At 35.2% G+C, this 144179-nt stretch overlaps 1 long non-coding RNA gene and 1 pseudogene across 1 annotated transcript; both read right to left on the bottom strand.

The window, feature by feature from the left end:
• Positions 1–22273: 22273 nt before the first annotated feature.
• LOC139877156 (uncharacterized) lies at positions 22274–49598 on the bottom strand. The gene is made up of 4 exons (XR_011768493.1): positions 49400–49598; positions 23761–24086; positions 23568–23668; positions 22274–22552 (listed from the first exon to the last, which is right to left on the bottom strand). It is a non-coding gene; the product is annotated as an uncharacterized lncRNA (long non-coding RNA).
• Positions 49599–72595: 22997 nt separating this feature from the next.
• Positions 72596–134965, bottom strand: LOC139875049 (disease resistance protein RUN1-like; annotated as a pseudogene).
• Positions 134966–144179: the final 9214 nt, after the last annotated feature.

Here is a 144179-nt window from a genome sequence, read left to right as displayed (position 1 = left end):
AAAAAGCTCAAAAGTACAAAATACAATCAAAGTGGTTTCAATTATTGATAAGAAACGTCTCGAAATTACAAGAGTACAAGATTCAAAACGCAAAGTACAAGATATTAAATTGTACGCAAGGACGTTCGAAAATCCGGAACCGGGACCAGAGTCAACTCTCAACGCTCGACGCAACGGACTAAAAATTACAAGTCAACTATGCACATAAATATAATATAATATTTAAATAATTACTAAAATTATTTATATATTATATTTATTTATATAATCGTCGGCAAACAAAGAGCCAAAGTTGAGTGAGCTGTAAAATGGAACTCCGCGACTTACGGAGTTTGAAGACCAAATGGGCCGCGACTCGCGGAGCCCCAAAAAATGAATCTGCCTATAAAAGCAAATGCAGTTTGATCGCAAAAATATCCATAATCTATCTCTCTCTTAATATATACGTAAATATATATATATATATATATATATATATATATATATATATATATATATATATATATATATATATATATATAATTTATATTTTAATTTTAATTTTAATTTTAAATCCTAATAATAAGGGTATGTTAGCGAATGTTGTAAGGGTGTAAGTCGAAATTACGTCCGTGTAACGCTACGCTATTTTTAATCATTGTAAGTTATGTTTATATTATTTTCATTAATGTCTCGTAGCTAAGTTATTATTATGCTTATTTAATCCGAAGTAATCATGATGTTGGGCTAAAAATATTAAAATTGGGTAATTGAGCTTTGTACCATCATTGGGGTTTTGATAAAAGAACGACACTTGTGGAAATTAGACTATGGGCTATTAATGGGTTTTATATTAACTAAACAATACCTTGTTAATTTAATATACAAACTTATAATTCGACGTATTTATATATAACCACATACGCTTGACTGGGTACGGTGGGCGGGATATCTATAAATACCAATAATTATTCATTTTACCGGACACGGAACTGGATTAATAGTTAATAGACTTGTTGAAACAGGGGTGAATTACATTCAAGGGTAATTGGTGTAATTGTTAATAAAGTAGTAAAACCTTGGTTTACACGCAGTCGATAACCTGGTGTATTCATTAAACAAAGTATTAAAACCTTGTTACAATCCGAATCCCCAATTAGTTGGAATATTTGACTTCGGGAATAAGAATAATTTGACGAAGGCTTTCGCTCTTTATATTTATGACTGATGGACTATTATGGACAAATTCGTATGGACATATTAAATAATCCAGGACAAAGAACAATTAACCCATGGGCATAAAACTAAAATCAACACGTCAAACATCATGATTACGGAAGTTTAAATAAGCATAATTCTTTTATTTCATATTTAATTTCCTTTATTTTATATTTAATTGCACTTCTAATTATTGCACTTTTAATTATCGTACTTTTTAATTATCGCAATTTTATTGCACTTTTATTTATCGCAATTTCATTATCGTTATTTACTTTATGCTTTAAATTAAGTCTTTTATTTATTTAATATTTTACATTTTGTTTTAACTGCGACTTAAAGTTTTAAAATCGACAAACCGGTCATTAAATGGTAAAAACTCCCCTTTATAATAATAATATTACTTATATATATATTTGTATTTTTATAAAATAAAACTAATATAGCGTTAAGCTTTGATTAAAAGATTCCCTGTGGAACGAACCGGACTTACTAAAAACTACACTACTGTACGATTAGGTACACTGCCTATAAGTGTTGTAGCAAGGTTTAAGTATATCCATTCAATAAATAAATAAATATCTTGTGTAAAATTGTATCGTATTTAATAGTATTTCCTAGTAAAATTTAAGCTATTTTATATACACCTCGCATAACATCAGCGACAAAAACATCATTGATGCTCTTTTCTTCAGTTTGTACTTTCTCGACATGTGCTAGAACATCATAGCAACCTTTTCTTATTAGTTTTTGTGCCTTCAAATTACTAATAAGATGTAGCTTCGTGTTGCCCTTTTCTCCGTACACCATTAAGGGTTCTCCTTCTTCTCGTACAATGCGAATTGCATTTTCGTAACATACAATCTCTGCTTTCATCTTCTTCAGCCAGTCCATGCCAACTATTACATCAAAACTCCCTAACTCTACTGGTATCAAATCAATCTTAAATATTTCGCTACCCAGTTTAATTTCTCCATTCCGGCATATATTATCTGCTGAAATTAATTTACCGTTTGCTAATTCGAGTAAAAATTTACTATCCAACGGCGTCAATGGACAACTTAATTTAGCACAAAAATCTCTACTCATATAGCTTCTATCTGCACCCGAATCAAATAAAACGTAAGCAGATTTATTGTCAATAAGAAACGTACCCGTAACAAGCTCCGGGTCTTCCTGTGCCTCTGCTGCATTAATATTGAAAACTCTTCCGCGGCCTTGTCCATTCGTGTTCTCCTGGTTCGGGCAATTTCTAATAATGTGGCCCGGTTTTCCACATTTATAACAAACTACTTTGGCATAACTTGCTCCGACACTACTTGCTCCGCCATTACTCGTTCCAACACCATTTGTTCCTTTCGTTCTGTTAACCCCTGGTCCGTAGACCTCACACTTCGCCGCGCTATGACCATTTCTTTTACACTTGTTGCAAAATTTGGTGCAGAACCCCGAGTGATACTTTTCACACCTTTGGTATAGCTGCTTCTGATTGTTGTTGTTGTTGTTGTTGCGGTTGTTATTGTTATTGGGATGATTGTTGTAGTTACTGTTGCGGTTGTTGTTGTTGTTGTTGTTGTTGGGCCGTTTGTTGTAGTTGCGATTGATGTTGCGATTGTTGGGATCATTGTTGCGATTATTGCTGTAATAGCTGTTGTTGTTGTATTGGTGATTCTTATCACCGTTTTCCTCCCACTTTCTTTTGACTTGCTTCACATTGGCCTCTTCAGCCGTCTGTTCTTTAATTCTTTCCTCAATCTGGTTCACTAGTTTGTGAGCCATTCTACATGCCTGTTGTATGGAGGCGGGCTCATGTGAACTTATATCTTCTTGGATTCTTTCCGATAATCCTTTCACAAACGCGTCGATCTTCTATTCCTCATCTTCGAACGCTCCCAGACATAATAGGCACAATTCTGTGAATCGTCTTTCGTACGTGGTAATATCAAATCCTTGGGTTCGTAACCCTCTAAGTTCTGTCTTGAGCTTATTGACCTCGGTTCTGGGACGGTACTTCTCGTTCATCAAGTGCTTGAATGCTGACCACGGTAGTGCGTACGCATCATCTTGTCCCACTTGCTCTAGATAGGTATTCCACCATGTTAACGCAGAACCTGTGAAGGTATGCGTAGCGTACTTCACTTTGTCCTCTTCAGTACACTTACTTATGGCAAACACCGATTCGACCTTCTCGGTCCACCGTTTCAATCCGATCGGTCCTTCGGTACCATCAAATTCCAAAGGTTTGCAGGCAGTGAATTCTTTGTAGGTGCATCCTACACGATTTCCTGTACTGCTAGATCCAAGGTTATTGTTGATATGTAGCGCAGCCTGTACTGCGGCTATGTTTGAAGCTAGAAAAGTACGGAATTCCTCTTCATTCATATTCACGGTGTGTCGAGTAGTCGGTGCCATTTCCTTCAAAATAGTCAAATGGAACAAGTTAATCATACAGAATATTAAGAGTAGTTAATAGTATTTCGTAGCATAATATGAACTCATTACTAAAAGCTTTTTCTTCATATTAGCGTTTTATAAGTTTAAATTCGGGTAGTACCTACCCGTTAAGTTCATACTTAGTAGCTAATATACAATTCAACTACTACAATTCTATATGAAAAACTGATTATAATAATATTTCGCGTTCAAACTTTTATACAATATTTTACAAACTTACAATACCGCTTATTTTACATATAGCATGAAATATAGCACACAATAAATTTGATACAAGATGGTTGTGAAGATAATTCTAGCTAGTACACAAGCCGTTCAGCAAAGGCAATAAAGACACGTAATTCATACGTCCAGAAACAAGTCATGCATTCTGGTTTTACTAGGACTACTTCCCATCCTTGGTCTTGTGGAACATAACCGTTATGGCCATTGATAAGACAGCGTGTTGTAACGTCGTCAAAGGGACGAGGGTTACGTAATGTCCAACAGTCCCGTAACAATCTAAAAACCTCATTTCTTACCCCAATTACCGACTCCGTCACTTGTGGGAATGTTTTGTTTAATAGTTGTAGCCCGATGTTCTTGTTCTCACTTTAGTGAAAAGCGAACATTACTAACCCGTAAGCATAACATGCTTCTTTATGTTGCATGTTAGCTGCTTTTTCTAAATCACGAAGTCCTATACTCGGATATATTGAGTCAAAATAATTTCTTAACCAGTTGCGTAAAATAGCATTTGGGTTCCCCGCAATATATGCGTCAAAGTAAACACATCGTAACTTATGGATTTCTCAATGTGATATCCCCCATCTTTTGAACGAAAGTCTTTTATAAATCAAGGCATTCTTGGAACGTTCTTCGAATGTCTTACAAACTGATCTCGCCTTAAATAGTTGTGCCGAGGAATTCTGACCGACTCTAGACAAGATTTCATCAATCATGTCTCCGGGTAGGTCTCTTAAAATATTGGGTTGTCTATCCATTTTGTGTTTTTATACTGTAAAATAGACAAGAGTTAGATTCATAAAAAAAAATTACTTATTAATACAAGCAATTTTTACATATATCATAAAGCATAAGCACACTATATTACATATATTACACCACACGAATACAACTATCTTATTCCGACTCGCTTGTTTCTTCTTCTTCGGTTTTGGTTCGTTTTGCCAAGTTTCTAGGGATATATGATGTTCCCTTAATACGAGCCGTCGTTTTCCACATTGGTTTAGAAAAACCTGGTGGTTTAGAGGTTCCCGGGTCATTGTTACAACTTAAGGACTTCGGGGGTTGACGATACATATAAAGTTCATCGGGGTTGGAATTAGATTTCTCTATTTTTATGCCCTTTCCCTTATTATTTTCTTTTGCCTTTTTAAATTCAGTTGGGGTAATTTCTATAACATCATCGGAATTCTCGTCGGAATCCGATTCATCGGAGAATTGGTAATCCTCCCAATATTTTGCTTCCTTGGCGGAAACACCATTGACCATAATTAACCTTGGTCGGTTGGTTGAGGATTTTCTTTTACTTAACCGTTTTATTATTTCCCCCACCGGTTCTATTTCCTCCTCCGGTTCCTCCTCTTCCGGTTCTGATTCTTCTTCCGGTTCTGATTCTTCTTCCTGTTCCTCTTCGGGAACTTGTGAATCAGTCCAATATATATTCGACTCTTCGTTATTATTAGGTGAGTCAATGGGATTTGTGCTAGAGGTAGACATCTATCACACAATATCAAACATGTTAAAAGATTAATATATCACATAATATATACATGTTAATAATATATAGTTTCCAACAAAAATGTTAAGCAATCATTTTTAAAGAAAACACGGTCGAAGTCCAGACTCACTAATGCATCCTAACAAACTCGATAAGACACACTAATGCAAATTTTCTGGTTCTCTAAGACCAATGCTCGGATACCAACTGAAATGTCCCGATTCATCGGAGAATTGGTAATCCTCCCAATATTTTGCTTCCTTGGCGGAAACACCATTGACCATAATTAACCTTGGTCGGTTGGTTGAGGATTTTCTTTTACTTAACCTTTTTATTATTTCCCCCACCTGTTCTATTTCCTCCTCCGGTTCCTCCTCTTCCGGTTCTGATTCTTCTTCCGGTTCTGATTCTTCTTCCGGTTCCTCTTCGGGAACTTGTGAATCAGTCCAATATATATTCGACTCTTCGTTATTATTAGGTGAGTCAATGGGATTTGTGCTAGAGGTAGACATCTATCACACAATATCAAACACGTTAAGAGATTAATATATCACATAATATATACATGTTAATAATATATAGTTTCCAACAAAAATGTTAAGCAATCATTTTTAAAGAAAACACGGTCGAAGTTCAGACTCACTAATGCATCCTAACAAACTCTTTAAGACACACTAATGCAAATTTTCTGGTTCTCTAAGACCAATACTCGGATACCAACTGAAATGTCTCGTTCTTATTGATTAAAAACGTTCCATATTAATTGATTTCGTTGCGAGGTTTTGACCTCTATATGAGACGTTTTTCAAAGACTTCATTCATTTTAAAACAAACCATAACCTTTATTTCATCAATAAAGGTTTAAAAAGCTTTACGTAGATTATCAAATAATGATAATCTATAATATCCTGTTTACACACGACCATTACATAATGGTTTACAATACAAATATGTTACAACGAAATAAGTTTCTTGAATGCAGTTTTTACACAATATCATACAAGCATGGACTCCAAATCTCGTCCTTATTTAAGTATGCGACAGCGGAAGCTCTTAATAATCACCTGAAAATAAACATGCTTAAAACGTCAACAAAAATGTTGGTGAGTTATAGGTTTAACCTATATATTATCAAATCATAATAATAGACCACAAGATTTCATATTTCAATACACATCCCATACATAGAGATAAAAATCATTCATATGGTGAACACCTGGTAACTGACATTAACAAGATGCATATATAAGAATATCCCCATCATTCCGGGACACCCTTCGGATCTGATATAAATTTCGAAGTACTAAAGCATCTGGTACTTTGGATGGGGTTTGTTAGGCCCAATAGATCTATCTTTAGGATTCGCGTCAATTAGGGTGTCTGTTCCCTAATTCTTAGATTACCATACTTAATAAAAAGGGGCATATTCGATTTCGATAATTTAACCATAGAATGTAGTTTCACGTACTTGTGTCTATTTTGTAAATCATTTATAAAACCTGCATGTATTCTCATCCCAAAAATATTAGATTTTAAAAGTGGGACTATAACTCACTTTCACAGATTTTTTTACTTCGTCGGGAAGTAAGACTTGGCCGCTGGTCGATTCACGAACCTATAAAAAATATGTACATATATATCAAAGTATGTTCAAAATATATTTACAACACTTTTAATACATTTTGATGTTTTAAGTTTATTAAGTCAGATGTCCTCGTTAGTAACCTACAACTAGTTGTCCACAGTTAGATGTACAGAAATAAATCGATATATATTATCTTGAATCAATCCATGACCCAGTGTATACATATCTCAGTATTGATCACAACTCAAACTATATATATTTTGGAATCAACCTCAACCCTGTATAGCTAACTCCAACATTCACATATAGAGTGTCTATGGTTGTTCTGAAATATGTATAGATGTGTCGACATGATAGGTCGAAACATTGTATACGTGTCTATGGTATCTCAAGATTACATAATATACAATACAAGTTGATTAAGTTATGGTTGGAATAGATTTGTTACCAATTTTCACGTAGCTAAAATGAGAAAAATTATCCAATCTTGTTTTACCCATAACTTCTTCATTTTAAATCCGTTTTGAGTGAATCAAATTGCTATGGTTTCATATTGAACTCTAATTTAAGAATCTAAATAGAAAAGTATAGGTTTATAGTCGGAAAATTAAGTTACATGTCAATTACTAAAGAGGTAGTCATTTCCGTCTAAAAAACGACATCTTGATGACCATTTTGGAAAACATACTTTCACTTTGAGTTTAACCATGATTTTTGGATATAGTTTCATGTTCATAAGAAAGATCATTTTCCCATAAGAACAACTCTTAAATCAAAGTTTATCATAGTTTTTAATTAACTAACCCAAAACAGCCCGCGGTGTTACTACGACGGCGTATGTCCGGTTTTACGGTGTTCTTCGTGTTTCCAGATTTTAAATCATTAAGTTAGCATATAATATAGATATAGAACATGTGTTTAGTTGATTTTAAAAGTCATGTTAGAAGGATTAACTTTTGTTTGTGAACAAGTTTAGAATTAACTAAACTATGTTCTAGTGATTACAAGTTTAAACCTTCGGATAAGATAGCTTTATAGGTATGAATCGAATGATGTTTTGAACATCATTACTACCTCAAGTTTTGTGCATAAACTGTGACGACCCGGAAATTTCCGACTAAATTTAAACTTTATCTTTATATTATTCTGACACGATAAGAAATGTTTGTTAAGTTAAATCTCGAGGATTTTAAATTATGTTTATACATTCATTTAAACCTCGGCCAAATTCCAATGATTCACGAATCATTAAATGAACATATATGAATATGTATGTATATGTGTATATGTTATAAATTGAAAATGTCAACAAAGTATTTAAACGTATAATGCTTTATATGAACGTATTTGTTTCAATATGATTATCGACGAAATAAAAAAAAATATATTAAATGATTGAATTATCAGAAACATTGAATTATGATTACAAGTCTCTGTTGAGAAGTCCACTATGATTTGAGAAAATCTATTCCTCTTAACGATATTCAGAATAATTTGTAAAGCTATTTATAAATAAAAATAAAAAGTGTCATTTACGAAAGTTAGACAAAAGCTAGTGGAGAATTGGTTTCCATAATATTCTATTAATCTATTTTCAAACGTACAAAAACGTTTTCAGTTTAAAAAGAACTTTATTATTAAAACGTATATAACTTTTATAAATATCTAGAATCGCTTTTGACAACTCATTACTTAACTAGTATGATAAATATAACGATATTTATATTTTATTTCATTAAATATATATAACGATTTAAATTAATATTATATATATTTATACGCGTATTATACATACATAGTTTTTATACTTTTACTATACTTTAACTTTACCTTTACTTTACTTTTACTTTACTTTAACTTTAATAATTCACTTTAATAATTCATACTTTAATAATTCACTTTAATAATTCATACTTTAATAATTCACTTTAATAATTCATACTTTAATAATTCTCTTTAATAATTCATACTTTAATAATTCACTTTAATAATTCAAAAATCTATTATAAATAGAATTCAATAGGTTTCATTATTTCATAGAAACTTGAAAATATATTTCTCTAAACTCTCTCAATCGATTTATATATATATATATATATATATATATATATATATATATATATATATATATATATATATATATATATATATATATATATATATATTTGCTCTGTATTATTTCAAGATATTATTAGTATACATAAAATATTACGACGGAGTGATGTCCGAGTGATTTCAAAATAGTTTTTTGAATGAGTCGAAGCTAAGGAAATTATGGGTTATAGCTATGGAGGTGATGGGTATGGTTCATGGGTATGCTCGTGAGGTCAATCTAGTGTTTATCATCTCCGTTGCGTCTACGTACTTTCCTGCAATATTGAATCTCAATATTGATACGTTCGTGAATCCGAGGCCAACCTTACACTTGTTAAATGACGTTATATGTATTTTTACTACGAAATACAGTATGGTGAGTTTCATTTGCTCCCTTTTATATATATTTTTGGGACTGAGAATACATGCGCTGTTTTTATAAATATTTTACGAAATAGGCACAAGTACTAAAACTAATTCTACGTGGGTTTAAACCAAAAATATACCCTTAGCTTTGTAACATTAAACTACTTTTCTATGTACGGTAGGTGCGAATCCTAAAGATAGATCTATTGGGCCTGACAAACCCCATCGTGACTATGGGATGTTTTAGTACTTCGAAGTTATTTTAAACACACCTGATCTGGTGTACTTCAGAGGGTAAAACATGAACGTTAAGGCTTGTTACCGGGTGCCTACAACTTATAGAATACTTTTATACACTTGCGAGTGTACATATATTTATAAACGGAAATCTTGTGGTCTATTAATATATTGAAATGATTGTTATGATAAACCTATGAACTCACCAACTTTTTGGTTGACACTTTAAAGCATGTTTATTCTCAGGTATTAAAGAAATCTTCCGCTGTGCATTACCTCATTTTAAGGATATTACTTGGAGTCATTCATGGCATATTTTGAAAGACGTTGCATTCGAGTCATTGAGTTCATCAAGAATATTATTATGTCAATTATAGTTGGATGTATTATGAAATGGTGTGCATGCCATCAACTTTCGTTGTAAATAAAGTTTGTCTTTTAAAAACGAATGCAATGTTTGTAAAATGTATCATATAGAGGTCAAATACCTCGCGATGTAATCAACTATTGTGAATCGTTTATAATGTATATGAACGGGTCCTTTCAGTTGGTATCAGAGCGGTGGTCTTAGCGAACCAGGTCTGCATTAGTGTGTCTAACTGATAGTCGTTAGGATGCATTAGTGAGTCTGGACTTCGATCGTGTCTGCATGTCAAAAGTTTTGCTCATCATTTTTGTCGGAAATTACCTGCTTATCATTCTTAGTCTAGACACGTCTTACTGCATTGATTGCATGAATAGTGTATAGACAAAATTCATATCTTAGCGTATATGCTAATCCATATCTTAGCGTATCTGTTACTGTAAACTTTGCCTGACATATCCCGTAAATTCCTCCGTAATCTACGAAATCTTTTGCGCTATATATATAGATATTCTATGTAATTAGAATACCACCCGATAGCCGAAAAATCATTTCATATCAAAAAATCCTTTATTCAATCGAACGAAATGGAATTCGTCATTAGTTCAAGTCCCTCGAATTCTGATATGGAATCCCACTCAAGCTCCGAAAGCAGTGTGACCGGAATGGATCAACCAATTAGCCATCATCTATTCTAAATGAATTGGGGATAGGTTCGTAGCCTCCTCAATAATTGGAGACAAGAAGAAGGTGATCCCTTCCATCCACCACATTGCCCTCTTGGCGATGAACCTGAAGCACTTACCGGTGAACCGGTCCGAAACACCATTTTCTCTCTTATTTCCAGAGTATCTCGTCACGATTATATACTATGAAATGTCCCGTTCTTATTGATTAAAAAACATTCCATATTAATTGATTTCTTTGCGAGGTTTTGACCTCTATATGAGACGTTTTTCAAAGACTGCATTCATTTTAAAACAAACCATAACCTTTATTTCATCAATAAAGGTTTAAAAAGCTTTACGTAGATTATCAAATAATGATAATCTAAAATATCCCGTTTACACACGACCATTACATAATGGTTTACAATACAAATATGTTACAACAAAATAAGTTTCTTGAATGCAGTTTTTACACAATATCATACAAGCATGGACTCCAAATCTCGTCCTTATTTAAGTATGCGACAGCGGAAGCTCTTAATAATCACCTGAGAATAAACATGCTTAAAACGTCAACAAAAATGTTGGTGAGTTATAGGTTTAACCTATATATATCAAATCGTAACAATAGACCACAAGATTTCATATTTCAATACACATCCCATACATAGAGATAAAAAATCATTCATATGGTGAACACCTGGTAACCGACATTAACAAGATGCATATATAAGAATATCCCCATCATTCCGGGACACCCTTCGGATATGATATAAATTTCGAAGTACTAAAGCATCCGGTACTTTGGATGGGGTTTGTTAGGCCCAATAGATCTATCTTTAGGATTCGTGTCAATTAGGGTGTCTGTACCCTAATTCTTAGATTACCAGACTTAATAAAAAGGGGCATATTCGATTTCGATAATTCAACCATAGAATGTAGTTTCATGTACTTGTGTCTATTTTGTAAATTATTTATAAAACCTGCATGTATTCTCATCCCAAAAATATTAGATTTTAAAAGTGGGACTATAACTCACTTTCACAGATTTTTACTTCGTCGGGAAGTAAGACTTGGCCACTGGTTGATTCACGAACCTATAACAATATATACATGTATATCAAAGTATGTTCAAAATATATTTACAACACTTTTAATATATTTTGATGTTTTAAGTTTATTAAGTCAGCTGTCCTCGTTAATAACCTACAACTAGTTGTCCACAGTTAGATGTACAGAAATAAATCGATAAATATTATCTTGAATCAATCCACGACCCAGTGTATACGTATCTCAGTATTGATCACAACTCAAACTATATATATTTTGGAATCAACCTCAACCCTGTATAGCTAACTCCAACATTCACATATAGAGTGTCTATGGTTGTTCCGAAATATATATAGATGTGTCGACATGATAGGTTGAAACATTGTATACGTGTCTATGGTATCTCAAGATTACATAATATACAATACAAGTTGATTAAGTTATGGTTGGAATAGATTTGTTACCAATTTTCACGTAGCTAAAATGAGAAAAATTATCCAATCTTGTTTTACCCATAATTTCTTCATTTTAAATCCGTTTTGAGTGAATCAAATTGCTATGGTTTCATATTGAACTCTATTTTATGAATCTAAACAGAAAAAGTATAGGTTTATAGTCGGAAAAATAAGTTACAAGTCGTTTTTGTAAAGGTAGTAATTTCAGTCGAAAGAACGACGTCTAGATGACCATTTTAGAAAACATACTTCCACTTTGAGTTTAACCATAATTTTTGGATATAGTTTCATGTTCATAATAAAAATCATTTTCTCAGAATAACAACTTTTAAATCAAAGTTTATCATAGTTTTTAATTAACTAACCCAAAACAGCCCGCGGTGTTACTACGACGGCGTAAATCCGGTTTTACGGTGTTTTTCGTGTTTCCAGGTTTTAAATCATTAAGTTAGCATATCATATAGATATAGAACATGTGTTTAGTTGATTTTAAAAGTCAAGTTAGAAGGATTAACTTTTGTTTGCGAACAAGTTTAGAATTAACTAAACTATGTTCTAGTGATTACAAGTTTAAACCTTCGAATAAGATAGCTTTATATGTATGAATCGAATGATGTTATGAACATCATTACTACCTTAAGTTCCTTGGATAAACCTACTGGAAAATAGAAAAATGGATCTAGCTTCAATGGATCCTTGGATGGCTCGAAGTTCTTGAAGCAGAATCATGACACGAAAACAAGTTCAAGTAAGATCATCACTTGAAATAAGATTGTTATAGTTATAGAAATTGAACCAAAGTTTGAATATGATTATTACCTTGTATTAGAATGATAACCTACTGTAAGAAACAAAGATTTCTTGAGGTTGGATGATCACCTTACAAGATTGGAAGTGAGCTATCAAACTTGAAAGTATTCTTGATTTTATGAAACTAGAACTTTTGGAATTTATGAAGGACACTTAGAACTTGAAGATAGAACTTGAGAGAGATCAATTATATGAAGAAAATTGAAGAATGAAAGTGTTTGTAGGTGTTTTTGGTCGTTGGTGTATGGATTAGATATAAAGGATATGTAATTTTGTTTTCATGTAAATAAGTCATGAATGATTACTCATATTTTTGTAATTTTATGAGATATTTCATGCTAGTTGCCAAATGATGGTTCCCACATGTGTTAGGTGACTCACATGGGCTGCTAAGAGCTGATCATTGGAGTGTATATACCAATAGTACATACATCTAAAAGCTGTGTATTGTACGAGTACGAATACGGGTGCATACGAGTAGAATTGTTGATGAAACTGAACGAGGATGTAATTGTAAGTATTTTTGTTAAGTAGAAGTATTTTGATAAGTGTATTGAAGTCTTTCAAAAGTGTATAAATACATATTAAAACACTACATGTATATACATTTTAACTGAGTCGTTAAGTCATCGTTAGTCGTTACATGTAAGTGTTGTTTTGAAACCTTTAGGTTAACGATCTTGTTAAATGTTGTTAACCCAATGTTTATAATATCAAATGAGATTTTAAATTATTATATTATCATGATATTATCATGTATGAATATCTCTTAATATGATATATATACATTAAATGTCTTTACAACGATAATCGTTACATATATGTCTCGTTTAAAAATCATTAAGTTAGTAGTCTTGTTTTTACATATGTAGTTCATTGTTAATATACTTAATGATATATTTACTTATCATAGTATCATGTTAACTATATATATATCCATATATATGTCATCATATAGTTTTTACAAGTTTTAACGTTTGTGAATCACCGGTCAACTTGGGTGGTCAATTGTCTATATGAAACATATTTCAATTAATCAAGTTTTAACAAGTTTGATTGCTTAACATGTTGGAAACATTTAATAATGTAAATATCAATCTCAATTAATATATATAAACATGGAAAAGTTCGGGTCACTACATACTACATCAAATTCTAGATTTTATTTATCCGCTCGTCTGAACCGACAATCACCCCGGTGTAATAGAAGAAGTCAACGCGCTTCGCTCGAGTAGTGGCTTTAGAGAATATGGTGCAAGGGTTACAAACACCAACAACAGCACTAGCAGCATAACCAGTACCACCATCAGCAACACCAACAGTACCATCACCACCACCAACAGTAACATCCGCATCTCACACTTCAACATCACAACCTATATCCCACGAGTACCAATGACATACACTCTATAGATACCAAGGAATACCAACAACAACAAACGATGAAGTATTGATTCATAACTTCACTGGAGAAACATTTTGCGACGATTATGTAGTCTCTAAAGTCTTAGAGATTATCTATTCTAGCCCTAACCATAAATTAGATGAGTGAACCCAAATGATAGAAGGAAGAGTAGAAACCCTGACAAGAATGATGTGTGGTTTACAAGCTAGACTTGATTTACCAACAACATCAACAGTACCATGAACATCACCAGTACAGTCAGTGCCATCAGCGTTGTCAGAATCAGCAGCACCTATAACATCACAAACTCCGTCAGTTCAAGAATCACCGTGGACATCATTATAAATCAACAAGAAGTATGTCATATCAATGAGTTATGAAGTATTAACTCATTTCCACTGAAGGATTTATATGTATATCTTATATATATAAATTTTTAGACCATAATAAATATTTTCGTACTAAGCTATTATGTGTGAATCTTAACTACTCGGTTAATTCATATTACTAATATGCAATAATGTACGTCCTTCGTCCACAACTTAACCATCATTAACTACAATCTCTGCCTCAATTCAATAAATCCCAATTCATAATAAATCAAATGAATTATTCAAATATAAGTTTGATTTTTCACTTTCATCGTCGATGTACTCGAAACTTTTCAAATAACATTATTCGTACCTTGCGAAATTCACAAGAATTCCACAAACACCAACAAATAACGAAGTATTAATTCATAATTTCAATTTTATTGAATAAATACTCCGTAAAAGTTATGTAATTTCTAAAGTCTTTAGGGATTATTCAGTTCTAGTTTCAACCGTAAATCAAATGAGTTTAATTTAATATTAACTCATTAAATCTATGTTACATCTGAAGAAAATATGCACATATATATTTTCATAAAGACTGTAATAAAATTCTGTTGTACAAAATATTAATTGTGAAATTTTTTTTTAACGGGTAGGTAATACCCGAGAGATATATAAATTCACAATTAATATGTTACATTTTTCGAATTTGATTAAGCAAATCATCAACTATACTCCCAAAATCTCACAACAATATACATTCTTGTATAGAAATCAAAACAACCATTCTCACCCAAATTTGATTACGCATTCTGATTTTGACAAATCAAAATCCAAGTCATGATTTAACAGAAGACATCACTCTTAGATTCCTACATCTTTCAAAGCTATACTTTGACTTCAAAACTGTGTTAGAACATCATATGTATATTAACGATTACAAACTGTGTTCAAACTCTTCGAAGTTTTCGAAGACACTTCAAACAATGAACAATCGAGATGATGATCCAACTACATATTACCCACATTTATGTACCTAAAAAGCTCTCAAAGCCAAAGTCATAGTTCGACGCGTATCCGTGTCAGACCCTTTGGCATTTATTAGCTAAAATGACCTTTCAATTCCTTTTCAAAGTAGACAGTCTTATTATAACCTCGATAGATACGTTGCCCTTTCGTCATCGTTACTGGGGACCTTTCATATCTCGCCACCTTAGCAATAAACTTACCAACAACTTCAATTATCTTTGACTTTTCAAAAAATCATTATATTTATTGAAATCACATCATTTACTCATTCGCATCTTGTAACGAGAATTGTCATACGAATCATCGGAAAACAGTAACCAGTATTTTGAAATCTCGCAGCATGTCTACGCCAACAGTTATATGTGTACGTAAAACGTCTATCTCCTGGACTTACATACTTTGAATGTGAAGTTCTGAAAAATATTTTGAACTGCAAACTAGTTCTTGAAATGCTGACGAAGCATCAAAAACTGTAAACGATCTTAACAGTAAAAAGTTTTATGACAAAGAATAATAAGGTGGTAAAGCTGAGAAAAAGAGAAGGTTTAGAACTGGAAAACGGATTGAACAGACTATGAAGGAGGCTGTGGACAAATCACAAAGACTAAATCTGCCTTCAAAGAATCCAAATGATTCAGTGCCTGCTAAAGTCATTAACGAATACCTTACTCTTTATTCTAAACCTTTACAGACAAATCTTCATCATCATCCATCAATATTAGAAATTCTAAGATATTATCATATCTTTCATTATAAATATCAGCGATATTTCTGAAGATATTTTCACAACTAATCTTATCTGAAGTCATTTATCTCTTTGCGCTATCAGTGTTACATCATATAAGAAACTATTAGTTTCTATATTCTATAAACTTTCGAGTTTAAATTATGAATGTTTTGAAGTAGTGTTGGGAACTGAAGCATGAGTTAGTATAATATAATGACACTTGATCAACGTGATTATATTAAAGTAAGTCATGCTAAGTTTCTAATGGGACATGACGATTCACAGACCATGCCGTCATCATGTTCCATGTTACACGACTCTTGTATTCTATTTAATCTCTAAAAATATCAAGAATATATTTTCTTGATGATTCGGTCTTTTCAGGGTATTCTGGTAAATTAACAAATCAAGATCGTGCCATTACCATTTCCTTCTTAGAACATTAACTATGTTCATTCTGAAATTCATATCTGCGAATACTGGACCATTACAAACGTTGCTTAATCGCAAGAAGAAGAAACGAAAGGACAAAACTCCAAAATAGAAATTGGAGTATAAATCGCAGCAAATAGAAGGGAGCATTAACTATGGATGTCAATGATTATAGAAGACAAAAGCAGGGGCTTTGAAATATAAGGGAAGATATAAAACTCAACAACCACCCAAAAATTATAAACCGTATATATCGATGCATATAGCAATATAAAGACACGGAAGAACTAAAAACACTATAAAACCGAGAGTATAGTAGAAGTAAATAGATTCTTCCGGAGGCAGATGAAAAAGAAGAATGCCAGATATGAAAGTGAGGAGTATATCGAGAATCAGTACTGGATGAAGCATATTGACAAATACTTTAAAATATGAGTTGAGGGAGAAAGAATAGAAGGTGTGAGTTGTAAGGAAACGAAGGAGGTGGATTTATAGTGAAATACCCGACAGAGAAATCAAGATGGATTATCGTATTAATTCGAAGAGAATCATAATCTCCTTAATCACCGAAGCATCAAATCCAACATAGATTACAAAGATTTTCTTTAAATTCGGAGATCAATTGTGATGACGTCAAAAGATATGACGAATCACTATAATCTTATTTCCTTCATTTACGATAACTTCCCTCATACGCTTCGAGTAATCGAATTATTTTATCCATACTTCTTAGACATGATAAAACTTCATAATCGTTACGTCATAATAACATTCTCATTGTTAGCCATAACGACCTCTATCAAATTTCGGGGACGAAATTTCTTTAACGGGTTGGTACTGTGACGACCCGAAAATTTCCGACTAAATTTAAACTTTATCTTTATATTATTCTGACTCGATAAGAAATGTTTGTTAAGTTAAATCTCAAGGATTTTAAATTATGTTTATACATTCATTTAAACCTCGACCAAATTCCAATGATTCACGAACCATTAAATGAACATATATGAATATGTATGTATATGTGTATATGTTATAAATTGAAAATGTCAACAAAGTATTTAAACGTATAATGCTTTATATGAACGTATTTGTTTCAATATGATTATCGACGAAATTAAAAAAAAATATATTAAATGATTGAATTATCAGAAACATTGAATTATGATTACAAGTCTCTGTTGAGAGGTCCACTATGATTTGAGAAAATCTATTCCTCTTAACGATATTCGGAATAATTTGTAAAGCTATTTATAAATAAAAATAAAAAGTGTCATTTACGAAAGTTAGAAAAAAGATAGTGGAGAATTGGTTTCCATAATATTCTATTAATCTATTTTCAAACGTACAAAAACGTTTTCAGTTTAAAAAGAACTTTATTATTAAAACGTATATAACTTTTATAAATATCTAGAATCGCTTTTGACAACTCATTACTTAACCAGTATGATAAATATAACGATATTTATATTTTATTTTATTAAATATATATAACGATTTAAATTAATATTATATATATTTATACGCGTATTATACATACATAGTTTTTATACTTTTACTATACTTTAACTTTACCTTTACTTTACTTTTACTTTACTTTAACTTTAATAATTCACTTTAATAATTCATACTTTAATAATTCACTTTAATAATTCATACTTTAATAATTCACTTTAATAATTCATACTTTAATAATTCTCTTTAATAATTCATACTTTAATAATTCACTTTAATAATTCAAAAATCTATTATAAATAGAATTTAATAGGTTTCATTATTTCATAGAAACTTGAAAATATATTTCTCTAAACTCTCTCAATCGATTTATATATATATATATATATATATATATATATATATATATATATATATATATATATATATATATATTTGCTCTGTATTATTTCAAGATATTATTAGTATACATAAAATATTACGACGGAGTGATGTCCGAGTGATTTCAAAATAGTTTTTTGAATGAGTCGAAGCTAAGGAAATTATGGGTTATAGCTATGGAGGTGATGGGTATGGTTCATGGGTATGCTCGTGAGGTCAATCTAGTGTTTATCATCTCCGTTGCGTCTACGTACTTTCCTGCAATATTGAATCTCAATATTGATACGTTCGTGAATCCGAGGCCAACCTTGCACTTGTTAAATGACGTTATATGTATTTTTACTATGAAATACAGTATGGTGAGTTTCATTTGCTCCCTTTTATATATATTTTTGGGACTGAGAATACATGCGCTGTTTTTATAAATATTTTACGAAATAGGCACAAGTACTAAAACTAATTCTACGTGGGTTTAAACCAAAAATATACCCTTAGCTTGGTAACATTAAACTACTTGTCTATGTACGGTAGGCGCGAATCCTAAAGATAGATCTATTAGGCCTGACAAACCCCATCCTGAATATGGGATGTTTTAGTACTTCGAAGTTATTTTAAACACACCTGATCTGGTGTACTTCAGAGGGTAAAACATGAACGTTAAGGCTTGTTACCGGGTGCCTACAACTTATAGAATACTTTTATACACTTGCGAGTGTACATATATTTATAAACGGAAATCTTGTGGTCTATTAATATATTGAAATGATTGTTATGATAAACCTATGAACTCACCAACTTTTTGGTTGACACTTTAAAGCATGTTTATTCTCAGGTATTAAAGAAATCTTTCGCTGTGCATTAGCTCATTTTAAGGATATTACTTGGAGTCATTCATGGCATATTTTGAAAGACGTTGCATTCGAGTCATTGAGTTCATCAAGATTATTATTATGTCAATTATAGTTGGATGTATTATGAAATGGTGTGCATGCCATCAACTTTCGTTGTAAAGAAAGTTTGTCTTTTAAAAACGAATGCAATGTTTGTAAAATGTATCATATAGAGGTCAAATACCTCGCGATGTAATCAACTATTGTGAATCGTTTATAATGTATATGAACGGGTCCTTTCATAAACCTACTGGAAAAGAGACAAATGGATCTAGCTTCAAAGGATCTTGGATGGCTTGAAAGTTCTTGAAGTAGAATCATGACACGAAAACAAGTTCAAGTAAGATTTCCACTCGAAATAAGATTGTTATAGTTATAGAAATTGAATCAAAGTTTGAATATGAGTATTACCTTATATTAGAAAGATATCTTACTGTAAATAAGAAAGATTTCTTGAGGTTGGATGATCACTCTACAAGATTGGAAGTAAGCTAGCAAACTTGGAAGTATTCTTGATTTTATGAAACTAGAACTTGTAGAATTTATGAAAAACACTTAGAACTTAAAGATAGAACTTGAGAGAGATCAATTAGATGAAGAAAATTGAAGAATGAAAGTGTTTGTAGGTGTTTTTAGTCGTTGGTGTATGGATTAGATATAAAGGATATGTAATTTTGTTTTCATGTAAATAAGTCATGAATGATTACTCATATTTTTGTAATTTTATGAGATATTTCATGCTAGTTGCCAAATGATGGTTCCCACATGTGTTAGGTGACTCACATGGGCTGCTAAAAGCTGATCATTGGAGTGTATATACCAATAGTACATACATCTAAAAGCTGTGTATTGTACGAGTACGAATACGGGTGCATACGAGTAGAATTGTTGATGAAACTGAACGAGGATGTAATTGTAAGCATTTTTGTTAAGTAGAAGTATTTTGATAAGTGTCTTGAAGTCTTTCAAAAGTGTATGAATACATATTAAAACACTACATGTATATACATTTTAACTGAGTCGTTAAGTCATCGTTAGTCGTTACATGCAAGTGTTGTTTTGAAACCTTTAGGTTAACGATCTTGTTAAATGTTGTTAACCCAATGTTTATAATATCAAATGAGATTTTAAATTATTATATTATCATGATATTATGATGTATGAATATCTCTTAATATGATATATATACATTAAATGTCGTTACAACGATAATCGTTACATATATGTCTCGTTTCAAAATCATTAAGTTAGTAGTCTTGTTTTTACATATGTAGTTCATTGTTAATATACTTAATGATATGTTTACTTATCATAATATCATGTTAACTATATATATATATATCCATATATATGTCATCATATAGTTTTTACAAGTTTTAACGTTCGTGAATCACCGGTCAACTTGGGTGGTCAATTGTCTATATGAAACCTATTTCAATTAATCAAGTCTTAACAAGTTTGATTGCTTAACATGTTGGAAACACTTAATCATTTAAATAACAATTTCATTTGATATATATATATATAAACATGGAAAAGTTCGGGTCACTACATTGACTGCATGCGATTTTTTGTTGTTGTAAATATTAAGAACATTTGGGATTTAACTGTTGGCACAGAACTGCTAGTGGAACAGCCCAAAGAGTACACATTTGAGACCGCATTGACTGATTTGACTGTGAGTGATAGCTATTAAACGTGCGTTATTACTCACAATCAAATCAGCCAATGCCGTCTCAAATGTGTACTCTTCGGGTAGTTCCACTAGCATTTTCGTACCAACAGTTAAATCCCAAATGTTCTTAATATTTACAATCAAAAAAATTACATGCAGTCAACACACATCAGTGATTCAAATATAGCATCTGCAGGAGTTCGATAATTATCTTCCTCAATCAGTTCCCTATTGCCATTATAGCATCTGCAAGAGTTCGATTATTATCTTCCACAGTTATCTTTCTCAATTAGTTCCCAGTTGCAGTAAATCTAAGTTTGTAGTAGTTAGGTCATTGATGATGTACATTATAGTCGTTCGTTTCGGATATATAACCTATAGCCTGTAAAGATCAATTTCGCACCATTAATACTTGACCAACCGTTATATTTATACGTTTTTCAAACATAGAGTATAGCCGCGTAGCGCGTACCTTCAATCTTGTTAGATTCACAAAGTAAACAAGTAAACAACTATTTCTTCTACCATGATGAAGTTGTTAGGAATCTTACAAAAATAATATGGAGTATTATAATTTGATGGTCGGCAAACATAATATTATTTTATTTGGTTATAGCTAAGTTTTTTTAAAATATATGTAAAAATCATAGTTGATTGAGTTAAATAAACTATACTAAAATAGTAAAATCTCTATTATGAGAACTAATATGATATAGAATAAACTAAAAAATTATAATTGAAGATTAAGCTCGATAAAATAATGAGAGAAACAATCTGTTTCGATTAATATGACTAAAGATGCATATCTTAATTGATTATCACATTTGTATTAAACACAAATCAGTTCAACAATTTAAATGGCAAAATATGATTTAAGTTGCTATAAATTTGTTTTATAATGATAAAATAAATAAAGATTTAAGAACAAAAATTATAATAAGTTCAAACCATATCTATAACTAGCAACGGAATGGACCGCGCGTTGCTGCGGTTTCATTCCTTTTCCTTTTGTTGTACTCGTGTGATATATCAGTTATTTAGTTGTTGGTACACACATACGTTTACTTTATTACAGATACTAAAGTTCTATTCCTTTATTTCTTGATATCTTTCTCTTTGCCGTGAAGGAATAGTGTCATTTTGCTTGTTGGCTTGCTTGCTTGTTTTTCTTGTTTGTTTGGCTCCTGTATTATTGGTGTTTTGTTGGCGTGTTTGTCTCCGAGTCTTGAGTCACTGCATACCTACGACATATAGAATAAGTTGTTAAAAGCTGTAATCATATAACTATAACCATAGAAGATGCATTCCGTAAGATCATTCCGTTGAGCGTTCAGAATATAGTTGTTAAAGAAAAAGAAACTGACCATAACTGACCAATAAGAATACCCACTTCGTAACAGACTGAAGTATGAACAATAGATGTATACACATGCTTGCAATTAGCATTACCTGACCATAAAAATATCATTGATATAACATTGTAGTATGCACCATGCAAAGAAAAAAAGCATATGCAACCTAACCGCATTCAAAAGTGTAGGATATCATACCTATGAGTAAAAAATTTTTAGGTTGAATTTGAAGTATGTTTCATAGTCCCTAAGGGGTGGTAGCTGCGACCACTTTTTCAAGATGAGGTTGTTCCCGGAGGTACAACCAAAGTACATCATTTGGTTACAAAATCATTTTGTGTCAATAAAGGGGATAATTTGTAATAACAAGCTTTTTATTCTTCATCCTACGTTACTTGTTAAATCATAAAAAAGCAGTTTCTAAGAGAAGACTGGATGTGGGAAAATGACCCGGGCAGGTTGTGTATTGTATCAAAACAGGTTGGTTCATAATGGGAAATCTGGAACACTTATTGTCACTTATAACTATTGTTTGTTACTAAAAGGTCACTGTTTCAAAGTTGCGCATAGAAGTTACTAAAATAGTGTTTTATTGATGCCCAAACACTGACTTCAAATCAAAAGAATATTGTAAAATAATATTGTATTTCTTTTCGAAAGGTTAATATAGTGAAATGATGATTTGGGAGGTTTTATGCAATGGTGCACACTTAGAGACTTTTTGAGACTCAACATGTTTGGCGTTATTTACTTGAGAGATATTATATCATTCCCATATGACCTGTTAGAAATACATTTTAACCCAAATCGACCATGATATTTGAAAAGTTAGACATGAACATATTTAAAACACCACAACAGCTACCAACATGTTTAAGTAGTAAAAAGACAGATAGATGTATACCTTTAGGTTGTTGATGAACAAAGAATTCCAAGTGATAATCTATAATGACTGCTTGTACCAGAGTTTGGTTGGTGAATGTATATACATATCCACTTTTGCAACTGTTTTACACACGCAAAAGAGAAAAAAACAGTAATGTATTATGACCAATAAAAAGAATGAAAGGTAAGAATTGTGATCAATAATGTATAACCTAAGATAAAATGTGGCTAAACGATTATGAGCTCGTTGATAAAAGTGTTCGAATCAGATTGCTTCCATCACCCGCGTGTTGCGGCGAGAAGGTTTTGTGCTCAGCAGTTGTAGCTTTTGTGAATGATAGATATTTTGGTATCTACATAAAATATAATTTTGTTACAAATTGCACAATAGAAGCTGCAACAGCCAGTCAAGTATTGTTCTATTACCTAGCGCGTACTGCTTATTCGGAAAAAATTACATGAACATTATTATTTAGTACACCATGCTACAAAAGTTGTTGTGGTTGGTTGAATAGGACTTCGTTGTGTATGCGAAAGGCTACATGCAATCCATTTTTTAAGGATGCTAGTTAGATAAAGTATGAGGAAAGGTTGTTGGGGCATCTTACCTTTATGATAGCTGCTACACCATTATCTTTTTTGGTTTATGTGGCTTTGTCATCTGACCAATATTATTTGTGTAAGTGGACAAAAGAGTGTTTTTGGGCAATCCTATACAACCCATGTGGAACAGATATAAAAAGCTATCCAATATAATATAGTATCTAACTGTTTGTTGTACACCTAGTAATATACACAACAGTTGAGCTTGAAGACAATAAGCAAGGTAAAGAGCACTTTATGGTGTATGCATTTCTAGAGTATCGGCCGTCTAGAAACGTGTACTTAATTTTAGTGGTCAAGGCGAGAATCTGCAAACAACACCGATAGAAATGAATCAAGTTCGGCAACTAATTATATACTAAAGTAAATCCAATGTTACAAAATATATAATTAAAAGAAAATAGCAGATGAAATTGCTATGTCATCTGATCATCAATTGCAATGTAACTAAACATATATACTAAAATTATAGAAGAAACGGGTCATACATTGCAATAGATACATGTTCTTAATACTAAATATAATTGTTAATCACATCGAAAGTTGATAAAATTTAACAAATTTACTAATATTAGGAGTGAAAATATGATGAGTAAATAGATTAATAGTATAATATCATTGCTGACCATGTCCACTTTGCAACTAAAACTAGCATCCTTACCTTGCCCTTTTGGACCACTTTTGTATTTCTATTTTTATTCCAAAATCACCACCATGTGATTCTGATAGAGTAAACTACTTTAATACATTATACTACTCTTTAGATATTAACCCTAAAGCAATTAAATGTGTCACTTCTTTTACAACCAAGAATAATAAGTAGAACAACAACAACCAAGATCATCATAAGAACTGGCCCCTGTTGTTAAAAAAATATATACTCCGTAATAAAGACAAATATATCACAAACACTAATTCAAAAACCAATACATACAATCAGACCCGCAAATAAGAATCGAAACACAAATGAGCGGTTAGCATACCTTGGGGGACAAATGCAGAAGATAATAAATGTGAAAAGCTCAATGCAGAAGGCACGCCATCTATATTTTTATCGTCAACATTTAGGAATGTAATGACCCGGAAATTTCGACTAATTTTAAACCAAACTCTCGATACGATTCATTATCTTTGACACGATAAACAAAGTCTGTTAGGTTGGATCTCAAAAATTTTGAACTGTTTTATATATTCATTTGACTTCGACCATTTCTGACGATTCACGAACAATTAATTGCAAATAGATATGTGTGTGTGTATATATATATATATATATATATATATATATATATATATGAATATTACTTGCATATATATATTGAGATATTAAATTTAACTAATTAAAATATTTAATTAATATATTTATTTACGTAGTAAAATTTGTTATTTAAAAATGTTCTTATATATATAAAGTGTATATTGAATAAAGATGATTTCGAATCTAAATTGTAAACATCTGCAACTCCCGATTGACGTTTCGTTGATTTATATATATATATATATATATATATATATATATATATATATATATATATATATATATATATATATATATATATATATATATATATATATATATATGAGTGTTTAAATAAAAGTTGGTCCGCATATTGATTAAAGAGAGTATGGGCTCGATAAGAATATTTTTAACCCTTTTAGTTTAAGTTTTAGTACTCCGTACATAAAAGTTGGAACAGAAAATAAATAATTATAGAACCTTTTTTATCAGGTTTCAAACAGTTAATGAGTGAAATAATTAAACATACTTAATCTAAAAATTTGATATTTTTAGGAACACTTTTATATCTTAACTGTTTAGTAATGGACACGATATCGTACCCAATCATAAGTGTCGGCAGTATATGTTTTTAACTGCACCCGTGAACTTGTGATTAATTAAAGTAGACACTGTACATGCTTTTGTTTGTTCCTTAATCTAATTTATATATGTACATATATGCTTATGTAATTTAAGAGGCAACGTGTCTTCCCTACTTTCTTGTTACTTTCTGTCAAATGTCCAAACAAATACTAGATAATCTCCATTATTTATACAACCCACTTCATCACTTTCACTCATCTAATCTAATTACATACATATGAGATATAAACACATATATATTTTTCTGTTTATTTTTGGTGAACCGCCACCATCTGCATCATCCATCAACCATCGTCACTTCATCATCACCCCTTTCTAAAGATATATATATAGATATATATATATATATATATATATATATATATATATATATATACACTTATATTCTTGTTTCCGCTAGATAACTAGCCATTCGATTGTTACTCTTTATCACCCCTTTTATTGCTTCGGTTTCCTTCTGTATTTCTTCCGATCATCACCATCAAACACCCCCATCATCAAAGAACTTAAACCCACTTCCACCACACACCACCGTTCACCGCCATGCTAAACCATCATCCTCAAGCCATCACCACCGCAACCACACCATCCTCACCGCCACTTTAACCATTTATCTCTCTCTCAACTTCTCTCTCTCTTCGGTTTACACTGAGAACACCATCACCACCTCCATCGAGAACAAACACCACTTCACCACTATCCGAGAACCATGAAACCTCCATTTTACCACCTTCACGACCCAAAATACAAACCCACTCAAGAAAACCATGGATAATTCAACACCCTCATAAAATCACGATTCGCTATTCCTACTTCTGTCTCTATATTTTTTTTTTCTTTCGATAAGAGTGTAGACAAAAAGGAAAATGATAATGTTATAATAATGATGATTAAAAGTATTGATGGTAATACTCGAATAATAAGATGATGGACAGTGATTTAATAGGGATGAGTTGAATATTGCTCCACTCATTTTTTTTATGTTTTCTTTTGTCTCCTAACCGAACCCCACCATCCATTTTAATTAGTTTGATCTTCAAATAATTTGAGACTTATAAAATATTATATGGCCACCGCATTGTTTAATTTGTGGGCCCAATATTTCAAGCACTTGATCCATGTTGCATCTTGAAGATAATCGATGATGTTACAGCAAAATAATGTATGGTGATGATCGAGACAGATGCTGATTATATTAACTGCTCCTGCTACTGCTACGATTATGTCTGTTCGAGCAAGGGATGATGAGACGAGTTCATGAAGATGAAATCACGAATTGATGATGTTCGATGATTATGATTTGATGATGATATTGTCGTGGTATTATTGCTGCCACACCCTATCTGTTTTATTACTCAATCAATTAAAACCCAAGCATACCGGATCTATATTTTTTTTTATGGACTACAAAGGGTTTACATCGTGGGCCTTGGACTATGTTGGGCCGAGACCAATCTCAACATCCTGTTGGGCCAAGACAAATTACGGAATATATAGATTCAGTTAGGGTATTAAACAGAAAAACTAAAACGGTTGGATCCTTAGGCGTGTGTCGAGTGAATGAGAGTTCGTGAGTTCGAGTCCCACTTTAAGCAGTTTATTTCCATTATTTTTTAAGGAAAGCTTCCAAGGTACTAATTATTATTATTATTAATACTATACTTATTATTATTATCAAAATAAGTATTATTATTATTATTATTATTATTATTATTATTATTATTATTATTAAGGTTAGTATTATTATTAGCATTATCATTAAAATTATATTTTTTTTATTATTTATTATTATGAACAAAAATATTTTTATTAAAATTATCATTTTTATTATTATTATAAGTATTATCATTCTTCTTATTATTATTATTATTTTTAACACTGTTATTATTAGTATTATTATTATTTATATCATTTTTATTATTATTATTATTAAAATATTCAATTTTTTTTATTTAAGATTATCATTGTTATTAAAACTATCCTAATTATTAAAATTATTATTATCATTACTATCATTTTCATTATTACTACAACAGATACTATTTATATAAAATATATTTATTACATAACTAAACTAATATTACTAATATTAATATTAATACATAAACTTATTTAAATATTAATATGTGTGTTAATATATATATAAATGATATAGGTTCATGAATCCGAGACCAACCCTACTTTTGTTCAATGTCATTATATGTATTTTTACTATAAAATACAGTATGGTGAGTTTCATTTGATCCCTTTTTAATTGCTTTTGCAATATATATTTTTGGGCTGAGAATACATGCGCTGCTTTTATAAATGTTTACGAAATAGAAACAAGTACTTAAAATACATTCTACGTTGAGTTGTGAAATGTCCCGTTCTTATTGATTAAAAACGTTCCATATTAATTGATTTCGTTGCGAGGTTTTGACCTCTATATGAGACGTTTTTCAAAGACTGCATTCATTTGTAAACAAACCATAACCTTTATTTCCTCAATAAAGGTTTAAAAAGCTTTACGTAGATTATCAAATAATGATAATCTAAAATATCCTGTTTACACACGACCATTACATAATGGTTTACAATACAAATATGTTACAACAAAATAAGTTTCTTGAATGCAGTTTTTACACAATATCATACAAGCATGGACTCCAAATCTTGTCCTTATTTAAGTATGCGACAGCGGAAGCTCTTAATAATCACCTGAGAATAAACATGCTTAAAACGTCAACAAAAATGTTGGTGAGTTATAGGTTTAACCTATATATATCAAATCGTAACAATAGACCACAAGATTTCATATTACAATACACATCCCATACATAGAGATAAAAATCATTCATATGGTGAACACCTGGTAACCGACAATAACAAGATGCATATATAAGAATATCCCCATCATTCCGGGACACCCTTCGGATATGATATAAATTTCGAAGTACTAAAGCATCCGGTACTTTGGATGGGGTTTGTTAGGCCCAATAGATCTATCTTTAGGATTCGCGTCAATTAGGGTGTCTGTTCCCTAATTCTTAGATTACCAGACTTAATAAAAAGGGGCATATTCGATTTCGATAATTCAACCATAGAATGTAGTTTCACGTACTTGTGTCTATTTTGTAAATCATTTATAAAACCTGCATGTATTCTCATCCCAAAAATATTAGATTTTAAAAGTGGGACTATAACTCACTTTCACAGATTTTTACTTCGTCGGGAAGTAAGACTTGGCCACTGGTTGATTCACGAACCTATAACAATATATACATATATATCAAAGTATGTTCAAAAATATATTTACAACACTTTTAATATATTTTGATGTTTTAAGTTTATTAAGTCAGCTGTCCTCGTTAGTAACCTACAACTAGTTGTCCACAGTTAGATGTACAGAAATAAATCGATAAATATTATCTTGAATCAATCCACGACCCAGTGTATACGTATCTCAGTATTGATCACAACTCAAACTATATATATTTTGGAATCAACCTCAACCCTGTATAGCTAACTCCAACATTCACATATAGAGTGTCTATGGTTGTTCCGAAATATATATAGATGTGTCGACATGATAGGTCGAAACATTGTATACGTGTCTATGGTATCTCAAGATTACATAATATATAATACAAGTTGATTAAGTTATGGTTGGAATAGATTTGTTACCAATTTTCACGTAGCTAAAATGAGAAAAATTATCCAATCTTGTTTTACCCATAACTTCTTCATTTTAAATCCGTTTTGAGTGAATCAAATTGCTATGGTTTCATATTGAACTCTATTTTATGAATCTAAACAAAAAAATATAGGTTTCTAGTCGGAAAAATAAGTTACAAGTCGTTTTTGTAAAGGTAGTCATTTCAGTCGAAAGAACGACGTCTAGATGACCATTTTAGAAAACATACTTCCACTTTGAGTTTAACCATAATTTTTGGATATAGTTTCATGTTCATAATAAAAATCATTTTCTCAGAATAACAACTTTTAAATCAAAGTTTATCATAGTTTTTAATTAACTAACCCAAAACAGCCCGCGGTGTTACTACGACGGCGTAAATCCGGTTTTACGGTGTTTTTCGTGTTTTCAGGTTTTAAATCATTAAGTTAGCATATCATATAGATATAGAACATGTGTTTAGTTGATTTTAAAAGTCAAGTTAGAAGGATTAACTTTTGTTTGCGAACAAGTTTAGAATTAACTAAACTATGTTCTAGTGATTACAAGTTTAAACCTTCGAATAAGATAGCTTTATATGTATGAATCGAATGATGTTATGAACATCATTACTACCTTAAGTTCCTTGGATGAACCTACTGGAAAAGAGAAAAATGGATCTAGCTTCAATGGATCCTTGGATGGCTCAAAGTTCTTGAAGCAAAATCATGACACGAAAACAAGTTCAAGTAAGATCATCACTTGAAATAAGATTGTTATAGTTATAGAAATTGAACCAAAGTTTGAATATGATTATTACCTTGTATTAGAATGATAACCTACTGTAAGAAACAAAGATTTCTTGAGGTTGGATGATCACCTTACAAGATTGGAAGTGAGCTAGCAAACTTGAAAGTATTCTTGATTTTATGAAACTAGAACTTTTGGAATTTATGAAGAACACTTAGAACTTGAAGATAGAACTTGAGAGAGTTCAATTAGATGAAGAAAATTGAAGAATGAAAGTGTTTGTAGGTGTTTTTGGTCGTTGGTGTATGGATTAGATATAAAGGATATGTAATTTTGTTTTCATGTAAATAAGTCATGAATGATTACTCATATTTTTGTAATCTTATGAGATATTTCATGCTAGTTGCCAAATGATGGTTCCCACATGTGTTAGGTGACTCACATGGGCTGCTAAGAGCTGATCATTGGAGTGTATATACCAATAGTACATACATCTAAAAGCTGTGTATTGTACGAGTACGAATACTGGTGCATACGAGTAGAATTGTTGATGAAACTGAACGAGAATGTAATTGTAAGCATTTTTGTTAAGTAGAAGTATTTTGATAAGTGTATTGAAGTCTTTCAAAAGTGTATAAATACATATTAAAACACTACATGTATATACATTTTAACTGAGTCGTTAAGTCATCGTTAGTCGTTACATGTAAGTGTTGTTTTGAAACCTTTAGGTTAACGATCTTGTTAAATGTTGTTAACCCAATGTTTATAATATTAAAAGAGATTTTAAATTATTATATTATCATAATATTATGATGTACGAATATCTCTTAATATGATATATATACATTAAATGTTGTTACAACGATAAACGTTACATATATGTCTCGTTTCAAAATCATTAAGTTAGTAGTCTTGTTTTTACATATGTAGTTCATTGTTAATATAATTAATGATATGTTTACTTATCATAATATCATGTTAACTATATATATAACCATATATATGTCATCATATAGTTTTTTTACAAGTTTTAACGTTCGTGAATCACCGGTCAACTTGGGTGGTCAATTGTCAATATGAAACCTATTTCAATTAATCAAGTCTTAACAAGTTTGATTGCTTAACATGTTGGAAACATTTAATCATGTAAACATCAATCTCAATTAATATATATAAACATGGAAAAGTTCGGGTCACTACAGTACCTACCCGTTAAATAAATTTCGTCCCGAAATTTTAAGCTGTTGAAGGTGTTGACGAATCTTCTGGAAATAGATGCGGGTATTTCTTCTTCATCTGATCTTCACGCTCCCAGGTGAACTCGGGTCCTCTACGAGCATTCCATCGAACCTTAACAATTGGTATCTTGTTTTGCTTAAGTCTTTTAACCTCACGATCCATTATTTCGACGGGTTCTTCGATGAATTGGAGTTTTTCGTTGATTTGGATTTCATCTAACGGAATAGTGAGATCTTCTTTAGCAAAACATTTCTTCAAATTCGAGACGTGGAAAGTGTTATGTACAGCCGCGAGTTGTTGAGGTAACTCAAGTCGGTAAGCTACTGGTCCGACACGATCAATAATCTTGAATGGTCCAATATACCTTGGATTTAATTTCCCTCGTTTACCAAATCGAACAACGCCTTTCCAAGGTGAAACTTTAAGCATGACCATCTCTCCAATTTCAAATTCTATATCTTTTCTTTTAATGTCAGCGTAGCTCTTTTGTCGACTTTGGGCGGTTTTCAACCGTTGTTGAATTTGGATGATCTTCTCGGTAGTTTCTTGTATAATCTCCGGACCCGTAATCTGTCTATCCCCCACCTCACTCCAACAAATCGGAGACCTGCACTTTCTACCATAAAGTGCTTCAAACGGCGCCATCTCAATGCTTGAATGGTAGCTGTTGTTGTAGGAAAATTCTGCTAACGGTAGATGTCGATCCCAACTGTTTCCGAAATCAATAACACATGCTCGTAGCATGTCTTCAAGCGTTTGTATCGTCCTTTCGCTCTGCCCATCAGTTTGTGGATGATAGGCAGTACTCATGTCTAGACGAGTTCCTAATGCTTGCTGTAATGTCTGCCAGAATCTTGAAATAAATCTGCCATCCCTATCAGAGATAATAGAGATTGGTATTCCATGTCTGGAGACGACTTCCTTCAAATACAGTCGTGCTAACTTCTCCATCTTGTCATCTTCTCTTATTGGTAGGAAGTGTGCTGATTTAGTGAGACGATCAACTATTACCCAAATAGTATCAAAACCACTTGCAGTCCTTGGCAATTTAGTGATGAAATCCATGGTAATGTTTTCCCATTTCCATTCTGGGATTTCGGGTTGTTGAAGTAGACCTGATGGTTTCTGATGCTCAGCTTTGACCTTAGAACACGTCAAACATTCTCCTACGTATTTAGCAACATCGGCTTTCATACCCGGCCACCAAAAATGTTTCTTAAGATCCTTGTACATCTTCCCCGTTCCAGGATGTATTGAGTATCTGGTTTTATGAGCTTCTCTAAGTACCATTTCTCTCATATCTCCAAATTTTGGTACCCAAATCCTTTCAGCCCTATACCGGGTTCCATCTTCCCGAATATTAAGATGCTTCTCCGATCCTTTGGGTATTTCATCCTTTAAATTTCCCTCTTTTAAAACTCTTTGTTGCGCCTCCTTTATTTGAGTAGTAATGTTATTATGAATCATTATATTCATAGATTTTACTCGAATGGGTTCTCTATCCTTCCTGCTCAAGGCATCGGCTACCACATTTGCCTTCCCTGGGTGGTAACGAATCTCAAAATCGTAATCATTCAATAATTCAATCCACCTACGCTGCCTCATATTCAGTTGTTTCTGATTAAATATGTGTTGAAGACTTTTGTGGTCGGTATATATAATACTTTTGACCCCATATAAGTAGTGCCTCCAAGTCTTTAATGCAAAAACAACCGCGCCTAATTCCAAATCATGCGTCGTATAATTTTGTTCGTGAATCTTCAATTGCCTAGACGCATAAGCAATCACCTTCGTTCGTTGCATTAATACACAACCGAGACCTTGCTTTGATGCGTCACAATAAATCACAAAATCATCATTCCCTTCAGGCAATGACAATATAGGTGCCGTAGTTAGCTTTTTCTTCAATAACTGAAACGCTTTCTCTTGTTCATCATTCCATTCAAATTTCTTCCCTTTATGCGTTAATGCAGTCAAGGGTTTTGCTATTCTGGAAAAGTCTTGGATGAACCTTCTGTAGTAACCAGCTAGTCCTAAAAACTGGCGTATGTGTTTCGGAGTTTTCGGGGTTTCCCACTTTTCAACAGTTTCTATCTTTGCCGGATCCACCTTAATACCTTCTTTGTTCACTATGTGACCGAGGAATTGAACTTCTTCCAACCAAAATGCACACTTTGAAAACTTAGCGTACAATTCTTCCTTCCTCAATACTTCTAACACCTTTCTCAAATGTTCACCGTGTTCTTGGTCATTCTTTGAGTAAATAAGTATGTCATCAATGAAAACAATGACAAACTTGTCAAGGTATGGTCCACACACTCGGTTCATAAGGTCCATGAACACAGCTGGTGCATTAGTTAAACCAAACGGCATGACCATAAACTCGTAATGACCGTAACGTGTTCTGAAAGCAGTCTTTGGAATATCATCTTCTTTCACCCGCATTTGATGATATCCAGAACGTAAGTCAATCTTTGAATAAACAGACGAGCCTTGTAGTTGATCAAATAAGTCGTCGATTCTCGGTAGTGGGTAGCGGTTCTTGATGGTAAGTTTGTTCAACTCTCGGTAGTCGATACATAACCTGAATGTACCATCTTTCTTCTTGACAAACAAAACAGGAGCTCCCCACGGTGATGTGCTTGGTCGAATGAAACCATGCTCTAAAAGTTCTTGTAATTGGCTTTGCAGTTCTTTCATCTCGCTGGGTGCGAGTCTGTAAGGAGCACGAGCTATTGGTGCAGCTCCTGGTACAAGATCTATTTGAAATTCAACGGATCGATGTGGGGGTAATCCCGGTAATTCTTTCGGAAATACATCGGGAAATTCTTTTGCAATGGGAACATCATTGATGCTCTTTTCTTCAGTTTGTACTTTCTCGACGTGTGCTAGAACAGCATAGCAACCTTTTCTTATTAGTTTTTGTGCCTTCAAATTACTAATAAGATGTAGCTTCGTGTTGCCCTTTTCTCCGTACACCATTAAGGGTTTTCCTTTTTCTCGTATAATGCGAATTGCATTTTTATAACAAACGATCTCCGCTTTCACTTCTTTCAACCAGTCCATACCGATTATCACATCAAAACTCCCTAACTCTACTGGTATCAAATCAATCTTAAATGTTTCGCTAACCAGTTTAATTTCTCGATTCCGACATATATTATCTGCTGAAATTAATTTACCATTTGCTAATTCGAGTAAAAATTTACTATCCAAAGGCGTCAATGGACAACTTAATTTAGCACAAAAATCTCTACTCATATAGCTTCTATCCGCACCCGAATCAAATAAAACGTAAGCAGATTTATTGTCAATAAGAAACGTACCCGTAACAAGCTCCGGGTCTTCCTGTGCCTCTACCGCATTAATATTGAAAACTCTTCCACGGCCTTGTCCATTCGTGTTCTCCTGGTTCGGGCAATTTCTAATAATGTGGCCTGGTTTTCCACATTTATAACAAACTACATTGGCATAACTTGCTCCGACACTACTTGCTCCGCCATTACTCGTTCCGACACCATTTGTTCCTTTCGTTCTATTAACCCCTGGTCCGTAGACCTCACACTTCGCCGCGCTATGACCATTTCTTTTACACTTGTTGCAAAATTTGGTGCAGAACCCCGAGTGATTCTTTTCACACCTTTGGCATAGCTGCTTCTGATTGTTGTTGTTGTTGTTGCGGTTATTATTGTTGTTGGGATGATTGTTGTAGTTGCTGTTGTTGTTGTTGTTGTTGTTGTTGTTGGGCCGTTTGTTGTAGTTGCGATTGATGTTGCGATTGTTGGGATAATTGTTGCGATTATTGTTGTAATTGCTGTTGTTGTTGTATTGGTGATTCTTATCACCGTTTTCCTCCCACTTTCTTTTGACTTGCTTCACATTGGCCTCTTCAGCAGTCTGTTCTTTAATTCTTTCTTCAATCTGGTTCACTAGTTTGTGAGCCATTCTACATGCCTGTTGTATGGAGGCGGGCTCGTGTGAACTTATATCTTCTTGGATTCTTTCCGGTAATCCTTTCACAAACGCGTCGATCTTCTCTTCCTCATCTTCGAATGCTCCCGGACACAATAGGCACAATTCTGTGAATCGTCTTTCGTACGTGGTAATATCAAATCCTTGGGTTCGTAACCCTCTAAGTTCTGTCTTGAGCTTATTGACCTCGGTTCTGGGACGGTACTTCTCGTTCATCAAGTGCTTGAATGCTGACCACGGTAGTGCGTACGCATCATCTTGTCCCACTTGCTCTAGATAGGTATTCCACCATGTTAACGCAGAACCTGTGAAGGTATGCGTAGCGTACTTCACTTTGTCCTCTTCAGTACACTTACTTATGGCAAACACCGATTCAACCTTCTCGGTCCACCGTTTCAATCCGATCGGTCCTTCGGTTCCATCAAATTCCAAAGGTTTGCAGGCAGTGAATTCTTTGTAGGTGCAACCTACACGATTTCCTGTACTGCTAGATCCAAGGTTATTGTTGGTATGTAGCGCAGCCTGTACTGCGGCTATGTTTGAAGCTAGAAAAGTACGGAATTCCTCTTCATTCATATTCACGGTGTGTCGAGTAGTCGGTGCCATTTCCTTCAAAATAGTTAAATGGAACAAGTTAATCATACAGAATATTAAGAGTAGTTAATAGTATTTCGTAGCATAATATGAACTCATTTATAAAAGCTTTTTCTTCATATTAGCGTTTTATAAGTTTAAATTCGGGTAGTACCTACCCGTTAAGTTCATACTTAGTAGCTAATATACAATTCAACTACTACAATTCTATATGAAAAACTGATTATAATAATATTTCGCGTTCAAACTTTTATACAATATTTTACAAACTTACAATACCGCTTATTTTACATAAAGCATGAAATATAGCACACAATAACTTTGATACAAGATAGTTGTGAAGACAATTCTAGCTAGTACACAAGTCGTTCAGCAAAGGCAATAAAGACACGTAATTCATACGTCCAGAAACAAGTCATGCATTCTGGTTTTACTAGGACTACTTCCCATCCTTGGTCTTGTGCAACATAACCGTTATGGCCGTTGATAAGACAGCGTGTTGTAACGTCATCAAAGGGACGAGGGTTACGTAATGTCCAACAGTCCCGTAATAATCTAAAAACCTCATTTCTTACCCCAATTACCGACTCCGTCACTTGTGGAAACGTTTTGTTTAATAGTTGTAGCCCGATGTTCTTGTTCTCACTTTGGTGAGAAGCGAACATTACTAATCCGTAAGCATAACATGCTTCTTTATGTTGCATGTTAGCCGCTTTTTCTAAATCACGAAGTCCAATATTCGGATATATTGAGTCAAAATAATTTCTTAACCCGTTGCGTAAAATAGCATTTGGGTTCCCCGCAATATATGCGTCAAAGTAAACACATCGTAACTTATGGGTTTCCCAATGTGATATCCCCCATCTTTCAAACGAAAGTCTCTTATAAACCAAGACATTCTTGGAACGTTCTTCGAATGTCTTACAAACTGATCTCGCCTTAAATAGTTGTGCCGAAGAATTCTGGCCGACTCTAGACAAGATTTCATCAATCATGTCTCCGGGTAGGTCTCTTAATATATTGGGTTGTCTATCCATTTTGTGTTTTTAAACTGTAAAATAGACAAGAGTTAGATTCATAAAAAAAATACTTATTAATACAAGCAATTTTTACATATATCATAAAGCATAAGAACACTATATTCCATATATTACACCACACGAATACAACTATCTTATTCCGACTCGCTCATTTCTTCTTCTTCGGTTTTGGATCGTTTTGCCAAGTTTCTAGGGATATATGATGTTCCCCTAATACGAGCCGTCGTTGTCCACATTGGTTTAGAAAAACCTGGTGGTTTAGAGGTTCCCGGGTCATTGTTACAACTTAAGAACTTCGGGGGTTGACGATACATATAAAGTTCATCGGGGTTGGAATTAGATTTCTCTATTTTTATGCCCTTTCCCTTATTATTTTCTTTTGCCTTTTTAAATTCAGTTGGGGTAATTTCTATAACATCATCGGAATTCTCGTCGGAATCCGATTCATCGGAGAATTGGTAATCCTCCCAATATTTTGCTTCCTTGGCGGAAACACCATTGACCATAATTAACTTTGGTCGGTTGGTTGAGGATTTTCTTTTACTTAACCGTTTTATTATTTCCCCCACCGGTTCTATTTCTTCATCCGGTTCCGATTCTTCTTCCGGTTCCGATTCTTCTTCCGGTTCCGACTCTTCTTCCGGTTCCTCTTCGGGAACTTGTGAATCAGTCCACAAATCATTCCAATTTACATTTGACTCTTCATTATTATTAGGTGAGTCAATGGGACTTGTTCTAGAGGTAGACATCTATCACATAATATCAAACACGTTAAGAGATTAATATATCACATAATATTCATATGTTAAAAATATATAGTTTCCAACAAAAATGTTAAGCAATCATTTTTAAAGAAAACACGGTCGAAGTCCAGACTCACTAATGCATCCTAACAAACTCGATAAGACACACTAATGCAAATTTTCTGGTTCTCTAAGACCAACGCTCGGATACCAACTGAAATGTCCCGTTCTTATTGATTAAAAACGTTCCATATTAATTGATTTCGTTGCGAGGTTTTGACCTCTATATGAGACGTTTTTCAAAGACTGCATTCATTTGTAAACAAACCATAACCTTTATTTCCTCAATAAAGGTTTAAAAAGCTTTACGTAGATTATCAAATAATGATAATCTAAAATATCCTGTTTACACACGACCATTACATAATGGTTTACAATACAAATATGTTACAACAAAATAAGTTTCTTGAATGCAGTTTTTACACAATATCATACAAGCATGGACTCCAAATCTTGTCCTTATTTAAGTATGCGACAGCGGAAGCTCTTAATAATCACCTGAGAATAAACATGCTTAAAACGTCAACAAAAATGTTGGTGAGTTATAGGTTTAACCTATATATATCAAATCGTAACAATAGACCACAAGATTTCATATTACAATACACATCCCATACATAGAGATAAAAATCATTCATATGGTGAACACCTGGTAACCGACAATAACAAGATGCATATATAAGAATATCCCCATCATTCCGGGACACCCTTCGGATATGATATAAATTTCGAAGTACTAAAGCATCCGGTACTTTGGATGGGGTTTGTTAGGCCCAATAGATCTATCTTTAGGATTCGCGTCAATTAGGGTGTCTGTTCCCTAATTCTTAGATTACCAGACTTAATAAAAAGGGGCATATTCGATTTCGATAATTCAACCATAGAATGTAGTTTCACGTACTTGTGTCTATTTTGTAAATCATTTATAAAACCTGCATGTATTCTCATCCCAAAAATATTAGATTTTAAAAGTGGGACTATAACTCACTTTCACAGATTTTTACTTCGTCGGGAAGTAAGACTTGGCCACTGGTTGATTCACGAACCTATAACAATATATACATATATATCAAAGTATGTTCAAAAATATATTTACAACACTTTTAATATATTTTGATGTTTTAAGTTTATTAAGTCAGCTGTCCTCGTTAGTAACCTACAACTAGTTGTCCACAGTTAGATGTACAGAAATAAATCGATAAATATTATCTTGAATCAATCCACGACCCAGTGTATACGTATCTCAGTATTGATCACAACTCAAACTATATATATTTTGGAATCAACCTCAACCCTGTATAGCTAACTCCAACATTCACATATAGAGTGTCTATGGTTGTTCCGAAATATATATAGATGTGTCGACATGATAGGTCGAAACATTGTATACGTGTCTATGGTATCTCAAGATTACATAATATATAATACAAGTTGATTAAGTTATGGTTGGAATAGATTTGTTACCAATTTTCACGTAGCTAAAATGAGAAAAATTATCCAATCTTGTTTTACCCATAACTTCTTCATTTTAAATCCGTTTTGAGTGAATCAAATTGCTATGGTTTCATATTGAACTCTATTTTATGAATCTAAACAAAAAAATATAGGTTTCTAGTCGGAAAAATAAGTTACAAGTCGTTTTTGTAAAGGTAGTCATTTCAGTCGAAAGAACGACGTCTAGATGACCATTTTAGAAAACATACTTCCACTTTGAGTTTAACCATAATTTTTGGATATAGTTTCATGTTCATAATAAAAATCATTTTCTCAGAATAACAACTTTTAAATCAAAGTTTATCATAGTTTTTAATTAACTAACCCAAAACAGCCCGCGGTGTTACTACGACGGCGTAAATCCGGTTTTACGGTGTTTTTCGTGTTTTCAGGTTTTAAATCATTAAGTTAGCATATCATATAGATATAGAACATGTGTTTAGTTGATTTTAAAAGTCAAGTTAGAAGGATTAACTTTTGTTTGCGAACAAGTTTAGAATTAACTAAACTATGTTCTAGTGATTACAAGTTTAAACCTTCGAATAAGATAGCTTTATATGTATGAATCGAATGATGTTATGAACATCATTACTACCTTAAGTTCCTTGGATGAACCTACTGGAAAAGAGAAAAATGGATCTAGCTTCAATGGATCCTTGGATGGCTCAAAGTTCTTGAAGCAAAATCATGACACGAAAACAAGTTCAAGTAAGATCATCACTTGAAATAAGATTGTTATAGTTATAGAAATTGAACCAAAGTTTGAATATGATTATTACCTTGTATTAGAATGATAACCTACTGTAAGAAACAAAGATTTCTTGAGGTTGGATGATCACCTTACAAGATTGGAAGTGAGCTAGCAAACTTGAAAGTATTCTTGATTTTATGAAACTAGAACTTTTGGAATTTATGAAGAACACTTAGAACTTGAAGATAGAACTTGAGAGAGTTCAATTAGATGAAGAAAATTGAAGAATGAAAGTGTTTGTAGGTGTTTTTGGTCGTTGGTGTATGGATTAGATATAAAGGATATGTAATTTTGTTTTCATGTAAATAAGTCATGAATGATTACTCATATTTTTGTAATCTTATGAGATATTTCATGCTAGTTGCCAAATGATGGTTCCCACATGTGTTAGGTGACTCACATGGGCTGCTAAGAGCTGATCATTGGAGTGTATATACCAATAGTACATACATCTAAAAGCTGTGTATTGTACGAGTACGAATACTGGTGCATACGAGTAGAATTGTTGATGAAACTGAACGAGAATGTAATTGTAAGCATTTTTGTTAAGTAGAAGTATTTTGATAAGTGTATTGAAGTCTTTCAAAAGTGTATAAATACATATTAAAACACTACATGTATATACATTTTAACTGAGTCGTTAAGTCATCGTTAGTCGTTACATGTAAGTGTTGTTTTGAAACCTTTAGGTTAACGATCTTGTTAAATGTTGTTAACCCAATGTTTATAATATTAAAAGAGATTTTAAATTATTATATTATCATAATATTATGATGTACGAATATCTCTTAATATGATATATATACATTAAATGTTGTTACAACGATAAACGTTACATATATGTCTCGTTTCAAAATCATTAAGTTAGTAGTCTTGTTTTTACATATGTAGTTCATTGTTAATATAATTAATGATATGTTTACTTATCATAATATCATGTTAACTATATATATAACCATATATATGTCATCATATAGTTTTTTTACAAGTTTTAACGTTCGTGAATCACCGGTCAACTTGGGTGGTCAATTGTCAATATGAAACCTATTTCAATTAATCAAGTCTTAACAAGTTTGATTGCTTAACATGTTGGAAACATTTAATCATGTAAACATCAATCTCAATTAATATATATAAACATGGAAAAGTTCGGGTCACTACAAGTTGTACCACTGGCATATTTCCCTATTGCTTGGTAACTACTAATTACATGGGCCAGTGTAAACGCGAATCCTGTTGATAGATCTATCGGGCCTGACAACCCCAACCGGACTGGACGACCAGTATTCAACGGTTGCACAGTACTTCGTTTCGGTGACTACATTTGGTACAGTGTAGTGAAATTTCATAATAAAGGGAATATGTGATGATTGATTATTGTAAAGTATGGTTACCAAGTGCTCAACCACTTAGAATGCTTCACATACACTTGCGAGTGTATTATGTTTATGATAACGGAAATCTTGTGGTCTATTAATATATTGAAATGATTATTATGATAAATCTATGAACTCACCAACCTTTTGGTTGACACTTTTAAGCATGTTTATTCTCAGGTACGAATTAAGTCTTCCGCTGTGCATTTGCTCATTTTAAGGACATTACTTGGTGTCGATCATCGCAATGGGACCAAATGTTGACGACTTTGTCCAGGAGGATAAGGACGGGTCGTTTCAGGTGGTATCAGAGCGGTGGTCTTAGCGAACCAGGTCTTGCATTAGTGAGTCTAACTGATAGTTGTTAGGATGCATTAGCAAGTCTGGACTTCGACCTTAGCTGCATATCATAAGTATTGTATATCATTCCTAGTGGAAAAGTACCTGCTAATCATTCCTAAGTCTAGAAACGACTTCCTACACTTATTTGATAGATAGTGTACAGATAAATTCATATCTTAGCGTATCTGCTAATTCATATCTTAGCGTATCTGTTACTGTAGACTTTATCTGACACGTTTTCTTAAATCTCTCCGTAATCTACGGGATCTTCTGTACTATACATAGACATTCTATGTAATTAGAATATCATCCGATATACGAAAATCATCTCATATCGAAAAAAAAATCCTTTATTCACCCGTACGCAATGGAACTCACCACTAGTTCAAGTCCCTCGGATTCCGATATGGAGTTTCACCTAGGCTTCGAAAGCAGTGTCACCAGAATGAATCAACCAATCAGCCAACCCCAATTCATCTGATGGGTTCGTAGTCGACTTAACCAATGGAGACAAGAAGAAGGCGATCCTTTCCACCCACCAACCTGCACCCTCGGCGAAGAACCTGAAGCACTCATCGGCGAACCAATCTGAAACACCATTTTCACCCTCATTTCCCGAATATCTCAACACGGTTATATTTTATCTAAAGTTCTAAACCTTATTCATCCGCTCGTACCAACCGACAATCATCCCGGAATAATAGAAGAAGTCAACGAACTTCGCGCTCGAGTTGTAGTTTTGGAGAATATGGTGCAAAACTTACCAGCTTCAGCAGCATCACCGGCACCAGCAGTACCACCAGTATCAACAGCAGTACCATCAACAATCCATGCCTCAACATCTCATTCTGTACCTCGAGCATAATTTTCGTTCTACGTATCGTTCTACACCGAATATCTTTGTTCTACATATCGTTCTATATCAATTACCTTTGTTCTACATGACGATTATGTAATCTCTAATGTTCTAGAGATTATATATTCTTATTCCAACGGTAAATCAAATGAGTCTAATATCATATTGACTCATTAAATCTATGATTACATCTGAAGAAAATATATATGTAAGTATATTTTCATAAAGATTGTAATTAAAAAATTCTTTCTTACAAACTGTTAATGGTGAAAATATTTTAACGGGTAGGTAATACCCGAGGAATATTTAGATTTCACATTAATGAGTTACACTTTACATTCTTCGAATCTGATTCAACAAGTCATTTACTATACTACCCACATTCACAGATATACGTATCTGTTCACCGCAGAATAACCATTTCCTTTCAATTTCATATTTGGATTTTGACCTATCAAAATTCAACAAGTGGCATAATGAAGAAAACATTGAACAAAATAAAATTTGTTAGAAACAAACGAAATAACTAATTGAAATATTATAAGTATCCACGCTAACTGTTCCTAGCTAACTGGTTACATTTTATTTACCGCAATTTACTTATTGCAATTTACATTCTCGCAATTTACATTCTCGCAATTTTATTTATCGTCATTTAATTTCTGTTATTTACTTTTACGCACTTTAAATCGGGACACATGTACACAATACGTCGGATTAATTCTGAGATAATACGTTGCACACGGGTCATGATACGTATTTATTAATTCGAATATTTAGTACATCCTAACACAATAAGTATACAATACGTTTTGATAAATCCTAATACAATACGTACACAATACGTCTTAGTTAACTCTAAGACAATACGTCTACAATACGTCTCTGGGTTGATGCAAAGAAAATACGTATACAATACGTCGTGGGATAATTCTAACATTATATATATATATATATATATATATATATATATATATATATATATATATATATATATATATATATATATATATATATATATATATATATATATATATATATATATATATATATATAAACCTATTATTGGACTGCCAACATTGGACAATTAAAAGGAATTAAAATATTGATTATAACATATGAAACTAAATATCTCTTCAAGTTTGCCACTTGATTTTCATCTTAAACCTCATTTGTATCTTGAAGATTACAATTTGCGTTCAAACCTTTCATGATTCTTGAAAACATCTCAATCGAGAAGATGAACCAACCGCACTTCATCTACGGAAGAAAAGATCTATGCATATAGTTATGCACCTGAAAAACTCTTGGAACCTGAGTAAAGGTTTAACACGTATATGCGCTAGTTCCTTTGGCGATGTTACTACCGAAAATCACCTTTCAATTCCTTTCCAAAGTAGCCAATTTTGTCACAGCTCCATGTAGTCAACTTCGACTTTTCGTTCGAATCAACCTTATTATATCTTTGCTATATACGTTTGCCAGTGTTATTGCTACCAGGAAACTTGTTATATTCTACAATATTACCAATAGACGTACCAGCAACCTCGTTGCTCCTTGGCTTAAATCTCTCCGATAAATCACAAAAAGTAAACATGTACTTAACGGATCCAGACGATTCAGTACCTAACGAAATCTCCAGCGAATATCTTACTTCCTACTTATTTCAATTCTTTGCAGAAAAAGTTTCTGCATCACCCTTTAATTTCAAGTACTTTAAGAAATTCTAAGATATCATCGTATCTTCTGTTATAAATATCTTCGATATTTCTGAGGATACCTTCATAGCTATTCTTATCCGAAATTATTTATCTCTTCGTGCTATCTATATTACATCATAAAAGAAACTGTTTTAGCTTCTATATTCTGTAATAATCGAGTTTAAAATATGAATGATTTCCTAGAGAAGTGTAGGGAATTGAAGCATGAGTTAGTATAATATAATGACGTCAGGCCAACGTGGTTATATTACAGTAAGTCATGCTAAATTTCTAATGTAGCGTGATGATGATTCACAGACCTTATCCTCATTATGTACCATGTTACACGACTCTTTCATTCTACTTAATTTCTAAGCATAGCACGGAAATATTTCCTTGATATTTCTGTTCTTCCGTAACTCCGACAATCTGCTAATAAATTGTGCGATTACATTTTCTTTCTGATTAGAAGATTTCTTTAAATTCCTTGAATTCTGAAAATCAACCTTGACTATGTCAGAAGTTAAGACGAACCTTTAATCACTTCATTTCACTCTTTTGTGACAGCTTCACTCGTACGCTTCACATGATCAAATCATTTTATCCATATTAATCGAAAATGATAAAACACTATTCATATTCGTCATGAAAAACATTCTTATTGTTAGCCATGACGACCTCATTCAAATTTCGGGGACGAAATTTCTTTAACGGGTAGGTACTGTAATGACCCGGAAATTTCGACTAATTTTAAACCAAACTCTCGATACGATTCATTATCTTTGACACGATAAGCAAAGTCTGTTAGGTTGGATCTCAAAAATTTTGAACTGTTTTATATATTCATTTGATTTCGACCATTTCTGACGATTCACGAACAATTAATTGCAAATAGATATGTGTGTGTGTGTATGTATGTATATATATATATATATATATATATATATATATATATATATATATATATATATATATATATATATATATATATATATATATATATGAATATTACTTGCATATATATATTGAGATATTAAATTTAACTAATTAAAATATTTAATTAATATATTTATTTACGTAGTAAAATTTGTTATTTAAAAATGTTCTTATATATATAAAGTGTATATTGAATAAAGATGATTTCGAATCTAAATTGTAAACATCTGCAACTCCCGATTGACGTTTCGTTGATTTTAATATAGACCTATATATATATCTATGAGTGTTTAAATAAAAGTTGGTCCGCATATTGATTAAAGAGAGTATGAGCTCGATAAGAATATTTTTAACCCTTTTAATTTAAGTTTTAGTACTCCGTACATAAAAGTTGGAACAGAAAATAAATAATTATAGAACCTTTTTGATCAGGTTTCAAACAGTTAATGAGTGAAATAATTAAACATACTTAATCTAAAAATTTGAGATTTTTAGGAACACTTTTATATCTTAACTGTTTAGCAATGGACACGATATCGTACCCAATCATAAGTGTCGGCAGTATATGTTTTTAACTGCACCCGTGAACTTGTGATTAATTAAAGTAGACACTGTACATGCTTTTGTTTGTTCCTTAATCTAATTTATATATGTACATATATGCTTATGTAATTTAAGAGGCAACGTGTCTTCCCTACTTTCTTGTTACTTTCTGTCAAATGTCCAAACAAATACTAGATAATCTCCATTATTTATACAACCCACTTCATCACTTTCACTCATCCAATCTAATTACATACATATGAGATATAAACACATATATATTTTTCTGTTTATTTTTGGTGAACCGCCACCATCTGCATCATCCATCAACCATCATCACTTCATCATCACCCCTTTCTAAAGATATATATATATATTCTTGTTTCCGCTAGATAACTAGCCATTCGATTGTTACTCTTTATCACCCCTTTTATTGCTTCGGTTTCCTTCTGTATTTCTTCCGATCATCACCATCAAACACCCCCATCATCAAAGAACTTAAACCCACTTCCACCACACACCACCGTTCACCGCCATGCTAAACCATCATCCTCAAGCCATCACCACCGCAACCACACCATCCTCACCACCACTTTCACCATTTATCTCTCTCTCAACTTCTCTCTCTCTTCGGTTTACACTGAGAACACCATCACCACCTCCATCGAGAACAAACACCACTTCACCACTATCCAAGAACCATGAAACCTCCATTTCACCACCTTCACGACCCAAAATACAAACCCACTCAAGAAAACCATGGATAATTCAACACCCTCATAAAATACGATTCGCTATTCCTACTTCTGTCTCTATTTTTTTTTTCTTTCGATAAGAGTGTAGACAAAAAGGAAAATGATAATGTTATAATAACGATGATTAAAAGTATTGATGGTAATACTCGAATAATAAGATGATGGATAGTGATTTAATAGGGATGAGTTGAATATTGATCCACTCATTTTTTTTTATGTTTTCTTTTGTCTCCTAACCGAACCCACCATCCATTTTAATTAGTTTGATCTTCAAATAATTTGAGACTTATAAAAGATTATATGGCCACCGCATTGTTTAATTTGTGGGCCCAATATTTCAAGCACTTGATCCATGTTGCATCTTGAAGATAATCGATGATGTTACAGCAAAATAATGTATGGTGATGATCGAGACAGATGGTGATTATATTAACTGCTCCTGCTACTGCTACGATTATGTCTGTTCGAGCAAGGGATGATGAGACGAGTTCATGAAGATGAAATCACGAATTGTTGATGTTCGATGATTATGATTTGATGATGATATTGTCGTGGTATTATTGCTACCAAAACGTGTAATTGTACCGGTATATTCTCATTGTTTTTTGTTATCTATTTTTTGATTGTTTGTGTTTTGTTCCTTGAAACGACCCGTCCTTATCCTCCTGGACGAAGTCGTCAACATTTGGTCTCATTGCGATGATCGACACCAAGTAATGTCCTTAAAATAAGCAAATGCACAGCGGAAGACTTAATTCGTACCTGAGAATAAACATGCTTAAAAGTGTCAACCAAAAGGTTGGTGAGTTCATAGGTTTATCATAACAATCATTTCAATATATTAATAGACCACAAGATTTTCGTTATCATAAACATAATACACTCGCAAGTGTATGTAAAGCATTCTAAGTGGTTGAGCACTTGGTAACCATACTTTACAATAATCAATCATCACATATTCCCTTTATTATGAAATTTCACTACACTGTACCAAATGTAGTCACCGAAACGAAGTACTGTGCAACCGTTGAATACTGGTCGTCCAGTCCGGTTAGGGTTGTCAGGCCCGATAGATCTATCAACAGGATTCGCGTTTACACTGGGCCATGTAATTAGTAGTTACCAAGCTATAGGGAAATATGCCAGTGGTACAACTCAACGAAGAATGTATTTTAAGTACTTGTGTCTATTTCGTAAACATTTATAAAAGCAGCGCATGTATTCTCAGCCCAAAAATATATATTGCAAAAGCAATTAAAAAGGGATCAAATGAAACTCACCATACTGTATTTTGTAGTAAAAATACATATAATGACATTGAACAAAAGTAGGGTTGGTCTCGGATTCACGAACCTATATCATTTATATATATATTAACACACATATTAATATTTAAACAAGTTTATGTATTAATATTAGTAATATTAGTTTAGTTATGTAATAAATATATTTTATATAAATAGTATCTGTTGTAGTAATAATGATAATGATAGTAATGATAATAATAATTTTAATAATTAGGATAGTTTTAATAACAATGATAATCTTAAATAAAAGAAATTGAATATTTTAATAATAATAATAATAAAAATGATATAAATAATAATATAATAATACTAATAATAACAGTGTTAAAAATAATAATAATAATAATAATAATAAGAATGATAATACTTATAATAATAATAAAAATGATAATTTTAATAAAAATATTTTTTTTCATAATAATAAATAATAAAAAAAATATATAATTTTAATGATAATGCTAATAATAATACTAACCTTAATAATAATAATAATAATAATAATAATAATAATAATAATAATAATAACAATAATAATAAGTATAGTATTAATAATAATAATAATTAGTACCTTGGAAGCTTTCCTTAAAAAAAATGAAAATAACTGCCTGAGCAGGACTCGAACCCACGACCTATCATTTACCCGACACACGCCTAACCAACTAACCGTTTTAGTTTTTATGTTTAATACTCTAACTGAATCTATATATTCCGTAATTTGTCTTGGCCTAACAGGATGTTGAGATTGGTCTCGGCCCAACATAGTCCAAGGCCCACGATGTAAACCCTTTGTAGTCCATAAAAAAAATATAGATCAGGTAACAAAGCTATTAGCAATAGAATATCCCACATTGTCACCTTCATTGCTCTTACCACAACCCTCAATTGTATTCTTAGTAACTGACTTTTATTTTTTTTCATCCAAGATGAACCTATAGACCAATTACACCATCATCGACACATGGCATACAAGCCTCTACATATTCATTATGTATTCTCTCAGGTGGCATTTGTTACCCACTTTAATACCCAAACCCAAATAGACACAATGTACACAAAAAAAGGTCCATCCACATCCCGAACAATACAAAACCATACATCAGAAAGAAGAAAGTGAAAATTCAGACAGTGAATCTAAAACTAATACTAACTAACAATACCCGATTATACAAATAATGGCCTAATAAGTACATAACAAACAAAAGTACTCACAATATGTAAAAATACAGTCATAAAGGTCCAAAAATTGAGACATACCTAAAATTGACCTTGAGGTTGCAAAATCCAGCAGCGTCAACGAACAATCGGCGAGATGACGATTGAAATAGTCGAACGCTGACAGGGAAAAAGCGATGAAAATCAAAGGATTTCAGACATGCAAAGAACCGAAGAGAAAGGCAACCAAGGAAGCCAACCAAAGTCGTGTACATCAATCGCGATTAACCCTAATTGAAACCGCCACACAAATAAATAAAAAAAAATCTAATCAGATTGTTCTCCCACGAAATCAAAAACCTAGGATTAATTAGCAATGCTTGCATAAACCCTAGGTTTGAAGAGAAATCGCAGACAGAAGAGGAAGGGAGGAGGAGAGGTGGGATTTTTTTCTCTTCCGCTTTTTGTTTAAGTAGGGCGATCTGAACGTCGTTTTGAGGTATTTGGAGAAGAAAACGACCAAATTTCAGGTCCCTATTAGTATATAAGGATAATAAATATATATAAAATTACAATTAGGAGTTCAGATCATAATTTTATGGAAAGTGATTACAAATACTTTAGTGGTCCATTAATATATACTAATACACATGTAACAACCCAAACCGTAACCGACCAAACACGACGAAATTTGCAAACAAAAAAAAATTTTTCTGGTGCAGGCCATCTGCGCGGCGCGCCAGGTGGCCGCGCGGCGCGCCAAACCACCTGGACAGCCCGCTGTCCCCGGAAGTCAATTTAACGAAAATGTTTGACTAGTTCTCGACGTTTTTAGCCAAAACGCTTTTAACCATACATTCATATATGTAAAACTAGCACATAACTAAGGTATGAACAAGTTTTACAAGGTAGGGCCCACACGTGCCCAAAACGCCACTAAGTTTAAAATACAATGTTTAATACAAATTAGAGTTTCGACCACAAAAGGTTTAATTGCCAAACGACACGACGAGCATGGTGTTTGGGGTTAAACTACCCAAGTCTCGGTCAAACTCCAAGCCATAACCCAAAAGTGCTTCCTAATCATCGAAGCGGGAAACTCAATCCATGGTAATGCCCTTACCCTTATCCATACACGAACCTATAAAAAGGTAAACAACGAGGGGGTAAGCAAAGCTTAGTGAGCACAATAATTATACATATACATATATAATCTACCTACTTGCATCACTTACACAACATCATACGCGGGATCAACAATTCGACAATCATGCAACAATAATATGCATATACCAATAACCGCAATTCCACAAGTAGCTAATAATACAATAGCATACGATTCATAATTAAATACTTTCAATACATAATTCACGCAACCTTGGTTAACCAATTCGAACAAGGGAAACGGTACATACAAGACCGTTGGAGTTCATAACATCCGTTAGTGCTACTTAATCAACGCGTAGTCACTAATCCCCCGGGTGATGTCTTAAACAACGCGACTCACTCACCCTTTACAATGTGGCGTCTTAAACAACGCGACGATTCCACATGCCATTCAATACGATGGATGGTGTCTTAAACAACGCGACATCCCCTCCATTACATTGTGGTGTCTTAAACAACGCGACATCCACTTCTTTACCATGTGGTGTCTTAAACAACGCGACAATGCCACATTCATACGACACAAATAAATACATTATATACACATACGCATAATTATTCCACTCACCTTATGCCTTCGGTGATTATTAAACCAAGCTTGAGTTCCGAGGTAACGTACCTATTTTCACAAGCATATAATCAATCAACTTGGTCTAATCTTACAACCCACACCATCCTAGGTCATCTTGACCCATTTGGACACTTAACCCTAAATTGGGTCATTTTCAACAAAAACCCTAACGCTTGTCACTCAAGGCCTTCCTACACATTAGATTACTAGGTTTTATCACAAAACACAACCATTTACCAACCTTGGTCCAATTTTGACCCATTTGACTCAATAAAAGTCAATACACCCATTTTGGGTCATTTATACCCAAATTACACCCATTTACTCTTCCTTAAGGTGTTCTAACAAATTATTAGCCAATTAGGGTTTCATGACAACAATTAATACTTTTAAAACCCTAGCTAACCCATTATTGAGCCTACATGACCCAATTTACTCAAGAACACCCAATTTACCCAAAAATGGGTCTTAATGTTCATCTTCACACAAACCCTAACCCATACACGAAATCAAAACAAGAATTGAAAGTTAAGGCATACCACAACTATCAAGATGTAGCAATTGACGAGATGAACAACTTTAGAACTTGGACTTTAGCAAGAAACCCTCTTCTTCCTCTTCAAAGTGAGCTTTCCCTCTCTAAAACTCACTCTCTCACTAAAATAAATTGGGAGGTGATTAGGTTGGTGAACAAGGGAGTAAATGAGCTCCCAAACTACTGAACCAAGCATTAAACTCGGCCTTGATGTGAATTTACCAAAATACCCACGTTTAAATTTAAATAAAAACAAGGGGGCTGTCTGCACGATTTTGCGCGGCGCGCCATTAGGCCGCGCGGCGCGCAAATGGACAGAAACTGGTTCCTAGCTCCTTTTGAAATATAAAACCAATCCCACAACAAAGTTAACTTCTATACATTATATACAATAATTACACGGGTCTTACAACTCTCCCCCACTTATTCGGATTGCGTCCTCGCAATCCATGCCGCATGACAAGCGGGAAGATAAACCAACACAAACTCTTCAGGTTCCCAAGTGAACTCGGAACCCTTATTCCGTCGCCATTGAACTTTGTAGGTCCTAACCTCCTTATGTCTCAATCGTTTGACCTTCTCATCAAGTATGGCAATCGGCTCTTCAATATACTCCAACTTATTGTTTAGCTCAATTTCATCTAAAGGCATCCATGAAGAATCATCCGCAAGGCACTTACGGAGGTGAGAAACATGAAACGTGTTATGGATCCCCGCAAGCTCTTCGGGCAATTCCAATCGATATGCAACTTCACCAACACGAGCTAAAACTTTAAACGGTCCAATAAACCGAGGACCTAACTTTCCCCGTTTTCGAAATCGAATAATACCCTTCCATGGCGAAACCTTAAGCATAACCATGTCGCCCTCTTGGAATTCGATCGTTCGTCTACGTTTATCGGCATACGACTTTTGCCTATCTTGAGCCTTTTTCAAATGCTCCCGAATAATATCAATCTTGTTATTCGTCTCTAAAACCAAATCGGTACTTCCGATTTCTCTTTGACCCACTTCTCCCCAACAAATGGGAGTTCGACACCTTCGGCCATAAAGCATCTCGTAAGGTGGCATCCCGATACTAGTATGAAAACTATTATTGTATGAGAATTCCACCAAAGGTAAATGCTCATCCCAACTACCACCAAAATCAATGATGCACACCCGTAGCATATCTTCCAAAGTTTGATTCGTACGCTCGGTTTGACCGTCCGTTTGAGGATGATACGCCGTGCTCAACTTTAATTGTGTACCCATATCTTCATGAAACTTTTCCCAAAATCGAGATGTAAAACGGGTATCTCGATCCGAAATAATAGATATAGGAACGCCATGCCGCGAGACCACTTCCTTGATAAACAACTTAGCCAAGGCCTCCGACGATATTGCTTCTTTAATGGGAAGAAACAAAGCACTTTTCGTCAACCGATCCACTATAACCCAAATCGAATCATATTGAGTTCTCGCCGTCTTAGGTAATTTAGTGATGAAGTCCATGGTAATGTGCTCCCATTTCCATTTCGGGATCTCTAACGGTTGCAACTTACCATACGGCTTTTGATGTTCGGCTTTAACTTGCAAACAAGTAACACATCGTTCAACGTATTTTACAACATCGCGTTTCATGCCCGGCCACCAATAATCTTTCTTCAAGTCATGATACATTTTCGTCGCGCCCGGATGAATGGAATATTTCGACTTATGTGCTTCATCGAGTAGCACCCGTCGGTAATCACCCGTCTTAGGCACCCACACCCTTCCTTGAAACGACAATAAACCCCGCGGACCCATAGTAATAAACTCCGATTGGCCCACAATTCGTTCCGTGTGCTTATCGTGAACATAAGCCTCTATTTGGTCTTCACCCATCTTTTCAAGAAAGTCGTTAGTGATAATCAAACGTAACGATGTTATACGTATCGCCGGATGATGAGTCTTTCGACTTAACGCATCCGCGACCACATTCGCCTTACCCGGATGGTAAAGTATCTCACAATCATAATCTTTCACCACATCCATCCATCTACGTTGACGATAATTCAAATCCCTTTGAGTAAAAAGGTGTTTCAAATTCTTATGATCCGAATATATCGTACACTTGACACCATACAAGTAGTGGCGCCAAATTTTTAACGCATGCACAACCGCCGCCATTTCAAGATCATGAGTCGGGTACCTCGTTTCGTGTTCCTTTAATTGCCGAGAGGCATAAGCAATGACTTTACCCCTTTGCATAAGAACGCACCCGAGCCCATTTAAGGAAGCATCACAATAAACCACCATGTCTTCGACGCCTTCCGGTAACACTAACACCGGAGCTTGACACAACTTCTCTTTCAATAATTGAAAAGCAATTTCTTGCTCGTTTTCCCAATTGTACTTAGCACTCTTCCTCGTCAACTTTGTTAATGGAGAAGCAATCTTAGAAAAGTCTTGGATAAACCGACGATAATAACCGGCCAATCCGAGAAAACTTCGGATCTCCGTGGGCGTAGTCGGTCGTCCCCAACTCTTCACCGTCTCAATCTTCCCCGGATCCACTTGGATACCGCTTTCGTTCACAATGTGACCAAGGAATTGAACCTCCCTTAGCCAAAATTCACATTTAGAGAACTTTGCATACAACTTCTCTTTTCTTAGCGTCTTCAAAACTTCACGCAAGTGACGTTCATGTTCGTGCATACTTTTCGAGTAGACTAGTATGTCGTCAATGAATACAATAACCGACTTGTCCAACATAGGTTGGCACACCCGGTTCATAAGATCCATGAATGCCGCCGGTGCATTCGTAAGACCGAAGGGCATAACTACAAATTCATAATGCCCGTAACGCGTTCGGAAAGCCGTTTTCTCAATATCTTCCTCACGGACCCGCATTTGGTGATAGCCGGACCGTAAGTCGATCTTAGAGAAATACGTTGCGCCTTGAAGTTGATCAAACAAATCGTCGATCCTAGGTAACGGATAACGATTCTTGATCGTCACTTTATTCAACTCACGGTAATCGATGCACATACGCATACTACCGTCTTTCTTCTTCACAAATAAGACCGGAGCGCCCCATGGCGAAGCACTCGGTCGGATAAAACCCTTCTCGAGCAATTCTTGAATTTGATTCAATAACTCTTGCATCTCCGTTGGTGCTAAACGATAAGGAGTTTTAGCAATGGGGGTAGCCCCCGGAACCAACTCGATGCGAAATTCGACTTGTCTTTCCGCCGGGACACCCGGTAACTCATCCGGAAAGACATATTCAAACTCATTAACTACCGGAATTTCACGAATTGGTGGTGGCTCATTACGAGTGTCGACAACATGAGCAAGGAAAGCCATACCACCGGTAACAACGTGACGTCGTGCCCGAGCAAAAGTGCATATCGGCACCGATCTCCTTCGTTTGTCACCATGAATAATCATCTCTCCCCCACTTGGGGTCTTTACACGAATAAACTTGTCGTGGCATGCAATATCGGCTCTATAACGATCGAGCCAATCCATACCAACGACAACATCAAAATCACCCAAAGTCATCGGAATAAGATCAATTTCGAAACTTTCGGCGCCAAACACAACATTGCAATTTTTACACACATCAACCACTAGCGCCGTCTTGCCATCCGCTATTTCAACTTCTACCGGACGACTCAACTTTACTAGCGGTTTATTTAACTTAGGCACAAATCTTGGAGATACGAAAGACAAATTAGCACCACTATCAAAAAGTATTCGAGCCGGATTAGAATTAACCATGAAAGTACCTGAAACGACTTCATTGGATTGTTTAGCTTCTTCATTAGACATCAAGTAGTTACGACCCCTAGCCGTACCCGCTGCCTTCTCTATCCGCTTAGCATTATCATCACGCAACTCGGGACACTCGGGTCGTTTGTGCCCTTCTTTACCGCAATTGAAACAAGTAAACTTGGGTGTAGTAGAGGGATTGGTGCAATCACGGGCCATATGTCCCTTTCGCCCACAATTATGGCAAGTATAACGAAACTCTCCCGGCGCACTCTTCTTGACACTTCCGACACTCTCGGTTGCACCCTTCTTTGAAAAGTTTGACTTCTTGCTTGAAAAATTTGAATGACTAGAACCTTCAAACTTTCTCTTCCTCAACACAATCGCTTCAAACCCTTTCGCCATATTAAACAACTCATCGAAGCTCTTTACCACATTTACGCTAATCTTTTCTTGATAACTGTCATTCAAGGTTCGATAGAAGTCTTCTTTCAACATTTTATCATTCCCGACATACTCCGGGCAAAATTGCGTCTTGGACAAGAACACGGATTTGAGAGTGTTCAAGTCCATCGACCCTTGCCTTAAGGTGCGTAACTCGTCCTTAAGCCTGGTAAGATCGGCCGAAGTTCGGTACTCATCGAAGAACTCCGCTTTAAATTCATCCCAAGTGAAGTCCATACATTGTTCTTCACCATAAAGTTGGATCTTAGCATCCCACCACAATTTCGCGTCACCCCTTAACATGCTACAACCATACCTAGTCTTCTTGTCGGGTGGACATTCACAAGTACGGAAGGCCCCCTCCATATCGGAGATGAATCGGGCACTCTTGAGTGGGTCCCGATCGCCCTCGAAAGTAGGAGGTTGAGCATCCCTAAAGTTCTTGAAGAAAAAGTCACGCCTTCCCCCATTTTCTTCTTGAAGAGCAATCTTAATTTTCTCCTTAACCAAAGTGACGACTTGTTCGTCAATCGTCTCGAGAAACATCTTCTTAACATCTTCGCGAAACTCCGCCTTTTGGCGTTGAAAGATGGCCTCAACCTTGGCCGTGAACTCGGGGTCCTCGCTCGTGCCCCCAATATCGGTGTCGTGTCCGTTTCTCATCTTCATTCTATAAAACGGAAAAGATTAAACAACGAAACTAAAGACATGACACATATATACATATACACCATACCACTCCATCTCGCTCGACAATCGTCGTACATCGCTTGTTTGACACGATTTGCACCCGTAGTAAGGGTAGCTAATCATTACTACGCGAGCACGTCGCGTTAACTCGCTAGTACAACGTTCATTTCGCTCGATGATTGCTATGCAACACAAACAATAACGCATGATTAGTTCATATAAACCTATGCGCTAACCAAGACCCGGTCCGACCCAAAGTCCTACAAGTCCCGCACAATACGCACACAAAAGTCTATCCCGCACAATACGCACACAAAAGTCTATCCCGCACAATACACACACAAAAGTCTAAGTCTAGGCGCCTATCTCAAGTCACCTAAATCCCTTAGACCATGCTCTGATACCACTTGTAACAACCCAAACCGTAACCGACCAAACACGACGAAATTTGCAAACAAAAAAAAAATTTTCTGGTGCAGGCCATCTGCGCGGCGCGCCAGGTGGCCGCGCGGCGCGCCAAACCACCTGGACAGCCCGCTGTCCCCGGAAGTCAATTTAACGAAAATGTTTGACTAGTTCTCGACGTTTTTAGCCAAAACGCTTTTAACCATACATTCATATATGTAAAACTAGCACATAACTAAGGTATGAACAAGTTTTACAAGGTAGGGCCCACACGTGCCCAAAACGCCACTAAGTTTAAAATACAATGTTTAATACAAATTAGAGTTTCGACCACAAAAGGTTTAATTGCCAAACGACACGACGAGCATGGTGTTTGGGGTTAAACTACCCAAGTCTCGGTCAAACTCCAAGCCATAACCCAAAAGTGCTTCCTAATCATCGAAGCGGGAAACTCAATCCATGGTAATGCCCTTACCCTTATCCATACACGAACCTATAAAAAGGTAAACAACGAGGGGGTAAGCAAAGCTTAGTGAGCACAATAATTATACATATACATATATAATCTACCTACTTGCATCACTTACACAACATCATACGCGGGATCAACAATTCGACAATCATGCAACAATAATATGCATATACCAATAACCGCAATTCCACAAGTAGCTAATAATACAATAGCATACGATTCATAATTAAATACTTTCAATACATAATTCACGCAACCTTGGTTAACCAATTCGAACAAGGGAAACGGTACATACAAGACCGTTGGAGTTCATAACATCCGTTAGTGCTACTTAATCAACGCGTAGTCACTAATCCCCCGGGTGATGTCTTAAACAACGCGACTCACTCACCCTTTACAATGTGGCGTCTTAAACAACGCGACGATTCCACATGCCATTCAATACGATGGATGGTGTCTTAAACAACGCGACATCCCCTCCATTACATTGTGGTGTCTTAAACAACGCGACATCCACTTCTTTACCATGTGGTGTCTTAAACAACGCGACAATGCCACATTCATACGACACAAATAAATACATTATATACACATACGCATAATTATTCCACTCACCTTATGAAATGTCCCGTTCTTATTGATTAAAAACGTTCCATATTAATTGATTTCGTTGCGAGGTTTTGACCTCTATATGAGACGTTTTTCAAAGACTGCATTCATTTTTAAAACAAACCATAGCCTTTATTTCATAAATAAAGGTTTAAAAAGCTTTACGTAGATTATCAAATAATGATAATCTAAAATATCCTGTTTACACACGACCATTACATAATGGTTTACAATACAAATATGTTACATCGAAATCAGTTTCTTGAATGCAGTTTTTACACAATATCATACAAACATGGACTCCAAATCTTGTCCTTATTTTAGTATGCAACAGCGGAAGCTCTTAATATTCACCTGAGAATAAACATGCTTTAAACGTCAACAAAAATGTTGGTGAGTTATAGGTTTAACCTATATATATCAAATCGTAACAATAGACCACAAGATTTCATATTTCAATACACATCCCATACATAGAGATAAAAATAATTCATATGGTGAACACCTGGTAACCGACAATAACAAGATGCATATATAAGAATATCCCCATCATTCCGGGACACCCTTCGGATATGATATAAATTTCGAAGTACTAAAGCATCCGGTACTTTGGATGGGGTTTGTTAGGCCCAATAGATCTATCTTTAGGATTCGCGTCAATTAGGGTGTCTGTTCCCTAATTCTTAGATTACCAGACTTAATAAAAAGGGGCATATTCGATTTCGATAATTCAACCATAGAATGTAGTTTCACGTACTTGTGTCTATTTTGTAAATCATTTATAAAACCTGCATGTATTCTCATCCCAAAAATATTAGATTTTAAAAGTGGGACTATAACTCACTTTCACAGATTTTTACTTCGTCGGGAAGTAAGACTTGGCCACTGTTGATTCACGAACCTATAACAATATATACATATATATTAAAGTATGTTCAAAATATATTTACAACACTTTTAATATATTTTGATGTTTTAAGTTTATTAAGTCAGCTGTCCTCGTTAGTAACCTATAACTAGTTGTCCACAGTTAGATGTACAGAAATAAATCGATAAATATTATCTTGAATCAATCCACGACCCAGTGTATACGTATCTCAGTATTGATCACAACTCAAACTATATATATTTTGGAATCAACCTCAACCCTGTATAGCTAACTCCAACATTCACATATAGAGTGTCTATGGTTGTTCCGAAATATATATAGATGTGTCGACATGATAGGTCGAAACATTGTATACGTGTCTATGGTATCTCAAGATTACATAATATACAATACAAGTTGATTAAGTTATGGTTGGAATAGATTTGTTACCAATTTTCACGTAGCTAAAATGAGAAAAATTATCCAATCTTGTTTTACCCATAACTTCTTCATTTTAAATCCGTTTTGAGTGAATCAAATTGCTATGGTTTCATATTGAACTCTATTTTATGAATCTAAACAGAAAAAGTATAGGTTTATAGTCGGAAAAATAAGTTACAAGTCGTTTTTGTAAAGGTAGTCATTTCAGTCGAAAGAACGACGTCTAGATGACCATTTTAGAAAACATACTTCCACTTTGAGTTTAACCATAATTTTTGGATATAGTTTCATGTTCATAATAAAAATCATTTTCTCAGAATAACAACTTTTAAATCAAAGTTTATCATAGTTTTTAATTAACTAACCCAAAACAGCCCGCGGTGTTACTACGACGGCGTAAATCCGGTTTTACGGTGTTTTTCGTGTTTCCAGGTTTTAAATCATTAAGTTAGCATATCATATAGATATAGAACATGTGTTTAGTTGATTTTAAAAGTCAAGTTAGAAGGATTAACTTTTGTTTGCGAACAAGTTTAGAATTAACTAAACTATGTTCTAGTGATTACAAGTTTAAACCTTCGAATAAGATAGCTTTATATGTATGAATCGAATGATGTTATGAACATCATTACTACCTTAAGTTCCTTGGATGAACCTACTGGAAAAGAGAAAAATGGATCTAGCTTCAATGGATCCTTGGATGGCTCAAAGTTCTTGAAGCAAAATCATGACACGAAAACAAGTTCAAGTAAGATCATCACTTGAAATAAGATTGTTATAGTTATAGAAATTGAACCAAAGTTTGAATATGATTATTACCTTGTATTAGAATGATAACCTACTGTAAGAAACAAAGATTTCTTGAGGTTGGATGATCACCTTACAAGATTGGAAGTGAGCTAGCAAACTTGAAAGTATTCTTGATTTTATGAAACTAGAACTTTTGGAATTTATGAAGAACACTTAGAACTTGAAGATAGAACTTGAGAGAGATCAATTAGATGAAGAAAATTGAAGAATGAAAGTGTTTGTAGGTGTTTTTGGTCGTTGGTGTATGGATTAGATATAAAGGATATGTAATTTTGTTTTCATGTAAATAAGTCATGAATGATTACTCATATTTTTGTAATCTTATGAGATATTTCATGCTAGTTGCCAAATGATGGTTCCCACATGTGTTAGGTGACTCACATGGGCTGCTAAGAGCTGATCATTGGAGTGTATATACCAATAGTACATACATCTAAAAGCTGTGTATTGTACGAGTACGAATACGGGTGCATACGAGTAGAATTGTTGATGAAACTGAACGAGAATGTAATTGTAAGCATTTTTGTTAAGTAGAAGTATTTTGATAAGTGTATTGAAGTCTTTCAAAAGTGTATAAATACATATTAAAACACTACATGTATATACATTTTAACTGAGTCGTTAAGTCATCGTTAGTCGTTACATGTAAGTGTTGTTTTGAAACCTTTAGGTTAACGATCTTGTTAAATGTTGTTAACCCAATGTTTATAATATCAAATGAGATTTTAAATTATTATATTATCATGATATTATCATGTATGAATATCTCTTAATATGATATATATACATTAAATGTCTTTACAACGATAATCGTTACATATATGTCTCGTTTAAAAATCATTAAGTTAGTAGTCTTGTTTTTACATATGTAGTTCATTGTTAATATACTTTATGATATGTTTTCTTATCATAGTATCATGTTAACTATATATATATATCCATATATATGTCATCATATAGTTTTTACAAGTTTTAACGTTCGTGAATCACCGATCAACTTGGGTGGTCAATTGTCTATATGAAACATATTTCAATTAATCAAGTCTTAACAAGTTTGATTGCTTAACATGTTGGAAACATTTAATCATGTAAATATCAATCTCAATTAATATATATAAACATGGAAAAGTTCGGGTCACTACAGTACCTACTCGTTAAATAAATTTCGTCCCGAAATTTTAAGCTGTTGAAGGTGTTGACGAATCTTCTGGAAATAGATGCGGGTATTTCTTCTTCATCTGATCTTCACGCTCCCAGGTGAACTCGGGTCCTCTACGAGCATTCCATCGAACCTTAACAATTGGTATCTTGTTTTGCTTAAGTCTTTTAACCTCACGATCCATTATTTCGACGGGTTCTTCGATGAATTGAAGTTTTTCGTTGATTTGGATTTCATCTAACGGAATAGTGAGATCTTCTTTAGCAAAACATTTCTTTAAATTCGAGACGTGGAAAGTGTTATGTACAGCCGCGAGTTGTTGAGGTAACTCTAGTCGGTAAGCTACTGGTCCGACACGATCAATAATCTTGAATGGTCCAATATACCTTGGATTTAATTTCCCTCGTTTACCAAATCGAACAACGCCTTTCCAAGGTGCAACTTTAAGCATGACCATTTCTCCAATTTCAAATTCTATATCTTTTCTTTTAATGTCAGCGTAGCTCTTTTGTCGACTTTGGGCGGTTTTCAACCGTTGTTGAATTTGGATGATCTTCTCGGTAGTTTCTTGTATAATCTCCGGACCCGTAATCTGTCTATCCCCCACTTCACTCCAACAAATCGGAGACCTGCACTTTCTACCATAAAGTGCTTCAAACGGCGCCATCTCAATGCTTGAATGGTAGCTGTTGTTGTAGGAAAATTCTGCTAACGGTAGATGTCGATCCCAACTGTTTCCGAAATCAATAACACATGCTCGCAGCATGTCTTCAAGCGTTTGTATCGTCCTTTCGCTCTGCCCATCAGTTTGTGGATGATAGGCAGTACTCATGTCTAGACGAGTTCCTAATGCTTGCTGTAATGTCTGCCAGAATCTTGAAATAAATCTGCCATCCCTATCAGAGATAATAGAGATTGGTATTCCATGTCTGGAGACGACTTCCTTCAAATACAGTCGTGCTAACTTCTCCATCTTGTCATCTTCTCTTATTGGTAGGAAGTGTGCTGATTTGGTGAGACGATCAACGATTACCCAAATAGTATCAAAACCACTTGCAGTCCTTGGCAATTTAGTGATGAAATCCATGGTAATGTTTTCCCATTTCCATTCCGGGATTTTGGGTTGTTGAAGTAGACCTGATGGTTTCTGATGCTCAGCTTTGACCTTAGAACACGTCAAACATTCTCCTACGTATTTAGCAACATCGACTTTCATACCCGGCCACCAAAAATGTTTCTTTAGATCCTTGTACATCTTCCCCGTTCCAGGATGTATTGAGTATCTGGTTTTATGAGCTTCTCTAAGTACCATTTCTCTCATATCTCCAAATTTTGGTACCCAAATCCTTTCAGCCCTATACCAGGTTCCGTCTTCCCGAATATTAAGATGTTTCTCCGATCCTTTGGGTATTTCATCCTTTAAATTTCCCTCTTTTAAAACTCCTTGTTGCGCCTCCTTTATTTGAGTAGTAATGTTATTATGAATCATTATATTCATAGATTTTACTCGAATGGGTTCTCTATCCTTCCTGCTCAAGGCATCGGCTACCACATTTGCCTTCCCCGGGTGGTAACGAATCTCAAAATCGTAATCATTCAATAATTCAATCCACCTACGCTGCCTCATATTCAGTTGTTTCTGATTAAATATGTGTTGAAGACTTTTGTGGTCGGTATATATAATACTTTTGACCCCATATAAGTAGTGCCTCCAAGTCTTTAATGCAAAAACAACCGCGCCTAATTCCAAATCATGCGTCGTATAATTTTGTTCGTGAATCTTCAATTGTCTAGACGCATAAGCAATCACCTTCGTTCGTTGCATTAATACACAACCGAGACCTTGCTTTGATGCGTCACAATAAATCACAAAATCATCATTCCCTTCAGGCAATGACAATATAGGTGCCGTAGTTAGCTTTTTCTTCAATAACTGAAACGCTTTCTCTTGTTCATCATTCCATTCAAATTTCTTCCCTTTATGCGTTAATGCAGTCAAGGGTTTTGCTATTCTGGAAAAGTCTTGGATGAACCTTCTGTAGTAACCAGCTAGTCCTAAAAACTGGCGTATGTGTTTCGGAGTTTTCGGGGTTTCCCACTTTTCAACAGTTTCTATCTTTGCTGGATCCACCTTAATACCTTCTTTGTTCACTATGTGACCGAGGAATTGAACTTCTTCCAACCAAAATGCACACTTTGAAAACTTAGCGTACAATTCTTCCTTCCTCAATACTTCTAACACTTTTCTCAAATGTTCACCGTGTTCTTGGTCATTCTTTGAGTAAATAAGTATGTCATCAATGAAAACAATGACAAACTTGTCAAGGTATGGTCCACACACTCGGTTCATAAGGTCCATGAACACAGCTGGTGCATTAGTTAAACCAAACGGCATGACCATAAACTCGTAATGACCGTAACGTGTTCTGAAAGCAGTCTTTGGAATATCATCTTCTTTCACCCGCATTTGATGATACCCGGAACGTAAGTCAATCTTTGAATAAACAGACGAGCCTTGTAGTTGATCAAATAAGTCGTCGATTCTCGGTAGTGGGTAGCGGTTCTTGATGGTAAGTTTGTTCAACTCTCGGTAGTCGATACACAACCTGAATGTACCATCTTTCTTCTTGACAAACAAAACAGGAGCTCCCCACGGTGATGTGCTTGGTCGAATGAAACCACGCTCTAAAAGTTCTTGTAATTGGCTTTGCAGTTCTTTCATCTCGCTGGGTGCGAGTCTGTAAGGAGCACGAGCTATTGGTGCAGCTCCTGGTACAAGATCTATTTGAAATTCAACGGATCGATGTGGGGGTAATCCCGGTAATTCTTTCGGAAATACATCGGGAAATTCTTTTGCAATGGGAACATCATTGATGCTCTTTTCTTCAGTTTGTACTTTCTCGACGTGTGCTAGAACAGCATAGCAACCTTTTCTTATTAGTTTTTGTGCCTTCAAATTACTAATAAGATGTAGCTTCGTGTTGCCCTTTTCTCCGTACACCATTAAGGGTTTTCCTTTTTCTCGTATAATGCGAATTGCATTTTTGTAACAAACGATCTCCGCTTTCACTTCTTTCAACCAGTCCATACCGATTATCACATCAAAACTCCCTAACTCTACTGGTATCAAATCAATCTTAAATGTTTCGCTAACCAGTTTAATTTCTCGATTCTGACATATATTATCTGCTGAAATTAATTTACCATTTGCTAATTCGAGTAAAAATTTACTATCCAAAGGCGTCAATGGACAACTTAATTTAGCACAAAAATCTCTACTCATATAGCTTCTATCCGCACCCGAATCAAATAAAACGTAAGCAGATTTATTGTCAATAAGAAACGTACCCGTAACAAGCTCCGGGTCTTCCTGTGCCTCTACCGCATTAATATTGAAAACTCTTCCACGGCCTTGTCCATTCGTGTTCTCCTGGTTCGGGCAATTTCTAATAATGTGGCCTGGTTTTCCACATTTATAACAAACTACATTGGCATAACTTGCTCCGACACTACTTGCTCCGCCATTACTCGTTCCGACACCATTTGTTCCTTTCGTTCTATTAACCCCTGGTCCGTAGACCTCACACTTCGCCGCGCTATGACCATTTCTTTTACACTTGTTGCAAAATTTGGTGCAGAACCCCGAGTGATTCTTTTCACACCTTTGGCATAGTTGCTTCTGATTGTTGTTGTTGTTGCGGTTATTATTGTTGTTGGGATGATTGTTGTAGTTGCTGTTGTTGTTGTTGTTGTTGTTGTTGTTGGGCCGTTTGTTGTAGTTGCGATTGATGTTGCGATTGTTGGGATAATTGTTGCGATTATTGTTGTAATTGATGTTGTTGTTGTATTGGTGATTCTTATCACCGTTTTCCTCCCACTTTCTTTTGACTTGCTTCACATTGGCCTCTTCAGCAGTCTGTTCTTTAATTCTTTCTTCAATCTGGTTCACTAGTTTGTGAGCCATTCTACATGCCTGTTGTATGGAGGCGGGCTCGTGTGAACTTATATCTTCTTGGATTCTTTCCGGTAATCCTTTCACAAACGCGTCGATCTTCTCTTCCTCATCTTCGAATGCTCCCGGACACAATAGGCACAATTCTGTGAATCGTCTTTCGTACGTGGTAATATCAAATCCTTGGGTTCGTAACCCTCTAAGTTCTGTCTTGAGCTTATTGACCTCGGTTCTGGGACGGTACTTCTCGTTCATCAAGTGCTTGAATGCTGACCACGGTAGTGCGTACGCATCATCTTGTCCCACTTGCTCTAGATAGGTATTCCACCATGTTAACGCAGAACCTGTGAAGGTATGCGTAGCGTACTTCACTTTGTCCTCTTCAGTACACTTACTTATGGCAAACACCGATTCAACCTTCTCGGTCCACCGTTTCAATCCGATCGGTCCTTCGGTTCCATCAAATTCCAAAGGTTTGCAGGCAGTGAATTCTTTGTAGGTGCATCCTACACGATTTCCTGTACTGCTAGATCCAAGGTTATTGTTGGTATGTAGCGCAGCCTGTACTGCGGCTATGTTTGAAGCTAGAAAAGTACGGAATTCCTCTTCATTCATATTCACAGTGTGTCGAGTAGTCGGTGCCATTTCCTTCAAAATAGTTAAATGGAACAAGTTAATCATACAGAATATTAAGAGTAGTTAATAGTATTTCGTAGCATAATATGAACTCATTTATAAAAGCTTTTTCTTCATATTAGCGTTTTATAAGTTTAAATTCGGGTAGTACCTACCCGTTAAGTTCATACTTAGTAGCTAATATACAATTCAACTACTACAATTCTATATGAAAAACTGATTATAATAATATTTCGCGTTCAAACTTTTATACAATATTTTACAAACTTACAATACCGCTTATTTTACATAAAGCATGAAATATAGCACACAATAACTTTGATACAAGATAGTTGTGAAGACAATTCTAGCTAGTACACAAGTCGTTCAGCAAAGGCAATAAAGACACGTAATTCATACGTCCAGAAACAAGTCATGCATTCTGGTTTTACTAGGACTACTTCCCATCCTTGGTCTTGTGCAACATAACCGTTATGGCCGTTGATAAGACAGCGTGTTGTAACGTCATCAAAGGGACGAGGGTTACGTAATGTCCAACAGTCCCGTAATAATCTAAAAACCTCATTTCTTACCCCAATTACCGACTCCGTCACTTGTGGAAACGTTTTGTTTAATAGTTGTAGCCCGATGTTCTTGTTCTCACTTTGGTGAGAAGCGAACATTACTAATCCGTAAGCATAACATGCTTCTTTATGTTGCATGTTAGCCGCTTTTTCTAAATCACGAAGTCCAATATTCGGATATATTGAGTCAAAATAATTTCTTAACCCGTTGCGTAAAATAGCATTTGGGTTCCCCGCAATATATGCGTCAAAGTAAACACATCGTAACTTATGGGTTTCCCAATGTGATATCCCCCATCTTTCAAACGAAAGTCTCTTATAAACCAAGACATTCTTGGAACGTTCTTCGAATGTCTTACAAACTGATCTCGCCTTAAATAGTTGTGCCGAAGAATTCTGGCCGACTCTAGACAAGATTTCATCAATCATGTCTCCGGGTAGGTCTCTTAAAATATTGGGTTGTCTATCCATTTTGTGTTTTTAAACTGTAAAATAGACAAGAGTTAGATTCATAAAAAAATACTTATTAATACAAGCAATTTTTACATATATCATAAAGCATAAGAACACTATATTACATATATTACACCACACGAATACAACTATCTTATTCCGACTCGCTCGTTTCTTCTTCTTCGGTTTTGGTTCGTTTTGCCAAGTTTCTAGGGATATATGATGTTCCCCTAATACGAGCCGTCGTTGTCCACATTGGTTTAGAAAAACCTGGTGGTTTAGAGGTTCCCGGGTCATTGTTACAACTTAAGGACTTCGGAGGTTGACGATACATATAAAGTTCATCGGGGTTGGAATTAGATTTCTCTATTTTTATGCCCTTTCCCTTATTATTTTCTTTTGCCTTTTTAAATTCAGTTGGGGTAATTTCTATAACATCATCGGAATTCTCGTCGGAATCCGATTCATCGGAGAATTGGTAATCCTCCCAATATTTTGCTTCCTTGGCGGAAACACCATTGACCATAATTAACTTTGGTCGGTTGGTTGAGGATTTTCTTTTACTTAAACGTTTTATTATTTCCCCCACCGGTTCTATTTCTTCATCCGGTTCCGATTCTTCTTCCGGTTCCGATTCTTCTTCCGGTTCCGACTCTTCTTCCGGTTCCTCTTCGGGAACTTGTGAATCAGTCCACAAATCATTCCAATTTACATTTGACTCTTCATTATTATTAGGTGAGTCAATGGGACTTGTTCTAGAGGTAGACATCTATCACATAATATCAAACACGTTAAGAGATTAATATATCACATAATATTCATATGTTAAAAATATATAGTTTCCAACAAAAATGTTAAGCAATCATTTTTAAAGAAAACACGGTCGAAGTCCAGACTCACTAATGCATCCTAACAAACTCGATAAGACACACTAATGCAAATTTTCTGGTTCTCTAAGACCAACGCTCGGATACCAACTGAAATGTCCCGTTCTTATTGATTAAAAACGTTCCATATTAATTGATTTCGTTGCGAGGTTTTGACCTCTATATGAGACGTTTTTCAAAGACTGCATTCATTTTTAAAACAAACCATAGCCTTTATTTCATAAATAAAGGTTTAAAAAGCTTTACGTAGATTATCAAATAATGATAATCTAAAATATCCTGTTTACACACGACCATTACATAATGGTTTACAATACAAATATGTTACATCGAAATCAGTTTCTTGAATGCAGTTTTTACACAATATCATACAAACATGGACTCCAAATCTTGTCCTTATTTTAGTATGCAACAGCGGAAGCTCTTAATATTCACCTGAGAATAAACATGCTTTAAACGTCAACAAAAATGTTGGTGAGTTATAGGTTTAACCTATATATATCAAATCGTAACAATAGACCACAAGATTTCATATTTCAATACACATCCCATACATAGAGATAAAAATAATTCATATGGTGAACACCTGGTAACCGACAATAACAAGATGCATATATAAGAATATCCCCATCATTCCGGGACACCCTTCGGATATGATATAAATTTTGAAGTACTAAAGCATCCGGTACTTTGGATGGGGTTTGTTAGGCCCAATAGATCTATCTTTAGGATTCGCGTCAATTAGGGTGTCTGTTCCCTAATTCTTAGATTACCAGACTTAATAAAAAGGGGCATATTCGATTTCGATAATTCAACCATAGAATGTAGTTTCACGTACTTGTGTCTATTTTGTAAATCATTTATAAAACCTGCATGTATTCTCATCCCAAAAATATTAGATTTTAAAAGTGGGACTATAACTCACTTTCACAGATTTTTACTTCGTCGGGAAGTAAGACTTGGCCACTGTTGATTCACGAACCTATAACAATATATACATATATATTAAAGTATGTTCAAAATATATTTACAACACTTTTAATATATTTTGATGTTTTAAGTTTATTAAGTCAGCTGTCCTCGTTAGTAACCTATAACTAGTTGTCCACAGTTAGATGTACAGAAATAAATCGATAAATATTATCTTGAATCAATCCACGACCCAGTGTATACGTATCTCAGTATTGATCACAACTCAAACTATATATATTTTGGAATCAACCTCAACCCTGTATAGCTAACTCCAACATTCACATATAGAGTGTCTATGGTTGTTCCGAAATATATATAGATGTGTCGACATGATAGGTCGAAACATTGTATACGTGTCTATGGTATCTCAAGATTACATAATATACAATACAAGTTGATTAAGTTATGGTTGGAATAGATTTGTTACCAATTTTCACGTAGCTAAAATGAGAAAAATTATCCAATCTTGTTTTACCCATAACTTCTTCATTTTAAATCCGTTTTGAGTGAATCAAATTGCTATGGTTTCATATTGAACTCTATTTTATGAATCTAAACAGAAAAAGTATAGGTTTATAGTCGGAAAAATAAGTTACAAGTCGTTTTTGTAAAGGTAGTCATTTCAGTCGAAAGAACGACGTCTAGATGACCATTTTAGAAAACATACTTCCACTTTGAGTTTAACCATAATTTTTGGATATAGTTTCATGTTCATAATAAAAATCATTTTCTCAGAATAACAACTTTTAAATCAAAGTTTATCATAGTTTTTAATTAACTAACCCAAAACAGCCCGCGGTGTTACTACGACGGCGTAAATCCGGTTTTACGGTGTTTTTCGTGTTTCCAGGTTTTAAATCATTAAGCTAGCATATCATATAGATATAGAACATGTGTTTAGTTGATTTTAAAAGTCAAGTTAGAAGGATTAACTTTTGTTTGCGAACAAGTTTAGAATTAACTAAACTATGTTCTAGTGATTACAAGTTTAAACCTTCGAATAAGATAGCTTTATATGTATGAATCGAATGATGTTATGAACATCATTACTACCTTAAGTTCCTTGGATGAACCTACTGGAAAAGAGAAAAATGGATCTAGCTTCAATGGATCCTTGGATGGCTCAAAGTTCTTGAAGCAAAATCATGACACGAAAACAAGTTCAAGTAAGATCATCACTTGAAATAAGATTGTTATAGTTATAGAAATTGAACCAAAGTTTGAATATGATTATTACCTTGTATTAGAATGATAACCTACTGTAAGAAACAAAGATTTCTTGAGGTTGGATGATCACCTTACAAGATTGGAAGTGAGCTAGCAAACTTGAAAGTATTCTTGATTTTATGAAACTAGAACTTTTGGAATTTATGAAGAACACTTAGAACTTGAAGATAGAACTTGAGAGAGATCAATTAGATGAAGAAAATTGAAGAATGAAAGTGTTTGTAGGTGTTTTTGGTCGTTGGTGTATGGATTAGATATAAAGGATATGTAATTTTGTTTTCATGTAAATAAGTCATGAATGATTACTCATATTTTTGTAATCTTATGAGATATTTCATGCTAGTTGCCAAATGATGGTTCCCACATGTGTTAGGTGACTCACATGGGCTGCTAAGAGCTGATCATTGGAGTGTATATACCAATAGTACATACATCTAAAAGCTGTGTATTGTACGAGTACGAATACGGGTGCATACGAGTAGAATTGTTGATGAAACTGAACGAGAATGTAATTGTAAGCATTTTTGTTAAGTAGAAGTATTTTGATAAGTGTATTGAAGTCTTTCAAAAGTGTATAAATACATATTAAAACACTACATGTATATACATTTTAACTGAGTCGTTAAGTCATCGTTAGTCGTTACATGTAAGTGTTGTTTTGAAACCTTTAGGTTAACGATCTTGTTAAATGTTGTTAACCCAATGTTTATAATATCAAATGAGATTTTAAATTATTATATTATCATGATATTATCATGTATGAATATCTCTTAATATGATATATATACATTAAATGTCTTTACAACGATAATCGTTACATATATGTCTCGTTTAAAAATCATTAAGTTAGTAGTCTTGTTTTTACATATGTAGTTCATTGTTAATATACTTTATGATATGTTTTCTTATCATAGTATCATGTTAACTATATATATATATCCATATATATGTCATCATATAGTTTTTACAAGTTTTAACGTTCGTGAATCACCGATCAACTTGGGTGGTCAATTGTCTATATGAAACATATTTCAATTAATCAAGTCTTAACAAGTTTGATTGCTTAACATGTTGGAAACATTTAATCATGTAAATATCAATCTCAATTAATATATATAAACATGGAAAAGTTCGGGTCACTACACCTTATGCCTTCGGTGATTATTAAACCAAGCTTGAGTTCCGAGGTAACGTACCTATTTTCACAAGCATATAATCAATCAACTTGGTCTAATCTTACAACCCACACCATCCTAGGTCATCTTGACCCATTTGGACACTTAACCCTAAATTGGGTCATTTTCAACAAAAACCCTAACGCTTGTCACTCAAGGCCTTCCTACACATTAGATTACTAGGTTTTATCACAAAACACAACCATTTACCAACCTTGGTCCAATTTTGACCCATTTGACTCAATAAAAGTCAATACACCCATTTTGGGTCATTTATACCCAAATTACACCCATTTACTCTTCCTTAAGGTGTTCTAACAAATTATTAGCCAATTAGGGTTTCATGACAACAATTAATACTTTTAAAACCCTAGCTAACCCATTATTGAGCCTACATGACCCAATTTACTCAAGAACACCCAATTTACCCAAAAATGGGTCTTAATGTTCATCTTCACACAAACCCTAACCCATACACGAAATCAAAACAAGAATTGAAAGTTAAGGCATACCACAACTATCAAGATGTAGCAATTGACGAGATGAACAACTTTAGAACTTGGACTTTAGCAAGAAACCCTCTTCTTCCTCTTCAAAGTGAGCTTTCCCTCTCTAAAACTCACTCTCTCACTAAAATAAATTGGGAGGTGATTAGGTTGGTGAACAAGGGAGTAAATGAGCTCCCAAACTACTGAACCAAGCATTAAACTCGGCCTTGATGTGAATTTACCAAAATACCCACGTTTAAATTTAAATAAAAACAAGGGGGCTGTCTGCACGATTTTGCGCGGCGCGCCATTAGGCCGCGCGGCGCGCAAATGGACAGAAACTGGTTCCTAGCTCCTTTTGAAATATAAAACCAATCCCACAACAAAGTTAACTTCTATACATTATATACAATAATTACACGGGTCTTACAACACAGTAGGCATAAAATGAATTAAAATAAATCAGAAGATTTACTGAAATTAAAAGTGATGCAAATCGTACGATCAGATTGAGTACATCCATTTGCTTGATGATACGCATATTCGATCCGTATCAAATAAGTCTTATTTGTATCAGACCTTGTCCCTTGAATCACACACTTCCGATAACACATTTCAGTTTACTATGTTCTAACAACAAATTTCACAACATAAATAGTCAATGTGACCTAATATATCTAACCATCTAATGATCAAATGCAACTACAATCAAGTTCAAAGTGATTGTTACCAGTGACATCTAGAATAAAAATCAACTGACCTGAAAGAGTCAAATAGGCCGGGAAGAAAGAGTCTGAGGTTGGGTTGGACGACATCCATCTTAGTTGGCCCCGCCACCACATGGGATTGGACATGTATATAGAATCTTTCTTCTTAAAAAAATCAACTATTATATATCATTTTATATTCTTATTTATTTAAATAGCTGCAAGATCACAAATAGGATCAATAAATAATGGAAACACACTATACAATTTCATAAGGAGATGGGATAAATTGTGAATCCTCATTTTTGTGGTGTCTTGGGGTGCGTTAATCTATTCCTAAGCATTTAAGAAAAGCTTGTTTTGCAAGCCCAAAAAAATGACATGGATGATGAGATGATTCAAATATCGTGTCATTGTTTTCACTTGTGGGCGATTCCTCCCTATGCCGAGCATCTGGTTTCTTTGTTCTTTGTACACCTTCACTTGTGCTCGTTTTAGTTTCTTTTATTTCATTTTCTGTCACCTGAAAATATGTTCAAGTACCACTCCATAAATCAATTCATTCTCGTGTGTAAATACTGCTAAAAAAGGTACCGCAAGTTTAGGATTCATTCTTTTTTTTTTTTTTTTTTTTTTTTTGATATCTCGAGTATCCGACCCTCTTTCAAATTAAGAAATTTGATTAAAACATATACGGGTTCTCTTTGTCTATGCAATCATGTGATGTTCTTTAGAGAGAATTGAAGTGTGTGGGTGTTGGAAATCGTACCTCAATCGCTGGATCATGTAAGTTAGACTTCTTGTGGGAAAAAGCTTTAAACAACACTTCTTCATCTGAACAAAATAAAAATAAAAATAAAAAACATAGATTCATTATTAGTTGTAGGCTGAGGACACAAGTAAAATAATGAGATGAATCATATTTTTTTAATTTTAAATAGCAGATAAATATAATTAATTTGGATATAATTGAAATATACCTATGTATTTGGCGTCAGCAATTACATGATTTATATCAACACGCTGATAATCAGGTATCATGTCGGAATTTTGGAAAAAACGGTGAAATTCTAGCACATACTCTCCCGAGGTTAACTGAAAACGGGAGAGATCACCACCAATTATATGATTCCATGATTTGTAATAACCCAACACATCTTCTTCATCTTCGATACTTCCATCATCATACACAAAACTCACCCCACACTCCCTTGTATGTTGTTTCTCAAAACCTAACTTATCTAACTTTGTAATGGTGACATTGTCACCGGGTTGTATTTCATTCTTTGTAAACATCCAGTGGCTTATATATGTTGAATACTCCCGAGATACATAGGTATATGGACCAATATAATGTTGGTATAACCAGGTGCGGTTCCTTGATATATTACTAATTTTGATCATTGGCATTGATACAAATTTATGGTAATCACGTATCCAATTCTTTGTAGAGAGAACGCAGCAGAAATTCAATCCTGTGAGGTTTTTTGGATATGAAGGGATCGTAAATGATATTGATGGTCCATCTTTTCTTATATCACTAATCCAATTCGGCATATCTTTACCTCCATATATTGTGCTGAATATCCCATATTCATAGTACATCATCTATCAAATTACAGTTAAACCTAATTAAATTAATTACAACCATAAATGCATGTTATATGTATACATATCACACAATAAGACTAGATAATACTAATTAGAAAAAACCTGAGTTTGAGATTCCTCATTTCCGAGGGTTCACTTGTTTCTAGGGAAGTCTAAATTACTCCACCTCAAGCTACGTAATACTCTTTTATCAACATCTGCCATTGGTTGGACTTTTATCACACCTTCAATTTCAATTGACGGAGATGTTAAAAGACACTTATGAGTGCGTAACATCATTGGGGACATTTCTGGATCAAACACAACTTTTGTCAACACTTTACAATATTTGGTACTGAGACCTGTTAAGGTATAGGTGGAGGATGTTTGATTGATGTCAGCATATCACATACGTTCATACTTAATGTTGGAAGCTTCGACGAGCCCAACACACTACTATAGAGGATCTAGACTATACTAGACTCACTACACCAACACTTTGACGTTGGTTAGCCTTTAATTTTATAAATCCTTAGTGCACAATGTACTTAGGCGACAGTGTCGACCATATATCTTTAGGCGGTATAACCGACCATGTATTACTTAGGCGGCAAAGCCGACCATATAATAAGAACAACAAAAGTGCACTAAGAACTTAAACACAAACTAAGGCTTGACCGGTAAACTTAACAAAAACACTTATATTAAATTACAATTACAATATTACTTACAAGCTTTCTCTTCTCTACTTTCGCTAACTCACACTCTTCTTCTCTTCTTCACAACTCACTTCTTATTTCACTCTTACTCACAACTCTCACAACTTACTTCACACTCTACAAATGAAATCCTCACCCTTATTTATACTACTCCATGGAAACTTCTACACACTAGATTTTTCCATGGATAAATATCTAGATATTTTTACCACATAAAAATATCTAGATTTTTACATTTTAACATCTAGATTTTTCCTCATTAATATCTAGATATTTCTTTTACATTTTAATATCTAGATATTTACATATATATATCTACTAATACCAAATTTGCATTGTATTTTAACACTCCCCCTCAATGCAAATTTTCTTCCAATGATGTCTTGCAGACCATTCCAAGTGCTTCTCTGAATTTTGTAAACTTCAGTTTACTTAGGCTCTTGGTGAATATATCTGCAACCTGTTCATCTGTCTTTGTTGGCACCATCTTGATCTTCCCTTCAAGGACCTTCTCGCGAACATAGTGATAGTGTACTTCTATATGTTTTGTTCTTGCGTGAAAGACTGGATTCTCTGCTAGACGTATAGCTGATAGGTTATCGCAGAAAAGCTCTACTTGATAGTCTGTTGATTGATGAAGATCTTCCATTAGTTGTTTCAACCATGTAATTTCTTGTGTTGCTGACGATGCCGATCGATATTCTGCTTCAGTGCTTGACAAGGATACTGTTGGTTGTCTCTTGCTGCACCATGATATTACTCCTGATCCAAGACTAAACATGTATCCAGTTGTTGACCGTCGTGTATCATAGTCTCCAGCGTAATCGGCGTCACAATATCCAGTCACGTGACATTCTTTTGTTTTCTTGTATAAAATACCAAAGTTAATAGTGCCTTTAACATACTTTAAGATGCATCGTACAACATCAAGGTGAGGCTTCTTCGGATTGCTCATGTATCGACTAACCACTCCAACTGCATAAGATATATCTGGCCGGCTTATTGTGAGATAAATAAGACTTCCGACCATCTTTCGATACATGGTGACATCTTGAAGACATTTTCCTTCATCTGCTCGTAGTTTTGTATTCGGATCCATCGGAGTTGAGATAGGTTTGCAATTAAGCATTCCGTACTTTTGTAAAAGATCTCGCGCATATTTCTGTTGTCCCAGAAATAATCCTTCTCTTTTCTGCTCTATTTCGAGTCCAAGAAAATGTTGGAGTTCTCCAAGCTCCTTCATATGAAATCTGATAGACAGATTCTCCCTTGTTCTTTGGATCTCTTCATAGTGATCTCCCGTGATGATTAAGTCATCCACATATACTAGCACTATGGCTAGTTTTCCTTGATCTTGTTTCACAAATAAACTAGAATCTGAAGGAGCAACTGTGAAACCACTTTGTACTAAGAACTCGCCAATCTTCCCGTACCAAGCTCTTGGAGCCTGCTTCAAGCCGTATAGTGCTTTCTTTAATTTGCAGACATGGTCAGGATGGGACTTGTTCTCAAAGCCTCTTGGTTGCTCCATATAAATTTCTTTGTCAAGTTCTCCATGTAAGAAAGCGTTCTTGACATCCATCTGCCATAACTTCCAAGATTTGCTAGCAGCTAAAGCTAGTAGAGCTCGAATTGTTGTTATCTTCGCCACTGGACTAAACGTTTCTTCATAATCCAGCCCATATTGTTGAGAAAAACCTCTAGCAACAAGTCGAGCTTTATACCTTTCAATGGAGCCATCTGATCGAGTCTTCACCTTGTAAACCCATTTACAAGATATTGGTTTTACATCTTTTGGCTTTGGAACTAAACTCCATATGTCTTAAGCTTCGACGAGCCCAACACACCACTATAGAGGATCTAGACTATACTAGACTCACTACACCAACACTTTGACGTTGGTTAGCCTTTAATTTTATAAATCCTTAGTGCACAATGTACTTAGGCGACAGTGTCGACCATATATCTTTAGGCGGTATAACCGACCATGTATTACTTAGGCGGCAAAGCCGACCATATAATAAGAACAACAAAAGTGCACTAAGAACTTAAACACAAACTAAGGCTTGACCGGGAAACTTAACAAAAACATTTATATTAAATTACAATTACAATATTACTTACAAGCTTTCTCTTCTCTACTTTCGCCAACTCACACTCTTCTTCTCTTCTTCACAACTCACTTCTTATTTCACTCTTACTCACAACTCTCACAACTTACTTCACACTCTACAAATGAAATCCTCACCCTTATTTATACTACTCCATGGAAACTTCTACACACTAGATTTTTCCATGGATAAATATCTAGATATTTTTACCACATAAAAATATCTAGATTTTTACATTTTAACATCTAGATTTTTCCTCATTAATATCTAGATATTTCTTTTACATTTTAATATCTAGATATTTACATATATACATCTACTAATACCAAATTTGCATTGTATTTTAACACTTAATTCCTCAAGCCGAGGAAGGGTCCTCACACAATCGGGCATTGAAAAAATTGGATTTTCATCTAAAACTAATTCCTTCAACATACGTAGGCTACTCAAGTCCACGGGAAATGATTCATTTGACATATTATTATTTTTAAGTGACAACGTTACTAATGAACTTGGAAAACAAGCTACCAAGAACTTAAAATTTTGTGGTATAGACATCACAATGGAAGAGGTAGGTGTTTGTGAGTTTGTATTAATGTTGTCAATCTTGACCATCTCTAGTAAATCCATACCCCTCATCTCAGTTTGAGACTCACCAAAATTACAACCATCTAGCACTAGTGTTTTAACCTTGCCCAACTTTAGTAACGGAAGCTTTTCAAGCTTGGTGCAGTAACTCAGATTAATGAAGACAAGCTCAGAACATAGCTCAATTGATTCACAAATCTCAATCAAACTTACGCAATGTGTAGCCGTTAACCTCTCAAGCTTATGAAGTTCGACAAAACCACTCAAACTACGAAGGTATTTGCAGAAACTCACATCAAGGATCTTCAATGATCCAAGCAACTGCAGGAGTCAACATGAGGAAGTACAGTTAAATTATAATCGAAGTAGATTATTCTAATATCTTACCTTTGGCCTCTTTTCAGGTGGTTGTGGATTACAAGACATGCCAAAGGATATGATATTGCTATAAGATATGTCGAGAACAACTAGCTTCTTCATCGGTAAGTCCAAAGGCACATACTCTAAAGGGGACCAACGCATGCACAACCATCTTAATTTTTTAGGAAATTTCTCATATGAACCTTCGAGTTGCACATTGTTAAGTTGTAATAGCATTAGCTTATCCATCCTACTTAAGGCATCCGTTTCTGGCTTAAATAATGATCCTCGTACACTCTCTCTTTTAATCATATTCATGTCAAGGGCGAGACCTTTAATATTTTCCGTACCCTAAGATGAAAGAAACGCAAAAATTATTAGTAAATGTTACATACACACGATTAATAAAAACAAAATACTTTCTTTACTACTAATTAAATACTCAGTACTAACGCAGGTATGGCCTCTTACTGTCATTTTTCTCAACACTTTGTATGACTCTGTATGACGCCATAATCTACTACGCTTCTCTGGATTTTCAGGTGATTCTTGATGTACCGCATCTTTTACCATCTCTTGAATTAAAGAATGCATCATGAACTTGTTACCCTCTCCAATATTAACAAGGCATCTGTCATTGAGATTACTGATCCCGGATCTTGTATGTTTTAACTTACATGCCTTTAATATTGTTTCTGCAATATCTCTGTCCATTCCAACAAAGAAACAAGCAACATGCTTAATCAATTCCTTGTCTTCAGATTCCAAAGATTCAAAGCTCATTTTCAAAATATTGTTTAAATGAGAAAAGGGTCCTTGGTTTAGCTTATCAATGCATTCTTCCCAGTGAGCGACATCTTTATTATGTAGAGAGCTACCTATTACTTTAAGGGCCAACGGATGTCCTTCACAATACGACACAACTTTATGTGAAACTTCTTCATAGCCATCTTTGAGTTCTTCACACTTGAATGCATGATGAAATAGAAGTTTACGCGATTCATCTTCATATAAGCCTCTAAGATTGTACTGTGTAGGATTAGGTTTAACTTGTAGGTTGAATAGATCACAATTCTCTGTGAACGAGGTGTTCTTGGCCGTTATTATGATTTTGCTTCCTGGATGAAGACCTTTGTTTCCTAGTAACTTATTTAACTGACCGACGCTATCAATATCGTCAAGAACTAGAAACACCTTTTTACAAGATAGTGCATTTTCAATAATGGAGGTGTATGTTGGAGTGTGGAGACATTTAAACAAAACTGGAAAAAGTGTCACTAAAAACTGTTTCAACACTTGCACGGATTTTGCAGATTTCGGTAAGCGTGAAACAGAGAAAAAAACAGATCAAAAACAGAGCAAATTGATTGTGCGCGGTGATGGTGCGCGGCGCGCACTAGAGAAGTTTTGATCAGAAGGCTTGCTCGAAGTTTGAGAGTCTGCACGGCGCGCACGTTTAAGTGTGCACGGTGCGCACGATGTCTGGCAGCAAGTGGACAACTTGCACACATGGGATCCGATCTTGATTGATTCTCCTTTCACTTTAGGTGCTTAGTGGGTTGCTTTACACCACTAATTGTGGCTGTGATCATGTCATTAGTGGGTGTATAGCATGGCTAGTTGGTTTATCTTTCATGATTACTAGCACACTTGAAGATCAAGTTGTAGTTTGGTTGGTTTCTTGTTTGCTCTATATATAGAGCTCATTCATAGTCATTGTAACACACCACTCTCAAGTATTCAGTAATATAACAATCTCTAGTTGGTCCGTGGACTAAAGCAATCACAACGATTGCATATAACCACGTTATATCTTGTGTCGTTCTTACATTTTCGCATTTATTATCTTTCGTTCATTAAGTGGGTTGAGTGATCTTGATAGTATCACTACTCGGCTAGTAATCTTGTAGAATTACTAGCGTTGTTTGGGTCCTAATATCCTAACAACTGGTATCAGAGCACAAGGTTTCGTTAAGGGAACGATGGCGGAAGATGGGAAGTTTAGAATCGACCGATTCGATGGAAGAGACTTTGGCTTTTGGAAGATGCAAATTGAAGATTACTTGTATCAAAAGAAGCTACACCAACCCTTGTTAGAGACCAAGCCCGAAAGCATGGACGATGCCGATTGGACGCTTTTGGATCGTCAAGCTTTGGGTGCTATTCGTCTTTCACTTGCTAAGAACGTTGCATACAACGTTGTGAATGAGAAGACGACGTTTGCTTGCTTGAAAGCACTCTCTAACATGTATGAGAAACCTACAGCTGCAAATAAGGTATTTCTCATGCGTCAATTGTTTAATACTAAGATGAAGGAAGGTACGAGTGCAACGGATCATATCAATGAATTTAATAATATCGTTTCAAGACTTGAATCGGTAGAGATTAAGTTTGATGATGAACTAAAAGCACTTATCTTGCTTTCATCATTACCGGAAAGTTAGTCGGGTACGGTTACCGCGGTTAGTAGCTCTACGGGAACTACTAAGCTAGCGTTTGAAGCTATAAGGGATTTGATTCTTAGTGAAGATACTCGTAGAAGAAACTCGGGAGAATCGACATCCGGTTCTTTGTTAAGTACCGACAACCGTGGTAGAAAATTTGAACGCGGTGAGAAGAAGGGTAGGAAGAAGTCTAAGAAGAGGCATCCATCGAAAGATAGAAGTGAAGTTACTTGTTGGGGTTGCAATCAAAAAGGGCACTTTCAAAGGAATTGCAAAAATGGTTCCACGAAAGGTGTAAACTTGGCCGAAGGGGAAAGTGATGATGCACTTTTGTGTAGTATTGAAAATTCTATGGAGTCTTGGATCTTGGATTCGGGAGCTTCGTTTCATGCTACTCATATCAAAAGCATGATGAAGAATTTTCGTTCATATCAAGGCAAGGTGAGATTGGCGGACAACAAGCAACTCAACATAGAGGGCATTGGAGATGTTGTTTTGAAGACTACTCTTGGTTCTAATTGGACTTTGAAGAACGTAAGGTACATTCCTAAATTGAAAAGGAAATTCATTTCGGTTGGTCAATTAGATGATGAAGGTAACGCGGTTACTTTTGAAAACCGCCAATGGAAGGTGGTTAAGGGTAGTAGTATTGTGGCTCGTGGACATAAAAGGGGAACACTTTATATGGTTGAAGTGTTTGATGAAGACACGGTGGTTGCTACGGTTAATGTTGAGTCCGAATCAACTCTATGGCACCGAAGACTCGGGCATATGAGTGAGAAGGGTATGAAGATGCTTGTTTCGAGTGGGAGAATTCCGGATTTGAAGAAGGTAGAACTTGGGTTTTGTGAACCATGTGTTTATGGGAAGCAAAAGAAGGTGACTTTTGGGAAATCAGGGAATGCACCTAAGTTGGAGAAATTGGAGCTCGTTCATACGGATGTGTTTGGTCCAACTAATGTATAATCACATGGAGGTTCTCGTTATTATGTCACCTTCATTGACGACTCCACTCGAAAGGTATGGGTTTATTTTCTTAAAGCTAAATCCGATGTATTTAATACTTTTGTGAAGTGGAAAGCTATGGCAGAAAATGAGACTAACTTGAAGGTTAAGTGCTTAAAGTCGGAAAATGGAGGAGAATATGGTAGTCTTGAGTTTAAAGACCATTGTGCAAAGCTCGGTATTAGAATGTTGAAAACGGTACCGGAGACACCGCAACACAATGGGGTCGCAGAACGTATGAATCGTACGTTAAATGAAAGGGCTAAGAGTATGAGACTACATGCCGGTTTGCCTAAAATGTTTTGGGCGGATGCGGTTAACACGGCGGCTTATTTAATAAATAGGGGACCCTCAACACCGCTGGGTTTCCGAATTCCCTAGGAAGAATGGCAAGGCAAGAAGGTGAGTTATGGTCACCTTAGGATCTTTGGGTGTAATGCATATGTGAAGACCAAAGATGCGGATAAAGACAAGCTTGAAGCTAAGTCAAAGAAGTGTATTTTCATAGGCTACGGGTCGGATGAAATGGGCTATCGTTGTTGGGACAACGAAGCTAGAAAAGTAATTCGTTCGCGAGATGTTACTTTTTATGAAGATTCGGTCTATGGCAAACCGGAAACGGGGAGTCCTAAACCGAGTCAAGTTACTTTTGACGATGTTTCTATTGATGATCTTGCAGGTTGAAACAACCCAACCCGTACTCCGTACGCTATAAATTTTTTTTTTTATAATATACACATTTATGCGCCAATTAAATATGTAGACCAACTCACAAGTTTCATTAAACCGTACAACCATTACCAATGTTTACAAAAGGCACAATGGCCGTTAATTAAGTTAATACAAGTTTGACCGAATACAATGGTAGTTTATTAACCAAACGACCCGACGAGCATGGTTTGGGACTAAACTACCCAAAAGGTGGCCAACTTCCAAAAGCTCCTACAAGCACATCATCAAGGGCATCTAGTGCCCGACAATCCCCTTCCCTTTATCCTCACCTGCAACTAAAAGATAAACAACGAGAGGGGTAAGCTAACGCTTAGTGAATGCAATAATTATACATGATCATATATAACCTACTTACTTGCATACACTTACACAATACCACATACGAGCTAGCAATTCAACAAACATGCAATCCATCATGCATAAACTACTATCCACGTTCCACATTACGCTAGCAACAATAATAGCATATAGTTCACAATATAATATGCTAAGTACAATTCGCACAACCATGGTTAACCAAGTATACAAGAGAACGGTACATGTAAGTCCGTTGGAGTTCATAACATCCACTAGTGTTACTTATACACCGTGTAATCACTAGTCCCCCGGGTGATGTCTTAAACACCGCGACTAACTCACCCTTACAACAATGTGGCGTCTTAAACACCGCGACGAATCCACACTTCATTCAATACAATGAGTGGTGTCTTGAACACCGCGACACTTCCACTCTCACGACATTGTGGTGTCTTAAACACCGCGAAAATCCCACAAGTCAATTACACAAGGAGTAGTGTCTTAAGCACCGCGACAATACTACTCGTTACCTAGAATGTGGTGTCTTGAACACCGCGACACTTCCACATTCATACCACACAAATAAATACATTATATACGTTCACGCATAATTATTCCACTCACCTTGACGCAAGGATGATGAATAATCGCTTCCAAACTTCAAAGCCAAGTACCTAATACATTAAGTACCAATTCAATACATAAACTAATGGAATTAACCACATTACATTTACTTGGGCATTTAATGACTCAATTTCGCATTAAATGACCCAACCACACCACAACCGCCCTCTTAATGGCCAAGACTCGACTTTAATTACCAACATTAGTGCATTAAAGTCTACTAGCCTCAATTGACATCCACCTAGGGTAATTTACACCCATTTTACCCAAACTAGGTCAACTAGTACATTCTTGACCCAGATGACATCTCTTTCAATTCTAACAAGTGTTTAATGCTTACAATACCATTAACACTTTCAAACTCACAATTACAAGACCAAAACCCTAGATTATGGCCATTAGGGTTTCATTACAACAACCTAACCCAAATTCACCCATTTTACTCCCAAATGGGTCATACAAGCTTCTATTAACCAAAACCCTAGCCATAATCAATTAAAACTCGAAACTTAGAGTTAGAACTTACCGAGACTATCACCACGTAGCTAGAGTCACAAGGAACAACTTTAATACTTGCTCCAAAGATCAACCCTAAATCCTTCCTCTCTCAATCTCACTTTGAATCCAAATGGGTGTTAGAGTTTTGGGAGAGAAATTGAAAGAAAATGAAAAAGGAAAATGAAATAAATGAACTAATGGACCAGATTTAATGCACCCATCTGATCTATACGTCCATTTACCATTTTGCCCCTCAAAATCTCTTAATTTAACCTAAAACTGGAACCTGGCCAGCAGGCCTGCCGCGGCGCGGCACTAAACGTCGCGGCGCGACGAAACACATGAAAAACAGCACCCTTTAATCCAAGTTCTGATCAAATCTTTGCTTGATGTGTCGCGTCGCGGAGCCCTGTATCGCGGCGCGACAATTGCCTGGAACTGGTGCCCTCGACTAGCTAATCAATTTTCCAAGGTTTCCATAACTAATAACCCAAACGCTCACTTTAATACACATACTAACCCCAACCTTGAGTCTCACACGACTCAATGCCATCGTGACACGTAGGTAAACACGTTCGCGCATGCATTCAACATTTATAATATACACATTCTCAAGTAACTAACATGTTAGCTAACTTAGCCACATAACGAGCAAGTTATAGACGTATAATTGATTAGGTGTGTACCTTTAAGCGTGTACGGAAAAGCGGGGTGTTACAACTCTCCCCCACTTAGATCGGAGCGCGTCCTCGCGATCCAAGCCGCATGACAAGCCGGAAGATAAGCCAAAACAAACTCTTCGGATTCCCATGTAAAATCGGAACCCCTTCGATGTCGCCATTGAACTTTGAAGGTTCTAACTTCCTTATTCCGCAACATCTTAACCTTTTCATCAAGGATTGCAACCGGTTCTTCCGCATACTCTAACCTGTTATTCAAAGTAATCTCATCCAATGGCACCCAAGTCGAGTCATCCACAAGACACTTGCGAAGATGGGAAACATGGAACGTATTATGAATTCCCGCAAGTTCTTCGGGTAACTCTAATCGATAAGCTACCTCACCAACACGTGCCAATACCTTGAAAGGACCAATAAACCGAGGAGCTAACTTTCCTCGCTTCCTAAACCGAATCACACCCTTCCATGGAGAAACCTTAAGCATCACCATATCACCTTCTTGAAACTCAATCGTTCTTCTACCTTTATCGGCATAAGACTTTTGTCTATCTTGCGCCGCTTTAAGTCGAGCCCGAATCATTTCAATTTTACTATTCGTCTCCAAAACCAAATCGGAACTTCCGATTTCTCGTTGACCCACTTCTCCCCAACAAATGGGAGTTCGACATCTACGCCCATAGAGCATCTCGTATGGTGGCATCCCAATACTAGTGTGGCAACTATTATTGTATGAGAATTCCACCAAGGGTAAGTGCTCGTCCCAACTTCCACCAAAATCAATAATACACGCCCTTAACATATCCTCTAGCGTTTGGTTAGTACGCTCGGTTTGACCGTCCGTTTGAGGATGATACGCCGTGCTCATTTTCAATTGAGTACCCATATCTTCATGAAACTTGTTCCAAAACCGAGATGTAAAGCGAGTATCTCGATCCGAAACAATAGATACCGGAACCCCATGTCTTGATACCACCTCCTTTATAAACAACTTAGCTAAAGTCTCCGATGATATCGTTTCCCGAATGGGAAGAAACAAGGCACTCTTCGTCAATCTATCAACAATCACCCAAATCGTATCGTATTGGGTTCGCACCGTCTTCGGTAACTTGGTAATAAAGTCCATGGTAATGTGCTCCCATTTCCATTTCGGGACTTCCAATGGTTGTAACTTACCGTAAGGCTTTTGGTGTTCGGCTTTGACTTGCAAGCATGTGACGCATTGTTCAACATACTTAACCACATCACGTTTCATGCCGGGCCACCAATAATCTTTCTTCAAATCATAGTACATTTTCGTTGCACCCGGATGAATGGAATACTTGGACTTATGTGCTTCATCAAGTAGCATTCGCCGGTAATCCCCCATCTTGGGTACCCACACCCTTCCTTGAAAGGACAACAAGCCACGCGAGCCCATTGTAATGAACTCCGATTGGCCAACGATTCGTTCCGTGTGCTTATTGTGAACATAAGCCTCTATTTGATCTTCACCCATCTTTTCAAGAAAGTCATTAGTGATAATCAAACGTAACGATCCCACCTTTATCGCCGGATGTGTACTCTTTCGACTCAAGGCGTCCGCAACAACGTTCGCCTTACCCGGATGATAAAGTATCACGCAATCATAATCTTTCACTACATCCATCCACCTACGTTGACGATAATTCAAATCTCGTTGAGTAAAGAGATGTTTCAAATTCTTGTGATCCGAATATATCGTACACTTGACACCATACAAGTAATGGCGCCAAATTTTCAACGCATGCACAACCGCCGCCATCTCTAAATCATGAGTCGGGTACCTCGTCTCGTGTTCTTTTAATTGTCGAGAGGCATAAGCGATGACTTTACCTCTTTGCATCAGAACACACCCGAGTCCATTCAACGAAGCATCACAATAAACCACCATGTCTTCAATCCCTTCCGGTAACACCAACACCGGAGCTTGACATAACTTCTCTTTCAACAATTGAAAGGCGACTTCTTGTTCATTTTCCCAATTAAATTTAACATTCTTCCTCGTCAACTTCGTCAAAGGAGAAGCAATCTTAGAAAAGTCTTGAATAAACCGACGATAATAACCGGCCAATCCGAGAAAACTTCGGATTTCCGTAGGCGTAGTCGGTCGACTCCAACTTTTCACCGTTTCGATCTTCCCCGGGTCTACCATAAGACCTTCTTGATTCACAATATGACCAAGGAATTGAACTTCCCTTAGCCAAAATTCACATTTGGAGAACTTAGCATACAATTTCTCCCTTCGCAACGTCTTCAACACTTCACGTAAATGGTGTTCATGTTCCTTCATACTCTTGGAATAAACGAGTATGTCATCAATGAACACGATTACTGATAAGGCTAAAAAGGAACATATATTTCATAGCATTATCCCCCAAGAAAGACAAGATTTTAGTTGCAATTGTTCCATTTTCAAGTAATATTCGTTTATATTAAATAAGTGCGAAGACAAAAGGCAAAAACGACGAATTGAAGACACAAAGGTCCAAAAAGCTCAAAAGTACAAGATACAATCAAAAAGGTTCAAATTATTGATGAGGAACGTCTAAAAATGACAAGAGTACAAGTTACAAAACGCAAAGTACAAGATATAAAATTGTACGAAAGGACGTTCGAAAATCCGGAACCGGGGCATGAACCAACTTTCAGCGCTCGACGCAGCGGTGTAAAAATTACGAGTCAACTATGCACAAGAATAAAATATAATATTTAAATAATTCATAATAAGAATAATATTAAATAATAAAAAGTTGTTAATTGAGCATAGTTCAGGGGTCGTAAATGAAAATTCAATTTCTATATAACGATCTATGTAATGATGAATGAAAAACAACTTCTCCGAGAACTTTTTTTCCGATCTTTTTTTTTCTTTCTTCTATCTTTTTCTTATTTTTCTATCTATCAAATATCAATATCTATATTTATAATTCTCTATCATAATGTTAATGTAATCAGATATAACAATAATCTTAATTTTAATTTTAAATTATGATAATAATAAGATTTATGATAGAGATCGTTTGAGTGTGTAAGTCGAAATTCTGTCCGTGTAACGCTACGCTATTTTTAATCATTGTAAGTTATGTTCAACCTTTTTACATTAATGTCTCGTAGCTAAGTCGTTATTATGCTTATTTAAAATGAAGTACTCATGATGTTGGGCTAATTACTAAAATTGGGTTATTGAACTTTGGACCATAATTAAGGTTTGGGCAAAAGACCGACACTTGTGGAAATTGGATTATTGACTATTAATAGATGGGGGGTATTGTCTAATTGAGTGACAACTCATTGGAGTCTGTCGAACCTATCTTCAAATTAATTATCCTAATAATTAATAATGATTATGGTTGTCCTATTTAGTGACGTTCATATGGAATCTGTTATAATCATTTAATTAATCAATTGGGTTGGGTAATTGATTATTCATTCTGATCAAGTGGATGAATTAATATTCATAAACTAATTAAAACAGGGGTGGATTACATACAGTGATAACTGGTGTAATTGTTGACAGAAGTGATAACTGCGTCACAGTTTAAATCCTTAATCAGTTGGAATATTTGACTTCGGGTATAAGGGTAATTTGACGAGGATACTCGCACTTTATATTTATGACCGATGGACTATTATGGACAAAAACCAGATAGACGTATCAAATAAACCAGGACAAAGGACAATTAACCCATGGTAATAAATTAAAATCAACACGTCAAACATCATGATTACGGAAGTTTAAATAAGCATAATTCTTTTATTATATTTCTCATCGTATCTTTATTTACTGTCATTTTATTACTCGCAATTTTATTTACTGTCATTTTATTTATTGTCATTATTTTACGCACTTTAATTATCGTCATTTATCTTTACGCTTAAAATATAGAATCGACAAACCGGTCATTAAACGGTAAAACCCCCCTTTTATAATAATATTACTACTTATATAATTATATATATTTTGTATAAATATAGTTAAAAATATAGTAAGTATCACCAGCTCCCTGTGGAACGAACCGGACTTACTAAAAACTACACTACTCTACGATTAGGTACACTGCCTATAGTGTTGTAGCAAGGTTTAGGTATATCCCATCCGTAAATTAATAAAACTTGTGTCATATTTTGTAGTATTTTGTATTAAAAATAATACTATTTCGTACCCTCACGCTACATCATCAAGTTTTTGGCGCCGCTGCCGGGGACGCTAAAACGCTATATTTTTAATAATATAATAATATTGAAATAGAATATAATAATATAATAATATTGAAATAGAATATAATAATATAATAATATTTTAGAATCAAAATATAATCGTAAAAGTTTTAAAAAGTCGTATTTATTAAATACTTCAGGGGTATATTATGTAACTTATAATTAATAATTACTATCATGTCGCTTTCATGTGAATAGTAAATTAATTAATTTATTTTCATTTACTATTTATGAATAGTAAATGAATTAAAAAAAAAAAGTTTTGAAAAAAAAATTATAATTATAAAAAAAATTATTAATTTGTAAAAAAAAAATCGTTTTTTTTAAAAAAAAAAAAAAAAAAAAAATCGTTTTTTTAAAAAAAAAAAAAAAAATTTCGTTTTTTAAAAAAAAAAAAAAAAAAAAATTGTGTAAAAAAAAATCGTTTTTTTTAAAATAAAAAAAAAAAATTCGTTTTAAAAAAAAAAATTTTTAAAAAAAAAAATCGTTTTTTTTTAAAAAATTTAAAAAAAAACGAAAAAAAAAAAAAAAAAAAAAAAAAAAAACAAAAAAATTAAAAAAAAAAAAAAACGTAAAAAAACAAAAAAATTAAAAAAAAAAAACGTAAAAAAAAAAAAATTATTAAAAAAAAATATATATTTTTAAAATTTTGTCTATAAAAAAAAATGTTTTTTTTAGTTTTATTACCTTTAAATTTTTAGACTATAGTCGCAACTTTTAGTATTAAGTTTAGTTTTGCCATAGTTATTTTCTTATTTTTTTTTTTTCGACGCCTTTTACCTATGTATCAATTACAATTCCAATTAGTAATCTCTATTTGTAGTTTTAATTTTAAGATAGTGATAGTTATAAGGTTGGATTAATCGCGTGTTTTTAAAGTCTTATAAGCCACTCTTCGCCTTTTTCGTTTTTCGACACTTTTCGACGTGCACTCTTTTTCTCTCTTATTTCTCGTCATTCTAGTTTTTAGGACTTAGAATTTTTTCTACTTCTTCTCTAAATTTCTTAAAATTACGAAAATTTATTTTAAGTGGTTAAATTGATAGACATCAAAATTTTCTGGTTCGTAGTAATAGTTGGATTTGTACGTGGACCGGGTTATTGGAGCCAAACAGTCCTCAATTATATTGAGACCAAACGAATCCTGCCCCTCTGCTGCATCTTTTGGCTATTCGAAACGTGGGCAAAATCAGAAAAGTCTATTAATTGGATAACTTATTATAATTTTTCTTTCCTTTTTAAAAACTAATAGGATATTCAGTGAATGCACCGAGTAAAACGTTCACCACCTTTCATACGTTCACCACCTGTAACTCGATCAAGACATCTAGCAAATATTGTCGCCGTTGATTTTTCTTTAGAATCGTCATCTAGTCGAACAAGAACTCCAACTCAAATTTCCGATAATCCATTTTTTTGAACCCGACTTCACAATTAAGAACCCGGAGCATATTCAAGGACAATTCCAAGATCCTGAACCACTAATTATTCCTCCTGAGCCACAAACCATTAAATCAGAATCCTCTAGTGATTCGGATACAACAAATTCAATTATGGAAAATCTGGAACCTCTAAGTATGGAAGATCGAATGAGAGCCACACGCACGGGCCAAGGTCACGCCATTATTAAACCAGAAGTTAATGCTCCAGATTATGAAATTAAAGGACAAATTCTACACATGGTAACTAATCAGTGCCAATATAGTGGTACGCCGAATGAAGACCCAAACGAACATCTTCGTACGTTTAATAGGATCTGTACACTATTCAAAATCCGAGAAGTGGAAGACGAACAAATCTATCTCATGTTATTTCCCTGGACTTTAAAGGGAGAAGCCAAAGATTGGTTAGAATCGTTACCTGAAGGGGCGATTGACACATGGGATGTTTTAGTTGAAAAATTTCTTAAACAATTCTTTCCGGCATCTAAAACCGTGAGACTTCAAGGAGAAATTGTTACGTTCGCGCAAAAGCCAAATGAAACATTATATGAGGCGTGGACAAGATTCGGAAGGATGTTGAGAGGATGTCCTCAACACGGATTAGATACTTTTCAAATAGTACAAATCTTCTATAAAGGCGTAGACATCGCCACACGAAAAGACATCGATATAACAGCTGGTGGTTCCATTATGAAGAAAACCGCAACTGAAGCTTACAAAATCATTGATAACACAGCATCCCACTCACATGAGTGGCATCAAGAAAAAGATATCTTTCGATCATCTAAAGCGGCTAGAGCCGATTCTAGCCCTGACTTTGATTCCGTTTCCGCAAAAATAGATGCTTTCGAAAGACGAATGGAAAAGATGAATAAAGATATTCACGCAATACGAATCAGTTGTGAGCAATGCGGTGGACCACACTTATTGAAAGATTGTCACATTGAACCAACGATGGAACAACGAGAGAATGTTTCCTATATGAACCAAAGGCCGGGAAATAATTATCAAAATAATTATCAACCGCCAAGGCTAAACTTAAATCGAAATCAAAACATTCTTTACAATCCAAAAGGACCCGACAATAACTCGTATAACCAACAAGGTCCGAATAACCAACCGACTCAAAACAACACTTTCAATCAACAAAGACCTAGCTTGTATAATCCACCACAACAACCCGAAGAGAAAAAGCCAAATCTAGAAGAAATGATGGCAAAGCTGATTGAATCTCAAACACAATTCATTACATCTCAAACCCAAACGAACGAGAGGTTTGATCAGTCATTAAGAACTCAACAAGCTTCCATTTTGAATCTAGAAAAACACGTAGGTACTCTTGCTAGCATGATGAGTGAGAGGGAACAAGGAAAGCTACCGAGTAATACTGAAGTAAATCCTCGGAATGAGAATGTTAATATGGTTTCAACGAATTCTGAAAAACCAGCACCAGAAGATGGGAAGGTTTTAGATGAGAGTAACAATGAAGAAGTTACACCACCACCACCCGAGTATGTAAAGCCAGTGGTGGCACCATACAAACCACCCATCCCGTTTCCAAGAAAAGGAGTTGAGTATGAGCAAGTGATAGGTAATAAAGATTGTGATACCTCTGGAAAGAAGAAGAAGAAAAAGAATAAGAAAGTGCAAGAAACAAAAGCCGTAAATATAAACCCGGTGAAGACAGTTCCACCAAAACCTCCACCTAGGGTAGGTGATCCGGGTGAATTTATTGTTCCTTGTCTACTTAGTGATTGTGTCATGTATGATGCACTAGCAGATTTAGGTGCGAGTGTAAGTGTTATGCCTCTTTCCTTATATAAGAGATTAGGTGTAGGTAAGTTAAGTCCAACGGATATGAGTGTTCGACTCTTTGATCAAACCATTAAGCACCCAGTTGGAATTGCTGACAACCTACCCGTTCAAGTAGGCAATTTAACCTTTCTAGTCGAATTCATTGTCATTGACATAGAAGAGGACCCAAACATTCCTCTAATTTTAGGTCGACCATTCTTTGCGTCCACCGGGGCGTTATTTGATGTAGGAAATGGAAGAATGACACTTAGTAGTGGTGACAAATCGATCACCTCTATGATTCGAAAGACTAAATCTCCACCAACCAAAACCGTTGAACCAGCAAAAACGATTGGTAAGAACCATGTTGTTTTACCAACTCCAACGGTAATACTTAGCAATAATGAAACGCCTAAGTGTGGGGAAAATGAAGTAACACCTAATGATGACATGATAACAAAGAACCCCGTTGTTGATACGAAATTAAATGATCCCGTAATTAATAGTTCAATGAAGAAACTTATTAAACGGATTCGCGATGCTAAAACCAAGGGGAACTTTAAGTTATGTAACCGGTTAGTATCCAATCTATCACCTAAAGAAAAGGAGAAACTAGTTGAAATTGTGGATATTACACAGGAATCCGACCAATGGCTTAAAGAAAAAGTCACGGATATGCAAGTTGATTATGGACCAAGAGAAATTGACGATGAAGTTAATCACAATTTCAACACCACAGCTACCTAAGTGTGGGGAGATTCGAATGTTCTAAAAAGATAATGCTGTCTAAAGTTATTTGTTCTGTTCTCGTGTAGTTCCGAGAATGGAATTCGATTGGTCTTTTCCGCTAGCAGACACTAAAGAACTAGTTTTCTCCCCCCATTCTGATTTTTTTTTTATTTTGTAGGTTTTAAATGAAATTAATATGCTTTTTAAATTTAAGTTTTGTGTGAATTTAAAAACAAAATTTACTTTATTTCATTAAGTAAAAAAATGATTTCTAAAATTCGTCGTGAGTTGAAGATTAGGTAGTTGAACCGAAATTGCTTTACCCGAGGGCGGGACGAAAAATTTTGTTATCATTATTTTTAATTTTATTGATTTAAAGTATGCCAAAAAAAAATACTATGTTTTATAAATTTTTGAACGTGGGGTTATATACCCAACTTCAAAAATATGTATATATATGTTTGTATTTTATATTATGTACAAAACAGGGTAGAACAACACACTTTCAAAGACTAACATTAAGTTCAGCAATAGCTACTGATTTTGACGACAAGAAGCAAAATATCAAATGTGATGTAAAATAATATGCTTACAAACTGGGTATTTTTAATCACTTTTATACACTAATCACCCTCATGAATTTATAATTATAGTCTGATTTCATGCAAATGAGGGCATTGCATGATCTCAAGTGTGGGGAAGGGTTATAAATTCTCTCGGGTTTGCACTTAGTTTATTTGCCAAATTTTGTGAAAATTTGAAAAATTTTCAACTAAATGAATTTAAAATCATGTTTATACATATTTATGAACGGTGAAAACTAGGTGATAATACCGAAATTATCGTTACCTCGAAAAGGACATAAATTGAGAAACACCCTAAAACGCTTGAATTCATTTAAAATGAAATAGAAGAAAATAAAAAGGCAAAGAAAGAAACTAAGTGTGGGAAGAATGTACCAAGTTATTCAATTTAAAACATATATCACATATTTTTGTACAAGATTATTGCAGGTACTTTTGCTTTGGACGATTTTAATCAGTTTTACCCGATTTACTGTAAGAAAGATGGATCTACACGATGAATCAATTCCATCATTAAAAGGAAGTAAAGTCTTCCGAAAAAGACACGCGCTTCTTGATTTAGGTCATGAAGTTGTCGTCCAGACCAGCTGTAGGTTGACGAAAAACCTAGAAAAGTCATCACTAAAATCAGCAGGAAATCCACGGACCTCAGCATCAAACAGGGTCGCCAAGTGGTCAGACTTATCCTAACCATGAGAGGGTCTGTCTTGTAAAATGGGGAGGGCACCGTGCAAATTAGCTTGATAAGACTAATGAATCAGATCCCCAGAAAGGATAATCTCCTTAAAGATTAAAAATCAGCTTTTAAGACTGATGATACTCAATCCTAGAGATTGACCTTAAAGATTGAGAATTCAAACTCATGGAATTCAATGATATCTAAACTCGAGCTTGAACGAGAAAATATTTTGATCAAAATTGCAAACCGATTTGTTTTCTGAAAACCCATTTTCAATGCGTTCATTACCATTGAACGTAAAATCCTAGGAATTCACCTGGAATTCATTAGGTCACCTGAACCAAATCGGGTGTCAACCGTAAGAACGGTGGTTGCATAGCATGGTCGGAGACAGGACCTTGTGCCAGACCGAAAAATCATAGGATGATCTTTACTATCGCTCCTACCAAGGATAGTTCTAGCATCCGACACGTTAAAAGACCATAATCATCTGCATGTCACGGGACATTGCCTTAACAGTTTCTTGTTCATCGCTTTCCTTTACAACCGGACGGTAGTTTGCCGAAAGGTAATATACGGAACAAGTAAACTGGATGTGTGCTTTCCGATACCGGGATAGCAGTGGATTACACGAACCTAAATGTTTTTAGCCAAAATATTGATCCACAAATATATTTTGCAACACCAATGGTGGATCAAATCAGAAAACTTATCTAGGGTAAAAGCTAGATTGAATTTTCAAAAGATCAAATGTTTTCATAAAGATCCAATTTCCTAAAGGATCTAAATTTTTATAGTCATGTGGGACTGTAAACCGCCTTTCAAATGTGCACTTTGCTTTGGAAACCGAAAGTAAATCGGCTATTTGATTGCAAGTGTCGTTGACCTAAACCCAAGGCAACTGTGGATGACACACCCACCTTTAACCATGGTTCTATCGTTACTATCATTGTTTATAACACCGTATCAAAATCACTGATGTATAAAGTGTGAAGAATAAAGAAGTGATTCTAGTATGTTTTTATTTCAAGACTGTATTGCTTGAGGACAAGCAACGCTCAAGTGTGGGGATATTGATAAGGCTAAAAAGGAACATATATTTCATAGCATTATCCCCCAAGAAAGACAAGATTTTAGTTGCAATTGTTCCATTTTCAAGTAATATTCGTTTATATTAAATAAGTGCGAAGACAAAAGGCAAAAACGACGAATTGAAGACACAAAGGTCCAAAAAGCTCAAAAGTACAAGATACAATCAAAAAGGTTCAAATTATTGATGAGGAACGTCTAAAAATGACAAGAGTACAAGTTACAAAACGCAAAGTACAAGATATAAAATTGTACGAAAGGACGTTCGAAAATCCGGAACCGGGGCATGAACCAACTTTCAGCGCTCGACGCAGCGGTGTAAAAATTACGAGTCAACTATGCACAAGAATAAAATATAATATTTAAATAATTCATAATAAGAATAATATTAAATAATAAAAAGTTGTTAATTGAGCATAGTTCAGGGGTCGTAAATGAAAATTCAATTTCTATATAACGATCTATGTAATGATGAATGAAAAACAACTTCTCCGAGAACTTTTTTTCCGATCTTTTTTTTTCTTTCTTCTATCTTTTTCTTATTTTTCTATCTATCAAATATCAATATCTATATTTATAATTCTCTATCATAATGTTAATGTAATCAGATATAACAATAATCTTAATTTTAATTTTAAATTATGATAATAATAAGATTTATGATAGAGATCGTTTGAGTGTGTAAGTCGAAATTCTGTCCGTGTAACGCTACGCTATTTTTAATCATTGTAAGTTATGTTCAACCTTTTTACATTAATGTCTCGTAGCTAAGTCGTTATTATGCTTATTTAAAATGAAGTACTCATGATGTTGGGCTAATTACTAAAATTGGGTTATTGAACTTTGGACCATAATTAAGGTTTGGGCAAAAGACCGACACTTGTGGAAATTGGATTATTGACTATTAATAGATGGGGGGTATTGTCTAATTGAGTGACAACTCATTGGAGTCTGTCGAACCTATCTTCAAATTAATTATCCTAATAATTAATAATGATTATGGTTGTCCTATTTAGTGACGTTCATATGGAATCTGTTATAATCATTTAATTAATCAATTGGGTTGGGTAATTGATTATTCATTCTGATCAAGTGGATGAATTAATATTCATAAACTAATTAAAACAGGGGTGGATTACATACAGTGATAACTGGTGTAATTGTTGACAGAAGTGATAACTGCGTCACAGTTTAAATCCTTAATCAGTTGGAATATTTGACTTCGGGTATAAGGGTAATTTGACGAGGATACTCGCACTTTATATTTATGACCGATGGACTATTATGGACAAAAACCAGATAGACGTATCAAATAAACCAGGACAAAGGACAATTAACCCATGGTAATAAATTAAAATCAACACGTCAAACATCATGATTACGGAAGTTTAAATAAGCATAATTCTTTTATTATATTTCTCATCGTATCTTTATTTACTGTCATTTTATTACTCGCAATTTTATTTACTGTCATTTTATTTATTGTCATTATTTTACGCACTTTAATTATCGTCATTTATCTTTACGCTTAAAATATAGAATCGACAAACCGGTCATTAAACGGTAAAACCCCCCTTTTATAATAATATTACTACTTATATAATTATATATATTTTGTATAAATATAGTTAAAAATATAGTAAGTATCACCAGCTCCCTGTGGAACGAACCGGACTTACTAAAAACTACACTACTCTACGATTAGGTACACTGCCTATAGTGTTGTAGCAAGGTTTAGGTATATCCCATCCGTAAATTAATAAAACTTGTGTCATATTTTGTAGTATTTTGTATTAAAAATAATACTATTTCGTACCCTCACGCTACATCATCAATTACCGACTTGTCCAACATAGGTTGGCACACTCGGTTCATTAAATCCATGAATGCCGCCGGTGCATTCGTGAGACCAAAAGGCATAACCACAAACTCATAATGCCCGTAACACGTCCGAAAGGCCGTTTTCTCGATGTCTTCCTCACGGACCCGCACTTGATGATAGCCGGACCGTAAATCGATCTTAGAAAAATACGTAGCACCTTGGAGTTGATCAAATAAATCGTCGATCCGAGGTAATGGATAACGATTCTTGATCATCACTTTATTCAACTCCCTATAGTCGATGCACATTCGCATGCTTCCATCTTTCTTTTTCACAAACAAAACCGGAGCACCCCACGGCGAGGAGCTCGGTCGAATGAAACCCTTCTCAAGCAACTCTTGGGTTTGATTAAGCAATTCTTGCATCTCCGTCGGCGCTAAACGATAAGGGGTTTTAGCAATGGGAGTAGCTCCCGGAACCAACTCGATGCGAAATTCGACTTGTCTTTCCTCCGGAACACCCGGTAATTCATCCGGAAAGACATCTTCAAATTCATTAACCACCGGAATCTTACGAATAGGTGGTGGCTCATCACGAGTATCAACTACGTGAGCAAGATAAAACAAGGCACCGCTCTTGAGAAAACGTCGTGCCCTTGCATACGTGCACAATGGTACGAGTCTCCTCCGTCTATCGCCATGAATAATCAACTCTCCCCCACTTGGGGTCCTAACACGAATGAACTTATCATGGCATGCAATATCGGCTCTATAACGATCGAGCCAATCCATACCAACAACAATATCAAACTCACCCAAGGTCATCGGAATGAGGTCAATTTTAAAGGTTTCGGTACCAAACACAACATCACAATTCTTACAAACATCAACCACTAGCGCCGTCTTGCCATCCGCTATTTCGACTTCAACCGGACGACTCAACTTAACTAGCGGTTTATTTAACTTAGATACAAATCGAGGCGACACAAAAGACAAATTAGCACCGCTATCAAATAATATCTTGGCTGGTTTAGAGTTAACCAAGAAAGTACCTGAGACAACCTCGTTCGATTGCTTAGCTTCATCATTAGTCATCAAATAATTTCGACCCCGGCCCGTACCTGCCGCCTTCTCTAACCGCTTGACATGATCATTAACCAACTCGGGACACTCGGTCTTCTTGTGTCCTTCTTTCCCACAATTGTAACAAGTGAATTTTGTAGTAGAGGATGGTTTGGTGCAATCACGGGCCATATGTCCCCTTCGCCCACAATTATGACAAGAATAGGGGAAATCCCCCGAAGCACCTTTCTTCACACTCCCCACACTCTCGGAGCCTTTCTTAAACTTCTTGCTAGAAAAATTAGATTGACTAGTAGCTTCAAACTTTTTCTTGCCCAAGGTAAGGCTATTCTTCCTCATCACAAGCGCCTCGAAGCCCTTGGCCATGTTAAACAATTCATCAAAGCTTTTCACCACATTCGCACTTATCTTCTCTTGATAACTATCATTCAAGATCCGATAAAAATCTTCCTTTAACATCTTATCATTCCCGACATACTCCGGGCAAAATTGAGTCTTAGACAAAAACACGGATTTGAGAGTGTTCAAATCCATTGACCCTTGCCTCAAAGAACGTAGCTCGTCCTTAAGCCTAGTGAGATCGGCCGAAGTTCGGTATTCTTCGAAAAATTCTTCCTTAAACTCATCCCAAGAAAAGTCCATGCATTGTTCTTCGCTATAGACTTGAATCTTTGCATCCCACCATAGCTTGGCATCACCTCTTAGCATGCTACAACCATACCTTGTCTTTTTATCGTTAGGGCACTCACATGTACGAAAAGCCCCCTCCATATCGGAGATAAACCGGGCACTCTTAAGTGGGTCCCTATCGCCTTCAAAAGTAGGAGGTTGAGCATCCTTAAAGTTCTTGAAGAAAAAGTCTCGTCTCCCCACATTTTCTTCTTGGAGAGCAATCTTAATTTGTTCCTTAACCATAGTGACGACGTGCTCGTCAATCGTGTCTAGAAACATCTTCTTAACATCTTCGTGAAACTCCGCCTTTTGGCGTTGAAAGATGGCCTCAACCTTGGCCGTGAACTCGGGGTCCTCGCTCGTGCCCCCATTATCGGTGTCGTGTCCGTTTCTCATCTTCATTCTATAAAACGGAAAAGATTAAACGACGAACCCAGAGACATGACACATATATATATACACCATACCACCCCATCTCGCTCGACAATCATCGTACATCGCTTGTTTGACACGATTTGCACCCGTAGTAAGGGTAGCTAGTCATTACTACGCGAGCACGTCGCATTAACTTGCTAGTACAACGTCTGTCTCGCTCGATGATTCCATCTACAACACAAATCAATTAGTGCATGGTTAGTTCATATAAACCTACGCACTACAATTCCCGATTCGACCCGAAGTCGTACAAGTTCCGCCTAAAAGCGCATACACATAAAAGTCTAAGTCTAGGCACCTATCTCAAGTCGCCTAAATCCCTTAGACCATGCTCTGATACCACTTGAAACAACCCAACCCGTACTCCGTACGCTATAAATTTTTTTTTTTTATAATATACACATTTATGCGCCAATTAAATATGTAGACCAACTCACAAGTTTCATTAAACTGTACAACCATTACCAATGTTTACAAAAGGCACAATGGCCGTTAATTAAGTTAATACAAGTTTGACCGAATACAATGGTAGTTTATTAACCAAACGACCCGACGAGCATGGTTTGGGACTAAACTACCCAAAAGGTGGCCAACTTCCAAAAGCTCCTACAAGCACATCATCAAGGGCATCTAGTGCCCGACAATCCCCTTCCCTTTATCCTCACCTGCAACTAAAAGATAAACAACGAGAGGGGTAAGCTAACGCTTAGTGAATGCAATAATTATACATGATCATATATAACCTACTTACTTGCATACACTTACACAATACCACATACGAGCTAGCAATTCAACAAACATGCAATCCATCATGCATAAACTACTATCCACGTTCCACATTACGCTAGCAACAATAATAGCATATAGTTCACAATATAATATGCTAAGTACAATTCGCACAACCATGGTTAACCAAGTATACAAGAGAACGGTACATGTAAGTCCGTTGGAGTTCATAACATCCACTAGTGTTACTTATACACCGCGTAATCACTAGTCCCCCAGGTGATGTCTTAAACACCGCGACTAACTCACCCTTACAACAATGTGGCGTCTTAAACACCGTGACGAATCCACACTTCATTCAATACAATGAGTGGTGTCTTAAACACCGCGACACTTCCACTCTCACGACATTGTGGTGTCTTAAACACCGCGACAATCCCACAAGTCAATTACACAAGGAGTAGTGTCTTAAGCACCGCGACAATACTACTCGTTACCTAGAATGTGGTGTCTTGAACACCGCGACACTTCCACATTCATACCACACAAATAAATACATTATATACGTTCACGCATAATTATTCCACTCACCTTGACGCAAGGATGATGAATAATCGCTTCCAAACTTCAAAGCCAAGTACCTAATACATTAAGTACCAATTCAATACATAAACTAGTGGAATTAACCACATTACATTTACTTGGGCATTTAATGACTCAATTTCGCATTAAATGACCCAACCACACCACAACCGCCCTCTTAATGGCCAAGACTCGACTTTAATTACCAACATTAGTGCATTAAAGTCTACTAGCCTCAATTGACATCCACCTAGGGTAATTTACACCCATTTTACCCAAACTAGGTCAACTAGTACATTCTTGACCCAGATGACATCTCTTTCAATTCTAACAAGTGTTTAATGCTTACAATACCATTAACACTTTCAAACTCACAATTACAAGACCAAAACCCTAGATTATGGCCATTAGGGTTTCATTACAACAACCTAACCCAAATTCACCCATTTTACTCCCAAATGGGTCATACAAGCTTCTATTAACCAAAACCCTAGCCATAATCAATTAAAACTCGAAACTTAGAGTTAGAACTTACCGAGACTATCACCACGTAGCTAGAGTCACAAGGAACAACTTTAATACTTGCTCCAAAGATCAACCCTAAATCCTTCCTCTCTCAATCTCACTTTGAATCCAAATGGGTGTTAGAGTTTTGGGACAGAAATTGAAAGAAAATGAAAAAGGAAAATGAAATAAATGAACTAATGGACCAGATTTAATGCACCCATCTGATCTATACGTCCATTTACCATTTTCCCCCTCAAAATCTCTTAATTTAACCTAAAACCGAAACCTGGCCAGCAGGTCTGCCGCGGCGCGGCACTAAACGTCGTGGCGCGACGAAACACATGAAAAACAGCACCCTTTAATCCAAGTTCTGATCAAATCTTTGCTTGATGTGTCGCGTCGCGGAGCCCTGTATCGCAGCGCGACAATTGCCTAGAACTGGTGCCCTCGACTAGCTAATCAATTTTCCAAGGTTTCCATAAATAATAACCCAAACGCTCACTTTAATACACATACTAACCCCAACCTTGAGTCTCACACGACTCAATGCCATCGTGACACGTAGGTAAACACGTTCGCGCATGCATTCAACATTTATAATATACACATTCTCAAGTAACTAACATGTTAGCTAACTTAGCCACATAACGAGCAAGTTATAGACGTATAATTGATTAGGTGTGTACCTTTAAGCGTGTATGGAAAAGCAGGGTGTTACACAGGTTCTAGTGGGAGTTTGGGAAACAATGAATTGCCGAATGACGGTGAGGTGTCGGGAAATGCTAATGATGGGGATGATTCGGAAAGCGGTGATGATTCCGAACATAGTGCGAGTTTTAGTGATGAGGAGGTTACAAATGAAACCGGTCCAACCATTTCGGTTAATCCTACACTAAGACGCTCGACTAGAGTGCCCAAACCTAATCCTAGGTATTCTCCATCAGCAAACTACTTGCTCTATACCGAGAATGGTTAACCCTAAAGTTACTCTGAGGCAAGGAAAACAAAAGAATTCATACAATGGGAGCTTGCCATGAAAGAAGAGATGGGGTCACTTGAGAAGAATAAAACTTGGTCACTAGTGAAGTTACCTCGTGATAAAAGGGCGTTGCAAAACAAATGGGTGTATCGAATCAAGAATGAGTCGGATGGCAAGAAAAGGTACAAGGCTCGTTTGGTAGTCAAAGGCTTTCAACAAAAGAAAGGGGTTGACTACAAAGAGATATTTTCACCGGTAGTTAAAATGACTACTATCCGTTTGGTACTTTCTATAGTCGCATCCGAAGACTTACATCTTGAGCAACTAGATGTAAAAACTGCATTCTTACATAGTGATCTTGTTGAAGAGATCTACATGAGGCAACCCGAGGGCTTTGAGGTAAAGGGTAAAGAGAAGTGGGTTTGTAAGCTAAAGAAAAGTTTGTATGGATTGAAGCAAGCACCTCGGCAATGGTACTTGAAGTTTGATGATTTTATGAAGAAGATTGGTTTCTTAAGATGTGAAGCGGATCACTGTTGCTACTTGAAGAAATCCAAGTCTTCTTATATAATCTTATTGTTGTATGTTGATGACATGTTACTTGCAGGTTCAAACATGTCCGAAATTAACAAGTTGAAGGGATTACTTTCCCGAGAATTCGAGATGAAAGATCTTGGCAGTGCTAGGCAAATACTTGGTATGAGTATTGTGCGCGATCGTGTAAAGGATACTCTATACTTGTCTCAATCCAAATATATTGAGAAAGTAGTAGAGAGGTTCAACATGGAAGATTCAAAGGCTCGTTCTATGCCTTTGGGAAGCACCTTAAAGTTATCGAAAAGTCAATCACCAAAGACGAAAAGAGACAAGAAGGATATGGAAAAGGTTCCATATGCATCAGCCGTGGGTAGTATTATGTATGCCATGGTTTGTACAAGACCCGATATTGCTCAAGCAGTGGGAGTTGTAAGTCGTTATATGTCTAATCCGGGAAAAGAGCATTGGGAAGCGGTCAAATGGTTGCTTCATTATTTGAAAGGTACTTCTAAAATGGGATTGTGTTTCTCCAAAAACAATCTCATACTTAGAGGTTATGCGGATGCTAATTTGGGTGGATGTGATGATTCGGGGAAAAGCACTACGGGTTATGTTTTCACAATGGGGAAGACGGCGATTAGTTGGTTATCTCGATTGCAAAAGAGTGTTGCTTTGTCAACCACCGAAGCCGAATACATGGCTATTGCGGAAGCTTCTAAAGAGCTAGTGTGGTTGAAGAACTTCTTAGGCGAGTTGGGTAAAAGACAAGACTATTGCGTCTTGTATTGTGATAATCAAAGTGCGGTTCATCTTGGGAAGAATCCGGTGTTTCATAGTCGAACGAAACACATCAAGATAAGGTATCATTTTATTCGACAACATATAAATGATGGCACTTTATTCTTGGAGAAAATCCTTGGTACAAAGAATCCTGCCGATATGTTTACTAAGGTGGTTACGACCGAAAAATTGAGGTTTTGCATTACCTCAATTGGTCTTCTCATGAATTGATGAGAGAAGACCCCAGCTAGAGATGTGAATGGTATTACAAGTTTAACAAGTAGTATTGAAGACCTTTTATCGAAAGTCTACTCATCCGAAGAATGTGTTGAGCGTGCGTGTCCCAAATGATATTTGGCGATAATCGAAGGTGGTTTAATGTTCTTGGTAAATTCATTGATATGAATGGAGCTTGTTTAAAGTCTCCAAGTGGGAGATTGTTGGAGTGTGGAGACATTTAAACAAAACTGGAAAAAGTGTCACTAAAAACTGTTTCAACACATTGATTGTGTGCGGTGGTGGTGCGCGGCGCGCTCCCTGCGCGCACTAGAGAAGTTTTGATCAAAAGGCTTGCTCGAAGTTTGGGAGTGTGCACGGCGCGCACGTTTAAGTGTGCACGGCGCGCTCAATGAAAAGAAAGTTCTAGAGGTCCTCCCGTACTGATCGAGATCCTCCAGAAGGCTATAGAGCCTTCTCAAGGAGACATCAAGTGGGCAACTTGCACACATGGGATCCGATCTTGATTGATTCTCCTTTCACTTTAGGTGCTTAGTGTGTTGCTTTACACCACTAATTGTGGCTGTGATCATGTCATTAGTGGGTGTAAAGCATGGCTAGTTGGTTTATCTTTCATGATTACTAGCACACTTGAAGATCAAGTTGTAGTTTGGTTGGTTTCTTGTTTGCTCTATATATAGAGCTCATTCATAGTCATTGTAACACACCACTCTCAAGTATTCAGTAATATAACAATCTCTAGTTGGTCCGTGGACTAAAGCAATCACAACGATTGCATATAACCACGTTATATCTTGTGTCGTTCTTACATTTTCGCATTTATTATCTTTCGTTCATTAAGTGGGTTGAGTGATCTTGATAGTATCACTACTCGGCTAGTAATCTTGTAGAATTACTAGCGTTGTTTGGGTCCTAATATCCTAACAGTGTATTCAGAAACACGATCAACTTGAACTGGACTTGTTTTCAGAATGTTGCCAAGAAGCTGTTTTTGTAAACCAAGTATTCCATTAAATTGAGCACAAGCGGAACTGATTTTTTCAATAAAGAAACTTGCGTCAAATTTACGACGATGTAACTCGTAGACGTGATTTGCTACGGATGTCTTTCCGATCCCACTCATGCCGGAAATAGTAAGAATGTCAACCGTATGTGAGGAGACATCTTTCAACCATGAAGTGATGAAGTTAATGGAATGCTCCCTCCCAATAAGTAGTGGGAGAGAACTACTCATGGTTCCACCTAATCTGCAGTAAATGTCTTCAATGATTTCTTCTATAAACGTCACTTCTAGCCTGAAAATTAGTACGTAATAAAAGTGGTCAACCATCTAAGCTTCATTTGAGGTATACTTTTCATTCTTTATTAAGTTATTCTTGTATAAACATTTTGGATTTTAAGTTACAGTGAATTGTATAGAGCTGATTTTGTTAGTTACTTTGATTGAGCTATAATATATACAATATATACAATACAATTATTTATAAGATAACTCTAAAATTTACTTCTAAAGATTGGTAGGATAATAAACTCTTTAAGGTGTGAAGAGTTGATCGAAAGAAAAAAAAATGGAGAAAGTCACTGAAGCAACTCACAGATCGCGAGGAAGACTTCACTCGGCGCGAGGATGCATGAAGTTCACGCCGAAGCCTCTCGCAGAAATATAGATATATGCTTACATATTTCTATTACAAATGCATATATCGTTAGATTTACATTTTTCTTTCAATCTTATAAGAAAATAACTATGATATATTACAATAAAACATGTATACCGAACAAAATAAACATACAAAGTACATATTTAATTTCTCATGGTCAATGTTTAATAGTAAATTTAATAAATTGTGTTCCATCATTGACAAAGATTGCACTTTCTTGTTGATAGATTCAAATTTTGTAATGTTATATATTTTTTTGCTATACTACATTTTAGTTTTTATCCCATAATATTATAACATTTTTTAATATTCAATAAACAGATATGGATGGATGAACTGAAATAATATGGATGAACAAAAATTAAATGGATATGGATATGACATCACCGGATTCATATCTGATCCATTGCCATCCCTTGTGGTGGGTGATAATTAGGGTTATTAAGTTCTTGTTGGAGCTTGCTAAAATTCTTAACTAGTGGTATTAGAGCCTCCTTTGAGTGTTTACCGTGAACAGTGGAAGATAATAACATAATTAAGATCGATAAGTTTGATGGTTTTAGATTTGGCTTCTAGAATGAGTAGATCGAAGATGTACTATATCAAAAGGGTTTGTATCACCCGTAAACTGGTATTAAACCGAAAGATATGAAGCAATAGGATTGGGATTTGTTGGATAGGAAGGCACTTGGGGTAGTATGGCTTTCTCTGTCCAAGAACGTCGCCTACAACATCGTGGGGGAAACCATGACCGAATGTATACTCTCTACTTTATCTAACATGTACGAGAAACCCTCGTCTATGAATAAAGTCTTCTTGACCACATAACTTGTTAACAAGAGGATGAGAGAAAGGGCTTCTGCAGCAGATCATGTGAATGAGTTTAACATGATTTTTACTAAGTTTAAATCAGTTGGGGTTAAGTTTGAGGATGAGTTGGAGCCATTGTTTCTTTTGTCTTTGTGACCCGAGGTTTGGTCTGGCACGGTGACAACATTTAGTAGTTCATCTAGAACTACTGATTTGACCTCTGAAGGGACCCAAGACTTACATCTCGGTAAAGGAATCAGAAGGAAGGATTCAACTGGGACTTCGGGTTCGCTTTTGAGTGCAACAGGTTAGACACGTTGTTTGTTGAATTGTCATAAAGTTAGTCACTTTAGGTCGTACTGTCCGAGTATATAGGCGGGTGAGAACATATCGGCGGTGATTGAAGATGCTTTGTTAAGCCATGAGGAGTTTCTTGAGGAATCCTGGGTTTTGGATTCAGGTTCCTTGTTACATGTTGCCTCGTACATGAACGAGATTCAACTTTAGGTGGTATTCTGATAGGGTTCGAGTTGCGGACCAAAGAATACTGTATGTAGCGATTATTGGTGATCTTTCCATAAGACACCTAGGTTTTCTTTCGATCTTGAAGAACGTGATCTCTGCTGGGCAGTTGGATAACGATGGGTATCATGTTTTGTACGAAGATCAACGGTGGAAAGGTGTTTAGGGGCGATCGGATTGGGTTGAAGACGGGAACCATGTAGATGGTTGAGATTCCTATTGAGGAATGGCTAGGTGGGTTGATAGGTGTTGAAATTCCTAGCAAGCTTGAACTTTTAATTTTGTCGAGGGATCTAGGTCGAGTGGGAGCTTAGGAAGTCGTGTAACTAGTATGGAATCAGAGCTGAGTGGGAGCTTTGAAACCGCTAAACTATATTGTTGGTTCTTGAACACTAGAGCTTTTGAGACCTCCGTTAGATCACCTCCAATGGAAACTATGTTGCAACTGGCCGGAGAAGATCAGCAAGATAATCTTGTGGGAGTCATTGGTATTACGACATATGAATTCGCACACACATATGTGGACGTTGTTCCAACGGTGAAAGGGAAAGGGGAAAGTTGAAAGATTAAGGATGTGATGGTGTTCTCTAATGTGTGCCTTGATGGATATGTCCATGGATTTTATCTACCAGGTGGTCTATTCTTTGTTTGAGAGATAGATCAAGTAGATGACATTTTGTACAGATGGATCACTTGGGTAATGGGGTTGTTAGAGTTGAGTCAGGCTCTGGCCCGGTACCTCGGAGTATAGTGAGATGATTGCGAGAAACAGAGAGACTTTGATTGTTCCATAGCGAGTAACAGAGATTGGATTATAGCTCAACTGTTTGGGAGTCGGAAGTCTTCCTTCCCAATGTGTGGAAGTGTGGCGTGTCCCGGGTGGTTTATCCGGCAATGTTTCAAAAGAAGTTGTAGTCAGGAGATTGGTTGTACTATGGGATGAATGAATTAGAGGTCTACAATTTGAGGTTTGATTACGTTTAGGCAAGTGAAGTTGAAATGCTCTTTATCGAAAGTTGTCTGCCCGACTCATTGGAGGTATAGATGGGTAGGTTCAATGATATCAAAATGGTGATTGGGTCTGGTGTCGCTCAAATCTTCAAGTGGAAGATTTGTTAAGGTGTGAAGAGTTGATCAAAATAAGAAAAAAATGGAGAAAGTCACCGGAGCATCTCGCAGATCGCGAGGAAGACTTCACTCGGCGTGAGGATGCATGAAATTCAGGTCGAAGCCTCTCGCAGGTCGCGAGGCCCAATTTCCATGGCTCACGGATAGCGAGACATCTCTTGCGTACCATGAGGCCGCCTTGCGCAGAAAGTCGATTTAATTTAGGAAACAGTTTCGTTTTCACCCTATATATTGTAACCCTAACCTCTTGTACCTGTAACACCTATGAAAATTCAAAAAAAAAAAAAAACAACTCTTTATGTTTAGTCATGGACTAAACCAACCGTTAGATTAAACTATTGGATATAACCACGTTAAGTTCCTGTTTTATTTACGTTTCTTTGTTCGTTATCTTTGCGTGTTTGTTGCTATTATCTGTTTGTTATACATTAAGTGATAACTAGGGTTATCAAGTTCTTTGCAATCGCTAAAATTACTAACATTAACAACGTCGAACATTCAAAATTAACTACCTGCCCTTTGCATCAAATCCTTTTAAGTCAGCAACCCTTGTTAGTGCTTCATTCCACTTGTGTATCTTGTTAGCCAACACACTTTTTTTCTTCAAATCCGTCTCTGCTTCCATTCTCTGATCATGCTTTGTCATTGCATCTCCAAAGCTATTTTGTTGCTTCCTTACATCAGTGGGCTCAACATTATAGAAGATCAGGATAACAATCTGGCCGCAGGTCTCACTACTACATTTCGGCTCATTTAGTGCCCCTCATTTAGACGTGATTACCAAATACCACGTCTAATTAATAATAAGGAACACGTCTAATTAAGATTAAACTTAATATAAAAACGGAACACGTCTTAATAATTGATGCAACACGTCTAATTAAACTATCGGGACACATCTAATTAAATTTACTAGTCAAAAATACGGAACACGTCTAATTAAAATACTGGACACGTCTAATAACAAAACAGCAACACCTCTAAATAAGTACAACACCTCTAATTGGTAACCACGTCTAATTAGTTTTACCGGGATCACGTCTAATTGACAACACGTCTAATAGGAACACGACTAAATAACTAAGATGCACACGTCTAACTGAAACACGTCTTATAACATCACAAAGAACACGTCTAATTATGCTGTCACGTCTAAATACTTACCAGGCACACTTCTAAGTAATCCAATATGTCTAATTTGTCATATAACCCCCGTAGCAAACTAACGGAAGTTAGTTTTCTGTAATGGCCCCATAAACACGTACGTACAATACACATGCCTATAAACATAAACTCGAAATCATCTATCCTGTATATAAACATAAACCACAAAAACTTCATCTGGAATTAACACAACATTGGACATAAATCTTGGGACATAAACAACAACTAGACATAACCATGGGACATAAATCAGGATTCATCTAGATATATAAACATAATTACATAATTAACAAACTGTCTTAAAGTTAATTACATTAATGTTGCACATCAGGACATCCTGGATTTACAATTAAAGGATTACATCCAAAATTTCAAAAATTAACCAGTATTCTTACTTACACATTCAAAGTTTGCTAAAAAGCATCTAAACATCCCAAAAACATTTACCATTCAAACACAAACATCCCAAACACAAAAAATGCCCATAGAAACACAAAAAATGCAGAAACCTAACCTCTGCTTCCATACCCAAACATCCTAAACATATACCATCAATCGAAGTTGTGGACGTCATCCCACGCAAATTCAAACTTTCGCTCCCTGCGGTTGAATACCATCCAAATTTCGTCCCCTGGACTATAGCCATTTAAACGAACAAATTTCTTCCAGCCAGCAGAAACACACAAGTAGGGTTTTTTTCTCTTCCTCTCCTCCACAAGCCCCCAGATGTGAACTCGGTCATCTATGTCTTTGCATTCATAAGAATTTCCTTTCTTTAACTCCGGTGCCTTCTCAAGAATCTCTTTTGGTAAACGCTGAATCACATTCGTATTATATTTGTTAAACAATGCATCAATATTCGTGAAGAACATGTATAATATGTAAGGGCATGCTTGGTTGGGGTCGGTTACCCTAAAGTGGTTATTGGGTTTTAAACAACTAACCAAAAGAACTCATCCGAGTATTATACTATGTCTTATTCAACTAATCTTTTATTAGAAAATAATATAATTCAGAGTAATGCAAGATAAGATTTCAGTGATGATGTATACATTCAAAGTTGAGTTATATTACAAGCAGTCTTAGTTTACAAAATTGTAAATGATAACATGTACCTTTTGAAAGAATGTAATATGATTAGATTAAATATATTATAAAATATCTACCTAGCAAGAACAATGCAATATGAATCTCATTGTATTCGTATTACCATTACTTTCCTATTGCCCTTACCATTCATCATCTTGAACCAATCACACCCTAAGTGTCAAATGCACACATGTATCCAATATATAATGGTTGAGTCAAGTATATTATTTATGAAAATAGTAGTAACTTACCAACACATTCCCTTTTGGTACGTCAAAGAAACACCAGACATCATTATACTTCAACCTTGGAGGAGCGTTTTCAACTGCAGCCGCAAACTCTTCAGCGTTGATAATCACAACTTCGTCAATATCAGCCATGTTTTCTTCATTAAATAATGCATTTAAGCAAACATATGTCAGATACATATCAATTGAAAAAGCCTTATATTTATTTCAAAGTATTATTAATATAAATTCGTGTCTAACAGCAACAAAATTAACATAAGAATATACTGAAAGTCTATATACTTATGAAATTTTGTGATGTTGTAAAAAACAAAAACATGTCTTAAGTTCTATAAAAGAATTTAAATTTATATACTTTAAATAATAATTAAATTGCAAAAGGATTTGTTAACTCTGTCATTCATAATAAAAAAAATTGTTAGAAAAACCATAAGCAACAAGATTGTTAAAATCTTGCAGACAATAAATACTTGTTAACTGTTTCGACAATGAAGCATTTTTAAGGAAGCAATTTGAAGGGTTCTACGTAATATGTGAGCCAAATAATCAAATCGATGAAAAAGCAAAAAAAATAAAGAAAGAGTCATTAAATTGGTGATAGATTATGCAATTTTAAAGTAAAAAAATAGTTGCTTGAGTATAAACCCTAAGCAAAATCGAAGCTAAAGTTTAACATATTAAAAAACTTCTTTAACAATGTTTAATAGATCGATAACTGTATAGAAGTATTATAAATGATGATTGAGAAAAAAGAATAACCTGAACAAGTAAGAGATGCACGAACGAAAGTAGGTTGAGCAGTTTTCGATGTCGAAGGATATATGGAAGCAACTAAAGAAGATCTTTTAATCTTCTGTATATTTTTAAATAAAATATGATGCTCGATTACCGATATCATCTATTGGGTCGGTTTGCAACTTAAAAGGATCCTTAATTGGGCTTGGGTCGGTTTAAAACTTTAAATGGATCCGTAAATGGTCTTGGACGTAATACCAAATATGTAACACGTCTAAAAACAAACTATAACACGTCCAATTGATAAACTACGAGCTAAAAAATAGGAAGTTTGTTACGATCGAGTTTGAATTTGACTTTAATTAGGAAAACTATACTTATAATTAAAATACAAAATTAACTATACTATAATTATCTATAACTAGTAACTTATATAATCACCCATAAAATCTTATAAAAGAATATTACGAACGTACAAGACTTTTATATTCATTCATTCATAGCTTTTAAGTTTAATCCATTCGTTGATCATCATCTTCAGCTGCAGTTTTCGTAGTCAATCAGAGGTAACACTTTCTTTCTTTTTATGTTGTGTCGTTGTGTTGAATTGAATATATATGGTTGTTGTTTGTAATCATACTAGAAAATATAGTTGTAATTGGTAAAATAGTAATTCAATTAGTGATCTGGAACTGTAATTGGTAATATAGTCCATGTACGAATACAATTGTAATCAATTAATTGTATTCAATTGTTTTACTGTAACAATCAGCTAAAGACTAAAAAACGACACAATTGATATTATTGATTCTATATCACACACATTCGACTGTAATACACAACATACACACATACAAAACATACAGAGCATACATCACAACAAAACTGTTACACACATACAGAGCATACAAGTGAGCAGGAACCAAACAAACAAAACATACACACCAATATAATATATCTGTATATGCCAGCCACAAACATACATACTGTGTACACAAAGCATTATAAACAGGTTACATTAACATATCAAAATAACATTAGTTTCCAACATAGTATCCATACAAAAGTTACAGTAACATTACAAGTATCGATCAAGGATATTTAGTCCATAACAATTGGATTAATTTCAGTCATACCTTTTCCATCTTTGACGAAAACAGTTTTTGATAGCTTGATCTTTAGGATTCGTTCTGATTTCCTTCTTCTTATTGGTTGTACCGGATTTTTTTCTTCAATTCTTGGATTCTTCAACATTGCATCTATTTCTTTAACCACTGGATCGTTTTCTTCTTCGCTCTTCGGTTCTCCTCCTGTTGCTGATTCTCCATCGTCACCATCTTCATCAATTGACTGTTCTTGTTCTTCTTCTTCTACTTGTTCTTCTTCTTCGGGCTCTTTATCTGAGGCTTCTTCAATCACTGGATACTCATCAACATTCTCATGGTTGACAATATCTTCGTTGATCACTGGAGCTTCATCATGCTTCTCATTGTCAACAATAACTTCATCGGTCACTGGATCTTCATGAAGATTCTCATTGACAACCATCTTCTCATTGCCATCAACAGCCCGAATCTGATCATACAATATTTAATTGATAGGAACAAAAACAAATATCATAGAATACTATAATGATGTTATTCGACCACCAAACGTTGTTAAAAAATTAAAGAATAGATTAACCATTAAGCACCTTCAAAAAATTTGATCAATTATATCAATCAATTACCTTTGTGTTTTTCAATGCTAAAACCACTTTTAGCTTTTGACCGCTCCCCACTTTCTGCTTCTTACCACTCCCCACCTTCTACTTTTTACCGCTTTTGCTAAACCCAATTGTGCTACTAAGACCCCTTGACCTACCACCATGTTCTTTGCCAACATGTAGTAACAATGGATCCCCACCCTCTTTATCAGTTTTTACCTAGATTAAAACAACAAATGTACGTAGGGATGACAATGGTCAAAGCTTCCAATCACCCATATTTATAAAAACAATTAAAAAAGAAAAAAGAATAATTGAAAAATTAAAAAAAAATGAAAATTTGAAAAAAATTTCATGAAAAAGGGATGATTTATATCGATAAAATTGAAGAATGATTCATATAGGATTGATTGTAAACAAGAAATAAAGTAATCAGTTATAGTACAATTAGGAATTAATAAGGCTAATAATAAAAAGAAAAAAATTATGTTACCATCTTATCTAGAGACGTATCGGCACATAATTTCCTCTTTCCTCCTATATCGGTCTTCGTCCTACCCAACACATAGTTCCTTGTAGCAGTATCAGTGATATCGTGGTACACAGTATGCTTTTCCTAGATCATTTTGTTCCTGCTCCCATTTTGCTTGTTGGCCTCGATACCCGCAACGACCAACATGGGCAATGCTTTCTTCCTCTTTTTGCATTGCGTTTATGAGTCCTTGTTCTCGTTGTTGCTTTACATTTTACATGGGATTCAAGAGCAAATTAGTTACAAAATAAATAATTAACTACATAGTGTTAAAAAAATAAATGAGTAACACTAACCCATTTTGTTGGTGTATCTTCAAGTTCACAAAACTTAGTCCATTGTTCTGGACTTATGAATCCGTACTCTTTATCTTCCTTGTAAGGAAGCTTCCCTTCATCCATATACTTCCCTTCATCCATATACTTTCTTAGCTTCCTCCTGAATCCCGTATACACGCTGTTGCAGTGTTTAAGTGTCTGTTTCTTAGCAAAATCGTCTTTTATAGCATGTTGTTTCTGTAGACGTTTAAAATAAGTGGTCAATATTGTTACATATATAAAGACATAATTACTTATACACAAATTTCTTAGAATTTAGTAATTTATACCTTGATTTTCAACCACAAGGCATCTTTGTCGTTGGGATGTACCTTTTTCCAAGTATCGACGAGAAAATTAATCCTATGCCTTGTCAAAACACCTATGTTACTAGAAAAGGCTTTTTGATTTTTTTCTTTCGCTTCGCCGAAACAGTTGAATTCAACCTCACCGGATATTTTTTTAGTCTCTTGTTGACGCCTCTTTTCGGCGGAACATAATTTTCCTTAAATTCATCGTTCATGTCCGTATCACTGTTATCATGTCGTTCCTGTGCACATAAAAAATACATTAGTCAACAACACAATAATTAAATCTTAAAGTTATCATGTTTGTGCTTTAGTTTGATATGTGTTTTGCTTGTCACTTATCAGATCATTTTCTATACATGCATAACTAGTTTATCTGTTGGTTTATATACAGAATTCATAAAACATAGTGTCCATAATGGATGAACACTTGAACCCTGCCACATTTGTTAATCTTGCACCCAAGAAAAATCAAAGTTTGAACAACATTATAAAATTGAACCCAACAAAAATTCATAACCTGAACAACAGTAAGTAAACTAGTTATATTAATTCTAGTAACATAACAAGAACAACATGCTGGACATAAAGCTTTTATTAATTCTACTTATATATCATTTTTATGTAAATAAGTAGTATACTAAAAGAATTCATAAAACAAACACAACAAGAAGTAATTGGGATTAGGAACATAATTCAAAATTAAAGTAATGTACTTACAGAATTGATAACCTTATTAGGTCCTTCGATATTAGCATTTCGTTTGTACCATTTATTTGCTGTTCTTTTAGTGTATCCAATTTTACCTGAAAATTAAAATCAAAGATAAATAATTAAAATACTGAAGATTGAAATCAAAATTGAATTACAATCGAACATGCATATAAAAATTAAATCAAACAATTCGATTGGGGAACTCACCAGACATCTTACTTCTTGTACGATTTAGAAATTAGGTTATACAAATTGAATATGATTGGGTTTTGTTGCAGATTGAACAATTACGGGGTCTTGTTATATCTGTTAGGGTTCAAAGAATGTCGATGGTGATCGACAAGTAATTGGGATTTGGAAGTTGGGAATTGGGGTTCACATACAGTCAATGAGTAGTGTCGATGGTGATACAGATTAATTATGTTATTAATTAAATACAGATGATAATAATTAAATACTTATAAATTATGATATTATATTATATTTAGTTATAGTTATGTTATTATATATATATATATATATATATATATATATATATATATATATATATATACTTATATTATAAATTATAATAATAATTACATACATCATAGTTGTTGATTAATTTGTCTTAATCCTTTTATTTTCTGATTTTAATACAGATGTATCGGATTGATCAGACTAAATGGATGTACGACATAGGACGGACTAGCATCGACTATCTGAAACGGCTTGAAGAATTTATAACCATTGCGGAGACTGATCAATTAAATAAAGGAAGCACTGTAATCACTTGTCCTTGTAAAAAATGTATGAATGGTAAGTCCTTCAAGGATTCTACCGAAATCAGAAATCACCTTATAATAAACGGATTTATGAGAGGGTACACGTGTTGGCCTTATCACGGTGAATCATTAACCGATCATAACCTAGGCTCTTCAGATTCCAATCAATTAAATGAAGAAGATACATACATTAGTGATAACGATAATTTTGAGGCCATGTTTGATGATATTGAGGATAATGTTGGCGAAAAGTATCATGAGAAATTTGAACAGCTTAAAGTTGACTCTGAAAAACCGTTATACAACGGTTGTACGAAATTTTCAAAACTTTCTGCCGTGATAAAACTGTTAAATTTAAAAGCAAACAATGGTTGGAGCGACATAAGTTTCACTAGCTTGTTAGAGTTGTTGCATAAAATGCTCCCCGAAGATAATGAGTTGCCGGTTTCAACATACTATGCCAAGAAATTGATGTGCCCGATGGGATTGGAAATACAAAGAATACATGCTTGTCCAAATGATTGTATGCTATACAGGAATGAAAATGAAAACCTTCATGAATGTAAGGTATGTGGTACATCTAGGTATAAACGTGGAAAACCAACTGACGAAGACAGTGATGAAAATGGACCTCCTGCAAAAGTATTGTGGTATTTCCCTATTATACCAAGATTGAAGAGGTTATTTGCAAATTCCAAAACTGCAAAATTATTACGTTGGCATGCGAAAGAGCGTAAAAATGATGGAAAAATAAGACATGTGGCCGAATCAGTTCAATGGAGAAATATTGATAAAGAATTTGAAGACTTTGGGAATGAGATACGAAATATTAGGTTGGGACTTAGTTCAGATGGAATGAATCCTTTCGGAGATTTGAGTAGCGGTCATAGCACGTGGCCTGTTTTGTTATGCATTTAAAACCTTCCATCTTGGCTCTGTATGAAACGAAAACACATAATGCTATCCCTTTTAATTCAAGGCCCAAAACAACCTGGAAACGACATTGATGTCTATTTGGCACCGTTTATTGAGGACTTAAAGTTACTATGGGATACCGGTGTACAAGTCTATGATTCATACAAGAAAGAGTACTTCCAACTTCGGGCAATGCTTTTTTGCACCATTAACGATTTTCCAGCGTATGGTAATTTGTCTGGATATACTACGAAAGGCAAAAAGGCATGTGTGATGCCCCGTACAAAACCATCGTGTACGAATCATCAACAACAGGATCATTACAAGGTTAAGTACTATATGCTGTAATTAAAGAAGTTGCATTCACGATAAAAAGGTGATGTCATAACCGACATCAAATGTTTTACATTTCAAAAGCATGCTTCACTAAGTAGAAGCAAATAATAAGTGTATGTGACCACAATGGTCGTTACAAGTCATAGTTCAAAAGTACGAATGTTTGAATGCAAAGATAAGTAGTCATGCGATAACAACTCTAAGCAGCGGGTTCTACAGCACGACTAGTACACAGCGGAAGCAACCTCAAGCACCTAAGAAATACATGCTTAAAAACGTCAACACAACGGTTGGTGAGCTATAGTTTAAGTATAACAGTATGTAAGGTAGGCCACGAGATTTCAGTGCTACAAAGAGCGTTTCAAAACAGTATGATAAAGTATATATTAACCGTGGGCACTTGGTAACTAACTTAACGTTTATACCCCCTGAAAGTACACTTAGCAAGTGCGTATGTCTACGAAGTATTAAACACTCGTTAAATGCTAGCGCTACTAGCCCGAGTGGGGATGTCAAACACTATGGATCCATATCTAAGATTCGCGTTCACGGTTCAAAAACCAATGATTAAACGTTACCGAGCTAAAGGGAATGTTTATGCCGTTGTATAACCCACACATATATAAGTTTAAGTACTCGTGCCTAGTATGTAAAACATAAAATCCGCATGTATTCTCAGTTCCCAAAATAAGTTAAAGTAAAAAGGGAATGCTATAACTCACAATGATAATGTAGTCGTAAAGTCGGTCCGGTAAAGGTGTGCAAGTAAACGGTCCGAAAGTCCTCAACCTAAGTCAAATAGTACTAAGTCAGTAAATCTTCTTAATAGGTTTAAAAGTATGTATTTAAGGTCTTAAGGGTCATCATCATTCATCATTAAACAAAAGGCGTAAGGTAGGTTTCGTTTATGAAAGTAGTTTAAAACAAAGTCTGAATTCAGTCAGTCACCACGGCCTCTACCCTTACTGAATTAAGGTGATACCAGTGGCCATGGCTCCGTATGTGAGTCTCTTAAGTGTGGTAAAATTTACAGAAGCAAACTCGTCTTGGTTTGACCGTGGCGATGGTCTAAGTGCGAGTAGGTCAGAAATTTCTGCACAACGTTAAAGGACATAGTAACGATCGGAGGGCCATAAATCCTAAACCGTAACTCGGATTGAGACGAGTCCTATATGAAAAGTTATCTACTCAAAAAGTTCTATCTAAAAATCAAGTTTAGAACAGCCCAGGTCTACTGGTCTGTTCCAGAAGCATCAGGTCAGTAGGTTTTGGACAGAAGCAGTGAGTTTAAAAGGGTTCCGGTGGTCTTGGTGCTTGATGTTCATCATGGTTCTCATCCTTGATGCATATAGCTTCAAGTGTACAACTCATTGATGTATCTACATCATCTTAACCAAGTCTTGACCATCATAACCCTAGTGCAAGTCTAAGACATGAAGCACAACTCACTTAAGAGTTGTATGAAGTTTGATGAACCAAAGTTACATCAAAGTCTTAGATCTAACACAAACATGAACTTTAAAAGAAATATTGAACTATAAACTTGAAAGTTAACTAACTAATCAAGATCATAAGTAGTAGAACATAGTTCTTAGTTTGATCTTGAAGATCCAAGACTCAAAAGTCTAGATCCAAAGTTATATTTAAAGAAAACTTATTTGTGTGTTCTTGAACTTCCAAGGTTAACTTAATTTGTTCAAGAGATATGAGATCAAGACTAACTTGTAGTACTTGACCATATAAACTAACTACATGAAATTAAAGTGCATAATAATGAAGAAGTAACTAAGTAAACAAGAAAAGGTTCATGGTTGTTCATACTTTAAAGATTCAAACCAAGGTTTGATCTTTAGAAAGTAAACTTTAAAGTTTACTTCATGAACTTCAAGTATGTCTTTCAACCATGAACTTTATAAACTTTGAACAAGTATTTAGTGGAGATCATAAACTAGAGAGTTTATGTCTTGTATGTTCTTGAAGATTCAAGATAAAAGAAGAATTAAACTAAGAAGTTTGATTCTTGAAAACATGCAAGTAAATAAAGATAATAACAACTAGTAATCAACACAAGTAACAAAAGATTATAACAATCAAAGAATGATGATGATTTAAGGGTGCTAGAAATCGGTTTTGTTTGAAGAAAAGAAGAGAAGTTTAAAGCTTGCTACTTACAACTTGAGAGAGAAATGAGAGAAGGAGTTTGAGAGCAAATGAATGTGTGTGAAAATGAGAGGATTTGTGAGTGAAGTAGTAAACAAGAAAATGAAACAAAACACTCCTAAAGGGAGCTTAGGGGCTGCAGTTTTTCAGCAGAAAATGGGGGGAAGGGAGAAGTTTTGTGGTCACTAGAATGTAAAGCTTCATAAAGGTGGTTAATGAATGGTCATGCATGGGGATAACAAGCTAACTAGATTCTTTCAAGTATTAAACTAAGTAGTCTCCATCTAATTGATACTTACAAGTGTAGGACATGGGCTAACTAAGTCCATTAATAATGTAGGGTGGGCTTGGAAGTCCAATAACATGAGTCCATTACACTAACAAAGCCCAAGTTCAAATAAATCACAAGTTAAACCAATTAAAGCCCAAGTAACTAACTAATAGCCTTAGTTAATTAAAATGATTAATAAATTTAATCATGAATGTAAATAATATCTAAAAATATTATTCGTGAAAGTTCCGGGTGTCACAAAGACGTTTCGGGCCATTAAAGTCAAGTTCGGGCAATAATGGCAACATGTAAATGTAATAACGTACATTCGTTTAATCACACGTATTAATAATAATTATTATTAATAAATAAATGTTGAAAATTCCAGGGTCATTACATTACCCACCTGTTAAAGAAAATTTCGTCCCGAAATTTAAGCTGAGGTAGATGGAGGAGTCGGGAAAAGGTGAGGATACTTTCGCATCATTTGATCCTCTCACTCCCAAGTAAACTCAGGTCCTCATTTGGCATTCCATCGCACTCGAACGATCGGAATCTTGTTGCGTTTCAAAGTTTTGATCTCACGATCCATAATTTCAACAGGTTCTTCCACAAAGTGAAGTTTGTCGTCAATTGTAAGTTCCTCAAGTGGTATGATAAGTTCAGGTGCAGCAAGCCACTTCTTCAAGTTTGACACGTGGAAGGTAGGATGACCTGAGCTCAATTGTGCTGGTAGATCCAAACGGTATGCAACGGGTCCAACACGTTCTAAGATTTCAAAAGGACCAATGTATCGTGGGTTTAACTTTCCACGTTTTCCAAAGCGAATCACACCTTTCCAAGGTGCAACCTTCAACATTACATGATCACCAACGTTGAATTCAAAGTCCTTACATTTAAGATCAGCATAACTCTTTTGGCGATCGCGGGCAGTCTTAAGTCTAGCTTGGATCTGAGCAATCTTCTCCGTGGTTTCGTGGACTACCTCGGGTCCGGTGATTTGCTTTTCGCCTACTTCGGCCCAACAAATAGGAGATCGGCACTTACGGCCATACAATGCTTCAAAAGGTGCAGCATTAATGCTAGAGTGATAACTGTTGTTGTACGAGAATTCGGCGAGTGGCAAATGTCTTTCCCAGGCCTTTCCAAAATCAATGACACATGCACGCAGCATGTCCTCCAAGGTCTGAATCGTTCGTTCACTTTGCCCGTCAGTCTGAGGATGATAAGCAGTACTCATGTCAAGACGAGTTCCCATGGCTTCTTGCAAAGAACGCCAAAATCTAGAAGCAAAACGGGGATCGCGATCGGAGATGATCTATAAAGGTACACCATGACGAGATACAACCTCTTTGATGTATAACTGAGCAAGTCTCTCCATTGTATCAGTTTCCTTCATCGCTAGAAAGTGTGCAGATTTGGTAAGGCGGTCAACAATAACCCAAATAGTATCGTATCTGCCCACCATCTTTGTTAGCTTAGTAATGAAATCCATTGTTATCCTTTCCCACTTCCATTGTGGGATCTCCGGTTGCTGAAGTAAACCAGAAGGTCTCTGATGCTCGGCTTTAACCTTCGAGCAAGTCAAACACTTACCAACATAAGTCGCAACGTCCTTTTTAAGATTCGGCCACCAATACTGTTCTTTAAGGTCGTGGTACATCTTGCCCGCACCGGGGTGAATTGAATATCTCGATTTTTGTGCTTCATCAAGTATCAGGTTCGTAGATCTCCATAATAAGGTACCCAAATTCTTCCGGCATAACATCGGAGTCCAGACTCCCTAACCTCGAATCGAGAGACAAGTATGTTCAAATGTTCATGAGATATATTCTCCTCCTTGAGAGCCTCAACTTGGGCTACTCTGATCTGGCTGTTGAGGTTCGAATGGATGGTGATGTTCAGAGCCCTAACACGAAGAGGTGCCGTCCTCTCCTTTCGGCTTAAAGCGTCAGCTACAACATTGGCCTTGCCAGGGTGATAACGGAGTTCACAATCGTAGTCGTTGAGCATCTCGATCCATCGACGTTGTCTCATATTCAGTTGCTTCTGATCAAAGATGTGCTGGAGACTCTTGTGATCGGTGAAGATAGTGTTCTTAGTTCCATACAAATAGTGTCTCCACAATTTAAGTGCAAAGACAACGGCTCCAAGTTCAAGATCATGTGTAGTGTAGTTCCGCTCGTGAATCTTCAATTGTCGAGAAGCATAGGCAATAACCTTTGATCGTTGCATCAGTACACAACCAAAACCACTCTTCGATGCATCACAATAAACAACGAAATCGTAACTGCCTTCGGGAAGCGATAGAATAGGTGTGGAGGTTAACTTTTCTTCAAAGTTTGGAATGCTGATTCTTGTGCAGGTTCCCAAATGAACTTCTTGCCCTTGTGAGTCAGTGCGGTCAAAGGACGCGTAATCAGAGAAAATCCTTCGATGAATCTTCGGTAATAACCGGCGAGACCTAGGAATTGGCGAATATGCGTTGGAGTAGTGGGGGTCTCCCACTTTCTGATGGCTTCAATCTTGGAGGGATCAACTTTGATACCCTGGTCGCTTACAACATGACCCAAAAATTGTACTTCCTTTAACCAAAATTCACACTTGGAGAATTTGGCGTAAAGTTGCTCTTGTCTTAAGAGTTCAAGCACTAATCGGAGGTGTTGCTCATGTTCTTCTTCGCTCTTAGAGAAGATGAGGATATCATCTATGAAGACGATAACAAACTTGTCCAAGTAAGGCTTGCAGACACGATTCATGAGGTCCATGAACACGGCAGGTGCATTTGTCAAACCGAATGGCATCACGAGAAACTCATAATGACCATAACGGGTCCTGAATGCAGTTTTCATCACGTCACTTTCCTTCACCCTCACAAGTTGGGGTTATCGCGTGCATCCCTTGCATTAACATTAAAAGCTCTACCACGGGGTGGTCCTCCGTCTTTTCGCTTGTTTGGGCACGCATTTCTGAAATGGCCCATCTATCCACATTCGTAGCACTTCTTCGGTCCATTGGTGTTTGGCTTCCCATTCAAAGTAGTGACCTTGCAGTCCTTCCCGATGTGCCCAGCCCGTTGGCACTTCTCACAGACAACATTGCAATACCCAGTGTGGTGTTTGTAACACCTCTTGCATTGAGGTAGGGTTCCCTTGTAGTTCGGGTTGGAGTTGGTGTTGTTGTTGGGATTAGGGTTTCCACCGTTGTTGTGCCTCTTGGCGGGGGTTTGATCGTAGTTTCTCCCCCTGTTGTTATTGTTGTTGTTGTTGTGGTTGTTGTGGTTGTTGTCCCATTTCCTCTTTTCACTACTACCGGCTTCAAACTTAGCCTTCTCCGGCTCGTCAAGGATGATTTGATTCAGGAGAGTATGCGCCATGCGCATTGCTTCGGGGACATTCGGTGGCTTGGATGAGGTAACATTACCCTTGATGGACTTAGGAAGTCCCGAGAAGTATTTCTCCAAGCGCTTAAATTCGGGGGTGACCATGGTCGGACACATCAGTGCTAACTCCAAAAACCTACGATTGTAACTGTTAAGATCGTTTCCCACGGCTTTCAACTGCATAAATTCGATCTCCATCTTTTGTATTTCGGTCCTTGGACAGTATTCCTCAATCATAGCACACTTAAACTCTTCCCAAGGCGTAGCATACGCCTCATCAATCCCTTTTGCTTGAGCTAACGTGTTCCACCACGTTAGCGTGCCGTCAGATAGCGTGCAAGATTCAAACTTGGTCTTATTATCCTCCGAACAGTTGCTAACTCGAAATACTGATTCAAGTTTCTCGAACCATCTGGTGAGACCAACTGGTCCCTCGGTGCCGCTGAGGTTATGCGGTTTGCAGCTCTGGAATTCCTTGTAAGTACACCCATTTCGAACGGGTGGGATAACTGGTGGTGGTGGCGGTGGAGCTTCGAGATTTCTTTCTGCTAGGGCTGCAGCGACCCGTTCGTTGATCATGTCCTCAATCTGGGCGGCGGTTGGTGTGGATCTTCCGTTAGCCATGGTATTCTAAACAATAATTTTGACCCAAGTCAAAATCCAGCATGCAAGTAGTAATAATACAGTATATAGTGACCAACATGGAATCAAAACATCACATGTTATTAAATAATGCATCTAGGTACAAATACCACAGAATCATCGTACAGCAATGTAAATAGAACATCGTGCGAGAATTAAATAACGCAAAGTTCCATTCATTAATAATAATAAGTTTCATACATCTGAATAAGTTCGTACAATACATATGAAATACATGAAACTATAGCTAGATTACATCATGAAATCTAAATACAAAGTCCTACGGTGAAGGCGGGTGAACTGCTCCTCGAGCCAACTGCTCCTCGAGCTCAGTGACTCGAGCTCGGAGAGTCTCAATCTCCCTCATCAGTTCCTCGTTAGGGGAGCTGGTGGGGCAGGCGGTGCAGGTGGGGCGGGTGGTGCGGGTGGTGCCGTTGGTGCTGATGTAGATGGTCCGGCTCCGGATGTAGACGGTACGTCTCTAGATGTAAGCGGTCCGTATCTAAATCTAGGTGGTACGGTTCCAGGAATAGTCAATACGTAACGGGGAACCTTACGTATCTGTGGGTCGGCAGGGTATGGCACAACTCGTTTACGAGCAGTAACCCTATGACGATGGCAAAAAGCGTCAGTAAAAGCACGACCTCCATTCACCCCTTGAATGACGGTGCCGTCGAAACGGTACCGCTTCCTCGGTGGGGTGGAGGGTGCCTGAATAGGTCTATCAGCAGGATCCTCATCATCGCTGGAGTCGTCTGATGATGAAGAATCGGCGGATGATGAGTCATCCGAATCGTGTGGTGGTGACACTGGTGGCTGAGCTGGTAATCCGAAGCGTCCGAAGGCGGCCAACATCTGTCTGTGTCTGCCTGGCGGAATCACGACTAAACGTCCGTCGGGAGTGCGTCAGCAAGGCATGCGCATGTGGTTACGAAACGGCCCTTCCCCGAACTCTGCGGGGATCTCAATACCACCAATGCGGGGCTGTGACCTCGAGGGTCCGGGAGCGGACACTGGGGCAGGTGCACTAGTACCATCTCCGGAAGTGGAAGCGCCGGGATCACTTGTGGGTGTCGGGGCCGGTGTATCGGCAGTAGCAGCAGCAGGTGTAGTAGTAGGTAGGGCGACGGGGTCTGAGTCTGTACTGCCCAAAATGCCAGCAGGTGGAACATCCGACATCTGAACAAGGAAAAATAAATTTTCCATGTCAGTATGTCATAAAGCAAGCAAATAATAGGCCAACAGTTTAAATCATGTATAACAGTAACTAGCATGGCAATAACAGTAATTCGTATGAAAGTAGCATGCAATCGAAAGCAAGTAGCATCATGCAGTACTGAAATCATGTAATAGCATATGGCATATAGCAGTAACAGTAAGCAGCAGCATGCAGCAAGTTCAGCAGAAACACGTAAACTAGCAAGTTGTAGATTAGTCCTATTAGTGAATCCTACTCGGGTCGGTCTTAGACTCACTAATGCAACCTAATTCCCTACAACCAATGCTCTGATACCAAATGTGATGCCCCGTACAAAAATATCGTGTACGAATCATCAACAACAGGATCATTACAAGGTTAAGTACTATATGCTATAATTAAAGAAGTTGCATTCACGATAAAAAGGTGATGTCATAACCGACATCAAATGTTTTACATTTCAAAAGCATGCTTCACTAAGTAGAAGCAAATAATAAGTGTATGTGACCACAATGGTCGTTACAAGTCATAGTTCAAAAGTACGAATGTTTGAATGCAAAGATAAGTAGTCATGCGATAACAACTCTAAGCAGCGGGTTCTACAGCACGACTAGTACACAGCGGAAGCAACCTCAAGCACCTAAGAAATACATGCTTAAAAATGTCAACACAACGGTTGGTGAGCTATAGTTTAAGTATAATAGTATGTAAGGTAGGCCACGAGATTTCAGTGCTACAAAGAGCGTTTCAAAATAGTATGATAAAGTATATGTTAACCGTGGGCACTTGGTAACTAACTTAACGTTTATAGCCCCTGAAAGTACAATTAGCAAGTGCGTATGTCTACGAAGTATTAAACACTCATTAAATGCTAGCGCTACTAGCCCGAGTGGGGATGTCAAACACTATGGATCCATATCTAAGATTCGCGTTCACGGTTCAAAAACCAATGATTAAACGTTACCGAGCTAAAGGGAATGTTTATGCCGTTGTATAACCCACACATATATAAGTTTAAGTACTCGTGCCTAGTATGTAAAACATAAAATCCGCATGTATTCTCAGTTCCCAAAATAAGTTAAAGTAAAAAGGGAATGCTATAACTCACAATGATAATGTAGTCGTAAAGTCGGTCCGGTAAAGGTGTGCAAGTAAACGGTCCGAAAGTCCTCAACCTAAGTCAAATAGTACTAAGTCAGTAAATCGTCTTAATAGGTTTAAAAGTATGTATTTAAGGTCTTAAGGGTCATCATCATTCATCATTAAACAAAAGGCGTAAGGTAGGATTCGTTTATGAAAGTAGTTTAAAACAAAGTCTGATTTCAGTCAGTCACCACGGCCTCTACCCTTACTGAATTAAGGTGAGACCAGTGGACATGGCTCCTTATGTGAGTCCCTTAAGTGTGGTAAAATTTACAGAAGCAAACTCGTCTTGGTTTGACCGTGGCGATGGTCTAAGTGCGAGTAGGTCAGAAATTTCTGCACAACGTTAAAGGACATAGTAACGATCGGAGGGCCATAAATCCTAAACCGTAACTCGGATTGAGACGAGTCCTATATGAAAAGTTATCTACCCGAAAAGTTCTATCTAAAAATGAAGGTTAGAACAGCCCAGGTCTACTGGTCTGTTCCAGAAGCATCAGGTCAGTAGGTTTTGGACAGAAGCAGTGAGTTTAAAAGGGTTCCGGTGGTCTTGGTGCTTGATGTTCATCATGGTTCTCATCCTTGATGCATATAGCTTCAAGTGTACAACTCATTGATGTATCTACATCATCTTAACCAAGTCTTGACCATCATAACCCTAGTGCAAGTCTAAGACATGAAGCACAACTCACTTAAGAGTTGTATGAAGTTTGATGAACCATAGTTACATCAAAGTCTTAGATCTAACACATACATGAACTTTAAAAGAAATATTGAACTATAAACTTGAAAGTTAACTAACTAATCAAGATCATAAGTAGTAGAACATAGTTCTTAGTTTGATCTTGAAGATCCAAGACTCAAAAGTCTAGATCCAAAGTTATATTTAAAGAAAACTTATTTGTGTGTTCTTGAACTTCCAAGGTTAACTTAATTTGTTCAAGAGATATGAGATCAAGACTAACTTGTAGTACTTGACCATATAAACTAACTACATGAAATTAAAGTGCATAATAATGAAGAAGTAACTAAGTAAACAAGAAAAGGTTCATGGTTGTTCATACTTTAAAGATTCAAACCAAGGTTTGATCTTTAGAAAGTAAACTTTAAAGTTTACTTCATGAACTTCAAGTATGTCTTTCAACCATGAACTTTATAAACTTTGAACAAGTATTTAGTGGAGATCATAAACTAGAGAGTTTATGTCTTGTATGTTCTTGAAGATTCAAGATAAAAGAAGAATTAAACTAAGAAGTTTGATTCTTGAAAACATGCAAGTAAATAAAGATAATAACAACTAGTAATCAACACAAGTAACAAAAGATTATAACAATCAAAGAATGATGATGATTTAAGGGTGCTAGAAATCGGTTTTGTTTGAAGAAAAGAAGAGAAGTTTAAAGCTTGCTACTTACAACTTGAGAGAGAAATGAGAGAAGGAGTTTGAGAGCAAATGAATGTGTGTGAAAATGAGAGGATTTGTGAGTGAAGTAGTAAACAAGAAAATGAAACAAAACACTCCTAAAGGGAGCTTAGGGGCTGCAGTTTTTCAGCAGAAAATGGGGGGAAGGGAGAAGTTTTGTGGTCACTAGAATGTAAAGCTTCATAAAGGTGGTTAATGAATGGTCATGCATGGGGATAACAAGCTAACTAGATTCTTTCAAGTATTAAACTAAGTAGTCTCCATCTAATTGATACTTACAAGTGTAGGACAAGGGCTAACTAAGTCCATTAATAATGTAGGGTGGGCTTGGAAGTCCAATAACATGAGTCCATTACACTAACAAAGCCCAAGTTCAAATAAATCACAAGTTAAACCAATTAAAGCCCAAGTAACTAACTAATAGCCTTAGTTAATTAAAATGATTAATAAATTTAATCATGAATGTAAATAATATCTAAAAATATTATTCGTGAAAGTTCTGGGTGTCACAAAGACGTTTCGGGCCATTAAAGTCAAGTTCGGACAATCATGGCAACATGTAAATGTAATAACGTACATTCGTTTAATCACACGTATTAATAATAATAATTATTAATAAATAAATGTTGGAAATTCCAGGGTCGTTACAGCATGTCCTGTTTGTGAGAAAAATACTCACTCGATATGGTTGAAAAATTGTAGGAAACCAGCATTTATGGGACATAGAAGAGAGCTTGCTGTGAATCACCCTTATCGCTCAAAAAATGACTTATTTGATGGTACTGTAGAGAAAAGCGTTCTACCGCCACGATCGGATGGAAAAACTATTTTCAAAATGGTTAGGAAGGTAAAAGTTGTGTTGGGAAAAACCGGTAATGGTCCGCCGAAAGGGATGTGGAAAAAAAATCCATATTTTGGGAATTACCGTATTAGAAGCATCTGCGCGTCCGCCATTGTCTAGATGTTATGCATATCGAGAAAAATGTTTGTGAAAGTTTGGTGGGGTTACTGTTGAACATTCCTGAAAAAACAAAAGACGGAATTAAGGTTCGAAAGGACATGGAACTAATGAATATCAGACCTGAGTTAACACCTAAACCAATACCAGGAAGGATCACCAAGTTTCTTCCCCCAGCTTGTTACACCATGTCGAAGGACGAGAAAACAAAATTTTGCGAATGTTTATATGGTGTTAAGGTTCCATCAGGTTATTCGTCTAACATTAGGAAATTGGTTTCGATGAAAGATTTGAAGTTATCCGGCATGAAGTCACATGACTGTCATGTACTAATGACTCAGATGATTCCTATTGCAATTCGTGGAATTTTACCTGACCGCATACGACACACAATAACAAAACTATGCTTATTTTTCAACATGATTCATTCGAAGGTGATTGATCCTGAGGTTTTGAAAGAATATCAAAGAGATATTATACTCACTCTTTGTGAACTTGAGATGTATTTTCCACCTTCGTTCTTTGATGTCATGGTTCACTTGGTTTCTCACATTGTCGGAGAAATCAGGGAATCCGGTCCAGTTTTCTTACGCTACATGTATCCATTTGAAAGATATATGAGTATATTAAAAGGGTATGTAAGGAACCACAATCGACCAGAAGGTAGTATCGTCGAAGGATATGCTTCCGAAGAGGTCATCGACTTCTGCACAGACTATATGGATGGGATCAGAAGTGTCGGGATTCCATTAAGTCGACATGAAGGTAGACTATCTGGCCAAGGGATAATTGGGCGCGATTTGGGGTATCCAAAAAATGTTGGCGATATACATGACGCACATTTTACTGTGTTACAACACACTACAGCTATTGATCCGTACATACAGGAGCACGAGTCGTACTTGAAACGAGAGAACCGTCAATGGAATGCAAAATGGTTGGCTAAAGCACACAAAGACAAATTTTCAGAATGGTTGAAAGATAAAGTTAGGAGCACACTTCCAGATGTTGATAAAAGAGTACAGGTTTTAGCATTCGGTCCCAGACAAGTGATAAGATATCAAGGCTATGAGATTAATGGGTATACATTTCACACCAAAACACAAGATGATAAGGGTAGGACACAAAATAGCGGAGTGACGGTCATAGCGTCTCAGACTGAAGTAACCATTGTCAATCGTGAAGAAAGATTAAGGATCGCTAAAAACTCATATTACGGTGTCATTGAAGAAATCTGGGAATTAGAATACGGCGGTTCGGTCTTTGTACCCTTGTTTAGGTGTATGTGGGCTGATAATCAAAAAGGAGTTAAAATTGATGAAGATGGTTTTACGACAGTGAATCTATCCACTAATGGTTATCCGACAGAACCATTCGTTTTAGCAACACTAGTTACCCAAGTATTTTATATTGAAGACCCGAAGGAAAGCCGGTGGCACGTGGTACAATTTGGAAAACGACGAATTGTTGGTGTTGAAGATGTTGTCGATGAGGAAGAATACGACCAATTTGACGAGTTACCTCCCTTTTCAGTCGGTGTTGCACCTATGAATGAAGTTAATGAAAATGATACAATTTATTTCAGAGAAGACCACCGTGAGGGAGACGAGGTCGAAGATACATAAAAATTTATTATTGATATTTTTATTATGAAGTTGTGGGTATTTTTTTAATTATTGAATTTCGATTTTTTAAATTTTTTATACACACAAGATTTATTGTGTTAATATCTAATACTTTTTGATATTATTTTTTATAGAGTAAGCTTTTATTCTTATTTTAATGAAATCTATTATTATTATAATTTTTAATAATATTAGTATTATTTTCTTAATCATGTAATTAAACCAATTAACATTGAAATTAAGATTGGTAATTGTTGCCCGCTAAATAATTCATCATCTACCGCCAAATTATTAAAATCTATTCAAATAATCCAAATCTAATACACGATTAGATAAAACCAGCTCAGATCAACTTTCTTCTCGTAACCGCCATCGAACAACACAACTTCAACCCTAATACCCCAAGCTTCGATCGAAAACCCCTAAATCATTTACTACAATAATCGGATGCTTCAACATATTTGAATTCGTAATTAAACAATTGGAATTCTTCATTAACCTATTTCCCTGCTTCAATTCGAACCAATTGCATAAAATCGACAATATCTGTTTCAATCATTTATCATGGTACGTGTATTAATTGCTTATAGTATATGTATATATAGCTAATTAGGATATATGTAGTTATACATATAGAGAATTATGAATTATAATTTATGAATATTGTGTCTGTTCAGTTATAAGTGCAAATGTTAGTAAAATTATGTACAGTTAATTATGAATATGAATTACGAATTATGAATATTGTGTACATAATTATGAATCAAATGGTTTTGTACAAAATTATGAATTATAAGTTATAAATATTGTGAATTACGAATTATGAATACTGTGTCTGTATGAAATGATGATTTATTGAATATTGTGTCTGTACAGAATTATGAATTATGAGTATTGTGACTGTAAAGTTATTTGAAAATGTTATTAATGTTACATTTGTATTTACTAATGTGTATGGTGTACATAATCAAAATAATAACAGTGCAATTGATATGGGTGTTGTTGCCCAACAACCACAAAGGAATAACAGGACAAAGAGAGGTGTTAACAAATTAAAAACACCAGTGGTTCCGATTGAGATAGAGTTTAACAAATTCAGGGAAGCCATTGGAGCAAATCAAAAGATTTTTTCCACAAATATAGGTGTTATAACTAAGCGAAGGATTGATTTTCTTGTAGATGATTGGCAACTAAAACCTCAAAAGGAGAAAGATGCATTATGGTTGGAAATCAAGGTAACCAATTAGTGATTTTAGTGTATGTAATCGTTATTTATTTTCTGTATCAACTAAGTTTAATTCAACAGGAAACACATTTCATCCGAGATGATTTTGCAAAGATAAAAACACTTCATCACTGCAACGGGGCATTTAAGAGATTTAGGTACAAGTTACGCAAGTATATGGATAATAATCTGCTTCCTTATGAAGAAGTTGAAGATTACTTTTTCATTAGCCCGGATAAATGGAGAACGTTTTGTCAACTAGAAAATACACAAGCAAAAAGGGTTAGTTTCATTCATTGAACGTCTAACGGTTTTGTATTTAGATTGTGCTATTTTAACTGATGTGTTCTGTAATCATATGTAACATGTTAAGGATCTGCGAGAAAAAGGGAGGGAAAACGCGTTGGTACAAAAAAAGGATGATTATGCCCGTGTTGGTCGGTCAGGATATCGTGGCCATGAAAAAAATGGGAGCTGGAAAAAAATGATCCTAACAAGGGTATGATATACCATGAAATCAGTAATCCCGCTGCAAGGAATTATGTTTTGGGCAGGATGAGGCCAGATAAAGAAGTGAAGACGAAATCTCCCGCGATAAATTCGACGCGTATAGATAAAATTGTATTAGAATTTAATTTGTATTAATTTATATTCTTATAATTAAGTATTTAAATTACATGTATGACATAAACTTTTTTGTTGATTTGTTTCAGGTTAGGACAGATAAAGAGGGTGGGGATGCGATGTTAGAACATGTAGGGAAAGAACATGGAGGTAGAACTAGGGGTCTTAGTAGAATGCTAGGCTATAGCACGGGCCTACAACGAAAAAGACAAAAGGTAGAACAAGTATTTACAGTGGAAACTATAAAGGCAATAGTAGGCGAGCGTATAGAAGAGCGTAGAACAAAAGAAAATTCCGGATCACATGCTGACTCAGAGATACAGATGCCACTAATGTACGCACAAGTAGTAGACGAACAAGTGATGGGGCATGATGAGGTAGTTGATAACAATCAAGATCTGAAAGAACAAATGAGAGTAGAGGAAATGCGTAGAGAGGATGAAAGGCGGATAGAGGAGGAAAAAATGATGGCGGATGAAAGGCATAGAGAGGAGGACAGTCGGATAGAGTTACAAAAGAGTAGGGAGGAGGAAAGGCGTAGAGAGGAGGAACAGAGGAGACAGGTTGAACAGCGAAGAGTGGTTGAACAGCAAAGGGTGACGAAACAACATAATGTGGAGGGACTAGCCATGCAAAATCAAGGGTCTCGTGATTCGAGGGATCGGACAAAATACAAATCGCTGTTAAATTTGCAAACCACACAGGTAATTGGCAGTTTTTCATTCACTTAAAATTGGATTACAAAGTAATAAATACATTTCTTGTTTTGCTGATGTTTTTAGGAGCCGGTTGTAGTCTTCTTATTTGACCCAGATCGTATAGACCATATTGTATGTGCTAAGGGTACGATATACCCAACCAACGAAGATACAGAAGTAGATGGGGAAAAAGTGTTACCTTTTTACATGAAGGTTAAAATAACAAAAGTTCTTAAGGATTACATGTCCATGAGAATTCCAATACCGCTAAAAGGCGTTTCAAAAAATTCGAAGAAGGAGATGTTAAAGGATGTGGTAGGATCACATGTTCAATGGCCTGTTATGAAACTGGCTCCCTTCGATCGTACTTTGCAAGAAAGTAATGGGAAAATAACAGGGTTGACACCACAATCAGTGATTGAATTGCAACAAATAAAGGTTATTGTTCTTACTCTCCAATTATTGTAAAAAAAAATTTACTCATTATTCTTCTATGTGATACATAACTTTATACTTTTAACTGTAAATGTAATTTTTCCTTATTCATGTTCACTATAGACGCATACAGAAATCATGTTGCTGAATCCCAAAAGTACAGAACCTGTACCGTGTGCTAGGGGGATTTTGTATGGAAATGACCATACCGTATTACATGGACAACGTATGTTACCAGGATACATGAAGGTGTCAGTAAAATATGTCTTGCCTCGCTATGAATCCGTGTTGCTTCCAATACCAGATAAAGATTTTGAGCTTAATACATTGAAGGAAGCTGAAGGGGCTTTCATACCATGGCCTGTCTTGAGAATGCGTCTGTTAAATAAAAAGGTACCTACATAATTGCTTATTTTTAGAATTTCCTAAAATGATAAATCACTAACATACAACAGTAACTACAAAACTAGTATGATTATTAACTATTTTTTAATGTAAATATTATATTTGTTAACAGGAGTGTGAAACAAAATCAAACACTAGTGAATTACAAAACAAAAATGATAAAAATGTTGCTCCAAGTAATAAGCAGATGGATATAAGTGCTGCTCCTATTAGTAAGCAGGTATATGTTCAACGAAGTACTTACCATATATAATTCAACTTACAAAATTATATTAATATATAAGAAAATTTTGATGATGTGGTGTTCAGGTTGTTGCAAATAACCAACCAATAACAGATTTACATAAAAAGAAAAAACAAGAAGTGCTTAACCAGCTGATCATATTGGAGAATGCCATACCCGCGAGACCAATTGTACAAGAAGTGTATACTAGATGGATGACTAGAGGAGATCCTACATCCGGATGTACACTTAATACCCCTCCTGGTGTGTTTGCAGGCGTAACAGGTAATTTGGTAACTACGATTGATGTTGATGACATCATGGCATTTTGGAAAAAGGGTTGGATGGATTGCAGCATTATATTTTCCTTCATGATGTAAGTACATTTATGTTATCTTTTGCACATGCTTTCATATTCATATAGGTTACATTGACAGTAACATGTTTTCATATGTATCATATTTTACTTATGCACATGTTTGACTATAGTTTAAGTTGAACGGTAACATCATATGGCCTTTTACTTCATATTTGTCAGGGGTCTACACAACTTTATGAAAATAGCCTTTACCAAACCATATGGGTTAATTAACCCTTATTCGATCCAAGGCAATTTGATCGAATCTGGCAAAAATGATGTGATAGACTACTTGAAGACCGCCTTCAAATCCACTTATGATTATTTCTTCGCACCATATGTTCATAAGTAAGTAAATCTTCATATTATATCATTAATAATATATATAACAATGCTTATATATATTTTATCTTCTAAATGAACGTTGTTATTGTTTTTCTAGAGGCCACTGGGTGTTGTTTTTTGTATCGCTAAAAGAGAACAAAGGAATTATACTTGATTCACTGAATAGGAAACAACAGAAGACGATAAACAATTATTTACTGACAGATTGTATAAATCAGTAAGACTGCTTTGTTTATTTTAATTAATTATTTATATAAATATTATTTTAAATAACAGTATTCTGCATTAACTGTTAATTATTTGTATTTTTATCTAATTTTCAATAGGGCTAGGGGTCCTTTGAAATGGGAAGTGGTTAAGGTTTGTACATACATCTCATAGTCTTATCTTAATGTTGAGGTTCATATGTTTATGTTAATGTTATTGTATACGTTTTACATGTTAAACGCGTTTGCACTTGTCATGCAGTGCAATCAACAACCAGGCAGTTGGGAGTGCGGTTACTATGTCCTCAGTTGGATGTATTCGATCGCAAGTGGTGGTATAAAGAGAGAATTTCGTATTGACGAAGTAAGTTGTTGGTATTGTGAAAAATTACTAAATTATATCTGTTTGTATATTTTTAAATAAAACTTATACTTTATTATATATGTTAATAAAAAAATATATAATAAAGTATATATTGGGAATCTTTTTGAAATCTACAGCTTTCATGGGATGAACGTTGCCTTTCTACCATCGATCTAGACGATATTTTTGAAAGATGGCATTTGTGGAGTCCTTTTTGATCTCAACAAGGTATGTTATAATGGTTGTATAATTATAAGTTAAATTAACTTGTTGTATTACTATTTGCACTGATCAAGAATCATTATGCATATCAAGTTTGCATTAATTGATGTCATATTCGGATGTTTATGTAGGTTTATAGCCGAATGACAAACTTGGATGCTTACAAAATGGGCCGAATGCTAGTTGGGCGTGATATATAATTGGTGCAAAGACCTTCGGATTTTCTATGTTTAAAGTATATTAACGATAGATATATTTTGTATTATATTTTGTTAGATATAGGTACAAATCAAATACATTATGTGAATTGTATAGTTGAGTGTGGTGTAACAATTTTAATTTGTTTATACATTTATTTATAATCTTAATAATTTTTTCAGTTAAACCACTTTTACAGCACATTTTAATTGCCACCAGAAAATTACCTAGCTAACACGTCTAATTGGTAACTTGCAAACACGTCTAATTGCTAACACGTTTATTTGCTAACACGTCTAATTGATAGTCTGTTATATTTGGCGTGAAATTTTGAATGGTAGTTAATATTAGCGGCTATTTAAAAATTTAATATTATATTCTGATATTTAAAATATTTGGGAAAAAAATGGCGGGTACCAGTTAATAAGGGACACGACTAATTGGGTTTTCAAATTCATCAACAACACGTCTAGTTATTACTAACAACACGACTAATTACACTAACGGAACACGTCCAAATGGCTTTTGACCACGTCTATTTGAAGTAATGGAACACGTCTAACTGACATAACGGACCACGTCTAATTGAGATAACGGAACACGTCAAACTACCTACCGTCTAACCTCTGTGTGACCACGTCTATTTGTTGATTATTAGACCAGTGCAAGGAACCGGTGTAAATGGCAATATCAATTAGAGCTGTGCCATTTAGACGTGTCATTCAACACGTCTACATGGGCTTTTAGACACGTCCAAATAGGCCGTTCTGTAGTAGTGTCTTGTTTCGGTGAAGGATCAATGCGAGTTCATCTAAACACCACGTTGACGAAGCGTAATTCTTAGACAACACAATAACAGAAGCCCTGGAGGATATAATTGCATCCTCCAATTCCGGTTTCAAATATAACCCGGTATGAATCTCTTCGTTGTCCAAAAAGGTTTTGAGATTAGCATTTATAAGGGCATTGTGGAGGTGATTAGTGAAGTTATTACGGGTATCAGCACCTCGGAAACTTAGAAAAACATCATACTCTTTATTACCAGATGGAGATGATTCTGAAATTTCAGAGAGGTTAACCATTAGTAAAATGTAAAAGGTAATAGTGATTTGTGAGATGAGAAAAAAAGTAGGATATGGTTTGTATTAGATTCGCTCAAGTAAGAAGTACCATTTTCATGAGGAAGTTGCTAGGAAACTTACAAAAATAATAATGTCAAATTAATTTAACACGTTAATTGTGTCCTTTTTTCACATGGCTTCTACGACATTTGCAGCTCTCAACCAGTCTTATGAGTGCTTATGGGTCCCGGGTCCTGTCTTGATCAAAAGATGTGGATACTTGTCATTTTCTAGATTCAAATGGTTAGATGTAATTTATAATTACTTACATGTTTACATATACTTCAATGATTATTCTAGATGTCAACAGTAAAACTAAAATATGTCAACAGACTCGTCTCATAATTCTGTCTCATTTAGAAATGAAAATGAGACCCTGTAAACTTTAGACTTTTCAATACCTAAGTGAAAATTTATCAATAGAAATAAAAAGGTGAGTGATCCGTACACAACTAATTTTTAATCATACACAACTAAATATGTTTTATGATGTTGTACAGTATAACACGTAAAGCAAGTTTGGTGGTGTATTGCTAAAAATTAATTTTGTACGGATCTTGACCCAAATAAAAAGGTTCTCTAACCAACCGTAATAAAGTGTTTTATTATAAAAGAGTAAAACTAAAATATCAAAAAAAAAAAAAAAAAAAAAAAACAAAACTTATACAAAATGATGGTACATTTAAGTCCCTAGTTATATCAACCGACGAAAATTATAGTGAGACGGATCGGACAATAGACGGGCATGTTGGTCGACAGTCCATCAGAATAGTATTTGAGGAGCTTGAGCTTCACAATTTAGGGTTAATGATCCTATTAGGTTCCAGCCGTATTTTCTCTCATTCCAACTGATCCGAAAAACCCTAACTCGAATAAACATTTTTAGGCATCGATCTAATCCGATCAATTTGATCCGATTCAACTAATAGATACGCGAAAATTAATGATTCGCTAAAACCTCGATCCCAATATCCGAATACCTCCAACAAAGTGGTACCAGAGCTTACGCCTGTAGGATCGATCTTGTTATAACCATGTAAAGGAGTAAAACGAGTTTCCCTAGCCTTATGGAGGATCCTTTAGATGAGGGTTATATAATGGATCAAAGGCTCCCTAGTTAACTAAGTTTAGCCAGTGTTACGTAAAGAGTTTATGAAAGTCGTGGAAAGTTTAGATAAATTAGAGTAAAAATACTAAGAAGATTTCACACGATGCAGTTTAGATTCGTATAAAGCAGATTCGGATGATGGCGATTATGATTCTGATTCTGAGATTTTGTGACCGATTCGGACGATCTTGCTTCATATTCGCACTTCATGATGATCGTTATTTGGCCTCAGGTTAAATATCCGAATCATTTTTGGGCCCAATTAGTGGTATCGGAATGGTAATTAGGCTGATTCCACAGCAAGTCCACTTCAAAGTGTGAACAAGTGTAATTTCTTATTGGGCCTTATAAACTGTCGAATGAGACCTTTATTGGGCTGTCAGAACAACAAAGGCCCAATACATGTCAGAATTAGACATATTTACAACATTCATTATATCACACTTAGGATCTCAGACTTTGCAATCATGGTCTCATAATCGAATCTGACTCAAATTTTTCACTTTTAGTCCCTATCAGAATATCAGAATTTACAGGGATGGTTCTATTCGAATCTGGACCTCAAAAACATATTTTCCATTACTTTTGAGGCTCAGATTCTCTCGGTTTTTTTCATACACGTTATTTGTGATATTTTGGGGAATTGTCGATTACATTAACCAATTAAAACAATGAAGCTTTTATTTCATGCAAGCATCATTGTGGGGGAGATATGTATATGGTTGATGTGCGTATGACCATATCTTTTAATTCGTTCATCGAAATTACGCGATTTCTAAATGAAAAGTTATTGATTTTTTGCCAGATTTCCGATAACATACATATCATATACACTATATCAGTAGTATATGTATTAAATTCATGATTCATCATAAACTATCTAACGACAAGATTTAGCATACAAGCATGCATAAACATAAATACTCGAGCACTAGACATGGATACACTATTAATATATAAAAGATAAGATATGAATGCTCACGTATCAATATTGTGATTCAATATTGCAGGAAAGTACGTAGACGCAACAGAGATGATAAACATTAGGTTTGACTTGCAAACAATACCCACGTACATTTCTCATAACCTCCATAGCTATAACCCATAGTTTCCTTAACTCTATCCCATTTGAAAACCCATTTTGAAAGTGACACGCTCATGACCTCATCGTAATATTTTATGTATAATATTACTAATAATAACGCCAATACTAATAATAATAAGATTAATAATATTAATAATAATAATAATAATAATAATAATAATAATAATAATAATAATAATAATAATAATAATAATAATAATAATATAACTAATAAAAATAAACAAATATATACGGAGTAAAGAGATAGATAGATGGATTGTGAATTGTGAGATCCACCAAAACGCGTTCGAGTTTTATAGAGCCATTTCTGGGTCCCATGAACTCCGCGATCGCGGATTTTTGAGAGCATATAGTGCCGCGATCGCGGCCTTACCGTGTCCAGCTCATTCACATTTTGGATTTATCTTCGTCGACGTAATTAAATATAATATATATAATTTAAATTAATTAATTATATATTATATTTTATACCCGTGCATAGTTGATTTGTAATTTTCGTTCCGATAAGTCGTACGTCGTCCCTCGACTTATGTCCAGGTTCTGGTTTTTCGAACGTCCTTTCGTACTGATAGTGCTCCAAATGAACATATATTTAGGCGCAATATCCTTCCAATATGTAAAGGTTTTAGTTGCAATTGTTCTATTTTCAAGTAATATTCATTTATATTAAATAAGTGCGAAGACAAAAGGCAAAAATGACGATTTGAAGACGCAAACGACCAAAAAGCTCAAATGTACAAGATACAGTCCAAGTGGTTCAATTTATTGATAAGAAACGTCTAAAAATGACAAGAGTACAAGTTGCGGAACGCAAAGTACAAGATATTAAATTATACGAAAGGACGTTTGAAAATTCGGAACCGGGACCTGAGCCAAATATCAACGCGCGACGCAACGGAGCGAAAATTATGAGTCAACTATGCACAAGAATATAATATAATATTTAAATAATTATATAAATTATTTATATATTATATATATTTAATAAAAACGTCGGCAAACAAGAAAACAAAAGTCATGTGGGCTGGACTGGCTGGCCATGCGATCGCATGGCCTGGAAGCACAATTTCCATGCGATCGCATGGGCCTCAGGATCAGGTCATATTCCTATAAATTGCAAGTTTGCTCGAACGTTTAACACACATATATATCATATACTCCTCTGTAATAATAATAAATATATATATAGTATATATATAGTATAGATTAGTTTTATATTAGATTAGTTTAGTTAATGTAATGATTATTTACGGGTTTTAAAGCCGGAACTCTGTCCGTGTAACACTACGCGATAAATAATCAATGTAAGTTATGTTCTCCTTTTTAAATTAATGTCTCGTAGCTAAGTTATTATTATGCTTATTCAAGCCGAAGTAATCATGATGTTGGGCTAAAAATATTAAGACGGGGTAATTGGGCTTTGTACCATAATTGGGGTTTAGACAAGAGAACGACACTTGTGGAAATTAGACTATGGGCTATTAATGGGTTTTATATTTGTTAATTGAATGACAGTTCGTTAATTTAATATAAAAATTACAATTGGACGTACCTATAAATAACCACATACACTCGATCGGACACGATGGGCGGGATATTTATAAGTACTAATAATCGTTCATTTAACCGGACACGGGAATGGATTAATAGTTAATGGACTAATTAAAACAGGGGTGAATTATATACAAGGACACTTGGTGTAATTATAGTTTAAGTCCCCAATTAGTTGGAATATTTGACTTCGGATATAAGGACAATTTGACGAGTAAACTCGCACTTTAAATTTATGACTGATGGACTGTTATGGACAAAAACCAAATGGACATATTGAATAATCCAGGACAAAGGACAATTAACCCATGGTAATAAATTAAAATCAACATGTCGAACATCATGATTACGGAAGTTTAAATAAGCATAATATATTTTATATTTCCTCGTACTTTTATTTATTGTCTTTTTAATTATTGTTATTTATTCTATCGTTATTTAATTATCGTCATTTATATTTACGATTAAAACTTAAAACCAACAAACCGGTCATTAAACGGTAAACCCCCTTTTATATATTATTATATATAATTATATATATTTTGTACAAATATAGTTAATAAAAATATAGTGTGACCTTCTCCCTGTGGAACGAACCGGACTTACTAAAAACTATACTACTCTACGATTAGGTACACTGCCTATAGTGTTGTAGCAAAGTTTAGGTATATCCATCTGTAAATAAATAATTAAAACTTGTGTAATATTTCGTAGTATTTCGTATTAAAAATATAACTATTTCGTACCCCCACGCTACGACATCAAGTTTTTGGTGCCGCTGCGGGGGAATCGGCGAAACGCTATAATTTTTAATATATATTTGTATAAATATATTTATATATAATTTTTTTAGAAAAAACAATATAAAATCTATAAATATATATATATATATATATATATATATATATATATATATATATATATATATATATATATATATATATATATAAAATATTACTAGGCCCGATTACTGTAGCAGCCCATCAGCTGGCCTGGATCCACAACCCATGCGATCGCATGGCCCAGAAGAGTCAAAACCATGCGACCGCATGGCCTAACCTGACACGTCTGGTCTGATCCTCGTACAGCATTAATTACGGAATATTATTATTTATTATTATTAGTTAACCCTAATTAGGGTTTAAGTATTTAATTAAGTTTTTAAATTTTAGTTTTAATTTATAAATTGTAATATTAAGTTTTAATTAGTTTTATTAATTATAAAATTAATATTTTTATAAAATAATAATATAAAAATAATATTTTTATAAAATTTGTATTTTTATCATTTTAGTTATAACTTTTATTTTTATCGCTTATTTCGTAATATTTATCGTTCGTAATATTAGTTTCGTAGTTATAGATTTGCCGTAGATTTTTAGATTTTTAGTTTTTTTTTTTTAGGCTTTGCCGTAAAATCCCTTAAAGTGCTTTTTCTTTAGAATTAAGATTTAGGCGCTTTAGAATTTTTGCGACGCCGTTTATATATTTTAGTGCCTAAATTAAGTTATTGCCGTTTCGGATATAGAATTGCATTTAAGTTTTAATACCTTTAGGCGCAACTTTTTAGATATAATTTTTAGACTCTTAAGTTTCGACATTTTTATTTCTTATTTTTATTTTTCGACGCTTATTTTTCGACTTCTTATTTTTCGACGCGCTTCTTTTTTTTTCTCATTTCTACGCTCTAGTTTTTAGGACCTACATTTTTCTCTATTTCTTATCTAATATCTCAAACGGAAAAGAAAAATTATTTTAAGCGGTTAAGTTAATAGGCATCCTAATTTTCTGGTTCGTAGTAATAGTTGGATTTGTTAGTGGCAAGTTGTGGGCTTCCGATTTAAAGGGTCCTGGCTTCCTGCTGCATCTTTTGGCTATTCGAAACGTGGGCAAAAATCAGAAAAGTCTATTAATTGGACAACTTATATAAGTTTTTCTATTTTTATAACTAATAGGATATTTAGTAAATGCACCACATTGTAGCTAAAATTTGGTAATAAGCGCATTATGGAAAATCTCGAGAATATTTTGGAAACTCTTTATGACATCCGAAATCAATTTAATCAATACTCTCAAACGGGCGTTGATGACAATTCGTTCGGTCAAACTTGGATCACGAATGACGAAACAATAACTGGTTGTGAAATCTGTGGAGATTATCACTCAACATGGGAATGTTATTATTACGTTCCTACGGAAAATTACACACCCACGGAACCTGAATGGAACGATTATGAAGAATACAATTCAAATTGGGATTATTCCCAAGAATATTTCCAAACTCAACAACCAGAAGACGAGGAAAATTACGTGTCTGAAAATTCTTTAGACAATATGAAAATCAAACTCGAAGAACTCAATGCTCAAAATGAACAAATGAGAGAGTTTGTAAATAAGCAAGCTGAAACTCTATCAGATTACACACCTGTTGATCTGAGGAGTCGTGTGCAAGAAAATCTTATATCATCGAATTTTGATGAATTCGAGAGCTCCGAAATCACCAACTATCCCGATGATACTTTTTATTCAATCTTACCAATTTCACAACATATCGACACATTAGCCTCTACCGACGAAATCATCGATCCATCAATGGATGAAGAAGAAGTAAGGGTGACAAATTGGTACTCTAGGGAAAACGATAACGTTGAAAATTTTACCCCCGATATCAAAGTGGAGGAACCGATAAGGACTGTTAATGAAGAAGAATTTGCTTCAATCCAGCCACAACCTTCCAACCCAATATTCTCAATAGACGAGTCATCTACTGAAGATGAACTACGAGCTGTAATAGATAATGACACCTCGGATTTCACCCAATTGGGTAATAGAGGTGAAAACTTTGATCCCGAGAATAAACGGAAGGAAATGTTAGGAATTGTCCGCCCTATAATATGTATGTCGGTGTATATCGATCCATTTGACCAAGAACCAGAAAAGAGACATATCCATTTACTAAAAGCTACACTTAAAAAAGAATTAAGTAGTGACGATCAGGTGAGACTAAACTTTAAACCCATTAATATATTATACACCACCCGAGATATAAATAACTGGCTCACTATTTTAATTCGAGGAACTTATTCCACCGACTTCACATGTTGTCAGCTAAGTGTGGGGAAGTCTAACCCCACTTAACGTTAAATTAGGGGTTCGGGTTAGTGCATAACTCGTTAATAAAAATGCATGATAAGTTAGGGTAAAAGACGCATTTTCAAATATTAGCAAACAGTTCAGAAAAGCAACCATTTTTGAAGGAAAACATGTGTGATAAAACAAGAAGGAATGAACGATGAGGCGCGCCATCTATCATTCGACGAGCTTTGTAATTACAAACTGGGTATTTTTAATTACTTTTCTACACTAATCACCCTCATGAATTTATAATTAGAGTCTGATTTCATGCAAATGAGGGCATTGCATGATCTCAAGTGTGGGGAAGGGTTATAAATTCTCTCGGGTTTATACTTGGTTTATTTTCTAAATTTTATGAAATTTTTAAAAAAAAGTTTCAACTAAATGAATTCAAAATCATGTTTAAACATATTTATGAAAGATGAAAACTAGATGTTAATACTGAAATTATCGTTACCTCGAAAAGGACATAAATTGAGAAGCAACTAAAACGCTTGAATTTATTTATTAGGATATAAAAAGACGCATGAAAAAAAAGCTAAGTGTGGGGAGAATGTACCAAGTTATTCAATTAAAAAATATCTATCACATGTTTCTGTAAAATTATTGCAGGTGCTTTTATTTTGGACTAAATTAACTGTTTTACCCGATTTACTGTAAAGAAAGATGGATCTACACGATGAATCAATTCCATCATTAAAATGAAGTAAAGTCTTCCGAAAAAGACACGCGCTTCTTGATTTAGGTCAGGAAGTTGTCGTCCAGACCAGCTGTAGGTTGACGAAAAATCTAGAAAAGTCATCTCTAAAATCAGCAGGAAATCCACGGACCTCAGCATCAAACAGGGTCGCCATGTGGTCAGATTTATCCTAACCATGAGAAGGATTTATCTCGTACAATGGGGGGGCACCGTGCAAATTAGCTTGATAAGACTAATGAATCAGATCCCCAGAAAGGATAATCTCCTTAAATATCAAAAATCAGCTTTTAAGACTGATATTACTCAATCCTTGAGATTGACTTTAAAGATTGAGAATTTAAACTCATCGAATTCAATGATATCTAAACTCGAGCTTGAACGAGAAAATATTTTGATCAAAATTAAAACCTATTTGTTTTCTGAAAACCTATTTTCAATGCGTTCATTACCATTGAACGTAAAATCCTAGGAATTCACCTGGAATTCATTAGGTCACCTGAACCAAATCGGGTGTCAACCGTAAGAACGGTGGTTGCATAGCATGGTCGGAGACAGGACCTTGTGCAAGACCGAAAAATCATAGGATGATCTTTACTATTGCTCCTACAAAGGATAGTACTAGCATTCGACACGTTTTTGGACCATAATCATATGCATGTCATTAGACATTGCCTTAACAGTTGCTTGTTCATCGCTTTCCTTTACAACCGGACGGTAGTTTGCCGAAAGGTAATATACGGGACAAGTAAACTGGACGTGTTGCTTTCCTAATACAAGGTTAGAAAGTGGGTAACACAAAACCATAAGTTTTGAGCTAAAATTTTAAAATCTGAAACCCACAAAAATATTTTGCAACACCAGTGAAGGGTTATTCCGGAAAACTTGTCTAGGGTAAAATCTAGCTTAAATTTTCAGAAGATCAAAAGTTTTCATAAAGATCCAATTTCCTTAAGGATCTACATTTTCATAGTCATGTGGGACTTTAAACCGCCTTTCAAATGTGCACTTTACTTTGGAAACCGAAAGTAAATCGGCTATTTGATTGCAAGTGTCGTTGACCTAAACCCGAGGTAACTGTGGATGTCACACCCACCTTTAACCATGGTTCTATCGTTACTATCATTGTTTATACCAATGTATCAAAATCACTAATGTACAAAGTGTGAAGAATAAAGAAGTGATTCTAGTATGTTTATTTCAAGTTCTATATTGCTTGAGGACAAGCAACGTTCAAGTGTGGGGATATTGATAGTGCTCCAAATGAACATATATTTAGGCGCAATATGAAATGTCCCGTTCTTATTGATTAAAAATGTTCCATATTAATTGATTTCGTTGCGAGGTTTTGACCTCTATATGAGACGTACATTCATTTTAAAACAAACCATAACCTTTATTTCATCAATAAAGGTTTAAAAAGCTTTACGTAGATTATCAAATAATGATAATCTAAAATATCCTATTTACACACGACCATTACATAATGGTTTACAATACAAATATGTTACAACAAAATAAGTTTCTTGAATGCAGTTTTTACACAATATCATACAAGCATGGACTCCAAATCTCGTCC

Source organism: Rutidosis leptorrhynchoides, chromosome 11 (assembly GCF_046630445.1).
Source record: "Rutidosis leptorrhynchoides isolate AG116_Rl617_1_P2 chromosome 11, CSIRO_AGI_Rlap_v1, whole genome shotgun sequence".
NCBI lineage: Eukaryota > Viridiplantae > Streptophyta > Magnoliopsida > Asterales > Asteraceae > Rutidosis > Rutidosis leptorrhynchoides.
This window is presented reverse-complemented; position numbering and strand designations above follow the sequence as displayed.